Source organism: Passer domesticus, chromosome Z, assembly GCF_036417665.1.
Source record: "Passer domesticus isolate bPasDom1 chromosome Z, bPasDom1.hap1, whole genome shotgun sequence".
Lineage (NCBI taxonomy): Eukaryota > Metazoa > Chordata > Aves > Passeriformes > Passeridae > Passer > Passer domesticus.
Window position 1 is genome coordinate 11,901,269 of NC_087512.1, and position 121,896 is coordinate 12,023,164.

At 37.8% G+C, this 121,896-nt stretch overlaps 1 protein-coding gene and 1 long non-coding RNA gene across 3 annotated transcripts; both read left to right on the plus strand.

Annotated features, from left to right (window-relative positions):
* The first annotated feature begins 11,396 nt into the window (after positions 1-11,396).
* Positions 11,397-26,390, plus strand: LOC135291360 (uncharacterized). 2 transcript variants are annotated; one of them, XR_010354169.1, is made up of 5 exons: positions 11,397-11,490; positions 12,812-12,972; positions 19,446-19,594; positions 19,690-25,273; positions 26,088-26,390. It is a non-coding gene; the product is annotated as an uncharacterized LOC135291360 (long non-coding RNA). The 2 variants fall into 2 exon arrangements; XR_010354170.1 differs by lacking the exon at positions 19,446-19,594.
* Positions 26,391-37,928: 11,538 nt separating this feature from the next.
* Positions 37,929-101,838, plus strand: SLC1A3 (solute carrier family 1 member 3). Its single transcript, XM_064405475.1, has 10 exons — positions 37,929-38,076; positions 39,841-40,115; positions 56,791-56,928; positions 82,599-82,803; positions 84,614-84,656; positions 92,998-93,293; positions 94,474-94,707; positions 96,281-96,475; positions 97,878-98,012; positions 99,244-101,838. The coding sequence occupies exons 2-10, from the start codon at positions 39,935-39,937 to the stop codon at positions 99,446-99,448; spliced, it is 1,632 nt and encodes a 543-aa protein (XP_064261545.1). The 5' UTR covers positions 37,929-38,076; positions 39,841-39,934; the 3' UTR covers positions 99,449-101,838.
* The last annotated feature ends 20,058 nt before the right edge of the window (positions 101,839-121,896 follow it).

Here is a 121,896-nt window from a genome sequence, read left to right on the forward strand (position 1 = left end):
CCTATGAAGACATGCACCTGAGGGCGAAACCCCCTGTGCTGGTGAAAGACCCTGAAACCTGGAAGGTGGAGGGCCCCTTTGACCTGGTTACGTGGGGTCGTGGATACGCCTGCGTGTCCACCCCCACAGGGTTGAGGTGGGTCCCTTCCAAGTGGGTGAAGCCCTACCTTCCAGGAAGAGCCCGTAACATCGGCTCTGCAGCACAGGTGGAGGAGGCAGCTTGGAGACGACGAAGAAAAGAAGTCTGTAGGTCCGGTACCCGCCAGGCTGAACCGCCACCAGCTGAACCCTCTGTATTAACCTATTTCCTTCGTTTGTTTCAGTTGGACCCTTCTTCATAATGATTTCGCTCCTGTTGATGATCCACCCAGCCGACCCCTGGATCGTTCCCCAACCAAAGGCGAATGTCTGGCGAACCTTGGCTCAAGCGATGGGGCAAGACCACCTGTGCCTATCAACAGCTTCTGCAGCAGACCCCCTCTCGACTTGTCTTGTGGGAATTCCATTTGGGTTGGATGATTTTCCCCCTCCCTTACTCCCCCACCTAAAGCACCTGTTTCCGGAGTTCGACCCTGTTGGTTCCATCAATCCCAGATACTGGTGGGAAAAAATCATGAAACTTCTTAATTATACCACTGATGAGCCCACGGAATTCGAGCTGCTCGGCTCCGCACGCGCCTCCCTCTGCCTCCATTTCCTCCCTCACCAAGGTGCGATCCCAGACCGGGTGGTACACTTTAAGAATGAGAGGTATCAAACAAAGAACTGGTGCAATTTCACCACCACCGTTTATGTTCCCAATACCTTTTATTTGAAACCCGCGCTCCTCCCTAAAGGCGCGTTCCTAATTTGCGGTAACCGAGCGTGGGCTGGAATTCCCCCTCGCCTGTCCGGAGGGCCCTGTACTTTTGGGCGGTTGACGCTGCTTACCTCCAACTATACTCAAATTCTCAATTGGAAAACGAAAAATGTCACACAGGATTTGGCCAGAGTTAAGAGAGACACCCACAAAATTGACCCAGAATGTGACACCGAAATTGTTCATTGGTCTAGACCCAGAAATATTGCGGTTTCGGTATTTTTGCCATGGGTGGCCGCAGCTAAAGCACTAGGAGAATTGGGCAACCTCGAGTGCTGGGTGGCGAAGCAAGCGAATTTGACCTCAACTGCCCTAGCGGACCTCCTGGCTGACGAGGAAACAACGAGGAAAGCGACCCTCCAAAATAGGGCGGCAATCGATTTCCTTTTGTTACTTCACAACCATCACTGTGAGGAGTTCGAGGGGCTCTGCTGCATGAACCTGTCGTCACGAGCCGAGGACGCCAGACACACCATCCGCCAGATGTCCGAGGACGTCGACAACATCCGACAACAGACCTCGGACTGGTTGGGGGACTGGCTATCCAAAATGGGAGTGACAGGCTGGGTGGGCTCCATCATTCGTACCATCTTAATTATTATCTTCGTTTTACTCTGTTTAATTTTTGGTTTCTGCATAATCTATAAGTTACTGACCAGAATTTTGTTTGCCTCAACCCCCCAAATCAACCATGTTGAGGCTCCTGCTGACCCTGCTCCCATCCCTGAAGAACCTTCCTGTGAAAAGACGCATTGGGAGCAAGCCCCTCAATCCTCCCTATGGTTTTCAGTTACTACACCAGTTTAAGGACAATTTCAGTTTTATTTTTATTTTAAACAAAGAAGAGGGAGATGTTGTGGTGCAGGGTTCATTTGGTTTCTTCCGTTTCCCCCTAAAGTTATAATGGTTCGGTCCTAGGGTCCCCCCCCCCCCCCCCACCTCCCCTGGCAACCCCTCCTTTTGAGAGTATCAGTTTTTTGTCTCCACCCCTGTTCCCCTGGTTACCCTCTGTCAATCCCTCCCTGAGTTCCTGTCCATCAGCCACTGTCCCCTTCCCTATTTCCAGAAAGTTCTCCCCTCCTCAGTGGGTGATTGGATCGGGAACAAGGGTCCCTCCCTGTTGCATTCCCTATTGGCGAGCCGGCATGTTTGTCACGAGTTTGTTCCGTCCCAAGTTCTCTCTCATTGGTTGAAATGTTCTATGTTCCGTCCCTTTATAATCGGCTGTACCCCTGCCTCGTGGTCCCGACTCGGCTGGCGTTCCCTGGAGACATTAAAGCACTCTGGACTTTGCCCTGACTCGGGTCCCTCTTTTCTATTTCGCCTTCTTGCTGATCACTGCTGCCTCCTGCTGAGGCGCTGCCCGGACGCCCCCGGCGCATCTGGGCAGTGCCCCCCGGCTGTCAGTTGCTGTGCCACAGCTCGGCCGGTGCAGCCTCCTCCCCCGCCCGGGGGAGTAGAGAAAAAACCTCGGACAGCAACTCGGCACCTTATCACTACTTTTTTGTTCCATTAAAATCCATCATGCTTTCATAGTGAATCTTGTCAGATTTCTCTTCCTTGACTTTCAGCCCATGGCCCCACTATTATCTGCCATTTTATACATCCATCGAGTCCCTCTCAGAACTTGGTTCCACAAATCAAACTAAACAAAGTGCTTCAAAAAAGGAGACTTTCTCAATGATGGCAATTTCTCTTTCTTCCTTCTGTTCTGTGGGCTGCATCGCCCTCCAATGAATGTTGTGTTAGAATTGGCACCTGGCCTTTGAATGGTCACTATAGTCTCCTAATGTTGCTAAAGACAAACTGAGTGGAAAAAGCTGGATAATTTCTGCTGAGTATGGTGCATTGAGGCAGCTAAGTGTCACTTATCAGTGTCACAGCAAGAAATAGGACAACATACTGAATGCAAGAAGGGGAAGGGGGCAAGCAGGAAGGGTATGGGGATTAAAGGACACAGCACATCTTGGTTTCCTAACTTTCATAACGAACTGCAGCCTAAATCTTCCCTTTATCTGTCTTGCTAAGAATTTTCCAGCTCCATTTCCTGTCAGTTCCCTGTCCATGATGTTGTCCTATGTGTATATATATCCCAAGCCCCACTCCCAGCTCAGTGCTCCATTCCCCCTGCCCATCTGCCTCCACAAGTCAACACCCCAGTCCCCAGTACTTTCCCTGGGTCAGTGCTTGTGTGCCCTGCATTCCTGCCAGGTTCCTCCTGCCCCAGCACTGTCTGCACAGCTGGGTGCAGGACAGACCTGCTGCTCCCAGCAGCTGCCTGCCTGGAGCAGGGCTGGCCCACAGGCAGCTGGGACTGACTGTGCTGAGAGAGGTTTTGTGCCTTGGCCTCTGCACAGCGTGTGCAGCTGTGTTTTCAGAGTGACGTGTACAGGCTGGCCAGCATGAGAGGCCATCTCCATCAGACTCGAGATTAAGGTGCTGAACTCTTCTGAAGTATTGCAGCATATTCCAAGTGAAGTAATTCAAAGTGTAACTTGGCTGTGTGTGGGTGGAACTCCATGGGAATAGCTATAAGCACTCTGCCAAGCTGCAAATACCATAGTAAAGAGATGGCAGGGCTATTCAAAGAAGAGGCTGATGGATATCTTTCTTAATTTAAAAGAGAAAAATTTTCTTCTACCTGAATGGAACAATTACATACAAAAACATGCCTCCAAATGCTCAGTTAAGGCACAAATTCAGTTTGAAATATGAGTAAAAGCCTGAAAAATTTATAATCAACCAACGATACATTCTTAATAAAAATGTCAGTTAGCTTTCATAAAAGATTGCTACCAGCCCAACCTATAATTACTGTTGTATACATTACAGCTACAGATCTGTGTGTTCTCCTCCTAGTTTATACAAGTTACAGCTTATTTCTTGCAAGTTCAAGGAAGTGGGTCTTGTGGAATTATCTGATAGGAGAAAAGAATTTCACAGGAGTTAGTTTAGGCAATGCATTCAGACAAATTAGACAAAAACAACAACAACAAAAAAAAACCACCAACAAAAAAAACCATGAGCAACCAAAGAAAAACACAAAAAAACCCCAACAACAGCCATGATGTTTTTTTAAAATTGTCAAATTCACAGTGGAAGTCAAATTATCAGCACTTTTAATGGGACAATATGATGTAGTGTGGACAAACCGGAAGTTTTGGAGATTATGAAATTATCAAAGCCTTAAAATGCCAGGATAAGAACTGTAGATCAGGGACAGAAGTTAGTTTATGATATTATTTCACAAGGTCAGCAATGCAGTCAGATGGAAGAAATATTTGATTAATTGCTTTGGAAACTGTAAGGCGCTATAAAGTATTTACTCAAGTCTCACTTTCTGCTAAATTAATCTAGTTTAAAGCAGTTTATAGTTTACATTGTAACATACATTAGAGCTAAATATATAGCATATGTTCAGACTTCCTTAAAATCAGATCTTCTTCCGATTTTTTATTTTCAGTTATTTTTTAATAGAAGTGTTGCCTCACTTTTTAATCTCTTATTAATATAAGTTTGCTTTTCCTTAAAGACTGAGTTAACAGGAACTGAACACCAATGACAATATTTTTGGATAGACATAAATAAAAGGAGAATCCCACTGATAACTCTCTAAAGGTTTTGGATGACACAATGGAAAGCAAAATATGGTAAGGCCAATATTAACTAATTTGGGAAATCTTTGCCAAATAGTTTTGATTTCTGATGGTTTTTTTTGCCACTGTGACAGAGCTGCATATCAGCATGGCAAGTAGTCAATCTATGGGACTGAGTGAACAACTCATCCTGCAGTTCACCTAATAAAGAGCTAGATAATACTTTGTCTAAAACAAGATGTTATCCCTTGCTTTCATATGTTTTGCTTATTTTCCATTAAATGTAGAAAGGTGTTTTCAAAATAATAACAAAATATGAAATGCACTTGCAAAAATCTCTATTTTGTTTTCAAAAACTCTGAAATTATTTATTGAGTTGGACAGTTTCTACTAAGTTTAATTTTTCACTTGACACTTCATTTTCTAATTTTTTCCACCTCTATTGATTTGGTCACTTTTTTTTTCAGTTTGATTAAATGATTGATTGTGATTTTTTTATATTATTTCAATTACCTATATTTGGGGAAATGCTAAATAGTAACTTCTTTTGCAGTTTTATGAATTCTGTTCACCTTTGATAAAAGTAGCAGATGCAGTCCAAAACAGCAAAAGAAAACAAGAAATTTCCCAAAGATACCAAATTACCATAAAACTTTTATTATATTGACCACCAGAGTTCTGCATATCTTTCTCAAAAAAATTATGAATGAAGAAAGCTAACAAAGATCCATAGTAATAGGCATTCATTCTGAAAAGTAGCCAGCACTATATGGCTGAACTAAAATTTTTTGTGATAAAACCGAAAGCCATATTTTTGTAATACTGTTGGTCAAGAATCTGGTCAGAAAACAAGCATTTATAAGCCAGTCCAACCCTTTTCCTCTGAAAATTACAGAAGTATTCATGGGTACTACACTTCATTAACAGAGAAAAATTACTATTATCCATTGTAGCCACTAGAATATAAACACAGCCCAGATTCTCTTGAATTCCAATTAAAACAAAAAAAGATGGAATGTTGCTTGTTTATTTACTTTCTAAGTATTTTTTAAACACAATTGATAAGAACTCCCTTTTCATTAACTGCATTAAGATCAGACTACTTCAAGGAATTCCTTGCTCACAAGTCCTAAGTTATCTTTCCAGACACTACACAGAAAATAAGTCTCTTACCCTCTCTGTTTGCTTGTGTCACAGTATGTGAATGTTTCCACCATCCATCTGCTCTTTAGATATTTTTAATACATACACATACCTATGTTCCCTTTTATAGATATTCTACAAGACACAACAAGGACCCAAAATCTCAGACAGTGATCTACAAACAGATTAGACTTTAGATACTGAAAATGTAGTCTGTCATCATCCTTCATCTACTCACATTGCAAAGCTTGAGATCACTCAGAAACAGTGAGGGAAGCTGGAGTCAGTATCATATGTTAGCAGCATTTGTGCTTCAAAAATTTCTGGCAAACATTTCTTTCCTAATTGGGGGAAACGAGAGTGGCCTTGTTTACAGATGAATCCAAATCATTCTCCAGGTTTTGTGTTTGGATGATGTGTCACTGTTTCAGCCATCAGTCAAAGAACAATAAGTGCACTTGTTTCCAGATTTTGACTGAGTGGGCAGTAGCTAACATACCTATCAGCTTGAGTGCAGTCTGAAGACTTCTTAGATCAAAAATGCAATTCACTAGCAGTCAATCAGCATCTAGCATAACATGCCATATTTTGCCACTAATGAGCTACAAACAAAATCTCATCTGTGTATTTGGCTGTACGGGAAAAGGTAAGAGGCACAGGAAATACCTGACAGAAGTGCAGACTCAAGCTGCTGTCTGTAATTAAAGTGCTGACCAAAAGAACTTGTTGTAAGAAAGAGAGACCCAGAGGAACACAAAACACCTGGGGAGAAAATGAGTGACCATTGAAAAAGAAGCACCAGTCTGAGTCAGTCTGAGACCAAAGTGGCATTTGAGACTAAAGTGACTTGATGGAGACTAAATGAGCTCAGAAAGCACAGCACGTTCAGCCAAGCACATGTTGTTGAATGTTAAGAGTGTGCCTGGTGCAGGAGCCATGGCAAAGCCCAGGAGAGAAGCTGGGCTGGCCAGCATGATGGTTTCTCATATGACTTCCCTGTCCTTCCTCAGGGCACTGTTTGATTCAGAAGAAAAGTCACAGACTCAGAGATCATAGAATGGTTTGTGTTGAAAGGGACCTTAAGGATTTCCTATTTCCAACCCTCTGCTGTAAAGGCCAGTCAGGTGAGCACAGAGGTCCCAGGGGGGCAGTTCGGTGATCATGGAGGCACTGAGATTTGTACTTCTGCCCACAGGCTTAATTTAGAGTGTGGACCCTCTAAGATATGGATGGCACCCGCATGTTTTTTAGGTTACCTTAATAAATTTTTTTTTATTGTGTGACCTGAGATGACTGACTGCTGAACTTCAAGCAGGCTTATAACTGGCTTAGTAATATTTTTTAAAAATTGAAAAGCAGAATTACTTCATTCACGCATGAATATATTATGCATTATGACTATAATTGCTTGAGACTCACCCGAACATTTTTTTTCCATATTTCAGTCATAATCAATATGCTGTTACACTACATAGTAGACAATATTCAGTTTCTAATATATATTATGAACAGCCTTATTTTCAGCTGTAAAAAACACAGCATACAAACAATCTGAACTGTATTCATGATTGTGGATTTGTAAATCACTGTATAACATACGGAAATTTTTCAAAGCAAGCTACGAAGTAGCGGGTAATAAATTGCAATTCCTGCCATAGGAAGATGAACAGAAATCTCTTGAACCAAGACTCAAAGCCAGACACTGTACTTCCTCTCTTTTAGATCTTCTAACATGTAAATCGACCGTTACAAAGAGGATTAGCCACTAGAAGTGTACGACTGAAGCCCAACATTCAGCCCTGCTCTTTATTCACCGCCAGAGCAGACCAGGTGTCCAGAATCCTAATGCTGGCCTCTGCAGTTGGGGCTTGTATGATCTGCATACTAAGCACAAGTCACCATTGTATTCTGGCTTTAATTTATTGGTGGCCTTAACAACTGGCTATTTTACTGCTAATTGTACTTTAAATTGCTTGTACAAAATCAAACAGTACTTGGGACTCTAAACACGCACTTTCATGAAGTACTGTTATTTTTTAAAACAGTTTATTTTATCAAAGAATTAGATTTATGCTCAGAGAAGTAAGACTTTCTCACAAAAACTGCCTTTTGGTATTTTAGTTATGTTAATGGCTTAAAATTTAAGGTTTTTCTTCTCTTGAAACCTTTATATTATGTATTATAAATGGGATGATGGTCTAAGAAAGCATCTTCAAAAGTTGCCAGAATCTAATCACAGGTATATCTTAGTCATTGCTCTCAGCATTTGAGAAGATCCCCTTTTAGCATTTCTTGCAAAAAAATGACTTGATATTCTGACAAATTTAATTTTGGAAGATCTGTCTTATTTACCAAAAGTCACCACATGGCTTCAGTTTGTATTTTGAAGTTATGATCTGTTATGATGTCTGTGAATCAGAGCTAAGGCTGGCAGGGAATATGGAGTTCACCTTGCCTGACTGTAGATGTGGATGTTCCTCTGGTACAGCTTAGCCCTTATCTTCCATTACTTTCCTAAGTAATTAAGTTAGAGAAAATTAATTTAAACTACATGGTCTGCTAATTATTTTGGGATCTATCTTGCTGAAATGCATTGTGAAATAACAATTCTTCTGTTCCTGGATCTCAGAGCATTTTACAGATCTAGAAAAGATCTCTCTGCTTTGACCAGATTTGTAGATGAAGAAACCCTTAAGTTGAAAGGATTTAGGTCACACTAAGCCCCTCTTGCAGAGCTGGTAGCAGACACTGTAGCTGTCACTTCCACTCCATGGTCCAATAACAAAATAATTTTTTCAGTAAAAATGGAGGGTCATCTTGATCTACACAAAATACAGCAATTGTCACATAACTCAGAAACAAGTTCCACTCTACAGACCACAGGACTGCATGCCTACTCTTCCAAAACCTGGCTTCATTTTTCCACTTCAAAATACTGTCTAGGCAGAGTTGATGAAATACTTCTGTTTCAATGTTTACCAGATGTGCAGTTGCGCATGATAAAAGTAAAATTTCTAAAGTTATGGCACTGCGAGGTCAGAAAAATATAGTGATAACTATGGCAGCTATAGAGTAAACTTGAGGTTATGTATGAGAAGTTATTTCATCTGCTCTGTATTCAATATTGCCAAGCAAGCTTAAGCCCTTCTGCTCTCAGAACATTAAACAACTGAGTTTCCATCCCATGGAGTACAGTCCTCATGTTGTCGGCTGTGGAATACCCTGTGATGCTCCCAACAGCAGTGAAGTAGTTTAAAGTGCTTGGAATGAAAGAATGAAAGAAATCAAAACAAAGATAAATTGTAATGCTCAGGGAAAAAAAAAATCAGATCATAAAAGTAAAATCCTGATGGTAAGTGCCACTTTTTATCTAAAAAAAAATTACAAAATATTATGGATGGACATTTTAATGAAATTCTTAAAGACATTAAGCCTGGCTTGAAATCTGCAAACATTTAATGGGTTTTAATATAAGATAAGCAGCAGATTTAAAATTTCAGTGGAAGATCAGTGAAATCTTTGTCATTTTCTTGAATGGCTGCTGCCACTGCAGAAGTGCAGATTTGACCCTCAGCCCCATGGCCTTTGAAGAGGGCACAGTCATGTCATGACGTGCAGCCACACGGTGAAGGGTGCAAAGATGGTAACCACCCTGGATGGTCTTTTCATTATTTTTTCCCTTTTAACTTTGACAAAGACACAGAGGTAATAGCCCTTTAAGAATAGTGCTGTAAATATTATCACTATTCTGATGAGGGCAAGGGCTTGACATCTTATTTCTTTCAAGTAGCATCACTGAGATCATGTGCAAGACTAGCTCAGAGAAACTACTGTGAGCTGAAATGCTAACGTGGCAGCAGCAAACACTTTTTCCAGGCTATGACATACAACTGCTGAACCTACCAGAATAATTTGAGGGACCTGTTTAGATTGCAGACCGACATAGGATGTGGTTAGTCTATCAACAGCTACAGCATTTTCTCTGATTGGAAAGGTCTGAGCAGCTGAAAGATGACACTTTAAACTGTGTTACTGGAAAATCAGTGTTAGGCTTGAAAAAAGTTATTAATCCTACTTTTTGCTACTCTGCTTTCAAAGCACAAACAATTAAACCATCATTATCAATAAATTTTGACCAATGTAAAAAGAGTAATGAAACTTTACTGGACTTTTAAATTTTCAATATTCTTGATTATTTGTTTTTAGAAATGTGATACTGGCATGTGACAGAGGCTTGGCAGAGTTCTACTTTGTGCACATATCTGGAGTTGAATTGAGTCATAAATAATGACCTATGTTCTTTCCATTATGGTTAATGTATATTGTGTGTAAGTGAAAATGAGGAAAAAAGCCTGGAACACAAATAGATAGAATTATTCAACCTGATTGAAACACAGTGAGCCCAAAGACTGAAAAATTGTGACTGCTTAATTTTAAAGGTCATTTTTATGTATCATGTCTGAACGTCGTACATCAAGAATTTTGCCCATTGTCAGCCTGTTTGACAGATTTGAGAAAAAAAAAAAGGTTGGATTATTACATATAAGTATTTATATTTTTGATGGTGTTGTCAATTTTCCTGTTTGGTGTTCCTTAGCTTCAGTCTGAAAACCTTTGAGGTAACTCAGATGGTGTGTTTGCATTGCTTGCTAATAGTTCAAGCATCTAAGTCATCTGAAAGAGATTTCTGTCTTTTTATTCTAAGATGATACATATTTATCTGTCACTTCTCATTGAAGGAGAGCTAAAAACTAAAATTCAAAGAATTGTGAGCAAGGTTGGAGAAGAAATTTCACTTCTATTTTGTTAAATAACAAGGCATAGAAAGACTGTGTTGTTAAAACATTCCCAAATAGCTGTGAATGGTTCATTTTTCAAAAAAAATCACCTTAAGGAAACCCATCACTATAAGCATACACACCCTCTTATTCTCTTCAACTGAAGTCAGTATTAGAAGACAAATGCCTTTTTTCCATAATTCTTCCATCTGTATAAATACTATTTTTGATATGTTATTTGATAACTTCAAACTTGTAACATAAAATAACTGAAGCCATCTATGGTAAAGAATTTACAGAAATATTAAGAAACAATCAATCTAAAGTCCTGTTTTTTCTTCTCACTATGGTTCCTCTATCTGTAAAATAAAAACCGGATAATTAGTTACGCTGTGACATATTTGCAAGTATGCAGATGGGAATCTCTGCATAGAAACCAGGTATTTTTACTATTTTTACTTTTAATAACTTTAAAGTTAGCAATATTGAGTAAAATCTGTGTTTTGGGAAACCAGCTTATAAGCAGAACTTTTGCTAATTTCGACACTCTAATAGAGATGCAGATAAATGTAAATACACATTTGTATTTCTCTTCATAGTCTGTCCAAGCAGCTGAACAGCTGTACAGCATTTGAGAAACCCATGTTACAGCACTTTCCTTTTAGACTCTAATAGGAGACAGGATTCTAGATGGATGATGATCAGCACTAGACAGTCTGAAAAGGTGTTCCTGAAAATTTGAAACCCCAGGAAAATGTTCATGATAATCTGGATAATTCATGCAACCAGTATATACATTTTCACTCTACACGTGTCCTCTGACATCATTCTTGGCCTTTAGAACAGAAAATGAGGGCCTAATAAAAGTTTCCAGATTTCCATAGATAAAGTTGCCTTCCAACAGACATGGGTTTAACTGTACCTAAAGCATTCCAGGAAAATTCTTTTTATGTGTACTGGTTTTGCATGGCCTGTTTTGGTAGCGGGAGGGACCTGCAGGGGTGGCTTCTGTGAGGAGCTGCCAGAAGCTTCTTCCATGTCCAGCAGAGCCAGTCCCTGGTGGCTCCAAAAATGGAAGTGCTGCTGGCCAAGGCTGGGCCAATTTGAAATTGTGGTAATGTTTCTCTGATAACATATTTAAGAAGAAATCGAACCAAAATTGTGGTGCAGTTGTAATACTGAGCAGAGAAGAGTGGAGTAAGAACATGCGGGAAAACAGCTCTGCAGACACGGGGTCAGTGAAGGAGGAGGGGCAGGAGCTGCTCTGGGAGCCAGAGCCGAGATTCCCCGGCAGCCTGGGGAGCAGCCCTTGGGGAGGCAGCTGTGCCCCTGCAGGACAGGGAGGTGCACAGGAACACAGAGATCATCTGCAGCCCTGGAGGAGCCCACGCAGAGCAGGTGGATGTGTCTGAGAGGAGCCTGTAGCTGTGGGAGCTCTGTGGGAAGAGGGCCCTGCTCCCAGGCTGGGGCAGCCTGTCCCTGAAGGACTGCACCCCACAGAACAGTGACCCACTGCTGCAGTGTTTGAGGGGTGCTGCTGCCCATGGCATGGACTCACACTTTAGTAACCGGCAGGGAGCTGCTGTCCATGAGATGGAGCCATGCTGGAGAAGTTCATGGAGAGCTGTCTCCTGTGGGAGGGACCCCATGGTGCACAGGGGAATGACTCCTCTCCCTCAGCAGCGAGAAGCCCTGGGTGATGAACTGACCACAGCCCCCATTCCCTGTCTCCTTGCACTGCTGGAGGTAGAGCAGGGAAGGAGGGAATTGGGTGGCAAAGGTGTTTCTAAGGGTTTCTTTGACTTCTCATTATCCTACTCTGATTTTGTTAGTAGTAAATTCACTTCATATCTGTAAGTTGAGCCTGTTTTGCCCGTGACGGTATTTGGTGAGTTATCTCTCCTGGTCCTTATCTCAACCCATGGACCCTTCCTTACATTTTCTCTCCTCTGTGCAGCTGTGGAGAGGAGTTAGTGAACAGTTTGGATGGGGGGCTGGCATCTGGCATCAACCCAAAACATTGCCTTTTCCTTTGTTCGAATATCAAAACTCTTTATTTAGTTCAGCCTACCTTTTATTAGAAGTAATATAATAAAAGTAATCTTTTATTAGAAGTAATCTCTATTTTCATGTCTGACCTACAGAATAAAATAATGCTTTGTTATGGTAATAAAATGAGTAATATTAACCTCTACAGCAGAGTATAAAACAGTGCTGTAGTATCCCTTTGTATGAATGCTAATTTATGAATATTTACTAAATTTTAACATATCATTGTTCTTCAGGTTGTGAACATCGTGAATAGCAGATTTTCTTAGGGGGGTTGGTATTTTTCTTTGGTATCTTGATTTTACCTATTTGGAGAAAAGAAATGAAGCATAACTTGGGTTGTAGGTAATTCATTGTCCATTCTTTAGCCTAATTCTTTCCTCCAGGCTGACACTAATCCATGGAAAGTGCTGCGAGAAAGTGTGGCCTACAAAATCAGTGAATAAACCAGAAAAATCCATATCCTTTACTGGGACTGGGAGCTGTAAATGCCATGAAGACTCAGCTGTGGGTTTTTGCAGGTTTGAAGTAGTTGGCTACTGTGCAGGTATGCTCCCTCAGGATCACATCTGAAACCAAAATATAAATCAAAACATTTAAATTCATTAATAAGGTTTCATCCATTCCATCTCTTTAAAGATGCCAAAACCACTACCCTTTCCCTTTTTCTTCTTCATTCTATGAATTTACTGAACATACTTTTGTCTGAATAAACTATTTTCTCTACATCAAATAGGAAACTATATGTAACATTAAACCTCATCTGAATTCAGATTCAGTTACAGATTCAGATTACATTAATTTAGATATATTTAATGAAATACTTTTATTAACATGATTCATGCTCTGTTCTTTCTGAAAAATCAAGATTTGTTCCATTTGAGAAGGCAGTATTTCTGACTATGTAGGTGAAGAACCAACAGCAAAAAACCACAATGAAGCTCAAGCATTTCCTGAAAGAATTACCTGTAAATGAGAAGATAGTTACAGACTTCTGTATAGTTTCTGATATTGACTGCTAGATTGTTTATAAAATTACAGATTTCGCTGTTGTTCTAAACCTTTCTAATATTTCTTCACTAGAATAATTTCTATGACTGGTTGGTAGATAAAATACTGACTCTCATTTCTGGATGGATATCTCTTCTACAAAAATGATTTTAGGAAGTTTTGTGAATGTTCTGGAACATATGTACTGGGGAAAAAATGGACTGAGATGAATCTCCTTTTTACTGGGGTTTTTTCAATTTTTTCTGATCAACAAAGGAAAAATATATTTCATGTTTCTGTCCAAGCAAACAGTACTTCATGACAAATATAAAAACTACCTTTCATGTATTATCTGCTGCATATTTGGTTCTATTTCTTTCATGCAAGCCTGGTTAGAAATACAGCATTTCCCTGCCATCTGTTTTACTAGAGTGTTGTGCTAGTAAAACTTGGGAACAAACCTAAACAGAGAACAGCAACATGCTGTCCAAAGCCACCCTATGGCAGACCAACACCTATTATATAAAATTACTGCAGGAATTCAGCCAGTGGAGCTGGATTGCCTGCAGCTTCTAAACACAACTGAAAAACCATAAAAGGCAGGCAGAATTAAAGAGGAAAATGAGAAAGGTATTCATCTTCCTTTTATGCTCTGAAGTACAACAAATACCAACAGAAGGGTGGGAATGTCCTCCAGTAAATTTTGCTGCACTGACATTTTAGTAAATGAACACAGTGACAAGTGTTAGCAGAATTTGTGTCCTCCAGCAGCACAAAATCAATAATTTACACCTACTGCCTGTTAGTCATCTAAGTAGTCAATGATTATATTAAAGGCGTTATATTACACGTAAGTTACACGTGTCAGTTTTTGGCACTTCCCTGATGGAGAACTTTTACAGAATTTTAGATTACTGTAGAAGGCCTTCATACCTTGGATATAAATGGATGAAGTAATGGGCAAGTAAAATCTATAGAAAGGGGAAACTGGTCTTTATTAGACTAACTAATAAAGTTGGAAAAAACAGGCAAGTGTTATCCTTTCATTAACTTATTTTGAAATAATTTTTATAGAACTATATCTCTTTCAGTCTACTGAATTTGATTATTTTCTCCTTGTAGTTTACCTTTTAAATTTTTGGTCTTTTTGTGAGATCCTAATTTCAAAATTAAATTCATTTAGGTTGCAAAAGTCTCTCAGATAGAATTAGCTGTGGAAAGTTCTGCCTGTGTTCAAATTCTCCAAATTTCTCTTTATAAAAGTATTAGTACTGGCAAGTCAGAGCATGCCTCCCATTTATTACCTGACTTTTTTGACTGTAACTTCATTGCAGTATTCTTCAAATTTCCATGCAAAATCAACTTTATGTCTGATTTCTTTAATAATTTCATATTTAGCATTTTAATTTCAATAGCTGGAGTAAAAACTGACACTGGAGTATTTCCATATATAGCATATATATCTGAAATAATATTCAGATCAGTGGAAAAGATAGGATCACTTTTCCTTTTATCGATGGTATTTACTTCTGAGAGTCGTAGCTCTTGTTCCTGGCATACTACAATGATTTGTGGTTTCTTTTAAAGCACACTTCCATGCAGACATGCTTTGCATTTTTGCTGGTAAAGCAAGCACAAGAATCCACAAAGAGGAATTAAGGTGCCTGGTTCACACATCTCTTCTATTCCACAGAGGCCATCCAAGCAGTTCCACAGCCCTCTTCCAGCCCCAGCAAGTCAGAAAGCTGAGGGAGGATGCATTGTTTCTGATTTTCTTTTCTGTTTCTTTTTCTTCTCTCTCTTTTTTTTTTTTTTTTTTTTTTTTAATTCAACTGAACACTTTTTGTTTCATACTGGGTGTTATTATACCTTGTTACATCTTTGATGTTATAAAACCCTGGGCATGAAGTCCAGCTAAATTACCAAGAAAATTCTAGACCATATTAGCTGCTTTTTTTGTGGATAAAAATTGCAGCTCCGGAATGGGATCTTCATAATTCTCAGGGAAAGGGAAAAAAAAAAGAGGAAAAATCATTCTTGGAAGCATACAGATTTATGTTACCCTGTCGCACAGCAGAAATTAAGAACAAAATCATGAAGCAGGTTCTTATAACTGTTTTCCTCTGAGTACTGGTGGATTACAAACAGGCCTGAATGTAATTCAAGAGAAACAGCAGTAAGTGGTGGAAAGGGGGTGGTTTGTGAAATGGCTGCAGCTTTGACTGCAGTAAAGTGAGACTCGCCACCTGTAACTGAATCCTGGTCAATGGAAACCTCTATTTATTTTTATGTGCCGCTTATGGATGGTGAGAATGCATGGCTTTTGGTTTTTTAAAATGCTCCCTTCACTCTTTGGTAGTGACAGGAACTGCCTACGGGGCTGCTGTTTATGTGCTCTACCTCTTCCAACTTTTGGTCATATAATTCACTTGTTTACAATTACTATGGCAACGCTGACTGCTATGGCAACACTTAGTAAACTGACACTAGAAAAGAAATGTTAAAAGAAAATAAAAGAGAAAAGGAATAAAAGGAAACACATCTTGCAGTAAATTGCAGGAAGATAAAACATTTTTACTCCAGCTCACTTGTTGCAGGACCAGATTCCATTCCCCTTTCTCACTCAGGGAGTTAAGGCTTAGGCCTGATTAAGGAGAAAAAAGCTAACAAAATTGATCAGACTATCCTAATTTACCCCATGAGGTTAAGTTTCTCACTTCTGCAGAGCTCTTTTTAATTCTCACTATACTGCTGACAAAAACCCCCTTCATTTAAATAGACCTTAATTTAAAATCTGTTACCATTGCTGTTTTTACAAGTTACAAGGATCATTCAAGTTAAAAGTACCAGATAATTTTTAGTGTATTTAGTTTCAAAAAGCTTCTGTACAGAGAGTCAAATGAGCTGAGCAAATATTTTGTAGGGGGAAGACTGAGATGCAGAAGCCTCACTTAGAGAAACATACGCTTAGTACATGTAGTGTCATGAATTGCAGTTAACAGCATAGGCATGACACCACCTTATGCTTGTTCCTAGCCATAGAAAATGTCAAAAAGACAGTCATAGTCTTATGTTCAGAAATGTTCTGTGAGAGACATCAAGTTATCTTAAATCCTAAATTAAAACACATGCAACCCAAATCTATTACAGAAATATTTCATCACTACTGTGTTCAGTCTCAGAAGGCTCAAAATAACCTGAATATCTTGGTTTTGTTCATATAATAAACAGTTACCAGCATGGTCATATTTATAAATATTTTAAGTTTCAATTTAGGCTTTAAGTTTCAAATTAAATTCCAGGTCACAGGGTGGAAAACCATATTCTACTCATTTAAAAAATTATAGCTCTTAGTAGGTTGTGTCTGTTTCTTGGACTGAAGACTTCTCAACCTATGCATTTCTATTTTTATGGTTTTTATAAATTATGTAGAAATTATGAACCTTCTCCAAAAGTGTCCTTATTAGGTTATGTTAACAGAAATCCTAACTTCAGAAGGAAGGGTAGAGATTGAGCCTGGGTTTGAGGACAGAGCACCACAGGAAAACTGGAAGGCGTGACCCTTCTGAGAGCACACGGTATCTTTGTGAACATCTTAAGGCTGTGCATGAAGTAATGGGATACCTCAGCTGCCAGCATGGACAAGTCTTTTGTAATGCTTAAAAGACAGGCTGTAAGACATGTAAGGCAGATCTTTAGGGGAGTAGAGTAGAGGCTCTTAGACATCACTGTGACAGAAAGGAAAGAATATAAAGAGTTAGCAATGTATGATCTCTCTTGAATACAAATAGAGTGGGATTTTTAATCTGCCAAACTAACAAACAAGATGTGCCAAAACAAAAACAAAAAAATGGCAACTTTTTTAATTCTCATAACTTTTTTTTTTCATTTTCAAGAAGTCTCTATGTAACCTACAAAATAAGCAGCCCAGAAGTATCACAGGTAATTTTTATGTTAGTAACTTTGTAAACAGGAGCCTAAACTCAGAATTTATGGCTAACACACAAGGAAGCCATTTATTCCACATAGATTTGTAATATACTCTTAACAACCAAACAAACCAATGAAAACCTAGTTCGGAAAGCAATATATTCAGTAAGGAAATCAGATAATCTTTTTTATACATCATGTATGAAGACTGTATTATATGAGAAGATACGAGCTAGCACTGTTCAAAAACATGGTTTTATTTCAAAAACTATTCTCTAAAAAACATCTTTAAGTAATGTCAGGTCTGAGCTGACAAGTTGCCTGGACTACTTTACAGACAAAAGTAATCACATATAAGTATTTCATTCCTTTTCTCCACCCCTTCACTACAATAAAATAAGCTATTAAAACATTGAAATACTTTCTGCAATCTTTCTTGAGTTCTTTGCTAATCTCATTCATGAGGTGAGATCCAAAAAATTAGGTTGGTATTACAATGCTTAATGCTTCAGTGCCTAAAAGTAAGAATCCAAGGTGCTGATAAATTCTCTATACAGTGACTGAGAGGGAATTAGACCAATTTAAGTAGCAGCCAGTCCAAGAATAAGGTAATACGTCCAGAGGGCAGGAAATGCTAAGGAAAAAGAAATCCCAGAATTCTGTGCCTTGCCTACCTGAAAGTTGCATTTATGAAACTTCAGAACTCAGAGCCCTAGGTCACCTATGGTGCTGACACATTTACCTGGGGACACACTTCCTAGTCATGGAGGTGACTGAGCTGAAAATTTGCAGTTTTGTTATTGATGCCACAATTTAATTCTCAGCCAGATCAGTCCCTCAAACTGGCCAACTGTTTAGCTTGGCTGGAATTCATTCTGGCAAAAAAAAGTCTTTGGACAGCAAGCTGAGCAAAGGCTTACAGAAATCAAGGCGCTGCAGATTAAGGATATATAATGGTACAGCGAAGGGCAGCTAAAGCTCAGTGCTGCTAACAGGCAGAACAGCTCTCCTCTTGGCCTGTGGGTGTTTGCTCCTTCCCTTGCATTAGCAATGGTTCTTCCCTGGCACTGCAGTCACCCCTATCGGGAAGCTGAACTGACTTAAACCAACATTATAGGGGGATAAAAACTGCATCATCAGATCTTCCCAATGTCTCTGCATCCACTCACATAATGTGCAAACCACTGAGGAGGGCAGGGGAGTCGGAGAAGTGAGACAAGGGCAGGACAATACAGGGAGCGAAGAGGAGAGAGGTTGGACTTGCTGCTGGAATGTCAGAACTGTTTGAGGTATAGTTTAAATCATACCAGCTGTTATCAACAAAAACCAAAGTTGAGAATTTCTACATTGACATGCAGATCATTGTTTTCTCCTAAAAGTGTAAAATGATGTAAGTAAAGACTGACAGTTTTATCTTTAGCGCAGAAATCTAGTGATTTAAACACTTTCCTTGTCGTTGGAAAATGCTGGTTGTGCTCTGTTTTCGGGGAGAGGGCTATTTTGGTGTTGCATCATGCAAGAAATACAATTGTGAAATCTGTTCAGAGTACTTTGGTTTTTGTAGAGTCAATAAAGATGTCTATAGAAAGCATCCTGGTTTTCATCATAGGGTAAATAAGATAACTACAAAATCATGTGGGAAACAAATGAGATTTTTTTAAAACCATATATGCAGTTAATTCTGTAAATATAAACCTTCTTTCTATAAAATTATTTTACTCCGCATTGCTGTCTGTAATATTTTAATGCTTGTTTTGTCTAGAAATACAATCTGTCCCAACACAAGAGCAGATAAATTCAAATAGATTTTTTTTTTACTCTGTCCACTCTTTGGAGTATAGCTATGACCTTATCTTCTTCTTCTTTGGACTCTAACTTTATTCTGGATACACAAATCTCTGAGTAGTGAGTACTAACTAGCAACTCTTTCTTTACTTTTCCTCAGTTTCGGAACTTAATATGCAACATTAGTTAGCCCTAAAAAGTTTCTCCAGGTTTTAAGGCATTCAGTCGATTGCCTACTTATTGTTAGGAGTCTTTATAGACATCCAAGTGCTAACAAATGCAAAATAAAAGAACCTGTTTTTCATGTTGCCAAAGGAAAACTTCAGACCAAAGGAAAAGCCTGAAAAGAAATATTTGTCCAAGATTCTCTAAATGTCACTGAGGATGTGATTTCTAGTAATTGAGTTCTGGTAATGGCATTTCCTGCATTTTCACACACGACCTTCAGCTGAAACAATTTGTAAGTAAAATTACAGTGTGTAGTCATTGCTAATGTTTTAATCATGTTATGCAGACACTGAAGTCACAGATTCTAATTTTTTTTATTTTACCCCTTCAGAAGAAGATGAAGCAGAATAGAAATAAATTTCAAGCATTAATTAATTAAGTCCTGTTTTCTTTTTTGCATCTCTCATGTCTCTAAGTGTGGTTGTAGGACAAGAATCACACCCTTTCCAATGTTTGGGAAGCCTAAAAAAACTTATTATACCTCTTTTGTTTTTAGTCCCCATCTTTGGGAAAATCAAAATAAGAATTTAGGCTCTCAAAGAGTAACTTCTGCAGAACTTGAATGTTTGCATTTGTTTAAGCAACATCTGCAGTTTCAAATGTTTTAAACCAAAATTATTTACCTGTCCAAACTTGACATGCTCTGCATTCCAGATGCACTTTCAGCTATGCAGCTCTCACCTGAGGCCACTTGGAACCCACAGCAAGACATCCCTGTGCCTAAGTCCTTAGAGCAAAAGAAAGAAATAAATAAGGGGAGAAAAGGGAAAAAAAAAAGTGTGCTCTGCAATAGAGAAAGTGAAGCTAATATTTATTCAGAGATGAAAATTCTGAGTGAAGAAAAGAATTTGTCCTGAGGGTTTATGCAGCACAGAAGTGGGTGTAAATGATTCTTATCTTCTCCAAATTTGCCCAGTAATTTGAATTCCTTCTAGACATTGAATTAGGATATCTTAACACCAAATTATTCCTGTAGCTGGCATGACTAGTTTCCTAGCCATTTTTATTCACAAGATCAGACTTTTCTTAAGTTGTTCCCTTATAAAGTATAAGTTTACACAGTTAAAAAACAGAACAGAACACTATCTCCTAAAGCTAAATTCTCTACAGGAACCTTAAGGAAATAAAGTGGCAAAGGTCTTTGAATTAAATCCTGTTGAAACTGGTTGTGTTCGGAGCATCAATTTTGTATATACTAAACACCTGTCTCTTTAAAAATTTTATATTATGCAAGCCCAATTCTGATGTTTATGAATTGCATGTACTACTCCAAGCTTGTTCTTTTGTGACTTCAGATCCAAATGGACTCATTGTTTTCCTTCATCAAATACTTGTGTTGATTTAAGTTTACTAACAGGGTGAAGAGATGCTTTTAATAGTGATTGAATTGTGGTAATATTGATATCTGAAGCACAAGAAGTAATGCACCACTGCCCTGGAAGATCTGAGTATTTTTCCTCCCTGTATCAGCAACATCTTTGCCTCGGTATTCTTTATATGTCACATTTTACACTTTTCAAAAGAAAAGCCACTATGTTCCTGCGTGAGTAATTAACTTCCAGCACCAATACATACCCTGTGGTCTACACCCTAATGCCCAAGTCTGCCCTGGTGGATTTCAAGACAGGGACTGGAAATAGACTTGAGTCTATTCTGTGATGATGCACATCTCAGGCCATCTTTAGAGAACATTACATTCACTTCAGCAAAATATAAGTTTGGTAACTGAAGTTAGTTTTGATCCCCTTTACTGTTAGCTAGCTTGTGGTTTTTATCTGTAGTATGTTGCTGCCCAAATTACATCTTTTTAAGACTTTTGAGGTAATGTCCTCAACACAAGCCAAGCACATGCCAACACAATGACAAATCAGTGTGATTTAAGGCCTTGCTGCACAAGACTTTGTCCAGTGAAATTTTGAATATCTCCGTTGACAGGGACTCCACAACTTCTCTGGTCCCTGTTTCAAAGTCTATCACCATCTCATTAAAAAAATCTCATAAAGTCCCTTGTTCCAACTTGTGTCCATTGGCTTTTGTTCTTCCACTGGGCACATCTGGGATGAGAATGCATCTGTCTTCTCTACATTCCCCCAGAGGTGAAATATTTCAAGGTAGCAGTAAGATCTACCTCTTTTTTGCCTTTTTTGAAAGCAGAACCACCCCAGTTCTCTCCTCATATGTCACATGTGTTCCATCTCCATGATCGGCTTCACAGCTCTCTGCTGGACTTCTCCAGTGTGTTGATGTCTTTCTTGCACTTGGGAGTGCAAGAGCACTGTAGTCCAACAGAGGTATAGCTAGTGCCAAATAAAGGAGAATAATGGGCTTCTTTGACCTACTAGTTACACTCTAAAAGTCATCTTGTTAATGTAGTTGGCCTCCTGCAAGGGCACACTAACATATCGTGCTAAAATATGCTGTTCCTATGAGAGATAAACCTACCTTATGACACTGAGTTACAAGGCCAGCAACAGCAAAGCTTCTGTTTGGACAGTACACTTAAATTTTATTATCAGGCTTCTCTTTGATTTTAAACAAAACAATTATGGATCTCTTATACTTCACCACACACCTTAGGAGACATTCTCCACTGAAGATGGCTCTTACTTCCTAAGGGAAAAATAATACAAAATAGTATTTGATCCCAAAGACTAAAGAGTGTAATAGGAATGACTGGTTCAAGAGAAGAGATGTAATGAGAAGAAGCAGTGAGAAGTAATGACATGGGAAGAAAGAAAGAGGAACTAATGAAAGGGCAAAATGGGAAATGGTAGGGGAAAGGGCAAGAGAAGTATTGTAGAGGTGAAAGCTGGGAAGAAATAGTCTTTAGTCTTTAAAAGCATCTGGAAAGCCTGGCAACACTAGCAAAGGCCTCTTCTCAAGCCCCAGAGCCTACTGCAAAAACAGACCCTGCTGACCTCCTCTTTCAAACCCTTTTAAAGTTCTAAACACTATAAAATCTATCCTAGTGTTTCAAATAAACTCAGTGACTGCTTGCAGTGCGTGAATCCTTGATCAGTCTTTTGGCTCTGCATAATCAACTTTCCACAGTACACTGAGACTCTGGCATTGCTTCTCAGTGGCCAGTGCCAGCAGCAACCTGAGTTTCAACCATTTTAAATTTGGAAGGATTAAGAATTTAAATCTAAATTCAGTGACTTGTTTAGTCTAAAGAGTTATTCTATGCTTAAAATTTATTTTTTTAACAAAATCACTCAACAAGTCTAGTAGCTGTTCCTAAACCAGCTGAGTTTCTGCTAATTTTGCTTCTCAGCTTTCAAGCTTTATATTCAAACTATCCTCCCATTTTTTAGCCATTTGCCCCAACAGGATCAAACAGGGCATTTTTGTGTAATGAACTCCTTTCTCCATGACCACAGCTTTCACCATGGACAGCAAAAACGTTGCAAATTGGGCTTTATTTATTTATTGTATTTGTTATATAACACCCATCCCCATGTATCTGGCTGCCCTACAAAAGTTAAAAGCAAGAATAAATAAAATAAGGCCATACCCAGTGGCCAGAGAGAAGCAGCTGTTCTGCCAAGAGAAGAGCCAAGAGAAAACAACTCTGAGAAAAAGAGCTGTTGAGAAAATCAAGATAAAATGATCAAAGATGCACCGTCCAGAAAGGTCAGCAGAGTTTATTATTGAAGCTTTCACATGCCCAGTCTGCTTAATTGCCTTTTATAAGCATTTTACAGTGAGCCCTGGAGGCCAATGAAGGTGGGGATGGTGTGCAAACCTATCAATGGAACCAAAAAATGCTCAGCAGATGTCCCAAAGTCACAGGAGTGTGAAAAAAAAATTAATAATGACAGTCAACTGTAACAGCTTAACAAAGATGAGGACACAGTGCATTCATTTGCTAGAGTCACCATCGTAAAGAGTTATGTAAAAGTTACTGTGTTTGCATAGCAGAAACCAACCAAAAGGAAATTAAATTATTTTTACTACTAAAAAGGAAAGACAATATCACAAGTACTGAAGAAAAGTACTTTTTTGCATGGTACAAAAAAGACATTAAAAAGAAAAAAAATAGCACTCCATCTCCCATCCTGAATCTCTTATAGAAATATTAGTAAAGTGCACTTGAAATATGTTTCTCCAAACAGTAGTGTTCTCTGTTCTATTTGTTTAACACAGCAGAATACAGAAAACAGATAAATTTTGAACCCCAGCAGTACATCCATATGATATTAAATTCCTGCACAGTACAAATGCCAGCCAGGTCTCCCCAGCTTTTACTCAGTGTGACTATATGAAGACATTGAGCCCTGTCTGGAAAACACACAGTTTACATTGGAGCCAAGCTGTGTCATCTGTGCCACTGGGCAGGCAGTGAGATTGTTCTGCTCCTCTGCTGTTGCTTTTTCCACATGTTCCCTGCTGAGCTGGCATGCTCCACTAGAGATACCTGCTTGTACTCGAATATATTTCAGGGCACACAGGGGCTGTGTATCCTTTCTGGCTGCAGCTCACACTGCTACAACTCCTATTCATCCTTGGCTACTCCCTGGTGCACCCCTCGCAGTGTTTGCCACACTTTCTCTCTTGCCAGCAGAGCTTTCCTGCAAGCACCTTTTAAAACATTTCAGGTAAATTGAGTCAAATTCACAGGATTCAGTGAGAAACTTGCAGGTATGCATAGTTCAAATAATAAATCCTAACAATTCAAAGCAGAGGTCCAGGCTAATTTACAGTAAGTGAAGTCGATAAAGTAATGACACCACAAATAATACCTGTTGCTCTAAGAAACTTGTATCTCTTCTTTTTTCCTTTTATCACCAAATTCCTAAACACAATTAAAACTTCCTCTACCATGATAGTTGTGGTTTAAAAAGCCTGCCTCTTAAAATTGCAATAAATAACCAGACATATTTTTATCTTCCATCAAATCCCCCCGTAAGGCCTCAGATTCTTGGCAAATTTCCAGGTATAAAGATTTTGTTGCTGTTTCCCATCCCTGTATTCTTTTTAAATGTACTTCCTCCCCAGTCTCCAGACTCAGGAGAAGAGACAGAGAGTGCATGCCATGCAAATGTTACAGCAGAGCCAATTGCCCAACAAATTGATTTGTTTGGTACAACCTACTCTAATCCATGTCTTCAGACAGAAAGCCCTCCAGGGCATAGTCTGTCTCTTTTCTGTTGTTAAATGACACAAAAGGCCCAACCCGCCCTGGGGACCTGGGTGCTATCTGGATTCTCTGAGGTGCTTTATCTCTCTTCATCATCAGGCCATCCCAACAAGACATCATCAGGCTGGGCATAGTCTGCTGAGGCTCTTCAGCATTTGTCATCAGATGTTAAATTCATATAAAAATGAAGTATATTCCTTCTATCTCTTCTGAAAGACCTCCTTGTCCTTAATCTCCCAGTATGTCAGTTCTCAGCACAAGGAAGCCATTGCCAAATCTGGGCCCAATTTAGCACACACAGGATGCTCTAGCTGTTTGCAGCCCAATATAAGCTGGCCTCACAGAAACCAAACCTCCTGATATACCCAGTCAAATGTGGATTTTTGAACGTGCAGAATGTGCAGATGCCATGGTCATGGTGATAAGTACCTGGAACACAAATCCTGTGAGCATTCTGGTTCCACTGCCCATACACAGTTGTGAAATCATCATGCCAATACAGAGTGTTTTCTAAACTGCTCATCACACTAGAACCAAACCAAGCACACACAGAGACTGAACTACCTCTTGTCCATGAAGCAAATATTGGTTTTGATTGCAGGATTGAGGATTTTGGCAGGCTACCAGGGAGCTCCCAGTGTGGTTGCCTGTATGACCCAGGAGTGTATAAGGCTAGAGGGCAAACATAGGATTCCTGCTGTGCCAACATATCAACCTTTGTAAACACAAATATAGAATGAAAAAGAAGAAGCAGCACAACCATATCATGCCATAGGTAAGTGCTGCATTTATTATTCTAGTGCAAATGCTCTGAATAAAAAGATCTTTGTGGGGGTTCCATTGCCTTCATTGCCTTTTCCCTCAAAAATAAAGTATTTCTTTTAAACCCTCAACAGCTGATGGGAATATTTTTTCTCAACTTGATAAAAAATTCCAGAAGGAGAAATCTAGTTTAAAAATGTCTATTTTTTTTTTTTCTTACTGTCTTTTCAGGTTTTATTTTCAGATGTTATGGTGTATGCCAGTTATCAAAGTGTATCTAAAGCATACCTTCATAATGCAGTGTTCAAAGAAAACAGCTCTCCCTGACCCCTCAGTCACCAGGTCCCTGCTGCTGAGCAGGGTGCATTCTGTAGGAATGGTATTTCACATAAAACCTGCGAGGCAAATGAAATTCTAATAATTTGAATTGTCTGTTTTCACTGTTATGATGTAATTAGAACTTCAATTTGAAACTGATCTGAGGAAAACAGATGTTTTTCTCAAGTCATTTCGATTGTCCTCTTTTTAAATTTTGATAGAAGATATGATAATGATGAGAAATACCGGTATAGCTCTTTCAAGCCAGTTTCACTCTTTCAGCTAGCCTGCACTTAAGTTTTATGCTAAATTTCTTCACAATAGACCTGGGAAGAAATAAATAGCTCTTACTGCAAGCTATGTGAAATGTAATGGTTTTTTTCTGAGTTTGCTCAGAGGATACACATTTTTCTGAAAATAAAACAACAAATTTCTTTGCTTCATCTGAATTGCAACTCTCACATTTTCATGTGCTTAGAAACTCAACTTTTCACTCTTCATTCACACAGAATCCACAGGCACCACCGGAATGAGAGCTGTGCCAGGGGTAAGGCAGCTTCAAGATCAAAGTGCAGATTTATCAAGAAAACAATGAAGAATATGAAAACAAAACCACTTTAACTATGCAGAGTCACTGTAGATTCATACCAAGAAGATTTCACTCATTACCACATTTGTGAACAAAAGGGAGAGGCAAGCAAAAAAGGAAAGGCAGAATGACATTAATGAGGCTGCAAAAATGCAGCTGAGAGATTTCTCCCTCAAGTTTCACATGTGTGTAATATAATCAGTGATGGATTAACATGTTGGAAGTGAGAGGTTTGGAAGATTTTCTGAACTCTGGAGACTGTCTGGTTTAAAAGTGGTGTTGTAGCTATTCTGAACAGTCTCTCCACAAATGTTATTGGAGTATCTATGGCAAAAGTATTGCAATATTAAACTTTCTTAAAAACAATCTTGTTTGCTCTTCTTAGAATTTTCAGTGTTAAAATGCAGGAGTGCTTACAGGGAGAAGTTAATGTTTTCCTGTCTGCAAGACTCTTGTTCAAATATACTACAGAATGCTATACTGAGAGCCTCAAAATACTGTAAAAAACATTTTCCAAATGTCATGATTGAGTCAATTTAAGTAAATAAACCAGTGTCAGTAAAACCAGAGAAATTGAATATAAATGTGGTACTGGTGCATTTATTCTTTGATGATCCCTTTTAAGATTTTTCTGCTGCAAATCTATCGGTTCAGAGCTTTTTTTTTTGTATAATCACTGACCAGTTTTGTGGTTTACACAGCACTCCTGTGATTCAGAAATGAGAGCAAGTATTGACTTCCACACACTTGAATATAGGAAAAAAGTCAGGGAATGATCTTACATATATTGTTATTAAAGGAAAAAGTAGTGTTAGTAGGGGCAAGGATCTTTTTTGATTGTTTGTTTTGGAATAAATGCAGGAATAGAAGGATATTATTAGTATTGTAATGCTGGCAGGACATAACCTCCTCAGGTCTGGCAGCTCTCATTAATTCCAAGTAAAACTGTGTCTGCTTTCTCTGCCCTGTGGTAGAACTAACATTCCTGTCCAGAGAGTGAAAGGCTTCAAAGATGTTAGCATGAGAAGAATAGTTTTAAGATTAGCACATATAAGCACAGCATTGTGCTTACTCTATGGCAGCATCCAGATTTCACTGATGTTTCATTCAGGATCTTTTTGATCTGTTGATAGCAGGAGGAAGGGGCAAGTAAACAGGCAGAGCCATCCTTTGCTTCTTTGGAAATACTTCTATATCCTGTGCCAATTAAGCTGAGGTGCAGGTTGAGACAGGCAGAGACCCCAGATCTTCTAAAGGGTCATCTTCTCTCAGCTCTGACCACATTTCCACCAGCAGCTGCGCCTTCCTGCCTTTTGCTGTCACCTGTCTCTGATGCTTGTTGGATCCTTTTGTGATTTGGTCCAAGTTACAAAGCAACAAAGAGTTTTGAAATAGGAATGTTCCTAAAAATTTGTAGATGACCTTGCAGCCCAGGTTATATCCCAGTAGTCTCACTAGTTGGTCAAAGATTCGTTCAAAAGCCACATGTAGCTCTTGAAATAAAATAGCAAATTTTGCAGGCTCATAAAAGGCAGATACAGATGTCAGGAAAGGTCTCTCTTCTGTGGACGTTTTCTGCAAGTAATGCAATCAAATGGCCACCTACACAATATTTAAGGGGGTAAAAGTATGTTTGAAAGATCTTTTCTTAAGAAATGCCCAAAGTAGTTAGTGGATACATCAATACTTTAAGAATTAAAGATTAAAGAAAATCTTGTGAACAAGACTGAAATAATCTGCTTGTCAGAATTTTCACACTAACCTCCACAGTGATAGCTTCTCAAAACATCTAGTTTTCAATACATCACAGATGCTGATTTATACTAATACCAAGTAAAATCATAAACTCTTATCTACAAGTGATCTTAACATTAGGGTGTAGAAATATGTTGATTCATCTCTACTGGAAGAATGGACAACATCTGTTATCTTTTTATGATGATTAAATATTAGCTCAGAACCTTCTAACTCAGAATTAATTTGGCAGCTGGTGGAATTCATAATTAAATACTTGAAAGTAACTGAAAGATTATGTTTATTTTGCTATTTAAAAAAGAGGGAGAGAGAAGAAGCAAAAGAAAAAAGACAGGCAGAAATTATCTTGCTGTGTGAAGATTGCTATTTATTCTGGCTGCTAAGACCTCATCTAGAAGTGGTGTATGAATACCCTATTATATTGTACTGTGTTAAAAGTACTAGAAGGAACAGAATTGTTCTGAAGTGGTGAATCTGGGAGGGGGTATTATCATGATCTGATGCCCTTCAGCAGGAACTGAATATGTTCCTTCTTCAGGACCCTTACATGTAACTCTCAGAAAATGAATAGGACTGTAAATTCCCCTAACAATGCTTAGGAATCCAGAGCTGAAACCTCCCTGTGAAAAGCAGTTTAATAGTAAATTTCTAAAAAATTTAAAATTCAAGAGGCACCTAGAAGATTTCTTGTGCTCCTCTTCAGACAGTTTTTTACTGTAATCTACATAATCACAGTAGCAAAAGAGAGTAATTTAAGGGCTGCAACACAAAGATAATTTATGAAAAGAGGTGGGTCCTTTTATATGTACCAATGTGGCTTCAGAGGAAAAAGTTCAGAAAACAGTCTGACACAGTAGAAAAAAACTGAGTTTATTTTTACTTTTCAAACTTTTATGGAAATTTGTGATCTTTGTTTGTGTTTTCTTGAAGAAATTTGAGGAAATCAATATTTGAGATGGGAATAAGGCCTGTGATCATTAACCTGCATCAACTACAAGAGTGCAGTAGGGAAAGATTACATCTGGTTTGAAAAAAGCATCATAAAATGCTGTTAAAGACAAATAAAAACCCTTCAACGAAAAGAGTCATCAGCAGAGAGCTAATGAAGCAGGATGAAGAGTGTTGAAATATTCTACAATCTACTACGTCTAAAGTGTTCTTACACAAGAATCCAAATGAAAGCAAAACTATTGGTGATGGAAATCAGGCACTTAGATGACATCCATCCTTGATTACTGGGCAATATGGATTTCCAGGATTATCTAGATATTTCTGTTTAATACATTCTCTCTGTGAAACGCACACAAAAAAAAAGTGATTAATGACTCCTGCACTATGTTGTAGGTTTTGAGGCTTTGAGGGACTTTTACTAAATATCTGCTAAATATTTGTAATATGAAGGAAGAAAAGTTCTTTGATAGGCAGAGAGCTCCCTTTCCTGGATGACTGGTCCCACACATTACAGAGCAGGAACTTGTCTGTGGAAGATGGGGTTAGATAAGGTTAGATGGGGTCTGTGTTAGATAGGGTTCCTGGAGTTTCTGGTAATGAAAATTAAATATATTAAGGGTTATGCCACATATCTATATAAAGCATAATACTGTAGTACATTGTTGTACAATTCACACAGTGAAATTAGTGGGAAGAGAAATTAGAAACATTTTACACTTACTTTGCACCACATTAAGAAAGCCCTCAGGAAAGAAAGGAATGAAGATCCTCTCACATCCCTGATAAAACAGAAGAAATAGAAAATTAAAAATTTTAACTTAAGACAAAGCATATTTGATTTTCGTGGTATTCACATAGATCCATCAAAGCAAAATGTTACTCCTACAGTCAAACAGGATTTCAGCTGTTTATGTTTTTTGTGCAAACAGGAGTTCTGAGTCTCATTTGTTACTGAACGACTGTAGACTTTAGTAGCTTGTGATTTTAAAAAGTTCTCATAACTTGTTTTAAAATGTCTGAATACAGCATGACAAAAGCAACTGAATGTGATCATCTCATTTCACTCATCTCTCATTTTATTCTCCTGTTTTGTGTTATTGAATCACTGGAACTCACTCTTTAATAATTTATCAGGAACCTGATCAAAGAATTAAATGCTCTCATATTCCTTGGCCTAGAGGAAGTCAGGAGTAACAAATACTTTATAAGTATTCAGATCTCAGAAAAAATACTGTTATAATGATACTTCACCCAAAATCCCCTCTTCTCATAGGTGATGTGTTTTTAACATTTAGTCTAAACAAAAAATTATTGGGTAACTCTACAAACAAATTTATAATGATTTTACAGAATTAATGAATCATCAGGAAAATAATATCAAAGCACAGCTGACTGGGTTCCTATTCAGCACTTCTGAATCACTGCTCATTGAGCAAAGCAATCACTGGACAATGGGGGTTTTGCCTGAGCAAAATGTGAGTCAGGGGACCTGGGCTCTCATTGTCTTCGCTGGGAGTTTTGCCTGCATATGGAGTGAGCTGAGACTTGTGCTGAATGGGAACCATTCACGGCTGAGCAAAGCACCCAATGCATCACCATTCTGAAGTTAACACTAGGTGGTAGACATAACTGGAGGAAATACAGACATTTTTGGAGCCATGTGAAAGGCTTGTATAAAGCAGCATTTTCAAATGCATTGTCTCTTATTTCCCCTTATTTTGGCCTAAATGTTTTTGTTTTGAAAGGCATCTGGCTCTTTGCTGTGACATTCCCCTTGGTTTAACAAATTAATTAAAATAATTTCTTTTCTGCATGCAGTCTGTAGGCGGAAGAGGCACCTCTGTTTAGAAGGGAAGAGTTGACATCCTTGCAGTTAGAAGGGAAATCTGTTCTATTGTCCATACCCTCTATCATTGTTTAGTTGGAGGAGGGAGAGATCTCTAACTAGCCAGTTTTCTGCATGCAGCTATGCAAGTACTTATCCACTGCCTGTAGAGATACCCCAGGTACATGTTTATGGTACAAACTCCTCCATGGATCCACATCAGGATGAATGACACCTTCAAGCTGCCTCCCAAACCACTGAGAGCTGGTATAAATGGAACACAAATAAAAGGTAAAGGTGAAAAAGAAGATACAGTGAACTAAAGACAATAACAAAATGGCAGGACAAAAAGAGGGAGAAAATAACATGAGTGAACAGAGGGGAAAGGAGTATTACAAACGACCCAAATAAAGCTCATAAAATAAGGAGTGGTTTGGAATAGGCATCTAAGAATTAAATAGGGCCAAGGTCTAACTTTCCCTCAAAACTTGGATTCATTGATTAAAACTGAAACAAGACCTGTTCTGAATAATTTTTCTCTGACTCAAAGGAAACTAGTGGTAGGCTAAGGAGTAAAAATGGAGATGGAATTAATGGAAGTAAAGGAAAAAGGAAAGCAGTGAACCTGCAAAAATGTGGGGAGTAGTTGTTTTACCAAGGAAAAGAGGGCAAGGGGGTACAAGGACATTAAATTAACTTGTCTTAGGGTAGAAGTCCAGAATGGAGCAGAATGGATGGAGTAATTCACAGCATGAAAACAAATCTAGTGTGTAGCAATTACTGAATCTGTAAATGAGGGATGGGGTGCTATATTATGGCAGAGACATTTGATTTACATCTTTCTTTTAACGATTTCTGGTCTGAATGAAAAGACTACTGTTTGTTTTCTTTCTATAGATGCATTTATAATATATGTCAGAAAAACTTTCATTGTATGACACAGAAATCTAAATTAAAAAAGTGTGCAGTGTATCAGTCCTTTGTCTTGTTACAGAAAGACGGCATTAAAATGTGGATACAATGTATCTTTTTTGTGATTGTAATTAATATTTAATTGCAACGATCTGAACTTATTTGTACAACAATAATATTTGTATCCTCCCAGAAGCTGAATAAAGAAATGAGTGCTGACAGAAAAAATTGAAGTAATACATCATACCAGTGACATGCCATCTTTCCTTTGAAACATACTTGTCCATGCTATAATACTTAATTTTTTCTATATATATGATGACAGGCATTTGATCAAGAAGAACAATGAGTAATAAATATTGTTTTAAGCTAATTGCTGATTACCAGTGAGTTCTGTGAACTCTGGATCCCAACAGAGAATGGAATTTCAGAATTAAATACACAGCAAGAAAATAAATGCTGATCACCACACAGCCTGAGTGTCTGGATGCCAAGGATACTATGAAACAGATATTTTGAGATCTTCCATAGTATATTAAAGAGAGATCCTCTAAAAGAATCCAATTACTTTAAATCATCCTAGCCTATGTGAACTAAAGACATAGAAGCAAAACAGACTTTCTGCCACTCTGTTTTGCAAACCTGATGCTGCTTTTTCCTTTGCTGAAAATTTGCATGTTTTCTCAGAGCCTGTTTCTTTCTCACAATAAACAATGCAAAGCCCTCCTGCCAAAAAAATGTCCAAATGCTAAACAGTTGCTATTATAGTCATTATTATAGCAGCAACTTTGAGCTGCATGCTTTTAAATTATAATTATTTTTACAAAAGATTTTTGTGTGTCTTGATTGCAGTAATTATGATTCCATAGTAGTAAATGTCTATTTAAAAAGTCACGTTAGCTTACTGCTCCAGATAAATTAGTTTCCTTAAATGAACTTCATACAAACGAGTGGTTTTTTTCTGTCCTTATCTTACTTGCTATACTAATAACAAACTAGGATGTATTAAACCGCTAATAAATTATTGTTTCATTATAAAAATAACTATGGACAAAGATGTCAAATGAAAAGCAATGTTTTTTTATGAAAAACGCTTCATGCAGATAATACCATATCCTAATTCAGGAATGTCCATGTATCCTTAGTCTTGTTTCTCACCTATCTGCCTTTGCTTTGTAAGGAGGACATGTCAAAAAAAAAAAGGCAGAGGAAAAGGAAAAAAATAATCCGAGACCAATCTGTTGTACAAGCTAGCACATGTGCTAGTGATAAGCCTGTGCCTTGTCTAAAGAATATCCAATATAAACAGCAAAAGATCCAAGAAATGGGCTTCTTCAACAGCAAGTCTGGGAATTAAGACAGAAAAGAGTCAGCCCGTGGGACACTCAAAAATGATGCTATTATCCCAAATCAGGACCCATGTGGGACCATTGCTCCGTTACCACTCCATTACCAGGATTGGAGGTCATGGTCAAAAGTCCCCGTGGCAGTGAGGACTCTCTGCTGGAGCATCCCCAGGGCACTCTCAGAAGCTCTGCTGGTTCATAAGCTACTGAAGTTCAGCAGCTGATAATCAGAGAAAAGGCTTTTAAAAAAAGGAAATCGGGAGGAGGAAACCAAGAGGGACCTGAGCGACAGGGGGTAGCAAATTTCTGGCTCCAATGCCATGCTCTTTTGTAACTAGCCACAATGCTGTATTAACTTTTCAAATGAACCTGCCTCTCCCCCAGCACCCATTTAAGTGGTTGCCACTGGCTGTGGGAAAGCCAGTGAATCCATAGTGTACAGCCGTTTGCATCTGAAATGCTATCGGCTACCGACGAGATCCCATTGGATTTCTTACAATGACACAGTCCCATCCTATCCCCAGTCCTTCCTAGACAACCTTGCTTATTCTTCGGTGAGAATCGCCCCATTGTACGTACAGACATTCACATCCTTGATAAGACAGTTAGGGGAAAAGTTCACGAGCCACATCCTCTGCTGGTATAACTTCATTTCCCTCCCCCCTTCTCCCAAGGGTGAGTGCTGATCTGACGCCCTGTGTTGAAAGGAAACAAGGTTGTCTATTCAGCTGCAGTCAGACATACAGTGTGTGTTAAGGCTCAGACAGCCCATGATGCTGAGGGGAGATACTAAAGGTTCGTGTTTCTCTGCTGGGAATTTTCGCAGAGCAGAAAAGGAATGCCGCCTTTTTTGTGTGTAACTTCCGACTGACTACTGACAGAGCTCAAAAGCATAAAATCACATTTATTCTCACGGCACAAGACTTCGAAATGCATTGGGATTTGTTGGCTGACTTGAGTGAGCAATGTTAAGACTGTAATGGGACACTAAATAGAGACACAGGAACAGATCACTGAAAAATCGAAGTCCTGCTGATTGGATTGGCCTGTACTGCAAGTTGTTCATCCTATGTTAGGCAAAAAAACTTTACTTTTGAAATGTTTTTCAAAAGAATAGTAGCATTTTCTAAAATAATTCAATCCTTACCATCAACAGAACATTTTAACACTGACTGGGGGGATTTTTTGAAAAGTGAACATGACCAGTGGTTTACAGCTTCTCAAAGATAAACTGAATTCAGCATCATCAGTAGAAGTTTCCTCCAGAAGTGACCAAGACATGCTTGATTCATTCCGTGGAGTGGTTTTAGAACGTGTGAACTGGATTCCTTTAGGAGAAACAAAACCAGATCATACACTCTAAGCACTAAAATTGTTTGGGGCACAAAATGAGGTTAGAAGCACTTCAGTGTAATACTTGCAATGTGCAGATTCTGCAAACTTCATACTCAGAAACAGCTATGTATCTGCAGACCTTTTCCTGCTAACAGAACATAGCCCATGGTTTTTTTGATGATTGTAGTGCACATGCTGGCCAAATTTGCCTTCCTCACATTTGGCTGGCCAAAATGGAGGTATTAATCAAATTCCCCTTTTATATTTGAAAAGAAACAAACACTAAACCTCAATTTATCCTACTCATCTTAGCATGTTTAAAAAAGCAAGAGCCAACCAACTATCTCAGAAAGAAAACCATGCCATCATCCTGTGGAAATATTCAGGAGCCTAAAGCTTAGCTCTGCCAAATATTTGCTAACTTGTATGGATTAAATTCGACCTATTAGAGACTCAGCTTCTTCACTGATACAACAGTGTATAATGGTAATAAACAGTTCTGAGCCAGATTGCAGCTTGAAAGGGAGTAATATATTTACTTATTTTGTCCAGTTTAGTTGAAGTCTGGGACATACTAGTATGCCATTTCCCATGAATAAACATATTCTTTCACAAGAATTTTACTCCCGTTTTACCATTATGCTATCAACAGTATTTCACTAAGCTTCTAAGTAAAACTCCAACGCCTCAGATATTCAGCCAGTATTAAAGTGCTGACTTATTAATGTGAAACCTGTGTAACTTTGAATCTTGAAGTTTATTTCATGGGAATCCATGCAGTCTCATGCCACATTTATTGCTATCTGGGAAGTTAATGGATTGTACAATTGGTTGCTTCATTTCCACTTTTTGAACTTGCTACAACTGGCTTCCCTGGGTTTTTGTTTGGTAGCTCTTGTCAGCTGAAAATAACAATACTTTGTGTTGGAACAGCAGCTTCCACTCTAATACCTTTACTTATTTTACAAAGGCACTCAGATACTGTGAAAAGTGCATTTACTGACAGACTTTGTCAGCCGCAACCACACAGCACTTGGGTTTGCCACAACACATGATTTCAGCTGGCTGAATCCAAACTGCTTGGGAGGACGAGGTCCAAGTCAGAGCCAGTCCTTGCCCTGTACTTGCACTTCACTGTTTTGCAGGCTACCTGGGGCATTATCAAAGAAGGGCTGAAACTGGAACCCAAAGCACAGATTAGACTGCTGAGCTGGAATGTCAACACAGACAGGCTCATCCAGGCCTTAGGTCATTCCTTGTCAATTTTTTATCACCTGAAACATGTAGAGATTATGTCATCTATGTGAAATTGGTGGTTGCACTGATGGCTACCCCTCTGTGTCATTCTACAAAACATAGCAAAGGTTTTTGTGATCCAGTCTAAAATCTACAATGTGTCTAACTTCTAAATTGGTCTTCCTAGAAACTAACATTGCTGGAAACGCTACAGGTAGAAGAACATTACCAATGACATTTTAAATTTGTCCTAGTCCTAGTATTCAACACTGCATACTAAATCTGTTAAATCTATTGTATCTATAAAGAGAAATTCCAGTGCATTTTAATTACATGTGTTGCAGAGTGACACCATGCTATGAACTTACTTGACTATTTTTTTTTTGTTATCCAGAGTTATCTAAAATACATGGGGATAATATAAAGGATAATACTCTTGAAAGTTAAAACCAATAAAATAAATGAATGTCACAAGATGAAAGAAAAAGGGAAAAAGACAGAAAATTTTGAGCATATTGCTATAAAAGCTCTTAATATTCTGTTTATCTAAGAAGTATATAATAATATCTGTTGTTCTCAGAGAGATAATGGAAGTATCACTGTTGAAGTTAAGCTGAGCTGTCTGACTGATTATTGTTTATTTTAATTTTGTCTCACTGAATAGCTAATTCTCTCACAGGATATCCTCATTTCTCATAGACTCCAGTATTAATGAAAGCATTAAATCATTACTTACTTTTGGATCACCTCACTTGGGGCCTGACCCTGTCCCATTAAGTCAAGTGTATCATTACTATTCACGTGAGCAGAGGGCAGAACTATATGGGAGGTTTTGTAGAAAGCAAGCCATGCTCCAAAAAGAAAGATCAAACAAGCAGATTGCTAGAGGGCAAAGGTTCATTAAAAGGTCAGTCCACATCTACAGAAAAAATAGTGAAAGTATTTAAAAACTGCACCACAAAAAATAAAAATAAGATAGACATTTAAGATGCCAGGTGCAAGAAAACACAGCATGTGGTTCTGTCTTTGCAACACAAGCTGTCAATGTTTTGCCTTCATTTTTAAAGTAAATTAATAAGTTAACTTAGATGTTTTCTTTCTTAAGTTAGACAACAAAGAGCAAGATTCCATGGTGCACAAATCGATTTCAAACCTGCATTAATCACAAGAAAATTTAAAATGATTGTTAGATTTTTTTTCCTCTACATTATGCATCATTATTTGAATCACATTCAAATTGGAAAACACTATAGCAAAACCATTACTCCAACTATGTGGAAGGAAATTTGCTCTTAATTTTATTTTGCACCTATTTGTGTGTTGTACATAACTCTTTTTCCTGTATACTTAAAATGACTTCTCAGGAAAATAATTTAAATATCAACATCATTTATAAACATCTTTAAAGATGAATATATATAGATGTATTATATAATTAACATAAAATTATATACATTTTAATTTACAATATTTGTCTTATAAGAAAATACTTTAAATCCTTTTAAATATGCACTAAATTATGTTTATATTTTAGTAAATATACTAATGTAAATATAATATAATTATTTAATATTTAAACCTGGCTTTACCAATATTTAAAATGAAAGTGTTTTTCTAAAAAGGAAAGGTCTTTGGGAATTCCCATGACTCCCATCAACAAATACCTTTTCAACAATGCATACTTTGAAATGCTAGAAAAATTGAATGCCACTTATTTCTCAAAAGTGGATATTTTATACTTTTCATTCATTCATTCTCTGTTATTGAAACAGGCTGAATGGGGCTTGCTGTCAGTGAGTTTAAAATGCCAAACAAAAGGCAAGTCTTACTAGGTATTTTGAATATCTACAAGAAACATACAAAGGATTATAACTGATCATGTTTTTCTCTTTCCTTGATAATGCTCCATTTGCTTCTGAAAGATATGTCTGGTTCCCCACCCTGGGAAGAGTAGATCTTGAATAGCTGTCTTTAAGAATTAGAAAATACGTGATAGCTTTCACACCATGCCTGTTTTTAGGACAAAGTAGCATGCTCAGATATTTTATCAGTTGTTTTTAAAAGCACAGGGCTAGTGTTATATAATTATGTTTAGGATTTTCGGATGTCCAGCCTGGAATGTCTAATGGAGAAGCGCTCCAGCCTCCCCTGCTCTGTGTGTGTGCGATCCTTCAATTCTTCCCGGATCCTGATTTTGCATTTCTAACGAAGCTGAACTGACAAAGCGTGAAAGTGGTCTAAAAGGAAAAACAAAGAAAGTGACCCTGCTTTCACTGTGCCAAGACTAATCAATATTCCAGCAGCCCCGCTTTCCCCTCCCTGCTGATGCGTGCTGCGCGGTGGGTTGGTTCTGTCCCTTTTTTTTTTTTTTTTTTCCCCCGGCGCTGGGCCGGCAGTCTCCTCCCCTTTCCTTAAGTTACAGGGATAGTAAGTTGCCGTACTCGGGAGCACATGCAGATGTCAGTTTTGCCCCTGCCGCCCGCTCCGCTCCGCGCTCTCCGCCGGGAAGCCGCCGCCCGCTCCCCGCGCTCCGGGGCAGCGCTGACGAGGTGAGCCCGGCGCCGGAGCGGGGGGCACGCACTTCTCTCCCTCTGCCTTTGTGTCTTCATTAATTGGCTAGTCTTTTGATCGATTAATCCTTTGGCTGCAGCCATATTCCCTCGCGATGTAAATTGCTTGATGTAAATTGTGCAGGACAGGTTAGCTGCTAAACATCCTGGAAAGGAAAGGCACTGTGAACGATCTCTCTCTCTCTCTCCCTCCACTCTCTTCTCTCTCTCTCGTCTCTCTCCCTCTTTTTTTTTTTTTTTTTTTTTTTTTTTTTAATGCGTACATTAATCGGCCGGGGGAAAAAAGAAATCCTGCTTCCGTACAGCAGTCCTGTCTCCGCGGCAGAGCCCTTACTAATTTAAATATTTAGCTAGGTCTCAGAATTTCTGTCTCCACTCCTTAAAGCAGCACGGTTTATAGCGTACTGTTAAAATGTTAAAATTCAGGGAGGATATTGCACTAAAGTGACGGTCTTGAAACATATGGTAAAAGCGGCGATCTAAATCCACCAAAATAAACTTGTTACAACATGCGATTTTGCTCAAAACGTGCTGGCTGAAACCCCTGTGTATTTACATTTTAAATGCTTCCGGGAAAAAAAAGTATTTTGGCACTAAATTTATTTAAAATGAGGTGTTAGAGTTGAGCTGTCTATAAACAGAGATAAATTTCAGCAGAAGCACCTAGGTTTATCCATTTATTGATTAATAACTACTTTTAAAAAAGCATGCCAGTGTATATGGACTAAAACTTCAGAAAATTGTATTCTCAGTCTGGAAAATATCTTTGGGGAGTCTCCATTACTAAATAAACTCATACCCAGCAGCCTTCAAAAGAAACGCACACCATCTAAAATAAAAAGTAATACCTTAATGAAAAACTTTTACTTTTGAAACATTTTAAGGTTGATCCAGAATGTGATTTCTTGAAGTCAGACGTGGTGTGGTTCTTGGGTTGTCCTGCACGGGTCCAGGATTTGGACTCTATGATCCTGATGTGTCCCTTCCAGTTTAGGATAGTCTGTGATTCTGTGGTATACGCTCATAATTGCTATCAGGACGAGCTAAGCATTACTCTGCAATGTGAGCTGGTATTACAGTCTGAAGCAACAAGTTAAGTGGGATATTACCCCTGATGTTTTACAGATGTGCTCGGAGTAGTTTATACAGCCCAAAGATGAATGTTATCAACATAAAGCTGTCTAAGGCATATCTTCTAAATGGTGGTTGGGGGATAAAGAAACTACTGCTGCTGCCTTTTTCCATGTGAAAAGAAGGAATTGAGACAATGCATTCAATCATTTAAAAACATTTGAAATGTAGAACAATTTAAATTTACCAATTTGAGCAAAATATTTCTCTTCAGTGGTTAATGTGAAGGTGAGCTAGATTTTTTTTTTTCAAATAATAAAGGCCTGATAAAAAGTACAAAAGCAGCCTGACAGAGTTTTAAACATTATACCTTGAGTTGCTATGATTTGTACTGATTTTACATTTATGTATCAATAGCAAAGATTTTTAAAAAAGTTCCTCCTGGGTTTTACAACATGACAGCAGTTCATGTCTGAAGATATGGGACACTGATCTGATCAGTCCATGCCATCCTCCTTTCAAAGTCTTTAAGGTTCTGCATCAAAAACTGCTTAGATATGAAGAACAATGCAAGTTTTACTGAAATATGAAGAATATTTTCTTCTATGTAAATATATAGCTAATCATTCCCCTAAAATCTTACTGCAATGTTTGCTATTTCTTGTCTTGCAGGTTTCTCCAGTAACTCCCACTGAAAAGAGTCCTTCACTTTTCTGAAGGAATACTGACAGAAATTAATTATAAAAGAAAGCTTTTGGCAAGATAAATGACTAAAGGTAACGGAGAAGATCCAAAACCTGGAAGTAGGATGGAACGAATTCAACAAGGAGTCCGGAAACGTACACTTTTGGCAAAAAAAAAAGTGCAGAGCATAACAAAGGACGATGTTAAAAGTTATTTAATGAGGAATGCCTTTGTGCTCTTCACCGTTGTTGCTGTGATTCTTGGTGAGTAATTTGTTCAATAGGAATATTCTGTTCTCCAGTGCATTTGACAATGACAATGTGACTGGGTGATTTGCATTACAAATGAGTTTCCAAATTCTTCTGCACTGATAAGAATATTCTGGCTAGGAGAGTTTTGGCTTTGACAACTGCATGAAGTTTAAGCGCTATTAAATTATTCTAGTGATTCCTAAAAAGAATTTTGGTGAGAAAAACCAACCAGAATAGCTGTTTTATGAGTTCTTCCCTTAAAGAATCAGATACGATAACTAAGTTGAATGTTTTCAATTGTATCTTTTCCTACCAAAGCCAGTTGCAGCAAAATGCTCAGGAAGTAACTTTTATTCACCTAAACTATCAAAAAATTAGCACTTCACAATGATGAACAGAAACTCTCAATTAATGAAATGAGGAGACCTTTCTAAGCAAAGGCATAAAATAAATACAGCCTCAGTCTTTTCAGTTTTCCCTTGATAAAGGCAAACCTAAGTTTATTCTCCCTCATGCACTCACAATCTTACACATGCATCTTTCAGATGCAATTTGGGCAACAATGGCAGTGTTACTTATTCAAAGGACTGAAAGATAGCACCTGGTTAAATGCCTTTTAAGAGTATACTGAGAGGAATCCACTACATCAAACAGTCTTTAGATTGGAATGCACCAAAATATTGCTACATACTTTGAATTAGCATTAGAAAGAGAATCTGTTGAGAAAAATATGCAATTATTAAAACTAATTTTTCTTTAAATTATTACATGATCACTTAAGGGAATTTTTCTTTAATTAGAGATTGTCAAAGTGGCACTATGTTTCATGAAATAACCCCTCTTTACAGGGCGAGGAAGAATTTAATGGCTTTACTGTATGGCTTTCATTTTTCCCATTAGTTTAAAATATAAAATTGTGAATCTGATTGTGTTGATGATGAAAAACCATATGTAAGCACCTAAAGATAATGGTCTATATCCTTTGCTCATGTAGGCCCTAATGTCCTTCATAGTGCTGTTCTGTATAGGTCTGCTTTCTGTGTTTCTACAACTCTTCCAGGAGTTGTAATTTTAGGGCTCTACTATTATCGTTGCTTGATACCACATCAGCACTGTTATTTCAAATTAATTTCAGGTTTGATGGTCTTTTTTTGGGAGACACTTTATTTCACCAATAGGCAAATTAATATACTTCTTTGCTAAAGCAGTAATTTCAGTTTTTGATATTTATAAACAGTATTATGATAAATATTTTAAATTCCTAAATAAGAATTTTATAGGTGTAAAAGCCCCATTAATATCAGGGGTGAAAAAGTTAGGTGATTTATCTACAATGGTCAGAAAAGGCAGAGCCAGTCAAGCAAGTTTTGAAACAATGTCCAACCACAAAGAACACAATTCTTTGATTGTTACTTTTCTAGACAGCATGTGAAGAAAAAAATTATTCTTGCAATTTTTTCTCTGTCATCTACATCCAGCAGGGCTCCCACAAATTTATTAATGTGGAAATGAAATGTATACTGGACAAGTGGTTTTGCTGTTATTGCTGGTTCCAACTAATTTTAGGTAACTACTGACACTCTGCCCACTACTACCTACTGCAGAAGATCAGTAGGCTCTGGGACACAAGTTGGAGAGCTGATGAAAATGTGCAGACTAGGATGAACTGGCTGCTCCAATTCTGCTCATGAACCTGTAGACATATCTAGTATAACATGTAGAAGAAAATGTCTTCTTGTTATTATCAAAAAATGCTCAAAATTTTTCTTACATCTGTTATTGGTGGTGTAATTTTGTAGTACCTATATCTGATTAGAACAGTCATTTCATGGTTAATCGATTATAATAAGGTAATATTTGGGGCTTTTGAGAGTTTTTTGCTGTTGTGGAAATACTCAGAAGTAGGGAACAGATGGCTAAAGTAGTTGGGAAACACTCAGTGGTTGAACTCCATCTGTCTGGTTTGGCAAGGACTAAGTTGTTATCATCACTCAGTTGTTTGATGATCTGTGGAAAATTAGACAGCGGGCTTGATCCCCTCCCTAGGAGACAGTAATCAATGTTGCAGAATTAGCCCACCAATTAGCACCACTGGCTCTCCCATTTGAGATGGTTGGATGTGAGTCTAGGTGGAAACCAAACTATACTCAGGCCAGGGTTGAATAATTACAACAAATAATGCTTAATGCTCTGTAATCTAACAGACAGGTGACAGTTCTTGGAGCTGTCACTCCAGAAGTTTTCATAGACACCCTACTCAGGACAACATTTTATTTAGAGAGAGCAACATTTCTTCAGAGACATTTTTTTCACTTGCATTTACTCAAGGGATAAATATGAAAAAGCCTTTTTTAATACAACATTTCTCCTTTCTTTGCTGAGTAGGACTGATTTCAGTAGAGGTAAAGTACATAGGACCTTATCTTCAGTTTCAGCACCGTAGTTTATAGTGGGGACTTGAGCTTGTGTTGAAGTGGGAACTTGCCCTTTGTTGTGAAGTGGGTAACTACAACATGCAATTCTCTCTGTTGTACACAGGCATTTTGCAAATAGAGTGAGATTTTTTTGGTATTCGCATGATAAGGAGAAATATAGACATTTATATAGCCATTCTGTTGTTACTCTGATTCTAAACTGAATTCTAAAGTAAATTCACTAGCTGCTACCATACTAAGCCAATTATTCATTAAAAAACATAGTGATGAAGATGCAAGAAGCTATAATTCATGTTGAAAAATACTTAGAACTATTCCCTATTCCCCTAAAAATACATGGAATGTCCTTCAGATTACAACTTCTGCATAGTTACGGTCTGTCTAGCACATTGTCATAATAATTGTAAATATTTTTAATGAAATTTAAACTTTTCTCAAACCCTTCCAAAAACTTGGAGAAAAATATCTTCAGTTTATGATGCTATTTTTCACATTTTCTTTTTCACATAAAGATATTATGAATGAGTTTTCTGTAGTCAATCTTGCCAATACTCAATAGATGAGAGCAATCCTGTGAGACAAATTTTTGAGGCTGACCACTGGTAAATTGAGAACATCATGACGACCAGGAGCACTTTAAGGTGGTGTAGGGAGCATGGCGGCTCATGGAAAATCTGCAGGAAGTCTCACAAACTTTGAAGTGCTAGCCAAATTAGTGGCAAAATCTAAGGCTCTCCCACGCTACTCAGAATCATCATCCTGTCCCCAAAAACTCCTTCCTTTCAGATACACTTCTTTTATCAGCCTGCCTTCATTCTCACATCCCATTTTCTGAAAAATGGCACAGGAACTCAGACTCTGACCGGATTCTAAATGCCAAAGAATCTCCTATGGGTTCTGAACTTGTACTGAAGGAAAGACTGAGATACAGAGCACTACTGAGCAGAGATCCTCAGAAACAGTCCGCAGAGAAATGCTGTTTTAATTGGAACAGAGGAAGGCTGTGAAACAAGTACTATGAAAAGAAGTTTCTGCATAATTATTAGGCTCCAATTCGCTAGCTAAAATCCTTTTGCCAGAGGTATATGTTGCAGTTCATGATGGGATATTCAAGGGGGAGGAGGATGGATCCATTCCTGTTTTCTGACTCCCTGTGTCCCCAAAGGAAAGAGGGAATGCAGGTCTGGCTGTGTCATTGAAGCCAGGCTTCTCTAATTGTCAGCAATCCCAATAGATATGAAATACAGATAAACCCATACAACCTCTGCTCTGCAACAGCATGCACCATGTGGGAGGGAGATTCCAAAGCTTTCCATTGTGTTTACAAAAAAAGACTAGTTAAAAGTACAGGAAGAAGACAGGTGAAATGAAGGACCTGCCCCTTTTCCCTGAAGAAAAAAAGCAAAGAGATAAATGAAGCCTTGAAAGGATCATTTGTGACACAGAAGGCAAAAAAACTCACAGAGTCCTTACAATATCTGAACAGTGAAAAGTTGTGCAAAGGAGTAGATTCTCCTGTCTCAGGAAGACTCCCTATCTCAACAACAGTTTAGAGACCTATGAAGTACAAGTACACAGGTAGACGAAACTTGGGATAATGCCAAAAAGAACAACCTTCTGTGCTGAAGCATCATCTTTTCTGCTATTGTCAGATTTCTGTATCCACTTAAGGGTGAGGCTGACATACCCAGAGAAGAGTATTTGACTTCACCATATATTGGCATTGAACACTGTGACAAATCCTAATGCAGCATTGGTAAAATTTGCATGAACAAAGTGAAGATCCATCACTGAAGGATAAACAGATGTGGGACCTGAATTTTAGGTGAAAGAATATGTTAAATCATAAGGAGAGAAACTATTAAAAAAATTGTATATGTGGTGCACCACAACAGATATATGCAAGAAAATCAAGACAGTTGGCTACAGTTAAAGAGAAATTAATTATTTTTACGCTGAACTCAGAGGCTGACTCTGTCTCAGGGCTCTCCTAAAGAATCTGCCCAGCACAATTGATTTCTCACTGAGTGACAACACCTTCCTAAGTAATATTCTGAAAAATTTGCTAATCATAACCTTTTTTTTTAATGTAAAAAGTAGTTATAATTTTGGAAGAAAAAAAAGCATTAACACACACCATAAAATCAGAGTGACACATAAAACTCCAAAAGAGACTTTTTGTCAGAAGGAATAAAAAGCATAGAAATGCACAGAACTTTAATTCTGCTATTAAGACAGCAGTAAAAGTCAGACTGTGAAATACAAACAGTACTCTAGTTTAACTGTTACTTGCAAAATAAAATAATATATTATCACAATCCACATTTCTTACTGCAATTCATTTTGTTGTTACTGAAATGAAACAGCAATTGTTGAACTGCCGTACATGGCACAGAGCAACAACAATAAATTTGGCTACCTTGTAAATTACAATTAAGCATTCTGGGGAGAGCAGCTGCACATAAATACAGAGTAAAGATGCAAAATCTGCCAAATATCAGCTTATTTCTATCCTAATGCTCTAAACTGTCAAATCAGTGGACTTCCAAAGTGGTGCTCAAAGAGCATATGGCAATTGAGACATTCTGCTGTATGTCTCAATTGTCATAAAACAGTCCCCAGAAACATGCATTCATTCATGCATTCATACAGATTGAAAAACGGCTGTTGAGATTCTCAAAATTTTCTCTAGAAGTTAAAAATTAGTATATATACATAGTAATGCTTCCTACAAATCAAAATTCAAAGCTGTTCCTCGGTGAAATGCATGGAAGTAACTGCGTGGGGCATTTAGGATGTAGTTTCTCAGAGATTTTACAAGAAAATTCTCTGAATGCCATTAGGGTATGGTCAACTGAAACAGTAGCCATCTCAAGGATTCTCAAGAAAACTTTTGTGTTGATCCTGAAAGGGGTCAGAAAAGACATATAAACATGAAATAAACTAGTATTAGGGCTTGCCAACCCTTTTCATTTGTCAGCAGATAGGGACTATAATTGCTGTGGTGACTGCAAGGCAGCACAAAATCATAAGCAAGATGACAGTAATTTGTGTGCTGAGTAAATATTTATCATTGTTAGATCCTTACTGGCACTTGTAAAGCTAGAACAAGATGTCATTGGAGATTAAATGCTTTTGAGTGGCCATAATGAAGGTGTGGTTGAAGATGGTATGGTCGGTTGTTCATGAATTCCTGAAAATATCATTCATTTGTCTTAAAATTCCGACAAAATTCCTTGAAATAGCTAGACATCTGAAAGTTTCAAGAGATTATATGATATCATAAAAAAGTTATTATAAAATTCTTTAAGTGCATTTGAAAAACTCTACTAATAAATCCAACATTAAAGAGAAATAAAAAAGGGGTTAAATATTCTAGATGTTGAAAAGGCTGCTGAAAAAAGTAAGATTTCTACTGTACTGTAGCCTAGACTTCTAGATCCGTAGCTGAGACATACTAATATATTTTTTTTCATGCCTTGTTAAAGGAAAATCAGGTGTTTTGCAATCACCAGCTTCATAACATAAACCATGTAGTCACATTAGTTGTGTATATCCTCTGACAACCCTCCAAATTCCTTCTCTTTGCTGTGCATTTCCTTAAGATTTTGTATTTAATTTAATTTTTAATTACAACTCAGTGATCTTACGATAAATAAACTTACAACAAGGCAGACGCTGAGGTGCTGCAGCAAGTCAATAAAGCTGAGACAGACAATAAAGCTGGGGAAGGGTCTGGAGCACAAGTCCTGTGAGGAGCAGCTGAGGGACCTGCATTTTTTAGCATCTTTTCTCCTGGAGAAAAGGAGTCTCAGGAGACCTTCTCACTCTCTACAATTCCCTGAAGGGAGGCCTTAACCAGGTGGGGATTGGCCTCTTCTCACAGATAACAGGGGACAAGAAAAGAGGAAAAGGTCTGAAGATGTGTCAGATGATGTTTAGTTTGGATATTCGGAAAAATTCCTTCATTGAAAAGGTTGTCAAACACTGAAACAGACTGCCCTGGGAAGCAGTGGAGCCACCATCCCTGCAGACACTTAAAGCTGTGTAGATGTTGCACTTTGGGTCCTGGCTTAGTGGTGGGCTTGGCAGTGCTGGGTTAAAACTTGAACTTAGTGATCTTAGAGGTCTTTTCCAGCCTCAGTGGTTCTATGATTCAATGGGATTTAACATAGACCATAACATTTTCTTTTCACAGCCTATTACAGTTCAGTTTAACTGAGCTTTGCAGCAATAAGGCAATACAACTGGTGTTAAAAGATGTACTTAAGTAAAGAGCAATAAGAAATTTCTGCCTCCCATATAAATTTCTCCATTTCTGTTGTCCACAGAATATTCTGTGGTGTCTGCACCATCTGTTAGAGAATAACTAGGCTCCTCACCAAGAAGTCTTAAATTATTCATGGATACAAAAAAATATATATGGTATGGTGTAGGAAAGCAACTATGGAAAACAGCAAAAGAATAAATGGAAATTAGAGGAATTTTAGTAACAGCTAGATTATTGCATTTATTATGTCAACCCATCAGACTTGAAATTGTATAGCCAGTGTCTGCACTTTCAATCAGCACAATGAAACCATAGGGTGTGTAACCCTTTAAAATCTATACAAGAGAAACTTATTTTAGTTCTTGGTTTCATGGGACTTTTTAAAATAAAAGAGTGAAATACTAGGTGTGATGAGCTGCACAACAGTGAAAAGGAAAATAATTAAATTCTAGAAAAGGGGGAAAAAAAGAGAGAAGGATCACAGGAGAATCAGGCCAGTAACAAAATGTTACTGCCACTCATATTTCTTGGTTATTGTCCCACATCCTTTCTTTTAGCATGAGTTATATTTGCCTTTTGAATTCCCTTTCTATTCTCTGCATTAAAAATGCAATTTCTTGCTTGAAATTTAGCATGTGTATATATATTCTATTGGCATGAATAGAAGACCATAAATAGAAATGAGCTTGAGAGTTACAAAGTGTGTGCTTGTTTTCCACCTTTTACTTTGTATAACTGTAAATTGATTTATTCAAAACAAAATCTATAAAAGATGGGGCTTAAGTTTTAAGCATCATTTACACTGCAACATAATCTGGCCCCTCAAACTGGCTCTAGTAAATGCTTTGGTTTTACCATGCACAAGGGCTAAATGAAAGAAAAACAGTAGAATTGCCTTTGTCTTACAGGACCAATAATCAAGGAATTCCTGGGAGTACTAACCAAAGGTAGATGGCAAATAAGTTTACTACATATGTTTTGATGTCTTTTAAAACATTATTTTACGTGGGAATCCATACATTAAACAGATACGGATGTGCAATCAAGTTCTTCAAAGTCTAAAATGCAAGAACAGGAAGCTGCCCATGGAGTCTAAATATCAGAGCTGTGTCTCTTTTTAGTGCATGAGCTAAAGCAAGGAGACTCAGCTGGGTAGCTGCACAAGTCCACAACCTAAGCATGTAACTGCCTAAAACTTCCAGGAGGAACACAGGCAACAAACAAAAAAGCAAAGAGGTCTGCATTCCTACTCCCACTCCTTTCTGAATCAGGACCATGCAAGACATTTTCACCCAGTGGAGATGCAGAAGCCCTGGAGTCCTTGGGAATGCTGTCAGCAGCACTTGAGGAGCTAGGTTCTTCTTTTCCTTTCAAAATGCAAGTTACAGGAGGAGGCAATTCCACCATTCTTTTCAAATCTGTGTTGTCAGGCAGAGGGAAATGTAAGACTTCTAAGGACAAATGCATATGCCAAGAGAGCAAAAGGCAGGACTGTGTTTAACCTAATGACTAAAATGCTCACCTACAAGAGGAAGCCCCAGGCTGTGAAGTGGTCCTTTGGGCAAGAACAGGGACACAGGGCTTCCCAGGTCCAGATGATTCTGTGCATTCCGTGTGACGGTTCTGTTCAGTTGCTAGTCCCTCAGGATTTAGCCTGGAATTAGGCAAATAGATGTTTAGGTCATGGCAGTTCTGAGAAAAACACAAGTAGAAGTGCCCACAACACACTTTTACCATAAAACACCTCTGCATCTTTGCAAATTGTAAGTGAATACTGGTGTTAGTCTTCCAAAGCAAATGGAGCAGTGCCCATTCACTTTACAGATTTCCAGAGCTAAGCTGTTTTTTATCTGGAGGGACTTAAAAGGTCGCAGTTTGGACTCAGGTACTTACTGTGTAATTAAGTATTATTCCAGGTGCAAGTTTTCCTGTGCCATTTTTGTGACCTTTAAGATAGGAAAATTCTACCATTCAGAACAACACCTAACAGTGAGAAGAGAGGTGTCATTACCAATATGGAGGCTATGTCTAAATTAATCAAATATGCTATCTTTAAGATCTTTAAGATTAGTTAACTCACAAAAGTAAGGCATGATACCTCATTTTAATAAACCGAAATGAAACACTTTGGAAATTCATGTGTTGGAAGAGGCTGTTGGCAAGTAAAATAAATAGATGGAAGGTTCTACTTGTGACTTGTTTCACAGTCATACTGAGGATTTCCGGGATGAAATGGCTCATAATCAAACCGCAACAGACTGAAAGCATCATAGCTGTCTTTTTAAGAAAATGGTAACATGGTTCCATGAACTTCAGCCATGAGTCTGATTTTCTTATGGAATTAACCAAACAAATCAAACATTTTAAAAAAATGTTATAGTAAAGCTTACACTTGATTTGGCAAAAATCGTGTGTTCTACAAGGAGAAATGCTCCCTCTCAGTCTATTCTGGTTGTTTGCGTGTCTCAGCAAAATACTGGACAAAAAAAATCTTTTAACAAAGTCTGCCATATGTTCCATGATCCAAATAGCTCTGGCATGGGCATATTTTGATTCAACAAAATGCTGAAACCTCAGTGTCAAACAAGTCATTTACAGATTTAGACTATCAGCACTAAGCTAAATTAACAGGTGGTTTTGTAGGAATTAAAAGGTGGACTAGCTCCACAGAGATATGCATGCATGATTTGAATGCCCTGTGAATGATGTGCTAAACTGCATATCAAGACAGTCCAGCCTAAAATGAACTCTTTGTAGTGTGTGTCTAAGCTGGAATTAAAAAAAACAAAGGCAACTGTCCATATCCGACTTCAAGATCTCTGTCAAACTACACTAAAATTCCCTCAGAGTAGAGCCCTGTTTCCTGTGAATGTTTGCACAAAGTTCTTGGACGTGAGTGGTCTCAGTCTTACTGTCTGCAGTTCCTTTGTGCAACTACACTGTCAAAAAGACAAAATAATATGTATGGGCAGCTGAAACCGCAGTAGGGAAAAGTAGAATTCAGTGCTGGTAAGAAATATGTCAACTTCCAGCCAAGGAAAAAGAGGAAAGAAAGAAATATAAAGCAGGAAAGGTACCCTATAAACTTTGAGAGAGCAGCTTACTTATCTGTTTTGATCTATATTTTATAGGAGTAAATACATTAACTTTAGTTATGAACATGAAGCAGCAAATTAAAGCCAGGCATGAAAGGAAGAGCTGTTATAGTAACTTTCTGAAACACCAAGTACTTAATCTTAATTCATACCATATAAAATATAATCTGGTATATACTGTCAATGTCTGAGCTTTTGTATATGCATAGTAAGATATTATTACTGTTCATGGAATTATTTGTTATTTTTTGCATCAAAAGTATTTTTAAATATAGCCCAGAAACTAACAAGAATACATAAACTAGGCTTAGTTTGTCTTTCAATGAAGTCTCTTGTCTGAGGATGAAATCATGAATAATGTCCCTATTCCATTAAGAACAGTCTGCTTCAGTGCCAACAGTGAAAACTTTTCATTCCAAATCTGCTACTAATGCCCTGCAATTGCTTGTCTGGAAAGAAAAATTTTTTTAAAAAAATTTTAAGAAGTGAGAAATCAATTACAAACACAGAAACAGTTCAAGGAAAAAAAGTGAAAAAAAATTAAAAACAGTTAAAGGCAAACAGAGAAGTTGAAGTTGGATAAAATGAGAGCAATTTTTTGGACAAGTTCTCAAAGGAACAAGATTACCTCCTAATTGGGGAAGACAGGCAAATGAGCCAAACAACTAGAGACAAAAGAGAAAAAGTGTGTGAGTCTAACACTAGAGCAAAGAAATAGCAAAGGACAAATTTCAATGGTTTCTAAAAAGCCTTTTTAACAGCACTCAGAAGCTGTTATGTCCTCAGATTTGGTGTCCAGTTTAGACAGCATCTGTTCAAATGGTGCTTTTGCTCATTGCTTTGTTACATCAGTTCTTACAGCTTCAGAGTCTTCTTTCCACTTCTATGCTTACTGTCCACAAAATCCAAGGAGGAGATATTGTGTCAGCAAGTAAAGGCAGCATGCAATGCTTTATAGCTATAGATAAAAAGATGTTTCATAAATTCAGGCTCCTCCAGAGCTGGGCAGAAGATATCAGGCAGAGGATTTGACTATCTCTGAGCTGGGAATTAAGTGCCCCTGTACCTCTGTTAATCTAGCTCTAAATGCCCACAACACACTTTTACCATAAAACACCTCTGCATCTTTGCAAATTGTAAGTGAATACTGGTGTTAGAAGCCCGGTGTGGGTTTTTTGGGGAAAATAATCTCTCTTACAGGATGAAGCAAACCTTCAGTGTCAGGTTCAGGGGCAGGGGTTCCTGAGGCACTGTGACTGTGGGACTGTGACTCTGTGTCTCCCCTGCACTCCCCTGTGAACTCCATGGTGCTCCTGTGGCCCCTGAGCAAAGGTCACACCCTGACTTCTCTTTTGATGCAGTGGAAAACTCTCTGACATCACCATGACTCTTACTTTGCTATAAACCTGCTTTTCTCTGATGTGTCCCTTTTTGCAGATCCCAGACCTGTTTTGGCTCCCAGTCATGTCTAGGATATCTAGCTCTTCCACGCTATTTCTCCCATGACTACGCTCACAGTATGTCTCAGACAAAGGAGAGGTAGCTGCTTGTGTCCAAATCAACACATATTTGGCTTTAATACAGACTCTAACTGGCACCTTGGAGCACAGGTCCTTAAACTCTCTGCTGCCATGTCATCACGCAGTTATAACCTGGCATTTATGTTCAATAAAATGTTCAAAGGGAACATGCATTCCTACCTCATCAGGAAAACCAGAAAGCAAGGAAATGGTGCAGGTGATACACCAGGTGTACTAGGGGGTGAAGATTCAATATAAAATTCTGAAACAAAGTCATGCTGAGCAAATTGGGTGATTCTTGTGGCAAGCAAAGAAAGAAATTAAGAAATAGATTTTGCCGGCAACTTGAAGTATTTCTTATCACTAGACAAGTAATTTACCTGTTTGTCTCAAGTAAATACAGTTGTGGACTTATCTGAAACTGGCTGTTAGAAGAAAAGGTGTCAGAACAATGGTAAATTAAGCAATAACAAATGACCCAAAGAACAAAAGCAGTCATTCCAGAGCTCTGCAGGAATGTAGGAATGAAATGGCTGTGGAGCTAACAAAAATATACAATGTCCCATTAAACTGGTAGAAGCCTGATTCCCTTCATGGCTCTTGCCCAATTGCTGTTATAGAACAAAATGTTATTTACTTGCTGGTTACAAGGTTTTCTGGAACTGAGCTATTAACAGCTGTTTAGAACAGCATTCTATTCAGCGTAAGGGTTTTTTTGTTTTTCCCAGTTATTCTTGAAGTTTTCTATTTCCTGCTGGAAAAAAAGAAGAAATTCTGTACCACATATATTAAAGGAAAGGATATTGATATGGACCTCATTTAACAGTTCAGAAATTTACAGTAAAATACGGAAGTGTATATAACTCTTAGTGGTATGTTCTAATTGAACTGGCAAGTGCTGATAAAGACAAAGCAGTTCTTCCACCATTATTGGTATAACAAGTAGTAATTTTCTCTTAAAATTCTTTTAAGTGATGTTTGGTCAATTGAGAATTGACCAGAATTAACTGTCAGAATTCTGCACTTCTTGCTTGAAAATGCAGCAGGTGGCATGGGCATTGTAAAAAAATATAAGCTTGAGATAACTATATGGTCTTAATTCCTGTGTGACTCTGAAATAAGACTGAGACCAGAAGCTCGTAAGAATTCATTTCAATAACTTAGACTCTGATTTTATTTCTTACTTCATCACACTTTGATGTTAATCTGTTTAAAACATTTTATATAGAAAGTTGTGTAGTTTTTCTAGCCATACAACTATATCCATAGTTTTTAAAGTCCGACATGAAGACTTTACTATTTCCTTTCTGGCACCCAACATCTAGAAGTGAAGACCACAGGCCATTCATCAATATATTCCTATTTTTGGAATAAAGAATTCCAAATCATAACTACCATTTTGCCATTTCCATCTCATTATCCTAGCTGCTAGAATTATTTCCATCTTTTGCTCCTTGCAAGTTTTAAATCCTCTCTTCACTGTATTCATACATAGTGTATTCATACATAATGTATTCATACATATTCATACATCAGGATTATCTATAAATTTTTCCATAAACTTAACTATATCACTGACAAGAACACCTCAAAAATCCTTTTATAACTATAAGCTAATTTGCTTTTTCATTATAAACCGTATAAATTATTTAACAATATGGTTCTGTTATACACTAAACATATGTATAGAATTCTTGTTAACTTATGTGTTAACTTCAAAAGGCACTACTGATTTTTTTCCAGAAAAAAGCCCAAATTCTGTTGATAAGTCTACTCTTTCCTGCAGCACAGAAATGGTACACTACTAACCATTTGAGAAGTCAGGCTCTGATAGTGTTGATTAGTTGATTTTTTCTGTTACAAAGGGTACACAGAAACCTGCATAACAGGTTGTGGGAGCTTGTTTCACACAAGGCTTTGTCTCATTACAATTTTCAGAATTAACCTGAAACTTGAAACTTTTACTGAGAAAGGCCAGTTTCAGTACTTAATTTTCCCAGTCTTGGTCGTGAAGCACTAAAACTCCTGCCACACACAAAGTAGTGGATGGTTGTTAGAATACTGCAACCCTTCCAAAGATTTAGTATCTTCTACCAGGTCTGGATTCAGGACTTTATTTTGATGCTTTCCCATTGTAACTACTTTTGCATCCTCATTGTATGTTGCTATCTCATCATTTCAGGCCTGTGAATGTTGGTTCTAAGAAGCTAATTCAAAGAAGACAAAGCTACCTTGCCAAATTTGAATTTTCTGTTTCAAGAATTTTAATTAAACTTTGTGAGATGAGATATTATACCCACTATTTAGTTATTCAGACTTGGAACAGAAAATAAAGTTCAATCTTAATTTATTCTAAAATCAAGAGGGATGGGTAAAATCATGCAGTCCTGCATTCATTATCAAACCCTACAATGAGGAAATAATTTTTCTAAATTTCTTCTTTTTCTGTGTGAACACAATCAGTTTTCAGAAATATCTGTGAAACAACTACTACTGTATCTATATTTCAAACAGGGAAACTGAGTCAGAGAAAGGTTCTCATGTCTTGGGCATGACTGCATACAGATCAATAACCGTGCTAAGATTGAGGCTGAAGAATTAGTAGTTGTTGTGTGTTGACCCATTCCATCATAATACACTACCAGGGCACATTTCTTTTCACATTGCTTAAATTCTTTCTGCAAACTGCAGTGCTGGGAAACCCTGTAATTATGCACAGAGCACATTAGGACAAAAAAAGGACCAATAATTTTTGGCTCAACAGGTTTACGTAGAACTTTAGAAACTCACTCTCACTACCAAGAATATTCATTCAAACACTCATGTTAGGCCACTTTGTACTGCTTGGATGGTAGTGGAACAGATAATCAAGCCCTTATAGCATAGCATAAGGACTAGTTCTTATAGCATCCTCAGAAACCCTTACCAGCCTCAGTGAGGCTTTGTACTAGTGCAGGGATTAATTCATGTGGAACTAATTGCTGAACTGTGGCCTAAGTAAGAAACTGGTCTAGCTCTATTTGCTTGTTACCCAGTTGTCAAAATGTAGTGCTCATTAAGTGTGGAAACAAAAGTCCAGATAGATTCTTTATATCTGAGAAATGTGCTTCTCATATAAAAAGAAAATAATGAGTAACTCAGCAGCAGAATTTAAAACTTTGTTGAAAAGAAGGGAAACTCATAGGCAGGCCTTTTAAACAATAATTATTCAGTGGCCCTTCTTCTATGCATTTTTAAATGTAATTTTACCAAAAAAAAAAAAAAATTGTGCAAAATGCACTTTAGCTACCTGAGACCACAGAACATGAATGAGACTTAAAAAAATGTTTTCTAGTCCTGCCACTCTTTTCCATAACACAAACTCCATGCTTGGTGTCATTTGCACCCTAATTACTTTTCTCCTGTAACACTATTCTGTAGAACACATTTCTATTTTCTGTTCTACACAAGACATTTCTGGACTTCTCTAGCTTAACCAACCTGCTGAAGTCCCTAAATCATGATCCTAGAGAGGTCACTAAATTGAGAGTTACAGATGATTTCTCTCACCAACAGATGTCAATAATCTGGTGTAGGAGGTCTGACAGCATATTTTAGCTAGCAAAATTTGGCATGGAGATATTATCTGCTCTATGGAATTACCAATCAAAAATCAGTCTTTAAATAAAAGCAAAACCACAAAGGCTAAGAATTGAAACTAGCAGTTGCCAAAATTGTTCAATGTTACAGCATTTTCAGGATGTATTGAAGTTCTAACATGATCTAGAATGGAGCTGGAATGCTCTGCTGCCTAACATCACTGAGGAGCAGTTTCATAAAACATTTTATGAAACTGAGTCTGCCTATCTTTCCAAAAGAGCAATCACACTCTTCTCTGAGGCACATATCTACCAGGGAAGGCACCAACACCTGTGTAGTCATACAAAATAATTGCATCAGGGAATTGACCTGAAAAGTAACCCAGTAAAATAAATTCTTTGTCTGATCCAGTTTACCCAAATGCCAGGACTAGACAGTGGTGAAGAACATGGAGTCTTGAGTGGAAAGGAGAGATAGTTGAGTTTCACCATGTGTATGGTTAATGTGCTCCAGATTAACCCATGGGTATAGAAGTCCTACATCACATAGGCACCAAGACATTTAACAATTGCAAATTGCAACTGGTCATATCAGCTAACCAAAAAACTAAATAAAGATGCCAACAAAGCAGTTGGTGGCAAAGACAAGACAATCTTCAAAGTTCTATCTGGGAAGTTTAGGTTTCCATATATGAGCCCACCTATGGCTTCCATTTATAAATGTATCTCAAGCATCATTTATCTGTTCCCAGCGAGATAAATGGATCCAGGCATTCCCTTGCTCCTGTCCCTCAGGCATTGAAAACCACCATTTAATCATTCAGCAGGGTCTTTCAGCCCTGATTATCTGCTTCTTTGCAAGTGTCAGCATTCCTGAAGGTAGGCATATGTAAAGATGCTTACCTCCTGCTTCTTTTTGACTGTGAAAAGACTAAACCACAAGGGGATTCTCAAATAGTCTGTCCTGGTTATCTCTTTCCATCTGAAGCACAGCTGCAGGATCAGGACCCACAGATTAAACAGGCATGGACAAGACTTCTGAAGACTGGTAGCTAGTATGTATATGCATTGCACATAGGATAACACTCAGAATTCAAGAGACTTGGCTGCAGTAGCATGGATTGTTTATTTTCATTAGCACTCAAGATACACCTTTGACAGTAATCCAGATTTTTAAAAATAGCAGCACAAAAATCCTTACAAATAACTGTGCTGATTCTTGCCAGGAGAGGGTTAATTTTTGCAGTAGCCGGAAGGGGGCTCGGCCAGGACCCAGAGGTTGTTCTATACAACCTGATGTCATTTTTGGGGTCAGGGGAAGGGGCCCCTTCTGGTTCTTGGAGCATGTTGGGGAATTCTGCATGGTGAGCACTTGTCTGTGAATCATTCGCCTCTTCTACAATTCATTACTGAAATTATTACTGTTCTTTTCCTTATTTTGTTGCTGTCTTCAGTAAACTGCTTTTGCCTCAATACATTTCTATATTTTATGCCCCCGGTTCTCCTCTCTATCCCACCATGGGGGGATGGAGCAGGGGAGCAGGGGGCTGAGCAAGCAGTGTTTCACTGGGAACACTAAATTGGGAACACCATTCCTAAATGGCAATAACTTAACATTTTCAAGAGGGCTACTCATAGTAGAAGATGATACCAGAGAAAGTAAATCAGTGTAGTAAAAACCGCAGGTTACAATTAGATATGTCCAGTAAGTACTTTATAGATGTTCATGTTCAGACGCTACTGCTTCTTTAAAGGACTGAATACTTATACCTCTTTTCCCTCCCTTCAGGTGTAATCCTGGGATTTTCTCTTCGATCATATAAGATGAGCTATCGGGAAGTGAAGTACTTTTCGTTTCCAGGAGAACTACTCATGAGAATGCTGCAGATGCTGGTCCTGCCACTAATTGTATCCAGTTTAGTCACAGGTAAACAGAGGCAAAACAAAACAAAATACACCCTCACACACCCTCTTTTTAATAATCCTATGAAGATGCACACACCAAAATCTAAAACGTGAACATTCTATGTCTTAGAAGTGTTAAAACCTGCAGAAAGATATAGCATTGCTATTGATGATTTAAAGACAATGTAATAAGAGTTTTGAATTAATATAGAGAGAAAATGAAAGATGATTTTCCAAATTCATAGACAGACTAACAGTACAAGCTACTATATGCAGCTGCTATGAAGCTGACTCTGTTCTCCACTCTCTTCTTTTACTTTCTGAACAGATATTTCCTCCACAGAGTCCTATTGTTATCAAAGATAACATATCTCAAAAACACAGTGCCAAAACCCAAGAAAGTTGAAACTGCTGATTGTGGGCAATAACACACGCCTGTAACCACAGATATGCAAAACATCTGTCTGCCTTCTAGTTTTCCAGCAATAGAGTAGAAAAAATGGAATCCTATAATAGAATTGTTTGGGTTAGAGGGACCTTAAAAATCTGGTTGCAATTGTATTGCCATGGACAAGGACACCTTCCACTACAGCAGATTGCTCAGAGCCCCATCCAACCTGATCTCTGACACTACCAGGGATGGGTCATCCACAACTTCTCTGGGCAACCTGTGCCAGTGCTCCATCACACTTATAGTAAAGACTTTATTCCTGATATCTAATCCAAACCTACCTTCTTTTAGTTTAAGCCATCTCCTCTACTATCACTAGAAGCCCTCTTAGAGGCCCTTCAGGTAATGGAAGGTGTCCTAAGCTGTCCCTGGAACCTTCTCTTCTCCAGGCTGAGCAACTCCAATACTCTCAGCTTGTCGTCATGAGAGAGGTGTTTCAGTCCTCTGATCATTTTCATTACTTCCTCTGGACCCACTCCAGTGTGTCCATGGGGGGATAGATGGGATTGAATGGAAAGATTTGAAGAAACTTAATTCCATCTGTTCTGTTTTGTCGTCTTCTGGTCAGAAGCTCTAACAAGCTTTGAATGCTATTTACCAAGTTGTTCCTCTAACTAGTGATATAATATTCAATTTCTTATGGTGATGTATGCCTTGGCATTCCACCCAAGTTTTGTGGAGGATCTCTCAGATTTGTTATGAATGTTTAGGATGTACCTGTGATGTATTTATTCTTTCAATTATCTGAAGAAAAGAAGGTATGGATTTTATTCTATCAACTAATCAGCTTGGAGAGCTTAATTAAAATCATCTACTGTGCAGTCCTGGTATCTAAAACACAAATGCAGTGCATTGATTGACAGAGAATCCAGATAATAATTGTTCTCTATTTAATTGATTGTCAAATATATTAATATTAAGATCTCTTAAAAATGCAAATGAGCAGAGACTCACATGTTCACAGAAACCAAGGGAAGTATAAGCTGTTAATTCAATAGCAGAAAACTAGGATATTCATAATCACAAAATTGTTTACCTTATCATATTTCAAGGAAAAAAAGTGAAGTTTGTTTTTACGAAGACATACTGTATGGATACTGACAGTTAAATGAACATTGAAACTAGGGAGTATAAGTTTTGTAGGAGAAATAGAAAATAATTTTTTTAGGTTTTATTCCCAACCACTATATAGTTTTGTTACATGTCATACATTGTCCCATCTTCTTGTCCCTTTCACCTGCAGAACTCTGTGGGTTGGGAGGACACTGACAGAAGAACAATTAAAAGTAGAAAAGGAAAGATATTTAACCCTTGTCAGTGTCAGCTGGCACTACTGCTCAATTTTGCAGGGTGAATTATTTCAGGAAATTTTATCTGTTCAATTCTCAATTCCTGATAACTCTGCAATAATACTGGTTCTCTGAGAGAGCTCAAGGTAAATCAGGAAACTAAGTAGATCATTCTATACAAGGATTTGAATGATTTTCAATAATCTAAGTAAAAAAACTTCACTCAGGCAAAGATCAGCAAATCCATCCTAGAGAGTCACAAGTGTCACAAGGAGCTGGACTTTTGATGAAACAATCTCATTTGCTGTGTCACCAGCTCTCAGTAGAGATTTTGTGAACTATCACGAAAATTAGTTTCCAAGTAATCCTATTCTGAAAATAATCTTTGTTCTCTAGATTCAAACAATACCCTTCTTTTTATGTGTTTTTCTTTCCCTTTAAAGCTCTTTATCCTTTTTTTCATAACAGTAATTTTCCTTACTATAGAAAAGCATTTGGCAAAGAGAAATCTTCTCTATCAATTTGTCCTGCTATCATCCATGTGCCTTATAATATTAAGTGGATATTAATATTAAGTGGATTATACTTAGAGATCCCTTTGAAGTTGAGACAGTAATTTTCAAGGTGAATAACAACATTTTAAAATTTAGCTGGGTAGGGAGCAATCAGAGAAAACTCAACACAATTCAAAAATGGCAGATTTAATTTCTTTTTAAGAATCATTCAGTACAGCAGGACTATACCCTTTCTCATGGGAATAAAATACTTTTCCAAATTATTCTAAAAATTGTGGAAAAAAAATTGTGGAAAACTCTTTTCTACGCTGAACAATACCTCACTTAGCATACAAATTGTTTTTGTAAGAAGGATGTTCTTGCATATTTGCTGCAGAGCTCTCATACAAAAATGAACATACAGGCATTAGTGAATATCAAAATAATAATTAAATATAACTTTTGGAGGTGTACTATGGTGCCATTTTATGCATCCTTCAATTCTTTTTTTACATTATAGGATAATTCTGTGGATAAAAGTTTTATACTTCTCAAGTTAGTCCTCAGACCACTCAGTATATGGAAGGCAAATCTCTTATTTCCTGTATTTTGTTTGGGAAACAAAGTGGATGCCTCTTAACTAATCTCAAAGGGACTCCTCCAGGTCTTCATCCTGATAACACACTTGTTTCTTCCAGTTGTCAATTATGTGAATAAATGTTTTGCTGTTTGCAGGAGCAACAATGTCTCCTAGAAATGACGGATTTCCTGGGTATCCTGGGTTTCCTTTTGTATTTATGCAAGTGTGGTGGATGTAACTGTGGCAAAACCATAAACTATGGTCTCAGTGGTATTAGGAATAGGCTGGTGATGGTTACTTTCCCTTGCCAACTTTGTGAATGTCAAAGAAATTAGAACAATAAAATCCAATTAATAGTTATTGCACTGTTATAGAAATGAAAGATAAATTGAGAATCTGAATTCTTCTGCTATTCAGATAAACAGTTTTGATGGTTATTCACAGACCTCAGGAAAATAAACTATGCAAGTTGAAGTCAATCCAGTCACATTTCTTTACCTCTGGTTTTTGTATTTCATTAAAGAAGCAACACAGGATCACATTCAGAGGTTTTTTAGTCACATTTGCATCATGACTTACCCCATTGCCTGTGGTTCAAGCAGGTGTGCAGCTTTCTCCATGAGATTCTATCTTCTGACATGTGTTTTACCAGGCAAGTACTAACGTTTGCTTGGGAGAAAATAGAGGTTATTTGCATTCCATTCACCATCCTTTAATGTTTATAGGAAAATATGACTACATGCATGTCTATATTATTTATTTTTGTGGTCTGGACACAAATTCAACTCCATGCTCTGTGTTGGGCTTTATTGTCTACAGTCTTTAAAATGAGAGAACTCCTATGTCAGCAATCCCAACTGGGATCTCATATGAAGTCAAAGGAAAAAATTAAAACATAGTAAATGAGAGGAAATGTAAATTACAAAATAAATAAATTCCCATTTGAATTGTATTATGGTCAAGTCTTAAATATGAATTCCTCTACAAACAGAAAGCTGACAATTTTGCTCTGTTTCTGTTTTGAATTTGCAGCAGTTATAAGAGAAAAAAATATTTTATGCTTTCTTATTTCATTACAGCTTGAAGCATTTTACATGAAAATTGCTTTACACAATTATTTTAAAATATACATTGTCCCTATAAGATATATAAAACAAATATATGTGAATATGATAGTAATTCAACTCATCATGAAATAGCCAAAGCCAGAGAAAATTGCACAAGCAGTAAGAGCACTATGCATTAACATTTTTTGAGCTGTTATAGCAAGATGATAATGAAATTAAAAGTCCAGTCCTTAAAACTGGCCCACAATTTTTTTTTCTGCATGTTTCAGATATTCACTGAATATAATGCAGTCAGAATGAGGTATCTTTTCTTAACAAAAACCCTCCATGAAAATTATTCAAAACCAGTCTTTATAAAGAGCATAGTTTTAACATAATATTAGTGAGAAATTAACACTAGAGAAATTTTGTAAGGGTTATTTGCAGATATTTTGCACAGTTCTAGTCATACTTCAGTTTAATAGACTGCTTCTCCTTCCACAAAATTTTGAGAGCTTGGAATTGACTTTTACAGAGGCGACTACTTTTAAATGCAAGTGAGCTGGAATTAAATTCTGTGCAATTATTTCAAATATCTTTGTCTGGTAAAGCATAGCAAAGCATAAGAAGCCCATTGTAGACCTGACACTAATTTTTGCTGCACACTGCAGAAACATTAAGTCGACAGTTTGCTTGCTAACATACATCAAGATGGAGAAGGAGAACAGCAGTATAGAAAGGGTAAAACTGAGGTCTGCTGGCTCACCAAGGATTATACAGCAATTACGGAATGAAGCAAAGACCCCACTTGTGAGTACCAGTGCAATTTACTGTGCACTAGACAATACTGATTGTCCAAACTGTTTATGGGAGTAACACGAATATGGTGCAAATAAGTCTTAACCACTTACCAGGATTTTGTGTGCAAGGTTCTGTACAAACACAGACCATGGATCCCCTGCCAAAAAAAGAAGGCTGTGTGGAAAAACAGTTTAAAAGAATGAGCATGGAAAATTTACTTCAAATAAGAAGAGCATTTTAATAGGTAGTTTGTATAATATCTTAGTTTAATAGGGTTTTTTTACTTTTTTTATTTTCTAACTCAAATAATGTAGCAATCATGAGTGGGTTCTGGAAGAAACAGAAAATTCCCTGCCTCTGTAGTGTTAAAATAACAGTCAACAACACTGAGTACTTCAGAAGATACAAGTGATTTTTTAGGGGGCAGACTCAGAGACACAAGGTTTTGTCCTGAAACTTTATGAAAATGTTCATAGTAGTTACTGCTACACAAACTATATAAAGTGTTGACAAAGAGAAGAAAGATGGGATTTCCATGGATGGAATCTTCTTAAGCAACCTCAGAAGTGCACACAACGCCACTGAGTTTAGCTATCAAAGGAATGCAATGGATGGTGCCCTTTAAAAACATCCAGTAAGGAATAAGGTCTATCCCCTCAATGAGATTAAACTAAGACACACAAAATTACTGAAGAAATAAAACAAAGCACTCTCAGGCCTCACAACTAACAGACAAGTTGTAGCTGCAGTTGCTTAAAATTGCCTACAATGAGCAAGGGTAATGTTCAAACAACTGAACTTGACATAGTCTCCAAGTCACTCCCTTACCTAAGTCAGGAAAAATGCAGCATCTGGACACGAGCATATTCTACTGCAGAAAAGCCAGGTTTTTTTTCCAAATGCTACTTGTGGATGTAAAATGTGGAAAGTCAGTGCTGTGACATTTTGTATAACCTTAGGCAAATCATGTTTCCCTTCTGCATCTCTGCTTTCTTTCTACCTTCAGATGACTGCTGGTGAAGTGTTCTTAGGGTTTTTATAGCTATTAGGTAGAAAAGAGGACAACTCTGTGGGATAGAAATTTTACTAAAGGCATGTAGAATAGCTCAGCAGATCCATATGGCTATTTTAGTTAAAATTATGGACTTAAATTAGGTTGTATAACAGAGACTGTGACACAGTGCCTCAACCTCCAATATCTAGACAGCAGATGAACACTACCTTCTGTGAAGACATTCTAGAAAATCATCTAATGTTATTAAACTTAAAAAATTAGGTTTTATATGTGCCTTTTTAATGTTGGAATGAGAAAGTAAATGATCCTTGAAGAATAACTAGATGCAAATGCTATCAATCATATCAAAGCCCTATTCTCTATTTATCATTAATTTATTTTTTTTACAGTAGCAATCTCTTTTATCATCATAATAAATTAATAGCAGTAAACTTAAGGGGCCAGAATTTTAAATTTGCTCATCTCAACCTTTCACATCAGAGCACACCACAGGGAGGGACTTCTGCATCACCTCTTCAAAAAAGAGGCTGTGAAAACAGCATGTGTTGAAGCAAGTTTGTTGAAGCAGGACCATGCTGCTTGAAGCCTCCAAGTAACTCCTGTCTGCTGATAAGTGTACTGTGGAAAAAGGCTGTCACCTACCACAAGGCCCCAGGTGCTGTCTCATATCAGCTACAATATTTATGGTAATTTCGACAGATGGAAAGTCTCTCATTCAGGCAGAACAGACCTGTGGAGCCAGTTAATCCTCTCCCAGGGGAAAAAAAGAGGAGAGACCTAGCAGTAATTCCTTTTAATTCATTCTGGCAGAACAGACACATAACCAATACCTGTGAAACATCTTAGTACTCACAGTCAAGCTGGAAAGTAAAAACATTAATAAAAGTCAGTCTTACACTTCTGCATTTAAGAAAAGTTTAAGAAATACAGCAGTCCTGATTCAGTTGATATAGTTCATGCACAAAAACCAAGAAGCAGTTAAGCAATGTTTGGTCAGTTTATCTAGCCATGAGAGCAATGAATCTAGTTTCCAAATTCCAAATTTTCTCACATTTTCTGATTTTCCAAAAATTCTAATTTTTGGTGGTCTATAGAAAGAATTTTAGTAGTCAGAATAATTAATACCCACCAAATCAGTGAAAAGTTTTACATTCATCTCAGCTGACTCCAGTTATAGGGAAAAGAATTAACAAATTCTCTCAAAGTAAAGCACTTGGATTGTCAGTGCTGCCTATATATCTGTATCTCTCTACAGAGTAATGCTGTAGACACGTCCTGTAGTATGAAGCCTACTATAATTAATAAATTCATGGACATCCTAGGTGTGTATTATTTTATAATTTATGACTTTCTTTTAATGTATAAAATATTATTTTAAAAGTAACTTACCTTCTTTCTAGGCAACTCTTTCCTCTTTCTCTGCCACCCAAAGCTTTATAAGCACATCAATATTGTAAAAGCTGAATTACATGGCAGCTTTAATTTTATGCACTTGTGCATTTCATGCACAAATGAGTTCATGCATTGATATGGATATTTGCATATGCAATTTGCATAACTGGATGACAGTTATTTAATTTGAACGTTCACAAACTTAAAGGAAATAAAGGAAAGTATGCTTTGATTTTTGTGTGTCCAAAATAGAGACTGTCTTAAAGTGTGGGCATATAAATTGCAAAGTTAGTAGAGATCCAGTCATCTTGTAAACAGGTTAGGATAAAATCCTGTCAGGGTAACAAATCAATTGAAGAAACATTACAAATATTGATCCAAGTTCCGAAACAGTTTCATCTCAGAATAGCATCTTTATGGTAGATTCAGGCCAACAGCAGCTAAAAATATACAAGCACTGATCTATAATAAAACTATTTTCAAGACCTTCCCTTCAGTAGCTGTATTTCTGTGAAAAACAGGTGTCTATCAAGTCTGGCATATAGTCTTTAATAACCATTATTTATATAGGTACTGATAGGTGACAATTTGACCCTTGTTAAATTGTTACACTCCACAGTTTTAAGGAAATGTGAGCAATATATGTTTCATCATTATGCCACATAATCTTAAATATTTTGGAAAAGTATTTTTAACTTAAAAACAGTTTAAAGAGAAGGCAGCTATTTAAAAAATAATCAGAAGGAAAGAAGGTAGCTTAGGGAGTATTCAGCACCTAGAAACATCAACTTTCATGTGAAAACACTAAAAAAATTATGTTCAGATTCTGAGCATGCTGGTAATCAGTTAGGAAATAAACTATAGCTAACATTTTACAAGGCATGGAAGTTAGAAAATCATAATGAAATGTCATAAGTATTTGTACAATAATACACCTTTTGGGTGGAACATCTTCCTCAAAAACTGCCATACGTCTTATGCAAATACTAAAAATGAGGACTCCAGAAAGGTTCATAAAATTAAATTATAACTCATTATTTCTGAGCCATTTCTGAAACAATTTGGCAATATGGAATACACAAAAATCTGTCTTCACAAGAGCCTATGAGAACAGTTCTAAGTGAATTCTTAGTCAGATTTGACAAAAAATTAAAATGCAATAACAGCAGAGATTACATTCATGCACAAAATAAGGGTCTGTATAAGGTAAAATTTGATTATACCATAAAAGAGAAAATCTAAGGAGGTCACAGAGCATCTAAAAGGAGAAAGTACAGAGCAGTGTGGGTTTTGAAGTCTTAGACTCTGACAGCAGCAGAAACAGCAGGGGTGTTCAAGAACAAAGTCTATAATAACTAAAGATAATAAAACTTAAAAGCTCCTCTATAATAATTCAATTTTGCTTGTGGTCCTTAATTGAAGGCTGATTTAAATTTCATTGCAAAATGTAAGTTTAGTTGCTGGCCAAAGTATTGAATAACAGGTTATTATACTTTTATTTAGCTTGCATTCTGCATGAGATTCCAGCTGAATTAACGATAGGGACAACCTCCCACCCACAAAGACTTAGTTTTGCTTTTATATCTTAGTTCAAATGCATCCATACTTGCTGAGAAAGCAAAAACTGTTTGAATGAACACATAAAAATTAAAGCATCTTGCCTGAGCACTGGTGGATCATTGTAAAACCACAGTGTCTCTTTCTTAACATTTCAGTCAAGGGCAGAAGGGCTGAAAATGCTTTAAGGAAAACTCAAAACACTTTTTTAAGTTTAATACAAACAAGTATTGGTTACAGAAAAACAGCAGACCTGAAATTTTTAAAACGACAAAAATATTAAAAGTCAGCTGTGAAGTCAGCTATATTAGTTTGTAAATGGAAAGTTTGTACAGTAAAATGTCCAAAATACAAAACCAACTGTCAGCATTTTGAGAATCAGGACACTGAGCAAGCATTTTATTCAGGATATTGAATACTGAAATTGTAAAGAATGATGTCTTCAATAATGAATGAGTCTGATAACCTGACAGGTGAATTATAGTGGTGGTGGCAAGTGCAAAGCAATACACCTGGGAAAGGGAAATGTGCTACAACTAATCACGAGTTCTCAAATGGGCATTAGTACAGGCAAGAGTTCTCAGACTCACTGTGAACACTCCAGACAGGGTGACAGGACTGGAATGAAGTTCTAGTGAAACACAAGGAGGAATTAAACAAGCTTTGGGTTTTTTTGACTTGAAGAAGATACAGCCACAGAAGTTGCTGTAAGAGTCCACAGAAATCACTCATTCCTTGCAGAAGCTATAATGGAGTGGCTATCTATTGCCATATCTCCTAACTATATTTCACAATAAAGGAAAAATAGGGTCTCCTAAGAGATAACAAGAGTATGTATTTATATTAAAGAAAAGGAAATACTTTTTTACATTACATAATTCAGTTCAATTGTGTTAATAGTTTCAAATTAAAATTATATTAATTTAATGTTTAAAATTAAAATTAAATTAAATTAAAAGAGACTTCACAGATGCAGTTATCACTGGCTAATAAATTTGTGAAACTAGAATTTAACAAGGCCCTAGATCCCACTGCTCCCTTGCTGCAAGGAGGGCAAACAAGGGCAATTTACTCTTATCTTTTTCTTTTCCTTATAACCTCTCAGTAAGAACCTGTTTTCAGATAAATGTGAAGACAAATGGGTCGGACAACCACTGGACTAATTTATATCCCGTTGTTTTGTGTTGGTTTTGCACTCCTTAGAATTTCTTAACAGATTGAAAATATCTCTCACTTGCTAAGGTTTCACCTACCAGTCACTCTGAGGCATTGACTACTGTATACAGTTTCAGCTTTATGACACACACAGCTCTTCAAGAGCCAGTTCAAAACCAAGGAAACACAATTCCAAGATTTAAGAATCATCTCACCTTAACCAGACATTAACTCACTCCACTGGCATGAAATTTTACTTCAAAATAAAACAGCTACAGCAAGCCACCATGCACAACAGAATTGGTAGGTCTTAATTATTGCACTTCTGGGAAATTTACAAATAGCAGCAGTGTAAGAGCCATTATCACAATATCAAAATAAAACAACAAACAGTCAGAAAATGTGGGCATTGTTACCTGCATGCAGGCTTCTTTCAGGCTTTATCAGCTTTCACTTTCCTGCTCCTTTCACCTCCTGAACTATCCTTTGAACACCGTGATCCACATCCTCATTTCCTACATTTGAATATACCATAATTCCATTGTATTTTCTTCCTTGTCTTTGCTGTAACTGCTTGTGAAAACTGGAAGAATACAAGGAAGAAAATCCCTGAGGCTGAATTCTGGGAACACCAGGAATGTTACTGGAAGTACTTGCACACCAGGAGAAGTAACACATATCATTGTTTTATTAGCACTGTGAAATGTGATAAGATACAAAGTACTTTCTGAATAATTGCATCAGCTACACAGATCATTGTAGAACTTGCAAAACATTGTAACTTTCAGAAGCATGGTTCTGTGATATTATCATTAGTTTCTCTTGTTTATCTTTAGCCTTGTTTTCACTATTTTTTTTTTTTTTGCTTTTTGATAATGGACAGTTGTTGACTTAGAACATGTTATTTCCATTTATTCTCAAAGCTACTTGTTGGATCTACTACATACTGTTCTTCAAACATATATCTGGATTATAAACTTCTGTAAGGTAGATCCATCATTATCACCATCACTGAAGGCAGAGGTGCGGAAAGCATTGGTGGAAATTCCACCTGAATTCTGAGCAATGGAAAATGAGAAGAGCCACTGTGGACTACAAGACTTATAAGACCCAAGCTTTGGGTCTGAATTCCAGTATGTTGCATTGTCTGGATGAGGAGGAAGGCTTCCCAGATAATTGTTCATTGTAGCATTCTAGCCACATGTCACAGCTTCACTGTGACATGAGCAAGAAGGAGAAAACAGAAACACTTAGAACAAAAATCTCTAATAATTTGTTAAGACTACATATACAGCTGAGGACCAGCAGTATCTGGGATTTGAGTTATATGTCAGGGAGTGACATCTTTTCATCCAGACGTTCCTGGTAGTGCATAATTTTTTTCTTTACTTATAGGTTGTTTCTGAATACATTCTATATCATCCTGTTCAGATCTTGAGAAATGAATGCAACAAAATATAAATGATGCTGTTGTACATGGTGTGGAGAATGTCTCAAAAGATAATCATTGCAAGTATATAAGAGCTGGCCTCACTGATAGGAATTGCTTTCTGGTTTTATCATAGTTGCTTTCTCTAGTTCTTGACTTTTTGCAGAGACATGGTTGGCAGAATGGTAGAATACCTTCTCCTTATTCCTGTGTTGCAATGTTGTCTCCAGACAAATGCCTAAGACAGTCATGAACATTGCAAAGTGTTTGCTGCAGCCTAGAATCTCCTCACAGAGTTGCCAGTCTTCTTTAATTGGGTAGAAAGTCTCTTGGTGCAAACTTTCTGAGACTCATGGAGTCAGATCTCTTTCTCTTTGCACAGGTGAGTCTAGGGTTCAGCTGCTACACTGCTGAAGTTTGGTGAGAAAATTTTGTGACCCCAGAAATGACTGGGGTTTTGTCATGCTGTTACTATGTTACTAATTAATTACCCCAAAAAGCATCAGTTTGGGCACTTCTATGCATTGCATCAGGTAGCTCACTTAGACCTCTCTGGTGGCACATTCTTCCATTCCACACGTCCTTTTTCCTTTGATTCTCTCTAGGACTTGGTCTTCCCAGGTTTGACAGAATGATGCTGCTGATACACACTGAAGCAAAGCTACAGCAGTTTACCTAAAATCACATCTCTTACCTCTGCAAGGTAGCAAGTGCCATTTGTATTCCTGAAATGGGTAAAAAGAAATTTACAGATCTCTACTTGTCCTCAAGCTAGTCCTTTCATGAGTTATAGCATTTCCAAAAGAAAGAGGGACATGTTTAATCAGTACAAACACTAATTCATTGGAGGTCTGCACACTCCATAAAAAAAGGCAGTTTAGTACTCCCCACACTTTTAGTGTAGTGTGGGGAGTACTGCTAGTGTGGGCACACTTATGTCTAGCAAACTAGCAAGAAAGGCACCTGGGATTACAAGCTCTGAAATTTTGGTTCATTGGGTTACCAGATACAGAAGTTCTGTGCATTTCTTCTATCAACAGCATCTTGAAAATACCCTTTTCTCTGCAGGAGAAGGGTAGTCTATCAAAGGAAGATACACTAATTATGACCTACAAAGACAAGTAAAAACTACTGGAATACAGAGAGACTTGTGGAAAAAAAAAAAAAAAGAAGAGAGATAAAAGTACTGTCATGTAGAAAGGAAAAGATAAAGTTCTCTACATCTTCACACAGTTGAATAGCAATTCAATTCTAAGACTGAGGAATTAACATGCAAATAAAGAAAACTCAACATTTGTGCCAGCAGAAGCTTTCATATCTTAATGTTATTCTCAAAGAACCATCATCTTTGGAAGTCAAAAATCAAAACAAACTAAATTCTGGGCCTCTGGTTGTAAGATGAAGCTCACAAATAGATCCCAACAGTATTCTGAAAACTCAAAGAGTCACAATACAGAGAACGCTTTTTCAAAAAAATTTTGGGATTTACCCAAAACCAGTATTCCAGTATTTGTTGAACATGACTTCTAGTTCCTGATCTATCAGATCTGGTATTAATCTCCCAGCAATATTCATCTTCTCTACTTCACTAAAGATCTTGAAGGGCTTCAAGTGTATCACAAGAAGAGGTTTTCGGACTAAGTACACTAACACAAATATTTATTTATATGCCTCAATTCATCACATTTTCAGAAACAGACCTTGGTTTGTTACAATTGCGTAGTTAAACAGGATTAACTCTTTTTCAGATAAATGCATTTTTTCATCCTCAGACAACAGTACAAGTAGCTCCTTACTGGTGGTAGATAAAAAAAACAAAAGTACAGCCTAACACTAGAAATACACTATTTGCACTGCAGCTAACATAATGAGTCTGATTCTTCCCAGCATAAACAGCTCTCTCATTTTCTCTTTACTCATATGCAAAGCTGAATACTTAATTCTGATGTTTCACCACCCACTTCTAACTTATTTCTGAATACTTAGATAATATCAGAACTTCTCCAATGAATATAGTTCCTTTTCAGAGCTACAGAGAAAGTAGGTTTTGGTCAAGAGTTCACCTAATGAATGGCTATTTCATTAATGCACTAATTCATTCTTACACTGAAAATCAGCTTTGTCCAGATTTTTACAATTTCAGTATGTCTTAATTCCCCAAACTCTGAAAACCAAGTGATAGAACATGTTCTTACTGAGCCTAGTTAACATCTGTCTCATGGCCAATGAACCTGTGCAAAGGACCATCATCCATTAAGAAAATAAACCTTTCAAATTTGAGATAGGATGAGTACTAGTTTTTGTTATAAAAAGAAAAAAAATCTAGTTTTCTGTTCTGCAGAACACCACAGTCTAGCAATAAGAGTAACCTAAAAAAACCCTCTCTTCTCTTCCATGCATTTTGTTTGAAATCAGCAGATATTTTCTTTGATATCTCTGACCTGTCATAGAGATTCATATTCTGAATCCTTCCAACAAGAAGATAATGTCCAGCTGTGTAGCACTTGAATTGTGGATGCAAAACCGTCTTTTTCATCTGTACTTAGTGCTGTAACATCCTGAAAAGAGTGTAGTAATAATATTATTAAAAAGTACTGATTGCTACTGTCAGGCATTCCGGGGTAAGTATTAACTTCTTTCCATTCCCTCCTACAAGTCTGTAAGATGAAGAAATACAAAGGAAAAAATGTACGACTTTGATCTTGCAAGGCTGTAACTGAATCAGTGACCCAAAGTTCAAGAGGTCATTGAAACAAAAGAGAGAAAAGAAGGAAAACAAAAGCCTGTTCACATGAAACTCCAATTCCACACTTTCATAATGAGTTCTCAGAAGAGCCTTAACATCATTACAGAATTGTGAAAAAACCCCTCCAAATTATAATGACAATTGAAAACATAATAGACTAATTGCAGCTAAAGTAATGACTCCTTAATATTCATATGGCATATTACCAGAGGACCTTAAATTCACAAATAGAAACTTTTTTTTTTGCTTAAACGTGATTTGATTGTTACTAATTAATTTTCTTTGGGGGTGAATTTAGAGTGTAATTAAGTTCTGATTTACTCCTATGGAAAAAAAAGGAAAAATGCTATCATGTTATGCATTAGGCTATTCTCATTTATTATTAATATATTAACTAATGGATTATAAGAGTTTTAAAATGCTACAAGTTCATAAATTAAATCATGTCTATAGAATTTTTTCTAGTAATTTCTGTATCAGATATTCCCTTTAAATAGACTTAATTATATATGATAGAGGAAGTCTCAGATTGTTTCTACATTCTTTATCAACACAGGATTCATTTTTTTAACAAAAAAAACTTTATGTGCATTTTTTCTTTTGTCAAAAGCAAGCTCTTGTGATTCTTTAAAAAAGAATCCTAAAGTAGTCTGTACTGTCTAATTAGTTACTTCTCTGCAGTTTCTAGTTCAAATAATGACTTAGAGACATGAAAGAGCTCTGTGTACTTCCTTTTGACATGAATAGATACTGTGTAGTAGTGCACCTTATTTGTGCCTGAACTCTGAGAGGAACTGAGGCATCACTACATTAGGTCCTGCACAAACGTCAGCACAGGCTTGGGTATAATGTCTTTGGGGACAAACCTCCCCAGACTGAGAAGATGTTATACCAAGATCATAGAGAGATAACTGAGCCAACCCTTATCACTGTGGGGAGCAGAATAGCAGAATAGCAGGGGTACCATGGAGTTGTACTGAAAGCAATTTATGTTGCTACAGTGCAGATAGCAACTGAACTTGGAGGGAGTTAAAATTGTACTTGAATATACTTGTGAAAGAAGAAAAGTCAGCAAAGAATGCCCCACAGAAGTATACAGAGTGCTGTAAAACAGTACAGACTGAAAAAATGCAGGGCACATGGGGAGGAATGTAATAAACTAAAAGTTTCATGAGGAGATGTAAACACCAGCAGAGTGTGTGCAACATACACAAAAAGAAAACAACTATGAGCAGTTCAAGGAAGATCAATAGGTAAAACAGCAGCAGATGAATGAACTGCTAGATTAAAGCAAAATGAACACTTGGGACTTAGGATGCGCAAATCAGTGTTATATCACTGACAAGATTTATTAAAAAGAACAAAACAACAAAGCAGGACTATTTTTATTGTTAACAAACAGTTGCAAGAATAGATAGTAGCTACTGCAACAACAAAAACTGTGGAAGGTTCTTTAGCGAGTGCACAGTTACTAGTGGAACTTCTGGTTACTCAAAAAAGCCAAATCTCATACACACCTAAAGGCAGCGTCATACTTAGTTTCCAAATTGTCTTAGTATAGATGAATTAACAAACAATGCCCTCAATGTTTTAAAAAATGTGCTAAAATTAAAAATGCAAGCAGAAATCCAAAGGCTATGATGTTGCCAGACACATTAATCACACGCAACTATTGATTCAACTCTTTATCAAGTCAGATCCAACTGGGCAAATCTTCCTTCCAAATGATGTTGCTGCATGAACTCTATGAAATTAACTAGTGTCAGATCCTAGTGGACAAACATCCAAATAAGATACTATCATTGCAATAGAGTCTATTATTGGAAGTTTCAGTGAAGAAGCCAAGAACAGGCTTGCTAAAAATACTGAATCATATTTTAAGTGAGAAGGTGATGTCTCCAGCATAGAGCTCTGACCAGTTACTGATCAGAACAATCCCATTATGGAACACCCCATGAAGGGGCATCCCATCCCATGCCCGAAAACCCATGTAGTTTTGCATGCAAATAGAAATGTCTATCTCTTTTTTTGGGGGAGAAGCTTAATTTCCCATTCTCTAAATCTTGCACCACTCTGACTGGAATTATAGGAATTCGTATATAAGTGCTTCTACAGCACTTGTTATATACCCAAGATGTAAAAACAAATTATTTTTTACACTAGACTGCACTATCAGCTACTGTTCCCTTACAGACACCTCTAATTTCTCACTATTCTTTCAGCAGCAACTAACATAGATCAGGAGTGATTTAGTATAGTAAATACTTTGCAGCTTCATCACACTGTATAGAGCCAGTCAGATAAAAGAAACACTGTACATTTGTGGAATGTTGTTTAATAAGTGCTGCACATACAAAACATGTCTGTGAAGAGCTCCTGACACAGTCTGCCAAAACTCAGACCAGCATTTTAGTGAATTAAAAGTTTGCCCATGTATTTTGAGAAATAGCATTAGAGATTTTTATGGAGCACTGAGTAATGGGCTCAACACCATCCAGAAAGCAAAGGTAATTTTATCACTTTTATCGCATAGTAGGATGCAGCACATTTCATGCTTAAGGCAGACATTTTTGGCAATACATTCAGAATAAATGAAAACTAATATTTCATCCTCAGGGAATAAGATAAAAGTTGCACAACTATTACCAGATTTATTTCAGTCTTGCAACAACATGCGCTTTAGGATTTAAACTAATTGAATGTGCTTTGGCTTATCAGCTACCAAAATAAACTTGTTTCCTGATTAAACTGATCTAATTTACCATGTTACATTACGCCTTTTCATAAACAAATATACCTATTGCTTTCACTCCTTACACAGAAAATAATCAGCTTTATGTCCAACATAAGAATTTCATTTCCAGGAAAGCTTAGTTCAAGTGTCTGGGCATAAAAGGATGTCTTTTTAGAATTGCGCTGTGCAGGTAGCAATAGTGTTTTGTTACCAAAAAAAATTTTGAGCTGCTATTTTCTGTGTTCCTGGGTCTCTGATTCTTGGCTTGAAGACAGTCAGTTCTTTGTACTCTGTTATTACAATGAAGTAACCAAAGAAAGAGAGTCTTGGTTTGAGACTGTCAGCTGTTACTAATCACTGCTCCATGGCTTGCTGTGAATCCCTGCTTGCATCTCCCTCCTGCTCTGCTTAGCACACATAAAGAAGATAAATTACTCCCTAGTTTCCCTTCAAAAAGCATATTGTTTGTCACATTCCAATACTGTGAGCAAAAGACAGAATAATGTGAAGAGTTAAATGAGTATCTCAACAGCCCCACAGCAGGGTCCTTCTCAGGCAGATGTGTTTCAGGAAATGTGCTTTCCTACTGGTGCTTCAAATGTATCCTGTTATATTGCAAATCTGAAAAGCAAGCCAACTACACTTTTCAGAACAGAAGAGCATAATCCTGTAGGAGTTTTTATTTAGGAATCATTGGCACTCAGTAGATGCACCAAGTGTTTCATATTGCCATATTTCATTTTACCAGGTGTTATACTTCATTTTTGATAAATATTTTAACAAGAACAAACAGAGTAAAGGGGAGGTTAATTAAATTCTTTCCTGCCCTCAGTGACTCATACTGACAAAGACTTTTAAAGGAAGAAACGTAGAACAGTTTGCATTGGAAGGAGCCTTTAAGGTCATCTAGTCCAACCCTGTGCAATCAGCTAGGACAGCTTCAGCTAGATGTGGGTACTCAGAGCCCTCTCCAGCCTGATCTTGACAGTTTCCATGGATGGGAGAGACACCATCTCCCTGGCCAAGAGTGTTTCAACTCCCTTGTGATAAAAAAGTTCTTTTTTATGTCCAGCCTCAATCTGCCCTCTTTAAAACCATTACCCCTTTTCCTGTAGTAACAGACTTTACTAAAATATCTCCCCCCATCTTTCTTACAGGCCTCCTTTATGTACTAGAAGGTGCTAAAAGGTCTCCCCAGAGCCTTCTGCTCTCCAGATTGATCAGCCCCAACTCTCAGCTTGTCCTCAAATGAGACGTCCCCCATCCCTCTGATATCCTTGAGGCCCCTGGACCTGCTCTAGCAGGTCCATGTCTCCCTTGTGCTAAGGACCCAAGAGGTGGATGCAGAGCTCCATTCCCATGCACGTGGAATCTCATGAGGGCAGAATAGAGGTGGAAAATCACCTCTCTTGAGCTGCTGGTTATGCTTCTTTTGCTGGCTCATGCCCAGCCTCTCACCCACCAAGTCCTTCTGGGCAGGGCTCTGTTCATGCCCAGCCTGGGGGTTGCCCTGGCCCAGGTGCAGCACTTTGCACATGGTCCTGTTTAAACCTCATGATGTTCGCCTGGGCCCACTCCTTGAGCTTGTCCAGGTCCCTCTGGATGACTTGTTCCTCAAACACCTCTCTCCTTGGAGTCATCTGCAAACGCTCTGAGGTTGCACTCAATGCCATCATCTATGTCATTGATGAAAATATCAAACAGTGCTGATACCAGCACAGCCTCCTGAGGAACACCATCCAGCATGGGTCTCCGTCTGGACACTGAGCCATTGACCAAACTAATTATTTTTGCACTGAAATAAGTAAACTAAAAAGAGAGTAAGGCTGTGGAATATCCAAACATGGAAATTGTTGGGATAAAAATTGCAATTGGTTTGACCCTCAAGCTCAGTAAGTTTTTAACCAATACTGTAGAATGTATTTCTCTGTCGTGTCAGAAGGCTAAACTTGATGGCCCAAGAAATACTTTCAAGCACACACAAAAGAGTAAGTTTTATAAAGTGAAGCTATTATACTGAAAGAGCATTATTCGGTGATGAACCACAACAAGAGTCTTTTATTATTCATGGTTTACTGAATGGTAAAACTCACTGTAAAGTCACTAGAGATTATTTGGACCTCTTCCATTTATAACACTCAATGATGTTCAGACGTTATTGTTCCAGTTTCACAAACATTCTCCTTCTAAGAAATAAGCTGTGGCTAAAAAAGCAGGTGTTTGCTAGTTTTCCACCCCAAACAATCTTTCCTTCTACTTTCCTTATAAAAATTCTGGTGAACACACAATTCTGGGGTAATTCAAAATGACAAACTGTTAGAAAAAACTAACCCTACAAAACCCAAAGCTGATCCTTTTCTGGCAAGGATGTGGCAGGACTACAAAGCTGTGAGGCAAAACTAGTCATTTAAGAGCCACTCTTAGCCACTTAGTTGGCTCTTTGAATTGCGTTACTATATCCCAGCCATAGGTTCCATTAGTCAGCTTGGCTTAATCACAGTCACATAATTTTCGATCAAATACAACTGCTAATTTTCCTCTATTTGCCCACTGTTCTTAACAGAACTGGAAAAAATAATGTAATATCTAATTTCATTATCTAAAAATTCATATTTAAACAAAGATGAGTTAAATTTATATTTGGGAGCAAATTGTGTTATGAGTCCATGCAAAAAGCCTGTATTTCAGACATATATTTTAAGTGGCTTCAGGAAGCCATTAGCCATATTGATTTAATATTACTTAACTTCACCTACCCATATCATTCTTTGAAAATGTTATTGTCTTTTTTTCTTTGCAATTTTGTTATTTTACTGTTACTATCATTAAAAACTGTAATCTAGACTTTGGGTAAAATTTGTACCTGATCTTGTGAAGGGCCCAAATGGCAAAGCCTAAATTTGACTTTTGTTTTCTGGGAATGCTCAGCACCACAGAGGACATATTCAGCTCCTATTAGAATAAAGCTCTAGTGCTTAATCATGTTAATTAAATTTGGGCAATATCTCCACTGCCTTCACGTAACTAATTCTTTTCCTTACAAATTTTTTGTCAGCATATTTTACCGTGACCTTGCACAGTATTCTTAATTTCCACAAATCCTCATCGACGTGCACAAAAGGGATTGTTCTCATGGTCTCACACTGAGAGTTTACTCATCACACAGTGCTTAGTGGATGTAGGGGGTGGGAGTAGCCCATTTGAGACTGCTTCATTAGGAGAGTGAAAGACAACCTTAAAGAAACAAAATTAGGGCAACACTCCTGAGTCAACAGTTGCCATTATTGCTGCTCCACCATAGGAGTCCTTAACAAGCAACTGCAATTTCCTAATGAAGAGACCATAAAAAGTAAACAGGAAAATAATTAGGAATAAAAAGATGCTCTGTTCATAATGTTTTGTGTATAAAAACTTCGTTCAAAACATCTAAAGGGAATTTATATAAAAATCTCAATTGGCAAGGAAGTGCCATCAATTCAGTTCTAAAATGCTGAATAGGAAAATAATGCATCATGGTCATAGGAATCCTCTCTTTTTTTGTTTTAAGAAGTTAATATGTATGAGGACCAGAATGGACAGTTCTTTCTACATACTCTTTCTGAACTGCTTCATTATTTTAGGCATTTTCACCAACGTGATGGCAGAATCCTGACCTGGAGGTGTTGGGTCCTGTGCCCACAGGTGGGAACCTCATGGCAGTGACAGCTCAGCCAGGAGCTTGCACCCAGGCTCTGAGCACACAATCTCTCCCTACTGAGAAGAATTACCACTGTCCTGTGAGGAGTGACTGAGGATTTTGGGCTTGTCCAGTTTGAGGAAAAGGCATCTGAGGGGCTGACCTCTCAGTGAGGGAGGCAGCACACTGGAACAAGCTTCCCAGAGAGGTGGCCAATAACCCATACCTGTCAGTGCTGGAGAAGTCAATGCCATTAATAACTTCAATTTTTGGTCAGTCCTGAAGTCTAATTGGCCTGGATGGTTCATTGCAGCCCCAACTGAAATGTTCTCTATTTAAAATGCTTATCATTATGCATCAAAAGTGATTTTAAAGAAACAAAAATCTAAAAGCACTGGGGGAAAATGCTTAAAACCACAATAATTTTAGTGTAGGAAAGCAAACACGTAAACTGCTTAGTTTTGTCAGAAGTTTTTAAAGGGCACCAAAAACATTCAGAAACAGGGAATTTTAATACAATAAGCAGTGCCTGAGCATTTTAACAGTTTTCAAACTAAAATTATAGACATGCATAAATGTATATGCTCACATGCACATCCTCTGTTCCCAGTGTCAGTCTTGCTTGCCCTCAGGAAAGATAAAATCACCCAAGGTACTAGAATCAATCCTACATAATGACTGTTTTTCCTCAGAGGGTTGCTATTTACTTTGGAGTGTAAGAAAAGAGATCCTATTTAAAAGCTACTATTTATGGGCTCTTGTTTGTTAGTTAGTGATTAATTTTGGTGCAAAATATAAACCCAAGGATGCTTTGCTGACTAGGAGTCAGCACAGAAACAGGGCTTCAGGCATACCAGCTGCTGATCAGTTACTGTTGTGGGGAAAAAAAGCATTTTGAATCCAATTGTGTAAAAAAACCCCCAAACCCCGAAAAACAAAACAAAACAAAACAAAACAAAACAAACAAACAAAAAAAAACCAAAAAAACCCAAAACCCCAAACCAAAAAAAAAAAAAACAAACCCAAACCAAAACAAACCAAACAACAACAACAACTACAACAAAAAAACACAACCAACCAAAAACCTATAGGTAGAAACTTTCGAGTGCTGTAATAGAGAAAATTCAGCATCAGCTCAAATCTCAGACTGAAATAGCTCATTGAGGACATTGGACTGTTCTGCACAAATCAGTTTATTCCATTGATTCTATTGTGCTAATTAAAGAGAGAAAGTATTCTGAAGCTGTAGGATATTTAACATAGGTCCTACATTTCAGCTTTTAAAACAATTCCTTGGAATTTTTTCTTGAACAAGATGATTCAAAGCTGTTTGGCTTAAATATAATCTAAAGAAAACGTGCTCAGTGTATTTTATGCTTGATCTTCCAGGAGTACAGTACCATCCCTCTGCATTAGTGTGCCCTGCTATAATCCAAGATTACACACAGATTATGTGCAGCATGCTTTTAATCTAATATTTTTATCCAGAAAATTTAAAAGTAACTCTGGACTTAGTAAATTCTATAATTCTGTATCATATAAAATCATAAGTAAAATATAAACAAACATAATTGACATAAAACTAGTCATAATATCGTGACTATTTGTTATATAGTAGCTATTAATGATGATTCATGGAATCAATAGTTCATGCCAGTTTACAGAACAGTGGTCAAGCCAAGTGAGCAATCAGAACTAACAAATTAACAATTCAGAATTAAAGTCCTCTTAACTAGATTTTTTTCTCCTTTTCCCTGCATCTTTTCTCTCTCTTTCTCCTCTTTTAATCACATATTTTCCTTCTCCTTGCCTTTCCTTTATTTTAAAATATTTTCATTTTTTCTCTAATATCTTTGTTAAACAAAATAGTGCTTTGCTTTGTGACACTGGAGAACTCCTCCTCATGTCCCTATTTCATGCACAGTGTTACTTCCCAAGAGAGAGAAGGGGTAGGTGAAGGAACACAGGGGTAAAAAGCCGGAGGGGGTTTTTGCAGTCACTTATGCCTACCCCCTTCTTGCTTTTCTTCCCTTCCTTCTCCCCAGCCTTCCTCCCTCCCTCCCTCCCTCCCTCCCTCCCCATCAGCACTTAAAAAATCATTCCCATTCATGTTGTGTGAGCGCACACGCTGGGAGAAATTACAGGGGCTCTGCTCCAGATCGCCTTGACAACTTCAAGGCATCCCTGTGCGTGGGGACTGGTGGCACGGCAAATTTTCCCAGGCCCCCTGGGGAAGGGGAGGGGAGAGGAAGAGAGGAGGCAGAGGTGCTGGAGCCAGCAGCGTGGAGGAGAGAGCAGCGAGCAGGATGAAAGGGGCACATACATCTCCCGCGGGACAATGGGGGTTTTGCTGGCTGACTGTGAAAAGACACTCTGAGGATACAATGCTTTGTGACACATGAAAGCTTTGGGGACCTTTCCAGAGCCCCATTCAGTTCTAAGGAGTCTTGTCAACATCTTAAAATGCAAAGGAAAAAACCCCTCTTATTTTCTCGTGTTTTAAAAACGGATTTTAAATATTATTTTAGACAATTGTTTTGTTGGTATGCTGGAAACTTTTGCAGTTTGCTGAGTTCCCATTAATTGCAGTGGGAGGGGAGGCTGCCCAGCAGGTCCCCCGCAAGGACTCTAGAGGTGAGTGCTTGTTTCGCCCTCATACAGCTTTTTTTCATACTCAGGCCTGTCATCCCTCTGCTTTGAATGCTTTCTGCTATACATGCCACAAGCAGTTACAGCTCAAGAAGAGAGGAATTGCTGTTCCCTATGTCCAAGCTGAGAAATAAATTATAGGATAGCAAGAGCAGGAATGAGACTAAACAACCTGAAATAGGAAGTGATGTATTCCCAGCCAGAGGCCACCCTGGGAAGCCAGGCTGGAAATCAGCTTACAAAGATAAGGGCATGACTCTTGCTCCCTGACATACTGCTTTCACATGGTTCACCACTCAATCCCAGAATCAGCCCAAGGAAAAATTAGGATCAAAATATATAATCCTTCAAACCAGCAATCTTTTCTGATAAGGTACGCCCTACACTGACTCCTAGTGACTTTTGGAGTGTGGGAGGCTCAACCTACTATAAGGGGTAAAGTACAAAAAAAATAGGACTTGGTTAAAGCACAGGCAGGTGTGCCTGCAAATCCTCTAAGAATGACAGTGCTCAGCCTCTGGTCCTGAGTCTATTATCTGTAAAGGGCAGAATAGTGGGAATTGACGGATTCAAAATCTCTGCATTTCCAAACGTTCCTACTAAACTGTACAGGTCAACTGTGCTCAGGTTATAAAGCAAGTTTGAAATTGATCTTATCCAAAATGAAAAAATAGATAGACCATTGTTGCTACTTTAGAAAGAAAAAGTAAGAACAGGAACAAAACTGATTACATTTGCAAAAATTAAATTGACTGGACTAGTATGTAAACATTCATTTTTCACTTTGGAAGTTATGTTTTAAGTTTCATATTAATACTTTAAAAATAAAATTTGTAACAAATGCTGTCTGAGATATGCGCTGTGCAGTTCGATAACAGATCTAAATTCTCAAAAACTTATTAACTTTATTTCTTTTATTGGCTAACAGCATTTGCATTATTTCATATTTACATTACTTGAGGACTCTAAAAAAACCTAATCAATCTTCCATCCACAAATAAGAGGGTTACAGGACTTCCTGTCTGTAAAATTTAAAAAGCTGTCTGTAACTTGCTAGTGTTTACCATTTTCCTCACCATTTTCCTCACAGAATTTCAAGTCATAAATGTAAATATATGATGAACATAATTATCCGGTTTTGCAGATTGAAAAGCTGAGTGGAGAAAGGAATGATCAAATGTTTCAAATGTTGGATTTCTATGCCCAGTTTCTTTCTGTACACTTTGTTCTTCCACTACAATGGCACACACATAAACCAAACAATTCAGTGTGTGAATCTAGTGATGTCTGTTTGCAACCCCTCTTGTGGGTCCAAATTTTACTGACTCTAATGGTCTCTGCCAAAAGGGCAGAAAATTAAAAACTGAACTGAAAGGGTAAGTATGAAGCATGTGATTGGTTTTATACTTTGAAGATTTGATCAGAGCTTGGAACCCATCCCTGATCTCAGCCACATCAGGCACTACAGTGTTTTCACTGTAGCTCCAAGAGAATGCATCTCCTCGTTGAGAAGACAGACAGAAGTATTATATATCTACAATAATTTAAAAAACTTTTCATTTTGCCAGGCCATGATTTCAGTTTCCATATTATTTATATTCCTGCAGTCCTCTTGCCTTATTTTAAATGCTTTCTCCTCTGAGACAGACACCCAAAGTGGTCGTTGGTAAACATTTTTTATATTCTATATGTTCAAAGGTAGTATCCATATAAATGTGTGGGCAGTTTTGAAAGTATGGATTAGGCAATTCCATATAGGAGGAGATAATAAAGCTAAAATACCCTTTTCTAACCCCTTTTTTCATTCTGCACTTTGAAAGCTTGATTGCAACAAGAAGCATGAGCACTGCTTTGAGGCAGATGGCCCAGCCCTCCCAATGGAGTATGGGCAAATATCGAGGAGAAGGAGCAGTGGGATATTTCAAGGAGAAGAACTAAGATTTAACTGCCTCTGCTGGAAAGAGAAAGAGCATTTCTATTTCTGACAGCCCTCATGAGACATTTCTCAGACACTCAGAGCTCTTTCCCTGGCAGAACTACACCTTCTATTAGAAAACACATTGCAGCCATTCATCAGTTCAATCTGATGAGCAAACACTATAGAAGATGCCCTAGGGAACATCCTAATATTCACAGTAGATCCAAATAGAGCCAAGAATTAGGATCAATGTTGCAAGTTCTGCAAGGTTCATGAAAGACTATAAAGGCTTATTTGTGCAATGATAAGGATTTTCTGAAACAGGTTAACAGCATTTAATCTGTTTTAAACTCCCATGGCTTGGGGCAGAGGTGATCTGAGGTTGCCCATTGGTGCACTTCCCACTTCATATATGTTAATTGTTGCAAACATTATCAACATTACTTGAGAGTACTCGCTTTTCTATCTTAAAATTATAAATTATGTGCAGCACGTTTTTCAGACTATAGTAACTACATTAATCAGAAATCATGAATTGTTTCACTGGAATATAGGGAGTGCCACACTGTGTCAGACCAATAATCTTTACTTTGAGATTATGACAGCGGCAGTAGGAGCTGCAAATGAGGGACATCTTGCCTTGGGTACCTTTAAGGGTGGTCATCAAAACTCTTCCCACAGAACTATTTTCATCATGCTTAGTTCATACTCTTTGGTCACAACTGTATCAGGTGAATGTCGTTGTGCTTAAATTCACCAGGAATTGCTGCTCTGGATAGTAAAGCCTCAGGGAAGATGGGAGTCCGAGCAGTAGTCTACTACATGAGCACTACAATCATTGCTGTACTGATTGGCATAATCATTGTGGTCATCATCCACCCTGGGAAAGGTACGAAGGAAAACATGCACAGAGAAGGCAAAATTGTGCAAGTGACAGCAGCAGATGCCTTTCTTGATTTAATCAGGTATGGCTATGATATTACACCTTTTCTGTACCAACAGCTATGACAGTAATGTTAGATTCACAGAGAGCAAAAGTAGAGAATTTTAAGCAGTGATTGCATACAGTTGCTAAATTCCTCTCGAAAGTGTGATATCAATATCTCTAACTTGGACAACACTAAAAAGGGATACATGGATTTACTTCCAAATCAAGCTGTTGCAGGGGAAGAAATTGCTTTTAATACTAAAAGGAAGACTCTTTCTTCCTTCCTTTCTTTCTTTCTTTCTTTCTTTCTTTCTTTCTTTCTTTCTTTCTTTCTTTCTTTCTTTCTTTCTTTCTTTCTTTCTTTCTTTCTTTCTTTCTTTCTTTCTTTCTTTCTTTCTTTCTTTCTTTCTCTCTCTCTTTCTCTCTCTCTTTCTCTCTTTCTTTCTCTCTTTCTTTCTCTCTTTCTTTCTTTCTTTCTTTCTTTCTTTCTTTCTTTCTTTCTTTCTTTCTTTCTTTCTTTCTTTCTTTCTTTCTTTCTTTCTTTCTTTCTTTCTTTCTTTCTTTCTTTCTTTCTTTCTTTCTTTCTTTCTTTCTTTCTTTCTTTCTTTCTTTCTTTCTTTCTTTCTTTCTTTCTTTCTTTCTTTCTTTCTTTCTTTCTTTCTTTCTTTCTTTCTTTCTTTCTTTCTTTCTTTCTTTCTTTCTTTCTTTCTTTCTTTCTTTCTTTCTTTCTTTTTGTCCTCTCTCTCAAAAGAAAGACATTTGTTCTGCTATCTGCATGGGTATTTTTTCCTCCTTCCATAGCACAGACCTTATTACTAAATTCCTCCCCTTTTCTTCCAACTTGCAACAGTTTTCTCACTTCACTTGAACCCCTGATTTACTTATTTATTTTAAATGTACCCACCAATCTGGGTGCATTTACTCATTTTTTTCAATTTATGTGAATGGGAAATAACTTCCAGGAACAGGCAAATAAAATGCTTGAGATAGAGGGCACAGACGTAAAATCTTGTGTTTTTCTTGCTCAGAGAATCTGCAGTACCTCTTTTACAGAGCTAATATGTCACAGATATATTTCAGGGAGTAGGGAAGCTGAGGTTTTGAACTCAGGAGCTTTTCCACAGGTAAAACCACCAAAATTTTGTGTTCCACTAACCCATTTGGAGAATCCGGAGACATGGAGAAAGGCCTCCAAGGATCACGCTGCCAGAAAGGGGGACTACAGAAACCTCCATGAAGAGGTTTGCGCTCAGATTCCTCAAGATTTATTCAGTTAAGCTGCTTCTAAATCTCTCAGAAATGCAAAAAACAAAGAAAAACAAACAAACCCTTATCTGCAACAAATGTACACACAAGTGTATTATTACTGTAGAACACTCAAACTTCAGAAAGATTTGGGGTAACCACAACAAGACTAAATCAATTTATAAATATCATTAAGTACTAGGCTACATAAATGCAAAAATTCCTTGAGAATTCAAAATGCATTAAATATTATTAAAATATTTATTAATCTGAATTCATAATGCATTAATAAGTACAAAATTAGAAGTAAGCCCATATAGCTTTGTACATTTAGTAATTTAGCCAATGTACTTCTCCATGACCAGACCTGCTATGCAATACTGAATACAGAGATTCTAATTGCAGGAAGTATCCAGTCCTACATTTCATCCTGGTAAAGCTAACCAGGTCAATGCTACATGCAAAGCTCTACTCACTGTATATGTAATCACATATTATTCTTAGGATACCTCAAAAATTTGCTGTCCAATTCTTTTATTAGCCGTGTCCTTACTAAAGGAATTATTAGCATATTATTCTCATATTTTCTTTCTCTTTCACAGAAATATGTTCCCTCCAAATCTGGTGGAAGCTTGCTTTAAACAGGTAATTTTTTTTTAATTTCAAATAAACATGAAGAAGTAAGAAATTAAATGTAACCACATTTGCCTTAGGAATATCATGTTCTTGTACTTACAGCAGAAACATAACTTACATTTGCTGCCAGATGTCAAAAAAAAAACAAACACCAAAACCCTGAACTAAACCAAACAAATCTACGCTTTGCTTTCAATCATATGGAGACAATAGTGTTTGCTATGAGAAGTAAAGAAAATCTACACAGTCTGGCTAGTCAAAAAATTACTTTTTTCAAAAGGTCAAATTCATAAGTTGACAGCAGTGCTTATTAGAGTGAATTCAGGATCTGCTTTTCTAAAACAGTGTTGTGTTAAACTGGGAAATACTGAGATATTCACCATCTGTGCAAAGACTGGGAGATTTTCAAGGATGACAAATATGCATGGGTTGGAAACAGAAGAAAAAAATTTGTGGATATTAACAAAAAAGCAAATTAAGGTCTTCCTGCCACCTACAATAGAAGTCCTTAGGAGTGCTTTTTTTACATTGCTTCTCAAAATCCTCTATCATTAACTCGGTCTCAATCTGAGCTGTACTGTGGAGAAAATAATAGTTCCATTGTTTTTTTACAAAGGAAGACATTAGTGATTCAGTGAAACCTAGAATGTATCTTTCCATAATCTAATTGCTTCATATTGACCTCACAGATAATCTTGAACTGATATTATTTACCAGTTGCTGTTGTAGCAATAAAAAAAGCTGAATTGTGGAGGTCAAGAAGAGCATAATGTATAAACTCTCCAAAATCCAGCTGACTTACATCTTGCAGAAGAATTGAAATGAAATTGTAGCATTATCTTTAGCTGTATAAACAGAAACCACTAAAAAGGAGTCACTTTCTGCATTAAAGATTTCTAGATTAAAGATTAAAAAGCAAACTAGACCCAGGTCCAAATGCCATGCCTTTGTCTTCAGCAAGGATGCTGATGAACTCAGTACAGAGATGCAGAAGAGCAGTATAGAAATGCAAAAGTCTATATCTAAACTAGAAATAAATTCAAAGAATGTAATGTAATAAAGTACAGGAATGATATGATCTTTATCTCAAAATAATGAAATAATTAGGGCATAAAGTTACAAATGTAGCAGCAAGTATTTTTCATAAATCTCTCGGGTTTGGATATTATTATCTAGAGCTACTGGAAGCAATCAAAGTGTCTTCCAGATTGCAGTTTAAAAAAGATTTGGGAAACTATTTAAGCAGATAACAGGCCATTAGTTTGATCTCAATTATAATGAAAGATATAAATGCCTTAAAGAGAAAAGTAGAGACTTCATAATAAACAAAAAAATAAATGCATAAAACAAACCTACTACCAAAACCACAAAGGTTTCTGAAACATAAATTGTACCATCTTTCTTCCATAATATTGCTCATTTCCTCTTTCTTTTTTTAATTTTTTTTTATTTGTTGTTGTTGTAATTTGTTTTCTGTGGGGTTTTTTATTTTGGTTTTTTAGGGGGGGTTTTGACTTTGGAGAAAAAATAGAGTTTTTAAGATGACAAAACTGAAATAGTTGAGTAGGGAACTGTAAGAATTTTAAAATTTGTGGAGATAGTGATGGAAGTTGCTGAAGGATTGGGAGTACATCAGTTGATATTTTTATGAATGACATTGCCAAAAGACATTGCCACAGTTAAGCTTACAGATAACAAGAAAGTCCTAGCACTTTGTGTTGAGATATCAAAAGCAATGCCAAAGAAGGTGATAAGACCCTGGCACAACACAATAGCGTTGTGCAAAAGTCACAGCAACAAAACTACTCAGCTCTTGCACATGTTGGCATGTTTGGTTACCTCCTAGTAGCTCTTCAACACACGTGAAGTAAACATTTAGAAGTTAAGAGTAATTTCTGCTTTGACACAGCGAATTATCATCAAAAAGACCAAAAATGTTCAATTCAGCTCTAGGATATGCCTTAAGTGACAGAACACCAAGACATGAACTAAGGCCAGAGGAATGTGACAATTTAGAAAACTGAGCATATTCTGTTTTCTTCACTCATAGATTGGTGCAAAATGAACATAGTCAGGAGAGGAGTTGCTGGACTTATCAAAACAACAGAACATATAAAGCAAAAAAAAAAATACTGAGAAACTATTCAAGTACAAAAAAAAAAGTGGTAACAGAGCTAAATAAGATAAAAACATGCAAAAAGAAATGGAAATCACGACTGCTGAATTTAAACTGGAAATTAGTGATGTTTTTAACCCTACAAAACTTAAGGTTGAATTCCTGAAAATATCTTCATTTAGGAGTTACAGGAACACTTCAGCAGCTTTCCAATACAGTTTAAAAATTCTTTTGATAGCATTCTACTGTAACAGAAAACTTAGTTTGGTAACTAGCAGTTCTAAACCTATGTTCTTAATTAAAGATGTCCTGTACATTATGTTAAGTATCTTGTATTTCTCATGTGCTTTAAAGCTTAAGGGAGTTTCTAAAAACAATCTAGAAAAACAGGACATATTCAGTGAAAGTTTTTACTGACTTTCAGCAGCAACTGACTTACTGAAGTACCAGGATTTTAAATTTGTCATACCATTACTTTTTGAACTTGGTACCAAACCCTAGATTTTTACATAGAAGTTATTTTGATGGACCAGATTCATTTAAAAAAGATCTTAGCTTACAAGTATGTGTAATATTCTTAGGTATACAGATGATTTTGTATACCTGACCCCACAATTTTCTGTCCAAATGTTTCCATCCATTATTTCGTATGTTTCTCAGGAGATTTATGAAGAGGAATGAGCCATCTGGCACAAATCTGTTTGTGTAACACCATGTTTGATGGTCAGAACACGGTACTTCTCATATCTATCCATGCGCTCAATGGTGTAACAACATCCCACAGCTTCACACACCTGGAATTCATCACTGGAATATGCACTGCACATTTAAATCTCATCTTTGGATAGATCAGATGTGCACATTATGTCTTACAGCATCCTTAGGCAGGTTTCTTTCCTAGTTTGTACTGGAAGGCACTGGAAGGTGTGAGATGAAATAGAGAGCATAACCAAAGTGGGAGTGGAGTTAGCAATGCTTTTATACAGCTGCTGCTGGGAGACAAAGCCCTGGAGGGAGACTTAGGACTTATCTAGGAAGTGTCTTCCTAAATTTTCTACTGTTGTTTTTTCAGTTGTTTGGCCCTTTGTATTCCCTTTCCTGTTTCTTCCCAACAAGACTGTGAGGCAAAGCTGCCTACCCTTTCTTTTACTTCTCTTCATTCTCCTTCTTTGCACCTTTTCTTTCCCAGGTATTTCTGTTCCTGGGATGCATTTTTTCATGTCCCATATACATCCATTCAGTTTCATTAGGTGATTCCAAACCTTTGCTTGAAGTGGGAGGGACTTGGCTCCTCCAAATTCCACCTGGAGATTCAGGGATTTGAGAGATATGGGGACATATGCCAGACAATGAAGACTGAGACAAAGAACTCATTGGGTACCTCAGCCTTCTCAGGCTGATTGTTAAATAGCAGATTATTAATCTAAATAACATGTTTTCTGATGATGGATGTTTCCACATGACCTGTCATGACATTCACTATGCACAGTTCAAATGAGGCTTTTGTGATTTTTATGAGAAACAAGAGAATCTGAATAGATTGACTGCAGGTGAATAATCCACACTTAACCTAAAATTAGATTACTTTGTTCAAATTTTTCTCTGTACCCCTGCATTCACCCCAGTTTTGGGAGATCTAAAGAAATCTTTAGGTTTATCTTTCAGCTCTGGCCACTATCTATCTCCATTTCTCTTTCTTTGCTAAATTAAAAAAATTCTGTCTAGCCTGCAGCTAAACAATAGTGAGCAGTCTGCTTGTTAAGCAGATACTGCTTCTTAGCTGCTTGTCCTTTGTGCTGTGTTCTGGAGGTCTATCAAAGGGCAGAAGAAACACAAACAAACTTGCAAAATCAAGGGAAACAGAATCAATCTAAAAATTTGGCGAGGGTCATTCTGGTGTGAATAGGTAGATTTTTATGCCAGCTGAAGCCTAAAGAGCTGCCTCTGATAACTGCATTTCTTCTGAGATGTTTTTAATTACATATTCTTTCCTGAACTTGTCATTATCTTGGGAATTGTGAGTGTTAATCACACATCCAGAAATGAATACTAACTAATATATGGTGTCTATTCCTCATGATCATTTTTGATAGTTAAGATATATTATGACTTGTGTCATCATCTCTTACACTGAAAATTTAGAATGCGTTCACACATATCCATATGGAGAGCAAAGAAAAAAAAAAAACAATAAAGAAGATGGACTATCTCTATCTTGTTTTAATTTTTTAGGGTTGCATTTAAGCAAACTTGTTACTTTTAAAATCATTATTCACCAAATGCTGCATCATCATACAGACTTAGCGCAGACAGTAGTAATGACAGAGTAAATTATGACAGTGAATTATGAACTTTCAGAATAGCTACCATTGCAATGACCTTTTCTGCAAGTCAAATCAATGGGATATGCTGCCAGGTTATAATACTGCTTCTTCAAAAGTCCTTCAATATATCCAAGTCAATTGATGGGGTATCTTGTATAGCTAATAAAACCAAAATAATAATCAAAGTGTAAACAACTGATTTATTGCATTATTCAGTACAAAATCTATATTGTCTATTTCATAGTAAGCTAATTAAAATTAATTTTCCAGTTGATCATTACCAAATCTTGTAAAAAAAGTCCAGACATGTGTTTTACTTGCAGGTATGATTGTTCATAGAAGGCTGTGCAAATTAACACATTCAAATAGCATTTATCTTGCTCCTCAATTGTTCTCTGTACATGAACTTAGGGAAAAAATATGAGTATTATGCATCTAAAATCTTACCAGGCAAAAATACCTCTTCCTGGAGGCCTTACAAAATTATATCCTCCCAAAATTATAGGACTTCAGTAATATTGCCTAGCCTATCCCATATTATCAGTGCACGGACCTCTGTTCTCTCTTCTGAGGCCCTTAAGCCTACAATGAGTGGTTTATTTTGCCTAATTTCTTCTATTTCTGAAAGTTGCAAAGGAACAAGCATCAGCAGAATCACAACGTGAAATTAAACTGTCAATTTCAGCTACATTAAAAGCTGATAACTCTGACTGCCACTGAGACAGAGACCTGCTGAAAATAGGAATATCATAAAAGCTCAAAAAATTAACTCTTACCACCAGTTGCTCTGCAGAGCATTAATAGTCAACCCTGCTATTAACTCATCTATTTCAAGGCCATTTCTAACATCTTGAAGGTGGTCCTTCATCCAGTCACTTCCTGTAATCAGTTGGCTTTTTCACCATTTCACACACAGAAAATATGTTTTGTGGTGGTCAAGCAATCTCATGTTTTGCCTTTTGTGTCATCTGAAAAAAGCAATAGTAAGGATAAAACTCAACCAACACCTCACACTTTTTTCCTCAGTGAATATATCCCTTGTGTTCCCTGTATCTGGTTTGCCTTGATTTCTTTTGCTTCACCAGGAAACTTCTTGTGGCTTTTGTTAGACAACTTTGCATAAGACAGATTCACAGCAGGCATATCCAGAGGGATCACCTGGTGCTCAATCAGCTATAATGGAAGAAAGAGCAGCTCAAATAAATATTCCAGTGGAAATAAAGTTGCTCTGGTTTCCGTTGCTTAGATTGCTACTTTGAATCTCACTCTGAATAAGATGTTTCTCCCCTGCTCTGGAAGAGGTTCCAAAAAGACTATTCTCTGTAGTAGTATTTCTGAATACTTCAGTCTGATGAATAAGGTGAGAGAACAGAAGAGACCTATATCTCTGTGGCCACTCTAGTAGCTGAAATGGAGAAGGACTTTGCTGAGTTCTTAAAATCCATATCATACCCCAAAAGAGACTTAAGTAATTAATTAAAGGCGTGTTCCTGATGCAACAGAATTGCAGAATGAGCACAAAATGAAGGCATATTCTTATTACCACCTAAAATGCTTTCTAACACAGGTTTCTGAAGGTAAAATCTTTGTGTGATTCTACTTTTCCCATGTAGCTCCCAACACCTTCTCAGTCCCTGTCCTCCCCAGTTTTGTAGCCACATGAGTAACTGACCTAATCTGACACGAGGGGGGCAATTTTAGACTAATAAAGGCCATGGTGCCTCTGGTGGAAAACTGGTTTATGACTTAGCTCATGGCCTGTTCCAACAGGCAGGCAGCACACATCCAGCTCTGTCCTACAGCTGTATCACACTTTTGACCTAGTCAGGTAGGAATGAGAGAAGAACCTGAGCGTAATGGAGGAGATTCAGAACCAAGTTATGATGTGCTAGGGAAAGTGGGAAATGAAATTTCATAAGAAATTAGGCTTTAATTCCAGACCTTATTGTTCTGGAATAACTCATTAAACAGCTTGCATTTCTACTTTCATCTATTCTGTGTGCCTGAAATGCAACATAGTTACAGACATTTGCATGGAGGAAGTTGCACCTAATGTTTTTTTCCTATTGAAAAAAAGCAATAAACATAGAAATGTGACACAATTACCACATCTGGAAACAAAGAAGGAGAATGAGATGAAAGGGAAAGGGAAAGGGAAAGGGAAAGGGAAAGGGAAAGGGAAAGGGAAAGGGAAAGGGAAAGGGAAAGGGGAAAAAAATAAAAATAAAAAATAAAGACAAAACCAAAACCAAACAAAAAACCCAAAAAAGACAAAACAAAACAAACAAACAAAAAATCAAACCACAGTGTTTGATGTAAAGTATTAGGCAGTATTTTGACATTCCTGACAAGACAGAATAAAAAACCACTTTATTGAGCACTTATATTACTTTTCCACTTACACTTTAATATCCCTATGTTACTTAAAGAGACAAGCCCATCCCTTCTTCCCTAATTGTGTCATTCTAGTCTCTGTGTTCTTCCCTCTCTGACATTTCAACAGCCAGTTGAGTTGATTCACTTCCCCAGGCTTTACCCAAAAAATGGTGACATTTTTTGCTTCGTGAGATTTCTGCCATTTTAGAAAGTAGGATTGTCTCACTAACAGATCAAACAAGAATTAACATAGGTTGGATGTGAGTGGGTGAGGCAGCAGAACTGGACTTTTCCATGTCAGACAGCTGCTCATACACTCTCAGCTGACTTCTGTACTGCCCAAATCTTTAAAGATTTTAGCATATTTTGTTCAAAACTCAAGAGTTATCTGACCTTCGTAAATCTTGGTTCTGCTACATATTATGCAGAAACCTTCCATAAATGTCCAGTTACCAGATTTAATTTGAGATTCTGTGAGACTTAGAGCCTTTAGAACGGTACCTCAAATATGTGGAAGGAGTGCATAAAACTATTCAGGTGCAGAAAGTAACATTAAATCAGGCTGGTGTTGAGAGATGATGATACTCAGGTTTCCCATCTTGGTCATAATTGCTTCATTTCACTGAAGTACATCTGAAGTGTTCAACAGGTCTCCAGATATCAGTCAGGATACTTGGAGCTTTCCTGGTAGCTCAAAAAAAAAAACAAACAAAACACCTGATAATAAAAATCCAAAGTTGTTGAATAACCTCGACACCAACATTCTGCTTTTTTAATGGACTAATGAGTGTCCTGAGACACATGAGGAACATGCTAGTGCTCTTTAGTATTCTTAGTGTTCAACAGAAGTTAACCAGCACAGAGCTGCAGGGCTTTTTGAGCCCAGATAGAAATATTCAGGCTGTAAATTTCTCTTTGGAAAAACATTAGGGGGTGAAAGACTGGTTTTCAAAGCAGACGTTTAGAACAATATTGAGATTTAGAAATTGAATTGTCTGTCCCATAAAGGAACATTTAAAGTATGACCCTTTCTCTAATTAAGAAATGCCGTGGCTGGTACTGCAAAGTAAACTCATGGCTTTGCCATAACAAAAGAAAAAAGAGGTATGTTATATTTAAGTTAGCTTCAGTTTTATTTTTTTAATGCAAAAATATGAAGAAATAAAGAAAGTCCAGAGCACAAGAAAATATTCTCACTAGCCAAAAAAGGACTATAAACATTTTGAATTTTGTTGTTAGGAAAAATAGCAATTTATATAAAATGCAAAGTAAGAGTCAATAGTTTTGTTACAGAACATAGGAGAATGAAAAATTTGCATCTTTGATTTCAGTCTATTTATGAGAAAATTATTTCCAGAAGGTAAAGCTGAAGATTTAGTTTTTGAAGTTAATAGGATTTTTGTGGTTTTCAGGAAAACCAAGTATTCATCATGGCACATTTTACCTAGATAAATAATAATTTAATTTGTGACTTTAACCTTTGTTTGATACGATTCACTGAATATCTATCTTTCTTTTATTTTCATTTTAACAGTTCAAAACCAACTACGAAAAGAGAAAGTTTAAAGTAGCTATTCCATCCAATGACACATCCACAGTGACTTCCATAATAAGCAACGTGTCAGAAGCAATGGAAGCTCTCACCCGAATGAGAGAGGAAATCGTTCCTGTTCCAGGTTCCGTGAATGGAGTGAATGCCCTTGGCTTGGTGGTGTTCTCAATAAGCTTTGGCCTGGTGATTGGGAGCATGAGGGAGCAAGGTCAGGCGTTGAAAGACTTCTTTGATAGCCTTAATGAGGCTATCATGAGATTGGTAGCTCTAATCATGTGGTAAGTGCCTCTTCGATAAATTCCTTTTTAAGCTATTAACAATATTTTTTGATCACAGTCAGACACTGAGTAGCAAGAATCTATTTGGCAGAAAGGCAGGCAATAAGATTGTATCTACCTTGGAACTTTTTTCATGAGTGAATCCAAGAGCTGTAACTCTCAGTGACCATAGTCTGCACAAACATACCAACACTTTCAGTGGGTTTCACTTTTGACATGAGAAAAATCAAGGTCTATGGCAGAAGTTGCTACCCTTATCAGACCTATTCTATGTCTTCATAAAGATAGCAGTCACAGCAGTAAGCTGTTGAAGTTTCCTTACCTCCTAATCTGAATTCATTAAAGGAAACCGACAAACCTCTCCCATAATCTTATTTCTACACAGCAAGACCTTGTTATCATAATTTTCCAACACAACTGGTTCCTGCAGTTGTGGGGTTTACACATATGTCCTTGCATTGTAGCTGCACTGCTCACACATACACATAATTTTCTTGCTTTCTTTATTTTGTTGATTAGGTAAATAAAATAAATACCTTTTCCCTCAAGGAATGAAATCTTCTCAAAAATTAAGATTCATTATTCTCCAGGTATAAGGTTAATTATGAAATGAAATTATATTTTGTTTCTTTCTTTACTACAGGTATAAACAAAATCAACTCCAAGAGTCTATCAAGTAGCACACATATATACTGCCATACCAGAAACCAAAAATAAGTATATTTGCTCCATTAACTGAATCTTTTCTCCTTCACGAGCACATTTAAAATGTTAAAGCAGTGGCTTCAGCACTGAAACAGCACTGAAATAGAACTGGGTGCATGGTATAGCACATGTATATATCAGTTTAGCTTTCATTCACACAGGTAGAATTACAACAGGATTGGCCAAAATAGCTTTTATATTACACTTCAATTCCAAGGAGAATTCATTTCCCTGCCTGTCCAAAAGGCATCTTGAAATCCCAGATGTTGAATCCACTGAATCCCAACAAAAACACTGTTGTGGTTCAATCCAGGTTGAATTGTTAAGAGCTAAAGAGTCAAAATTTTTAACTGCTCCTGAATAGGAGCATGCTAACAGTGAAATTCTGCATTTATGCATATAAACAGAAACAGGATGGATGGGGGACTGAGTCTCTACTTTGTTTTGTAATGCTGTTTTGATTTCTCACTTGCAGGTATGCTCCACTTGGAATTCTCTTCTTGATTGCTGGGAAAATTGTTGAGATGGAAGATATGGGTGTGATTGGTGGTCAGCTTGCCATGTACACTGTAACAGTTATCATTGGCTTGCTAATTCATGCTGTCATTGTCCTACCTCTTCTCTACTTCGTGATCACTCGTAAGAATCCATGGGTATTTATTGGAGGCTTAATCCAGGCGTTAGTCACAGCTTTGGGAACATCTTCCAGGTAAAACAAAGTATTCTAAAGCCATATCTTTTTTTAGTACTACTGGTTTAAGAGACAATTTTGCTTAATGTTAAGTGTTCAATATTCTAAGTAGTTTGTAATAGCTTGATAATGAAGGATAGAGCTGGCAAAAAATATGCATGGCAAAATGGAGCAGCAAACAGAAAAGTCCTCAGGGGGTTCCTATTGGCAGCTGACATTTGTGCCCAAAATCCTGATAGCCAATTATGGATATAGAATCTACAACCAAACTGCACTTTTGCTCTTGCAGGTGGTCAGAGTTATGTCACATGAATTTAAAAAACTGTTGGCACATATGACAGAAACATTACAATAAAGTATACATTTCTGTACCATTTAACTGTAAGATGACTGTCAGCAAAAATATTTTTCTAACACAGTCTTCCACAACCCCTCTTTATTTTTGGTCAGTATTTTATCAACATTGGCAGAGTTTTCAAAGACTAGAAAGTCTGCTATGTATTCAGCAATGTAGGTTTCTGAGACCAAGTAACCTGAATTGCTGTGTCTTGGAAAACCTCTTTATTGTGGTGTGATCAGATGTAGAGATTCAGGTCTGGCTTAGACAGAGTTAACTTTGTTCATAGCTGCTCATATAGTGCCATGTTTTATATTTTTAGCCAAAACAACCATAATCACATGCTGACGTTTTAGCGATTGCTAAGTATTTGCACACGATCAAGACCTTCTCTGACTCTCATTCTGTCCCCACAAGTGAGTTGAGGGGTTCACAGTGGGTTGGGAGGGCACATGGCCAGACAGATGAACCAAAATAAATAAATAGATATTCCATGCCACATACGTCATGCTCAGTAATGAAAGGGGGAAAAGGATTTTAGGAAGGCTGGCCACATATTACTCCAGAACTTGCTGGCCACTAGTCCATCTGTGGGAGTGGTGCCTAAGTATCACTTGTATTGTTTTGTTTTCTTCTACTCTTCTTTCAGACTTCTCCCACACTTACTAAACATTTTTATTTTCAACCCCTCCATTTTCTTGTTCTTACTGTTCCTTTCGGTTTTGCCTGTCCCATCAAGGTGTGGAGGCAAATGAGTGGCTGAGTGATGCTTAGCTGCCAACTAGCCTGTAGGTGGGAAAATAATGCAACCATCAACCAAAATGTCCTTTGCATAAACAAGAAAAAACAAGCTTGTTACTGAAGGTTTGAATAGTCCAACTGGTATACCTTCAAGAAAGCAATGCTTAGGGATGATTCAATCACAGCTCCATGACTTAAAACTGAGAAGCAGGAATTTTAAATAGATTCCTGTGCCTGACAGAAGAACCTTGTGACAAAACACTAAATTTAAACACTTTCAGATTAGGGATTACGTAGAGGTTTGCACTAATCAACATTTGGAAAAAGTTTCCAAGCTCATTAGGAGAACCTTCAAGAAATTATTAAATTCAGCATTTGCATAAAATAAAAACTCTATCCTGGTAGATCATGCAAAAACTAAGACAGGCAGTCTCGTGATTATAATGTGACATTCTTCTCTTTCCCTCATTGCAGAATTTATATCATACATTTTCTTTTTTCTTTCTGTTTCAGTTCTGCAACACTACCTGTTACATTTAAATGTCTAGAAGAAATAAATGGAGTGGACAAACGAGTTACAAGATTTGTACTCCCAGTTGGTGCTACAATTAATATGGATGGAACTGCTTTATATGAGGCTTTGGCTGCAATTTTCATTGCACAGGTCAACAACTTTGATCTGAACTTTGGGCAGATTATCACAATCAGGTACGGAAACCACAGTTATCTACATTTCATAAAAGTACCTTTGTGTTGACCCTTTCCTGGTTTAAGTGGGATTAAACAAAAGTGTCTAGAACTAAAAACGAGAACTGCTACAGTACCATATTATCTGTAATTTACATCTTCTTCTCACAGAAGGACCCCCAGCACATATTCTCATTTAGATAAACATTTAGCAAAACTGTAACTTGACACACCTGTTACTATAATAAAGACAACAAGTAGAAAACTTAATTATTTTCAAATTTTCCTTTCTTAAGAATTCATGCAGTTGTTGGGACCTACAGACTTATAGTGAGTACCAGGTAGTTTATAAGGCATGTACCAAGCTGAAGCATAAAGTCATCACAGTGTTGTTGCTAGAAGAGGAAGTGTTTTCCTGGTTTCAGAAGATTATCAGGGCTAGCTGCATAAGGAACAGAAATACAATTTTATTACATCAGCTGATGGAAATGGTGATCACAGGTTATGTTTTCAAGTACCCAACCCTTTTTGTTTGAAATATAACAGCTAACAACCCACTAATTATAACATTTAATGATAACTCATCTGTTTTACTTTCATTTTGTTTATCGCAATTTAAGGTAAAAGGGTGATGGGTACTTGTGCAGAAGAAAGGAGTGTCAGCAAGGGGACAAGTGGGCATTGTGGAACAAAGACATTTATTACATAGGAATACTGAAAGTTCAGATATAGTGCTCCATAAAACCCACCAGTTTATTTCAATATTCATTAACATGAGGCGAATCTCTGCCTTCACCCTCCAAGGCAATTATTTCACATTCCATTAATATTTGAGCTGCTCCCTGGCAAACCACCTGAGAAAACAAATTCTCCCTAAACCAGGTGTGAACAAGCATATTTCTATAAAGTCGCTGGACTCTATGACTCAGGGTTTCTGGCAGCTTTCTGTTTCCTGACGCCAGAACACCAACTGCTGGAGACAGACACTTCACCTGGTGTGAAGTTATAGAGAGATGGACAGAGAGCAAAAGTTCTTGTGTTAGATCTGCCAGGACAGAACTATCTCCTCAGCTTTTCTTTGAACATGTTTGAGCTTGTGGAGAGAGTTTTTTCTATGGGTGGGGACATGTAACTATAATGGTTTTTTCTGGCCCTTGGCATCTAGTTGGGAATTTATCACTAACAAAATTATGTTTCAAGGTTTCTGGATAGAGGTTTAGTGAAACACTTTGGATCAAGGGTCATAGTCCCCTGCAGCTATAGGATGTTCAGATAAAGGACTAGGCTCATCTTTTTATTTACTACTGGGTAAATGCCTTCTTGCTTTATATCTCATTTTAAAGTTCGACAAATGATAAGGAGAGCTTTCATTACAGTTTAATTACAGAAATCTGTTAATTGTTCTTGCCATCTCTTTGCACAGCATCACTGCTACAGCTGCCAGTATTGGGGCTGCAGGCATTCCTCAAGCTGGACTGGTCACCATGGTCATTGTTCTCACATCAGTAGGTTTGCCTACAGATGATATCACTCTTATCATCGCAGTGGACTGGTTCTTGTAAGTATTTTTATGGAGTTGTTAAAGGCTTAGACCATATTTAGAACTGAAATAGCCAGGCACATTGTGGCTATACTATGCTGTTTTGCTCTGGAAGTCAGTTGAAAACAAGTGTTAAAAAGAATCACTGTTTCTTGCTGGTAAGGTATTTTCCTAGAGCAGATGGTGAGGGGTGTTGCTTAATTATGGTTCCTTTTGCATGCAAATTTTACATAGAAACTTGTATTGTTCAGATACTAAAAAAAACTTCAGATACACTGTAATTAAATAAGCAAAGAATTGCTTTATTCTTTTATTTTTCGTAGGATGACAATGAAAACCTTTCAGTCAATCAGATACAAAAAGTGGATCAGATCCAACCAATTCGTTGCAGCCTTGCTGACTGTCTAATCTAGGAAAGGTTAACCTGTCTACCCCATAAAAGAAGAAATTAAAAATAATTTTGTAACTGACAGCACAAAGTATTGCCCCTCAGTTTTTCCATTCATCTATCTGTGGAAGATAACAGGCACCCTTAAATATATATACCTAGGTCCAGGAAATAAATGAAAGGAAGACTTTTTCAAACCTCTGTTTCATCTAAAACCTATTACTTAGCCTTTCTGGGGGCTTTTACCCTTCATTCTTCTCAAGTGACCCCTGAAAGAAGTTGCCTGTGTTGTTATAAGAACATAATGTCTTAAGATGATTATCCAGCCACCTGTTGTAGGTGGGTGCTTACCTACTGACACTGGTAGTCACTCCTTGTCAAGCTGCCTTCTGCAACTGCTGGGCAGAGCCCTCCAAGAGGGATGAATTTTTGTAGTTTAATTTGAGTCATTCCTGTGCAATTCCACCCTAAATTACACACCATATCTTATGGTCAGGAGACAAACAAACCTAACAAGGTAAATTCTTGCTGGCTTACATGTTTAGAGGATATAAACCGAAACTCTTGATACTCGAGAGGATCAAAAGGCCTCCAAGAGGCCATATGCTCCCTTTGCCATCCTCATCACATGACCATTTCTTGCTGTTAACTTGTTAAGAGTGTTAACACATTTTGTGACTCCACATCCCGCTGTATTTATTAATCTCTGTAGAAGAATTCATGGCATTAACAGTTCAGATAAGCCAATGTATATAAAGCAGGTGACTCATCTGGTGGCTGTTTGAGGGCCATTTTAGCACCTAGTCTGCTTGCTTCCATCTCTGAGCAAGGGATGGAAGTCACTCACTACTTTTTCCCTAGGGATCGTCTTCGTACCACTACCAACGTCTTGGGAGACTCCATTGGAGCAGGAATTGTTGAACATTTATCACGGCATGAGCTGAAGAACAGGGATGCTGAGATGGGTAATTCCGTGATAGAGGAGAACGAAATGAAGAAACCATACCAACTGATCTCGCAAGAAAATGAGAATGAGAAACCAATAGATAGTGAAACCAAGATGTAGGCTAGAGAAAGCGTGAGTTCAACACTACAGGTGTGGGAAAACACACACTTTTTCCAGCGATTTATATCTTGAATTCACCAACTTCATCTATTCCTTGATTTCTCCCTTTAAACTCGCACTGGAAAGAATTAATGAAAATATACTCCAAACTAGCAGCGATCATGGTATATGTTGGCTTCCCACTTAAAAAAAAATTAACAGGCAACAACACTGGTCCTGCTAGACATATGCTAACTGGGGATAAAAAAAGAGATTGTGTATATGTTACTCAGTCCTGTGAATCTTTTTTTTTCTTTTTTTTTTTTTTTTTTTGTATGAACTGGAAAGTAAAAACAGATAACAGAGCCTGAAAATGGTTTTATTTTTTTAAATACCTGTTGCAAAATTCCTAACATCTATAAACACACAATCAACACTCCTAACTTGATAACTGCATCCAGCTAAGTAAATTAACAGGACTTTTGCTATTTTATCTGATTTTTTTTTTTCTCTAGTGTTATATTGTTCAAATAGTAGCAGGAAAATAAAAAGCAGGAGATTATTTGAGGGGATAAAAAGGGGGAAGATATATAAATAAAGAAAAGAAAATACCCCCAAATCAGCACTTTTACCAGCTGAGATGAAATATTTCTGAGAAAGTTATTTTATTTAGACAGTTTTTTGAATTAGATTCAGCTGATCTTTATAAAAATTTAGCCTAGTTGGCTCCCACTGACTCACAAGCATTTACATATGCATGCATGTACTTCCAATCTGGATTTGCTCCCTAAATTTCAACATCACAACCCAGTTAAACAATCTCTGTGTGTGTTTGTAGGAGCAAGGCCCTGGTCTGGGACAGAAAATATGTCTTCATCTCTGGATGAAAAAATTTGCACGCTCTGGATGCACTAATGAGCTACTTAATAAGCAATTATAAGAAGGCAATGCCAGCCTTCTACAGAAGGTGCAGAGGGTGAGATGTTCAGCTCCTAAATGGGCTGCATTATGAATCTGAATCCCTGAGACCAGTAGAGGTTTTCTGACTGGAAACATCCCAAATTCTTGATCCACTAATAAATTATAGAGGTATGAACTGGATTTACATTTTGGCATCTGGTGGAGGCTCCCTGTCTTAATGTGAATTTTTTAATTCCTAGAGAGTTTACCAGCAGCACCTGAAAAAGAAGATAAAAGCCCTTAGAAAATAAAATTGATGGATACTTTTGTATTTTTATTAGGAAAATATATGCAAATTGAAAAATAATAAATACGATAATATATGTTGAAATTTTAATTAGAAAGGATTTTTAAAATGAAATATTGTAGGTAATTTTCAGGGAATAGATAAGGAAAAAATGAAAAAAAAAAATAAGAAAACAATGCACTTGTAATATAGTGGCTTTTTTGCTCAAGATTATTCCCTGAAAAGTCCTTTTCTAGAAATATAAATTATGTACTTTACCCTTTTTGCCTTGCATTATTAGAGAGTTTAAACCAGAAAGTTTTATAATGCAGATGCAGTTGGGAGCAAGAAAAACAATTAATGGACAAGCACAATAATTTTCAATTATCTATTTTATGGAAGTATTCAGCTTTCTTCTTTATTTGTCTCCTTGCTAAAATAATTCTGATGACAGAAATGAAGGATCCCCTTGCATTGTCCCAGCTGCCATTCAAAAACATTCAATAGGTTGCATTTGTCTTTTAAAGTCCATCAATAAGATGTACAAGTAACTGTAATGAAAATGTTAGCATGCGGGTCAAAGGCAAACCTTTTCCCAGGCAAGATTGGTTTTTGGGACTGAAAATTCCTGTCAATCTTCTCCAGTTGAGTAATTCAGAAAATATGAGCAAGAACTCTCAACCGAATGAAGTGAGCAGGGTTTAATATAGGTTACTGAGCATCAAACCAAGAAATGTTTAAATGAATCTCTAAATGAATGACTGAAAGAAAACATGGGTTGTTTTTTTTCCATTTCTGGTTTTGTTTTGGTTTTTGTTTTTTTCTTTTTTTTTTTGCTAACAGAATGCAAATCTAGGATACAGACAGGCATTTTCTGATAAATAATTAGAGATATTTTTATATAGATACTGTATTCAGAATGTGTGTATAAACATTAACTGTAGAATTTATGGCATAACATTTTAAATTTTTGTTAAGATTTTGTTTGGAAATACATTGCAAAGACAATGTAAAAGGCTGTCTTTCTATGACATCAGCTGAGAAAAATGAAATGTGTCACAAAGAATGTGATCTTTTCTATACTAACGTTGTTTCTTGTGGAAATCAGGCATTATAGAAAGATTCCCTTCCCCATCCCTCACTGGTTCTGCATTGGTATGCACCCAGAGTGGATTGAGAAACATTACTTTGTAGATGTATTTTCAATAAAAATAGTTTTACATTACTGCTCTTATTGTGATTTAGATTTCTTTCAAAGGCTCTGTAATACAAGCTTTGCACAAACTCAGAGATGAGGAACTCATAGCATGGGGTTTCAGGAATTACAGGCCATTTTGTACAGCAGGGCTTTGAACAGGGCTTCCTCACTACAAATACTTAGTTTCATGATCAAAAATAAAGAAGTAAAGGGTGGGAGGCAGAAACATTAAGAATAAAAGGAACCAGTGTTTACACCACCAATGTTCATTCAAATTCAAGTTTATAAATACATATTAACATCTGCAAAATCTAAAAAACCCCAGAAAACAAATAAAAACCCACAAAGCCAACAATAACAACAACAACAAAAAGTGTAATTAGATAATCCAAGCCCCAAATTCAGCTTTGTAACATTACAACCTTCTTGGACTATCCACTGTTATACCCATGAAAGCGATTTATGATGCTGGGTTCATTTGGCAAAATCTTCAGCTAGCAGTTATTATCTAATGGAAATGAATATCTCATAAGAGGCACTGAAAAGATATAAAAGATACAAGCTGAATCACTTCATCTGGGAAGTTGTGTTGTTTGGAGCAAATGGAGACAGCAGGGGGAAGTCCTGCCTTCCTGAACACACAGCAGCAAAACACCAAACAATGACCTCTACGAATATGTGGTGTTTTAAGTGTAAACAAGTTTTGGGGAAAAAAATTGGAGACTAAAAAGGTTCAGAGAAGGCATGGTGTTACAAGGCACATGAACATAACTTTTAACCTTTTTATTTCTAGTTACATGCGTTTTCATTCACCCAATCCAGGCAGGCATCTTTGCTTCTCTGGAACTACTGTCATGATGGAAAGAGTGTAAAGAAAGAGGGCTAGAGTACCACAAAATCAGTTAGGTTGGAAAATACTTCCAAGATCATTGACTCCAGCCTTTGACTGATCAATATTTTGTCAATTAGACCATGGTACTGAGTGCCATGTCCATCCTTTTCCTGAACACCTCCAAGGGATGATGACTCCAACATCTCCCTGGGCAGCCTGTTCCCATACCTGACAATCCTTTCTGGAAGAAATAAATATTTCCTGATGCCCAACCTGAAGCCATTTCCTCTCATCTTGTCAATCGTCACTTGGGAGGAGAGATGGAAGCCCTGTCTGGCTACGCTCACCTTTCAGGGACTTGCAGAGGGTGATAAGATTCCCCTTGAGCTTCCTCTTTGAACAAACACCCCCAGCTCCCTCAGACACTTTTCACATGACTTGCGCTCCAGACCCTTCCCCAGCTCCACTGCCCTTCTCTGGACAAGTTCCAGCATCTCACTTGGAGATGTTAGTGGCATAGTGGCCTTGCTTACTCTTCCGTGCCCTCATGCAGAAGTGAGATCTCTGGTATTCCATAATTTTTCAGAAGTATTTTCATTTAGAAGCTGCAGAACAGAACAGCATTGCCATTCTCAGGCAAGAATTCATGTCTTTGTAACGGTGTGTGGCCATAAAAAGAAAAGTGATTATGCATGTGGAAAATGAACTACTGGCACAGGAGAGTATTTCTTCTGAAGGACTGAATTTGCACAAGTGACATTTGTGTTCCAATGCAGGCACAACAGACCAGAAATTTAAGGCTTTTTTTTTTTTCAGCTAACTCTTGTTTGTTTTAATAAAGTTACAACAGAAATGGTACTGTAGCAAGATACACAAGAGTGTATCTTGCTTCTCATGTGATCAGCAGTGTCCTAGCTGTGACAGCAGTGCATGATCAACGTGGTTCTGGTGTGATCAGCCATTTCCCAGAAGAAGAAAAAATTCTGAGAAGAACTGAGAGACAACTACCAGAGGACACCAGCCTGGATCTCCCTCTTTCTAAAGGGATCAGCTTATCCTGGAAGCATGGATAAGGTGGAAGCAGATTTCTACATGTCCATGCAAAACTGAAAACTCAGACTTGGAGCATCAGTGAGGCAACAAGATTTCTACAGATAACAGAGAGCAATAGTCAGGCGATACAATCCTTCACAATGAGCCCTTTCCTTTTCCCCTTCCACCACCCAGCTCCTCAGATGTCTCTGAGACACACAAACATATCTAAAATTCAAAAATTTTAAGACAGGAGTACCCCCATCTCTAACAAAAGTTTCTCTTGAACATGCCTCATTACACAACTAGGTCTGCACAAATAATTGATTTTTCACTTCAGTGATTGAACTGAAAAATTGGGGAGAATAATTCTTCCAGGGAATCATTGAAACAATTTTTTGTTGCCTAAAAAAAAATCCTATCTCACTTTTAGAGTCCCTTTTCTGTATTTTAAATTAAAACAAACTCAGCTGTAAAATGAACTGAACTTGGAAATAAAATGTTGAATTATTTTGTTAGGAAAATGCCAAAATAAAATGTTTCAACTTTTCTATAATATCTCCTCACTTTAAAGCCAATTGTTTTTACAGAAGTTGGCACAGCTTCACAAGTACTTGCCGCAAAAAGTGCATTTTTCAGCAGTATATCTTTATACTCATGCTTTTTCTTTGTTCTTTACAACTTCCTTTCTCCAGACATTGCACATTCTTCTGGTTTTCCCAATTACTTAGAGTTTATTCTTCATTGTACTATTAGCTTTTTTTAGAGCTTTGATACTTAATTAAAATGATAAAAAATGAACTCTCTTCTCATATTTGTCCAGTATTGTTACTGTTACTCTGGCTCCTAAACTTGTGTTCATTTTCCACATAATTTCTTTTTCAAAATCTGAATCAGTTTCCCGTTTTCTACAGTACCATATTCCTCTTTCCATCTGTCCCACTTGCTCTCTTGGCTTTACTCCTCATTTTCATAGTTTCTCCATCAAGAGGTCTCCTACAACAGGTCTTCACATACCCAGATTTGGGTCTCAGGAGTATTCTAAGCTTTCAGCATGACACAGCCTTTCTGAGTTTTGGTTCCTGACCAATGAAATATGGAAACAGCATTGCCCTGCCACCAGGATTTCCAGAGGAATTAAGATTGTGGAGAGCCTGTACAACAAGGATCACATACACACCTGGCCATATATATCAGGGGCCATCCAGACCCTGAAGATTTGTGTAGTACCTTTATACTTCTATCTCCTGTGCTTTAGTTACTTGGGTGAATGTAAGAATTTACTCTACCGTCTCCTCAAAACAGAAATTAGAATTAGTTCTTCATAATTATACCTAAAAACAGGCCAAATCATGTAGTGCTCCCTGGGTCCTTCCACTGGCTAAAACACCATGAGTAGCAAAGAGAGGAGGATCAAATAATGATCTGAGTTGGATTTCAAGCCCTACTTTGTAAATGCATGCAGAATAATGTTAGTACTGATGGCAGAGGGTGACTGTCACTCTTTCTGAGCAGGTGCCACACAAACCTCCCTTCACAGGTCCTTGCTCATAGCCTGCAGTTCCTCTCCTATTCCAGCCCTGCTCCTCTCCCAGGCAGCAGCCCCTGGCCATGCCAAATTGCCCGGCGGTTTTGTGGTAGGCACAAATGGGGACTGGGATGAGACCACCCAACTTGCTTTCATTTGCAGACTCAGCCAGGATGTAAGCCCGAGTCTCCAGAAGAAAAAGCCGACAGTACTAACCCACTGTGCCACTTAGCCTGCACAGTGCAAAGGAGCTATTCAGCGGCTGCCAGCACTTCATTTTGAGATGTACTGTGGCTCTGTAACAATCAGCCGCCCAAAACCTGCAGTTTCCCAGCAATGACAGCCAAATTTTTTGTCTCATTGGATTATGCTGCCATCGTGTGGCAAGTGTTTCTTACAAGGCATATTTTGCATCCAAGTAAAAAGATGAACACTTGAGCACAGCACTTAATGTATCAAGGGCCGCATTTAACATTAGTTCAGCTGCAGAATGATGTTGTTGTTGTTATTATTCCTATTATTGTTATGCTTACTCATATAAAGGATATATTCATCTTGTCCTCTGTTTGACACAGCCTCTAAGAGGTTTAGTGTAACACTGTCATTCTTATATTGATTCTTTGGTTTTTATGTTCATTGTCTCTGCTTTCTTTGAGTGTCTCTCAGGCAAGATGAAAGTGTCTTGGGGAAAATGTGTGCCAAAGTTCCCAAAACATTCCCTTATGTGTGTGGACTATTCTGCTAGCACTCATTGCTAACACAGCAGATTTCACACAGTACTAATCTGCCTTCCAGTCTCGGTTGTTTCTCTTTGAAGGGCTCTCTGTTGTAATCTGATTTTCCCCAAGGTTTTATGAAAATGGTAGATTTGCACTCTTGGAATCTGTACCTGCCAAATCACATCCCTGTTGAAGTGTGTAGAGTGTACTTAGGTACAATTCATGTCCAAATTTTGAGGAGCAGCTGAGGGAGCTGGGAGTGTTTAGTGTGGAGAAATGGAGGCTCAGGGCAGGCCTTATCCTTCTCTACAACTGAAAGGAGCTTGTGAAAGGCGCGGGGGGTTGGTCTCTTCTCCCAGGTAACAAGGGACAGAATGAGATTAAATTATCTTGAGTCGCACTAGGGAAGGTTTAGATCAGATAGTAGGGAAAATTTATTCACAGAAAGGGTTGTAAAGCATTAGAATAGGCTGCCAGGGAAGAGGTGAAGTCACCATTTGTGAGTTTTTTAGAGATGTGTAAGTGTGGCACTTGGGGACATGGTTTAGTAATGGACTTGGCAGTGCTGGTTTAAGGGATGGACTTGATGGCCTTAGAGGTTTCTTACAACCTAAACAGTTCTGTGGTTCTATGAAGCAATTGCTGTGTGGCATCTAGTGGGGCCTAAGCTGTTCTTTTACAAACCAGCAGCACTGTCAATACTTGCAGTACTAGTAGTGTATTGCAAGCTCCTAGAGACAGAATTGGCAGAATTTAGCTTACACTATCTTCAAACTCATTTCCAGCACTTAGCACCATCTAAAAACATCACATGACACAAAGGACCAGAACACAAAGAAAAATAGTTCAAAATTACTATTTTTAAATCAGACTCAAAAGGACTCAGGTCATGATTTTGAAAATTAAGTATCTGTAATACCAAATCCTACTAAAATTATATCCTTCAAAAGTTAGTCCATAAGATATTGATCTTCCTTGCAATTACTGTCTTTGTCAAACTCAATAGGTCTTCCACAGTTCAGCTACCATGAAACTACTTTATCAAACTACCATGAAAGTCCACAATTATTAAAAAGTGCACTGTCTGCTAAAAGTACAAATAAGTATTTTAAAATTGTAACTATAATTCCAGGAGCATGGGCTGGACTTTGTTCACTGCCAGCATAAAGCAGCTCTTCTATTTCAGAGCCATCACCAACAAACTGCAGTCAAGCTTCACTTGCTCCCTCTTTCCTTTCAATTAATTGCTTTCCACAGTATACTTTAGTCTGGTGGGTAAAACATTCTCCAAATATAAGCTCAGCTGTGAACACAAGAGAGGGAGAATTGAAAGGGTGAAAGGGTGCCGGGGAGATATTGGGAACAGAGCAGCAACTCTGACTTCCTGCCATGGTAAGAAATAACACAAACCCCCTCAGCACATGAGCAAACATAGGAAAATATTGCTAAGCAACTGGTAGGATTCCAGCAAAGAGAAAATCTGTGTCAGGGAAATCTGTCTCATGGACCTCCTGGACTTCTTTGGGTGCACTAGGAAGGAAACTAGGTGCACCAGTTAATGCAAGAATCTCAGTTTTCAGAAAGCCACAGATAATGTCCTACACCAAAGGCTAGCAGAGAAAATAAGTTGCCATGAACTGAAAGAGAGGTCTTTTATGGATTTAAACCGTGTTATAAGATGAGAAACAAGTGGTGGCATTATACTAACACTTCTCAGTAAGAAGCGTTTAAAGTGAGTCCACACAAAAAATGCTTTGGGGACTAATTTTATTGAACAGTTTTATCAATTTCTCAGACAATAAATTTTGCAGTGCCCATCTCTGTAAGTGATAAAATAACATCTTACTCTCTAAAGTAGTTATGTTCCTTGACAACAACATCAAATTCCAGAAGTGGCCCACAAATCTGAATGGGTGAAAGTTTTCCAGGTCATCTTCCCTTAAGAAAAAATACAAAATAGTGCACTTGTGGGAAAAAAAATTCTAAATGGCATCTACACAATGCTGAACTCAAAACTGGCAGTTATAAGGATCTTAAAGTTGCTGCTGTTTGCTGGAATCACTGGATCAATGCACTGGCCAAAATAAGGCAGAAAGATGTTGGGAATCACCAGCCAAGGTACTCAGAACAAGGAGAAAAGAGGACATTATTTTTTCTTCTGTGTGAGGTCCTTGGTGCAGACACACCTCAGATCCCTTAGGATCTTTCAAGGAGGGTATAGAGGAATTAAGAGAGGTGCCCAGACACAAATACAAAGTAAAACCTTCACAAGAGGCGATATAAAAATCTGGGATATACAAAAAAGTTCTCAACTGCAGAAGCTGTACTATGAAGTAAAACAAAAACAAGAAGGAAATGGATAAAATAAAGGTAGAACTGTTAATCACCATATCAAACAGTACAAGTCATAGGGGGAACTGGGAATAAAATAAACTGGTTAAGGAATACAGCTTTACAAAGTGGGTAGTGAACTCTGAGGCAGCAGTATCAACAGGCTCAAAAAGAGATTATACACATTCAGAAACAGGCCTAAAAGAGTACTGAAACAGTAGTACTAAGGGAGGACACAAGTCCCAGCACCCTTAATACAACAACTTTGGAAGTTACTGAAGCCACCCAGAGAAGTGGCAGCTCACATGCTTTCAAAAACAGTGTCTCCATTGCTAGGCAGTGAGAAAATACTGGTTTTAACAGAACAGTGGTCTGACCTTGCAGGAGATTTCTAATCTGTTTATTTTTTCCATCTGTCCAACAACAGCAAGAATTTAGGCAACATAACACCCTTCATTCTGCTATCTGCTAATAAGTATTCTATGACACAGTAATTCCTTCTGTGACTTTCCACTTCACTGACACATTCCTGAAAGTTATGCATCTTGCATAAAAAGTAATTATTCTGGAGCTGCAAATTGATGATTCATATGTTTCAGGAAAAATTATTTTCGCCTTCCCACTTGTGATATTGTGTGTGCTCATGTGTAAAATCTGCTATCCTCCTCCTTTGCAGCATGTGTCAAAATTTCTTTGTTAAACCTGTTACAAAACTGGCATGACTTCCCCAAGCACAGACCTCTCCTCTAGGCTTGGAGCACCAAGACCCACTCCCAAGAGCTCCCAGTAAGCACCATTATTCAAGAAACACCAGGTGAGATGCTGAATAAAATGTCACAACTTCTTATCTCTTGCTTTATGGTTCCTTAATCAATTTCAGAAAATCCAGTTGAGCAACCTGGTAAGTGCCAATACCAGCTGTAAATTTATACTCTGCTGTCTTCCAGATGGTCCATTTTTGCAGACAATGTTCAAAATCTGGAGCAGGGGGACTTCAGCTCATTTACATGAAGTTTCCCAAAACACTATTTTCGTTCTTCTTATGCTTCTTCCACTGTATGAAATATTCTCTTAAAGAACTCAGGAAATTATTGGGACTGTGGGAAAAAAAAAAACCTCTCCAGAAGCCTGATTTTTTTCAGATTCATTTCACTCTTTCAATTGGAGAAAGCAAATAGATAAAGACAGACAGCAGTCTGGTGAAGTAATTAATCTCTTAATGAAAGTACTGTTAGAATCAATTGCTGAAAAGCTCCATTTAAAATATCATTAATACAATTTATTTTTTATAATCTAAATTATTATTATTTTCCAACACAAATTATCATTTAAATGTTCTTCAAACATTTTATGGATTTTCATCTTTGAAAGCATTTGATTAAAAGCAGGTTACTTAAAAAACCTAGCATTAAGATATGTAGAAATGGCATACATAATGTGACATTCCTGCTCTAACCAATGTGCCAAGTGTATGGGAATGTGAGACTTGTGATTTCCCCCCCCGAGCAGGTGAGGGCTGTGAATAGTTATAACCCAGTCTTGCAGACATCATTCATTGGCCTGAATAGCCAAGATTAAACATACCTTCAGCTGACATCACAGAACGAAGCACTGATTTATAGCAGAGGTCAAAGCATAGCAGCTCTGTTCATTTGATTTCTTCCCCTTTTTGTCTCTCTCCTCCTTTACTCAGTTTTCTCTCCTGACTCTTATTTCTGGAGCTCAGACTGATGGGTTTTGTACCTTAAGGAACATTGCCTGTTAAGCAACAGAGTTCCTGGAAGTCCCTCTCAGAGACTGGGCAGTAGATAACTATCCTTGTGTCATGAAATTGGTGGAGGTGAGAAGCTAGAACAAGAATTTGTTAGCTCCCACATGCTAGAGGTTTTGTGGTTTTAAGCTCACTAAACCAGTGAGGCTCTGCTTTCAGCCGAGTGCTTTTATCCAGAAGCTGCACAACACAGAGAAGTGCAAAGGAAGCTTGAGCAATAGATGTGACGCACAGCCCTGCAGATAAAGCAAGTCCAGAGGCTGAGAGCTTGTTTCCACATCCCTTCCTTAGGTGGATTTGTAGTCTTTGCAGTAACCCGTTACCGGGATGGAATTCACGCTAGCTCAGGCAGGGTGAATTCTTCGCTGTGCCTGACACCTAGTGGTCCTAAACAGAAACATCTTCAGCAGTTCTGGACAGCTGTTCTCTGAGTTTCCTGTTTGAATAGTACACACTCAGTTATGAGGAAAATTTACTGGCTTGTGACCTTTCCTAGCATTTTCCACTGAATATTGTTTAAATCAGTCTTTTGATCTGAATTCTTCTTAACTTTCAAGTGAAGCAAAAAAACCTAGATGAAGTATAGAGAAGTCAATAGATTTTTAAGACAATTACTTGTCATGGGCCTTCCTCATGAGTATAAGAATACTGTGGAAGACCAGCCCTGATACATGACCAGCAAGATAATGGTATTATGCTACACAGTTTTCTTGCTTTTAAAATTAGTAAAAGCAGAGATTTTCCTGACTAATTGTGTTACCTTTGGACATGGCACTCAGTACAAGAGATGTGTGAAAATCCAGCTTAGAATTTATGAACCTAATTTCCACTTTTCATTATTCAGATTTTTCAACTACAATTTTCTAAAAATAATAAGAACTACCATATGAAATGCAGTATCAAAAAAGTCCAAACCCTGAAAGGATGGATAAAAGAAGAAAATAGTTGTGGTTGTGGATTTTTTCCAGTGGGTTAAATAGAAACTACTCATCTTCAAAATAAATAAAAATAAATAAAAAATGTTCATTTTTCACTACATCAGTTCAAAAACTATGTAACAGCAAAAAAGCCTTTCAAGAAAGACAAAACTCCCTTGAGGGCAGAGAGGCCCTGCAGAGAAACCTGGTAAATCATAGAGATGGACAATCACCAACCTTGTGTATTTTAACAGAGCAAGATCTGGGTTCTGCACTTGGGGCAGGGCAGTCCGGGATGTACAGACAGAGTGGAGAATGAGGGGCTGGAAAGCAGCACTGTGGAAAGGCACCTGGGGCTCCTGGCTGATGGCAGAACACAAGCCAGCAGTGCCCTGGCAGCCAGGAGGGCCAGCCCTGTCCTGGGACATCAGGCACAGCACCAACAGCCGGGCAAGGGAGGGGATTGTCCCGCTCTGCTCTGCACTGGGGTGGCCTCACCTCCAGTGCTGGAGAAAGTTTTGGGTGCCACACCATGAAAAAGACATGAAGTTATTAGACAGTGTCCAAAGGAGGGCAACGAGGATGCTGAAGGGTCAGGAGGGGAAGCTGTGTGAGGAGTGGCCAGGGTCACTTGCTTTGTTCAGCCTGGGCAGGAGGAGGCTGAGGGGAGACCTCACTGCAGCCTCAGCTCCCTCACGAGGGGAAGAGGAGGGGCAGGCACTGAACTCTGCTCCTTGGTGACCAGTGAAAGAACCCAAGGAAATGGCATGGAGTCTTGTCAGGGGAGGTTTAGGTTGGGTATCAGGAAAAGGTTCTTCATCCAGAGGGTGCCTGAGCACTGGAACAGACTCCCCAGGGAAGTGGTCACAGCACCAGCCTGACACAGTTCTAGAACACTCTGAGGCACAGTCACTCTGTGACTCTTGGGGTGTTCTGTGCTGGGGCAGGAGTTGGACTTGATGACCCTGATGGGTCCCTTCTAACTCAGGATATTCTGTGATGCTGTGATTCTATGAAGAGAAATTGGAAAAACTCCCAGCTGATAGGAAGGAGTAGACCTAACTGGAGTGCTACTAAAGAAGAGGTTAAGAGGCCAAGACCTCCACTAAGTGTAAAGAAGATGTGTCATTTATATCCTCTTCTAATGAAGAAGAAAAGTGGCAGCCCATGAAATGAAAGGCTGAAAATTCACACATAGCAGTTAGTTACTTCACATTATACTGAGGTGAAGATTTTGGCAGAATCTAGGAGTTTCTGTGTTTATAAAGACACAAAGAACTTTCTTGCTCACAACATAGATAGAATCACATATAAACTTCTGTAAGAGGTAGAAATTCTTTTCCCTCAGGGCATCTACAATTCTCCTTATGCTGAGTAGGAGAGAAATCCCATAGAAGCACGTTGTGTTTAGAAGATTTGCACTTTCTCTGAAGCTTTAGCTTGCAATTGTTGCCAAAATCAAATTACCAAATGAGATGGACTCTGGAGGAGTCATCCATGATGCCAGTCCTCATCCCAGTTACCACAGCAGCATGGGAAAGCAAAAGATATTTTTGTTTATTGATGGAGGACAGGAAGTCAAGAAAGCAGGAGGCCTCCTACCACTGATAGCAAACCATACATCACCTGTCATGAATTTACCAAACTCTGTTTTAAAAGCAGTTAGGATTTGGCTTTCTACCTCCACCTTTATGATTAGGAAGCTGTTTAATAAAATATCCAATGGTTAGGAATTTCCTTTTGATGTCCTATTTTTTGTAGTTATTTTGTTCTGTTCTGTATGCTTTCTAGCATGTAAGTACCTCATCTCACTCCCCTTGTTGACTTATAGGTTTTCCTTTCAGCCTGTCTTTTCCTGGACTAAGCAAATCTTCAGATTACTCCCACATATCTCTGCTCCTCTGATTGTGCTCCTGAGTCCTTACCCTTCTTGCACATAGGTGGCCAAAACTGCAAATGGTATTTCAGATGAAGCTTGGAATGTCAAAAAAATATATTCTTCCTAATAGCTATCAAATACTTTACTGACACAGCCCAAAATCTCATTTATTGCTTTCCTAGCATCTCATTCTCTCTACATGCAGTCATCCTTTAAACATTTCAACTAATTATCTCCAAGTATATAGTAGGAATCCTTGTTGTTTCTCCTTAAGAGCAATGCACTTTACTCAAATTAATTTCATTGCATTGCATCAGTACTTGAATTCTTTTTATATCAAAGTCAGTAACAGAATTATTAAGATTTGTCTCAAACGGTACTTTACTAGTACCTCCCTCCTGTTCAATGTCACTCTTTTCATCTTTAAAACTGTCTCAAACTCCTGCATGATTCAAAAAAATCTTCTTCAATGCAGTTAATAGTTTTTTTCAAGACCAGACATTATGTAGAATATGAAAAAAAAAAGAGACCGAGTAAATTATTCTTGTCAAGAAAATTACTTGTATTTAGAAAGAAAATGATGTGTCAAGTTTGGATTGATCTGTACCTCATGAGTTTACACTGTGTTTTATCCTGTTTCATTTACTCCCCACACCTCATCTCATCTCATCTCATCCCATCTGAATTGCTTCTGAAGTTTGCCAAGTCTTACATTCTCCTAAACACAGCCTGGTGTCACAGCCATGGGGCTTCAGAGAGATCTGTGCAGTCCAGACACCTGTGTAGAGACAAGATCAGGCACAACCTATCAACAACACTATCTTTGACAGATTAATCTGCTTTCAAAAACTATCATGGCTGTAAAAATCTTCAGAATTAACCCAGTGTTACACTCCAGTTAGAAGTGTCTCCTACTATTAATTCCAAGCTCTCTCTGCAACAAAAAGTGCTGTTTTATCTCGCTTTTTTTTGCAAGAGAGAAAATTATTGATCAACATTTTATAACAGTCTTGCTACATGGATAGACTGTGGCTGTTTCACTTCCTTGACATTCAAACAACACCACTGTCTCAGCCCCTCTTAATAACATGTTTTACAAATGTGCATTTTATTTCATATCTTTCAGATATTTTCTCTAGTTTATTTTTAAAAATTTAAATAACAATTTATTTATTATGTTTTACAATACAAGATACCTAAAATCAGGTAATTCCTGTTTCAAACATGAATGAAATATGATAACTAGTACAGTGAATATTTGTTGTACAACAAGTACAGGGGCCTATGTGCTCATACAAACAAATATACACAAAATGAGCTTTATTAGGAAGCAAATATTTCACTGGGTATTGGCCAAATAGATGGACCTGCTGTCCATTTGAAGTATTTCTTTTTTTTCCTCTATTCTACATTTCCAAAGCCCTGATGCCACAGACTTGAAAACTTAAGTCTATTCAACCACTCTAAAGAGTTCATTTGTACTGGTTTTGATTACTACTTCAAAGAATTATTATTAACACAGGCAAGTGTACATTTTGTAAATAACACCTAAGGCAGCTCACACACTTGTTACATTTATGAACAACACAAAATATCTAACAGTTTCCACAGTAGTCTAAACTATTCAAAGACTATTCAGACAAGATTTTAGTTGATACACAACTTTACACTTCTGGCTTTCCTTCAGGAACCCATCACAGGGCTACCCAGCCATGACTGCCTGCTTGGTCACAAAGTACTCTGTTTATTTCTGGAAGAGAGAGATCCCTGTAAATTGCTGCTGAGCGGCTGTGTAACATTGTCTGCCCACGATTTTTTCATAATTCCATATAAAATAAGAGAAATACTTTGATCCCATGGTTCCGTAGGCAATAAACAAAAGAGATGTTGAGGAGATAGAGCATTAAAAAATGCTCCCATAAAAATTTGGAATACAAACACTTAAAGACCTTTATTGGGAAACCCAAACCTTGTCATGATCCAAGATCTCCCACCCTCTGCTGAAGGGATTCCTAATGTTTTTTCCATTAAGCCTTTCCCCAAGTAGAAGTATTAGTAAAATACTAGCATTTTCTATGTTTGGGGTTTTTCGAAAGGTCAATTTATCATTTTGACAGCAAATTTCATCTATCTCACACATCTTTCTGCAGCACTGATTTGTTCTTGAGGTCCTCATTGTATTCTAATTCAGATACTAAACTATATGTTTTGGAGTTTTTCTTTCACTCCCTTCCATCAGAGGTAACTAATCCCTTGCTGTCAGCTCCAGAAGCACTGTTGCATCAGTTTACAGGCTTGAATTCCAGTCTTGTTGTCTGAACAGCCACGATGAAAGTGCCTGAATATCTGATGCAAGCGACACTCCCCAGGTGGCAGCTGTACCTTATTAACCCCTTGTTAACATTAACCCCTCTCTTTGTCTGTTTCAGCAAATGCTGCAATCTCCACCCCTAGTCTCCTCGGCTGCTCAGTGACAGGAGGACTTTCAGTGACTTGCTCTCATCTCACCTTCTGCTACCCTGTGTTTAAAAGAAACAAGCTAGAAAGGATGTTGTCCTGCAACAATCACAGGTTTTAGAACGAGGGTGTGTTCCAGTCCCAGGTAGTTTTTCAAGCTTCCCACTTTCTGACTCTCCATGCTAAAAGATGACAGGATGTCTCAAGGGGTTTTAGGAACCTGGGCTCTCTTGGCAACACAGAAGGAAAACCCTCTGTTTTCTGCAGCCTAAAAGGCTACAGAAACTCTCTCTCTCTTTGTAATTTGAGAATTCAGAATCTGTGCAGTTTGAAAACATCTTCTTGCAAAAGCCAAGAGACCTTTCAGGTGCTTTTTTCCACTTGTTTCTGAGAACAATTGCTGAGTTTGAGATTGCTCTGGATCACACTCTAAACTTAAATGCTTACAGAAGTACTCATTTCAGGGGTATTGAAAAGCTCAGGGTGGAATTCATCCAGATTTTTCTCCTCCCCTCCTTCTCCCCTCAGTCATACTATAGGAGCCAGGTCTAATGGCAGTGGTCTTACAGCAATAACCATAGTGACTACAGTATATTTTACTCTTAAAGGCTTGTGCTCTGTTTTCCCAGTGATATGCTGTAAACACCTCTCTCTCTGGAAAGGAAAGTAAAATGGGACTTGAAAGGTCCATTGAATATACCTCCTGAGGGAAGGAGATTGCCCTGCGCCAGATAAAAATATTAGATTTGTAGCCATCACTTGAGTTATGTAATGTTTTGTTGCCTAAATGTAAGGGCAGAAAAACTATCATTAACACTTTGCTGCCTGCCTTCCCTGGGAGTCCTCCACTGAGTATTCTATTTTATTCTTGTTTATGCTTCAGTCAGGCAGGAGCCTGATATCTTCCCTCTAGAAAGCAGTTAAAATTCAATCTGAAATAACAGTACCCAGAAGTTTCACTTACCTCAGTAATTACTGCTCAGGAAAATGGAAAAAAAAAAAACAAACAACAAAACAAGTCTCTAAATCCCAGTACTTTCCTGATAATTCCTCTTTGCAGTTGACATTGTATTTTCTGACATATTTTAATCTAAAGATGAAAAATTAGTCAAATACCAATAACTTGGTTATCCAGAGGCTGGAGCAGTTAAATGACACATTGGAACAGGCTCATGAAACAAATGTACCCACCATCTTATTGGCAGCAATGTCTTCATTAAAACTCATTCTAGGCAGAGGATGAGGGAAAAAAGGGAGGGGGGATGGGAAAGTGAGAAAGAGAATGTAGTAATATTTTGCAGGACATCTTCCAATGCAGGAAAGAATATGGGATGTAATTATGTTTATTTTCTGTCAGAGGGTCAGTGCCAGAAGTGGACTATGTTAAATTCCCCTCACATGATCAACGACCTTCTCAGTTCACACCTGAGTGATTTTACAAGGGAAATAAATAATCTTGGTTCAGACACAGAGTAACTCCTGCAAAGTGGTGAGAAGACAATAGTATATTGTGCTCTGACCTGCACAGGATCCTGCAGATCTAAGTGTGAGCTTCCAAAGGCCGCAGCAACCATTTAGCTGCTCACCATGGGGCACTTACCTAAAGACATCAGCAAACTCAGGTACAGCCCTCATGCCAGATGTGCCAGCATCCCTTCTTAAGCCAGCACAGTGAGCTTGTTGTTCTGCATGGATCCTGACAATTTCCTGACATGAAACTTTTATTGTCCTCTTGAGCAATAAGTAACCAGCTATTTGAAGAGGTTGTTTGCACATTTCACAGCTCTTCTGTTTTCGTGATTGAAGTAAGTGGCATTTATAATAGGAGACATCAGGTGGGAAAGATTTCTCTAAGGCTAAGGATATGCTAAATTATGCTGTCTAAATCTACAAGCAGATGCCTTGACATTTCAAAGCATCTAGATTCACCTGGGAAATCTTTTTCTGCCAGAAACAACAAATCTGGCTCAGTCTGCTCCTTTCAAGCTCATTCAAGTAAACACCTCACTGTCTTCATAGATTGCTGTGTCCAAGTCATGTTTATAGCCACATTTCCCCCACAGAGAAGTCCTTCCATGGCAGCTTATGGCTGTTCTGTGAAAATATAGCTTCTGGCACCAACTGCTTTATTAGTTTTTTATCAACAGATGTGAGAACTGAATGCCACAAAGCAACCCCTCCCTTTCCAGTCTACACAGGATTCATGCATCCAACATTTATTGTCAACTTGGAGTAAGAAATCTGTGCCATGCACAGGTTGGAATCTTTTAATCTCAAAGAGTAATTATTTAGTCAGCATAAAAACGCATGAGTCAGATGCAGAACGGGGTGGCTCAGGCCCAGCAGGGCAGCAGCTCTCTGCTCAGCCACCTGGGAGAGGCCAGGACTGGTGGGAGTGCCCTGGGAATGGGTGGGTGCTGATTACGCCGCGCTTGACAGAGGTGGAAGGTGCATTTTCACAATAGCAGCACCAGTCTTTGCTGGCATCTTTGAAATGCTTTCTGAACATTAGAGATTAAGTTGAGCCCTTCTGTTCCTACAAATGTGTGAAGCAAAATACAAATAAGGCAAGAAATCTAAAACATAAAACCAGAGACAGGGAGTTGCTGCAGTGCAACCCTCCTCAACATAACAAAAATTACCTCTGGCACAACCTTGATACATTCAGAGTGGCAGGATACATAGGTCTCATGAGCCAAAGGAGCAGATATAGTTTTGTATGTCCCTAAAGACCTCAGCAGGTCTGTGTTCCCAGCAGCATTTCCTCTCATCCTAGGGGGATGGAAACCCTATTACTGGCTTCAGAATTAAATGTTAAGAAACTACAGGTGATGTATTCATGCTAATCAGCCTTACCCCAAGCATCCAGCAATTGTGCATCCCACATATGATGGGAGATGCCATTAATTTCCTATAATCTAAATTATGCATAAAGCCAGACAAAACTTCACTGTGCCTTTAAAATTACCTAAGGGGCAGAGCAAAATAGAGGTTTTAGGACAAACAGAACAGTGGGCTGAGGGATTTAGAGCCAAGGGAGTAACTGGTGTGACAAAGGGTGGGGATGGCCACTGAACAGGAGACGGCGATATTCAAATTTTGAGTATTGTGGAGTATCTGTCAGCTGGGTGCAACATCCCTTGCTCTGAACCAGAAACAAGAAGTCCTGAAAGCAAAGCAAAACCAGCCCCTATCTATATGGACCAGTGACAGGTTAAATAGTAGAGAGGTGGTAATGTTAATGCCTGGAAATGTTCAGCAATATTTTGGAAACAAAGATAAAGAGAGGGTGAGAGTATGTGATCAATGAATTTCATAAGAGAGCAAGGAGAGAAATGAATGTATGCAAGGAAGGTGGATCAGAAGGATTCAGTTTGGTTTGTAATCTATCAATATAAAGACAGGACCTGGAGGCATGCATCACTAAAAGGTGCCAGGATAGAGCTAAGACCATCTCATGTAATTAAGAAATTAGAATGTTCCAAACATAAAACATCAAGTTCACCTAGAGCCTAGCTCAGTTTCAGCCTCTGTTGATTTTCTTGGGATTACAGTATACATTCTGCCCTGAGATGTTTAATCAGCTGTTCTGTTCAAATAATGGTTTAAGCATTATTCTGTCTGTACGTGTCAGCCTCTGTACAGGATTGATCTTGTAGGCAACTTCACACCAGATAAAATGGTGAGATTGAAAGCTACACAGATAATCACCTTGAGGGTTTGGTTTCCTTATTAGAAAACCTGAACAGAGAAACTAAAATTCATGCTGGACCCAATGTGAATCTGTAGCTATTGCAGTGTAGCTCCATGCCTAGATTTTCAGTTCTGCATCTAACTGCCCTGAAAGGTCCTTTGCCAATATTTTGTGCAGGAAAACACAATTCATACTTTGCATCTAGACCAACATTTTAGTAACATGATTCTTGTGGCCAAAGGCAAGCAGATTTTTGTACATGGTGTGAACTACAGGAAACTTCTCTCTGAGTCCTCTGAGTGCACAACATTTATAAGGTAAAGCAGCTGAATCTGCCTTTCTTTCACTACAGGCTGAGCTTTCACCAGAGTTTTAAAGTTCTTGCTTTGGAGAGACAAGATTTATGAAATTCACAAATAACACAACCTGAATTAGCATAAAAGTGCCCTGAAAAATCCATGCTAGTACACAAATGTACTCATAGAGCCAAAGAGCAGTTTTACAAAACTGGTCTTTTCACTTTACTCAACACAGAAGTAGCTCTTTGAAGAGACTGAGGGAAAAAGATGCTTCTTGCAAAACTTGTTCAACACAACAGAGAATAAGGTGGTAGTCAGCATCTAGAAATGGGGAAGTTTAATTTTGCATAAATTGGCAGAATTTAGAATAACTCCAGTTTCTGTGTATGGGTCACTGTAAAATGTTTATTTCAAACAAAGACTTTTTAGAGCATCAAGGACTATACTGGTAATCAAGGACAATACTGATTCAAAGCTGCATTGTGGAGGTTCAGACTGGACATCAGGGGGCTTCTCTAGTGGGAGAGTGGTCAAACACCAGCATCCTGGAGAGATGGTCAATGCCCCGAGTCTGTCAATGTTCCAGAGACATCTGGACAGTGCTTTAATAGCAGTCTTTAACTTTTGGTCATCCCTGAAGTGGTCTGGCAGCTGGACTAGATGATCATTGTAGGTCACTTCCAAATGAATGATTCTAGTCTGCTCTAATCTAAAAAAAGAGTGTGGAGTCCCTTTGATGTACAACACGTGCTTTCTTCAGATTCCTTTCCAACTTCTCACATCCTCCCCAGGAAAAATACACCACAGAGAAGTCAATCTTGTGTTCTGCTCAATCTTCTGAAGTAATCAGAATGTTACAGAGAGACTGGTTTCCACTGGAGAGGGAAATATTTTTGAAAAGTTTGAGCAGAAATGTAGTCCAACACAATCCATTCCAGATTCCCAACTGTAAGTTTTAGCTTCTCCACTAGGGATAAGACCCATGCAAGATGCCTTGAGGAAAGATGTGTGTATAGATCACAGAAAAATCAAAAATAAAAATTCTTGCCTATAATTGTGGTATTCACATGGCCTCTGAACAGAGAGAAACTGTGAGACAAACAAAGAAGAAAATAACCCATAATTCTTATATCACTTGCTGTGCTAAAGTCGAATACAAAATAGAAATTATTTACTGAAAGTAAAGATGTTTTGTTCCCTTGGCCAATCAGGGCCAAGTGTGTGTGTGTGCTGGACTGTCAGGAGTCAAGAAAGAATCAAAAATTAATGCAGTTCTATGCAGTTGTAAGCAAAAGTGCAAAGCAGATTCACTTTAAATGCAATGTATATAGTATAGAATAATCAAGTAATTCTTTAGCCTTCTGATAAGACAGAGTCCTCCTCATAATTTTCTCTCCCTCACTCATGTTGGGAGTTGCCTATGCAGTAATAAATAACCTTCTGTACTATGCAGTCAGACTGAGCCTGCATGTCTGCTTCAGATCAAATGAAAGTATTTGTATGTGTCTTGTCTCATTCCTCCTGCTGTTGTCTCATTCCTCCTAACTCAATTCTGGAATCTCTAGCCCCGTGGAGTAATGGCTGCTAGGATTGTATAGGAAGCTGTCCATTGATGTGGGGTCTCCACTTCATTTCTGTAAGGAATCTTTGGGCACTGATCATGCATGGTTCTTGCAGCATAAATGTGGAAGCATCATTCCCAGTGCATACATCTCACTGCATCAATATGTCTTTTGCGGAAAAGCCCACAGGGTTCTTCCCTTGCATGGCTGCTGAAGAAAACAAAAGTGTTTCCTAGTGTCAAAACATGGTAGTCACACTGATTGTCCTTACTCAAACACCATGCAAGCACCACACAAAATCCCAGGAGTACAGGAAACCAACAATGTGGTTTTACTTGTTCTGCTGGTCTTTTCAAAGGGTCCTGTTACCACAGATCACTCTAACCATAGCCTTCCTACACACAGGCAAGATTAATCTCATGTTGAAGTAAATGCTGGGCCACTTGGACTGAAATAAGACTCAAGGTAGTTATGTTCATGCTACAGGGGTCACAGGAAGGTCAGCTGGCATTTGCAGCCTTTTAGGAACTGCTGTTTCTCAGGCTTGGGCTGGGTCAGGCTCCACTGTTCTGCAGCCAGCAAAGCTTTGAGCATTCAGCAGGCCAAGCAAAGCTCTTTGAAAATAAGGAAGAGTGAGGAAGGAGAGAGGAATGACAAGAGGCCAAGTGAGGAGCTGTTTGTTGTACAGTGGAAATCTCCTGCTGGCTTGAAGCCCAATGGCAGCCATAGTGTTCAGGAGAAGAAACAAAACAGAGGTAGTAGGACACAAATGTTAAGAAAAAGGAATGACTGCCACTGAGGTAGCTGTTTATTTTGGTCTACTTTTGCACTTACTACTTCAACTAAATCAACTTTACTTGAGCTTTCTGTGCAATGGTGTAGCTCAGCTTTTGGGCTCTTTCCATTAGGAGCTAAGCCTCCTGTTGGAAGGTGCTGGACAGTCAAAGATGTTCCAAATTAAAGCAACAATCACAACAGAGTTTCTGAAAAGCTTATCTTTTTGGCAGATACTTTTTTTCCTAGTTACATCTGATGCAAAATTGCTGCCTACCTCAGATATACTC

What these genes read in the sequence shown, in the direction of transcription:
- SLC1A3 (XM_064405475.1), top strand. Translation starts at nt 39,935, where the DNA reads ATGACTAAAGGTAACGGAGAAGATCCAAAACCTGGAAGTAGGATGGAA. An exon ending in CGTTGTTGCTGTGATTCTTG is followed by an intron (nt 40,116 to 56,790) that starts GTGAGTAATTTG and finishes CCCTCCCTTCAG; the next exon opens with GTGTAATCCTGGGATTTTCT. An exon ending in GCTTTGGGAACATCTTCCAG is followed by an intron (nt 94,708 to 96,280) that starts GTAAAACAAAGT and finishes TTTCTGTTTCAG; the next exon opens with TTCTGCAACACTACCTGTTA.